General features: G+C 38.7%; 8 protein-coding genes and 1 long non-coding RNA gene across 11 annotated transcripts in view; 4 read left to right on the top strand and 5 right to left on the bottom strand.

The window, feature by feature from the left end:
• The window catches only part of LOC141435337 (uncharacterized), a 12,743-nt gene extending 9,462 nt beyond the window's left edge, over nt 1-3,281 (top strand). The window contains exon 8 of the mRNA XM_074098044.1: nt 1,075-3,281. The gene's annotated coding sequence lies outside the window, so the exon portion shown is untranslated. The remainder of the gene's footprint in view (nt 1-1,074) is intronic.
• Nucleotides 3,282-3,952: 671 nt separating this feature from the next.
• LOC141435336 (nose resistant to fluoxetine protein 6-like) lies at nt 3,953-27,265 on the bottom strand. The gene is made up of 13 exons (XM_074098043.1): nt 27,130-27,265; nt 25,302-25,432; nt 19,623-19,763; nt 17,096-17,252; nt 16,653-16,770; nt 15,089-15,176; nt 13,992-14,158; nt 13,461-13,646; nt 12,899-13,078; nt 12,147-12,297; nt 11,429-11,612; nt 10,137-10,279; nt 3,953-6,331 (listed from the first exon to the last, which is right to left on the bottom strand). Exons 1-13 carry the CDS (start codon nt 27,200-27,202, stop codon nt 6,164-6,166), a joined length of 1,887 nt encoding a protein of 628 aa, XP_073954144.1. The 5' UTR covers nt 27,203-27,265; the 3' UTR covers nt 3,953-6,163.
• A 5,751-nt stretch (nt 27,266-33,016) lies between these two features.
• On the bottom strand, nt 33,017-35,393 carry LOC141434761 (ATP-dependent RNA helicase vasa-like). The gene is made up of 5 exons (XM_074097196.1): nt 35,080-35,393; nt 34,731-34,928; nt 34,401-34,531; nt 34,111-34,235; nt 33,017-33,784 (listed from the first exon to the last, which is right to left on the bottom strand). Exons 1-5 carry the CDS (start codon nt 35,240-35,242, stop codon nt 33,628-33,630), a joined length of 774 nt encoding a protein of 257 aa, XP_073953297.1. The 5' UTR covers nt 35,243-35,393; the 3' UTR covers nt 33,017-33,627.
• A 7,032-nt stretch (nt 35,394-42,425) lies between these two features.
• LOC141435355 (uncharacterized) lies at nt 42,426-51,078 on the top strand. Its single transcript, XM_074098065.1, has 5 exons — nt 42,426-43,022; nt 43,564-44,310; nt 45,802-46,032; nt 47,222-47,305; nt 48,512-51,078. Exons 2-5 carry the CDS (start codon nt 43,588-43,590, stop codon nt 48,596-48,598), a joined length of 1,125 nt encoding a protein of 374 aa, XP_073954166.1. The 5' UTR covers nt 42,426-43,022; nt 43,564-43,587; the 3' UTR covers nt 48,599-51,078.
• A 3,189-nt stretch (nt 51,079-54,267) lies between these two features.
• LOC141435375 (uncharacterized) lies at nt 54,268-64,194 on the bottom strand. The gene is made up of 3 exons (XM_074098092.1): nt 62,962-64,194; nt 62,277-62,507; nt 54,268-57,115 (listed from the first exon to the last, which is right to left on the bottom strand). Exons 1-3 carry the CDS (start codon nt 63,718-63,720, stop codon nt 56,936-56,938), a joined length of 1,170 nt encoding a protein of 389 aa, XP_073954193.1. The 5' UTR covers nt 63,721-64,194; the 3' UTR covers nt 54,268-56,935.
• A 1,683-nt stretch (nt 64,195-65,877) lies between these two features.
• LOC141435386 (uncharacterized) lies at nt 65,878-71,669 on the bottom strand. 2 transcript variants are annotated; one of them, XR_012452142.1, is made up of 4 exons: nt 71,130-71,669; nt 70,007-70,142; nt 69,183-69,333; nt 65,878-66,988 (listed from the first exon to the last, which is right to left on the bottom strand). It is a non-coding gene; the product is annotated as an uncharacterized lncRNA (long non-coding RNA). The 2 variants fall into 2 exon arrangements; XR_012452143.1 differs by having other exon boundaries at nt 69,179-69,333.
• A 6,307-nt stretch (nt 71,670-77,976) lies between these two features.
• On the bottom strand, nt 77,977-90,407 carry LOC141435372 (uncharacterized). Of its 2 annotated transcripts, none has more exons than XM_074098088.1 (4): nt 88,861-90,407; nt 83,392-84,173; nt 82,453-82,683; nt 77,977-78,683 (listed from the first exon to the last, which is right to left on the bottom strand). In XM_074098088.1, exons 2-4 carry the CDS (start codon nt 84,160-84,162, stop codon nt 78,501-78,503), a joined length of 1,185 nt encoding a protein of 394 aa, XP_073954189.1. In that variant the 5' UTR covers nt 84,163-84,173; nt 88,861-90,407; the 3' UTR covers nt 77,977-78,500. The 2 variants fall into 2 exon arrangements, with proteins under 2 accessions (XP_073954189.1, XP_073954188.1); XM_074098087.1 differs by lacking the exon at nt 88,861-90,407 and adding an exon at nt 86,646-86,813.
• On the top strand, nt 87,607-100,448 carry LOC141435374 (uncharacterized). Its single transcript, XM_074098091.1, has 3 exons — nt 87,607-88,404; nt 93,196-93,426; nt 99,236-100,448. Exons 1-3 carry the CDS (start codon nt 87,646-87,648, stop codon nt 99,413-99,415), a joined length of 1,170 nt encoding a protein of 389 aa, XP_073954192.1. The 5' UTR covers nt 87,607-87,645; the 3' UTR covers nt 99,416-100,448.
• Nucleotides 100,449-132,890: 32,442 nt separating this feature from the next.
• On the top strand, nt 132,891-140,731 carry LOC141435373 (Ig-like V-type domain-containing protein FAM187A). The gene is made up of 8 exons (XM_074098090.1): nt 132,891-133,410; nt 133,834-134,027; nt 134,684-134,860; nt 135,826-135,993; nt 136,790-136,853; nt 137,916-138,022; nt 139,578-139,696; nt 140,316-140,731. Exons 1-8 carry the CDS (start codon nt 133,227-133,229, stop codon nt 140,503-140,505), a joined length of 1,203 nt encoding a protein of 400 aa, XP_073954191.1. The 5' UTR covers nt 132,891-133,226; the 3' UTR covers nt 140,506-140,731.
• Nucleotides 140,732-144,179: the final 3,448 nt, after the last annotated feature.

Raw genomic sequence — 144,179 nt, forward strand, 5'->3', positions numbered from 1 at the left:
ATAGATATTTGTTCAAGCGTTTTTGAAATTTTACCGGCGAGGGGATGTTAGCAGAGGAAATGATGCAGTGTTAGCAGTGCCCTTTAAGCTCATAGCAAAATGTACGCAATGTGGGGTTATAATAGATGGCTTATTGACATAGACAGTCAGACATGAAAAATTATGATTTCCAGATTTTTCTTATTTATTGTGCTATATAAGAGCTACCTTTATGCAAAAAAAATCCAAGTTTTTAGGACAGCCGGAAGTGCCCTATAACTTTTTCTGTTAAGGCAATTTGTATGCCTTTTTAATGACTGTAGCTTTTGATTGCCTTGACTTAGAAGTTTGATTTTTTCACAGATTTCGGGACTATTGACCTGAGTTTAGGGTTTTAATCTCAATTCGATACCGATACTCCGCGTGTTTACGAGATAGAGGATCTTGACAGACAGACGGACGTACGGACAGCAAAGTGATCCTATAAGGGTTCCATTTTTTCCTTTTGAGCTACGGAACCCAAAAATCATTTATTCCGGCGCTTTTAAAATTTCGACCTATAAATATGGGGATGAAAGTTCTTAAGTAATTCCAAACAATTTTACTATAAGTATGTTTATCGGAAATATGTGTAGCTATGCTTAGTAAAAATGTCGTTTTAATTATAATCCTACCCTCCTAACTTACAATAAAGGACGTAAGGTGTCAAGAGAGGTGCTGTATATACCTAGTGTTACATATAGTATAAGAACCATTGTAAATCTAATGTAATTTCCTGTGTAAACACTGTTGGTATATCAAAAAATAAATAAATAAATAAGAGTTCACTATGAGGAATAATAATTAGTCCTTTTGTGTTGGTAGGGTAGAATACACGTCGTATTGCTAAAATGTGGCTACCCGCAAAATATTTATGTTTTACCAAAGAACATGGATGTATGGATGTTCAGTTCAGTTCAGTTCAGTTTATTTTATTCAGTAAACTGTGGAAGTTTCTATGTGCTATTATATTATTGGCAGAATAGGTATCCTAAATAAATTAAATACTTCCCAAAGTTATTATTCCACGCGGACGAAGTCGCGGGCAAAAGCTAGTAAGTTATAACCCTTAACCATGATCTTTCAAAGTAGCTACTGCACCAAAAAATAACCCGACAAACGCGTGTCGCTCTCGCCTGAAAAAGGGTTATATTTTGAATAATTACGTTTTTTGTACATGAAACTACCGTGAGACTCGCTCATATTAAACATGTCCAGCTAAACTCGGTTTAAGACGTGAGTTATCCGTTACAATATCATTTAATTACGTTTTTATTTAATTGTGCCCCCACAGTTAAACTACATATTTCTTATAGATTTTCCTATAATCTATATATCGTCATCATCATCAGCCTACAGCAGTCCACTCGGATCCATCCATCTGCCGCCAGTGACCTTCTTAAGGTCGTCCCGTAACGTTTCCCCGTCCGTGGTCTCCATATCTATAAAACAGTACCGTCACTGACTGACTGACAGACAACGCACAGCCTAAACTACTGATGCTGGAGACTTGAATGGTAGACATGTACATCGAGTGTTGTAGAGGTGCACTAAGGAAGGATTTTTCGAGATTCCCACGGGATAGGGAAATATCTTCTTTGTTTTTAGTCGAATCTCTGAAACTATTGAGCCGATTTGAAAAACCCTTTCACCGTTAGTAAGCTACGCTATCCTTGATTGACATAGGTTAATTTTTATCCGGGCTAATGCAAAATTCCCTCGGGCAGAAATAAATTAATTCAATTTGGGAGCTGATTTAAAAAGTTCTTACATATTATGTGATATGACTATACCAAAATGACAAAGGCTACTTTTTCTTCGGGAAATTACAAAATTCCCATGGGACAGAAAAAACTGAATTCAACTTCGGGGCTGATTTTAAAAATTATTTTACCAATAAAAGCTACACTATTCCTCATTAGTATAGACTACTCTTCTTCGGGAAAATGCAAAATTCCCGCGGAATAGAAATAAGTGAATTCAACTTCGGGTCTGATTTTAAAAGTTCTTTCACCAAAAGTAAGCTATAGTATTCCTGATTGACATAGGATACTTTTTTCCGGAAAAATGAAAAATTCCCGCGGGATAGAAATAAGTTAATTCATCTTTGGCACTGCTTTTAAAAATTCTTTCACCAATAACTAGCTACACTATCCCCGATTCACGGAGGTTACTTTATTTCAGGGAAAATGCAAAATTCCCACGGGATGGAAATAAGTTAATTCAAGTTCGAGGCTGATTAAAAAAAAACACAAGCTACAGACAATTTGAACTGACAGACAGATAGACATACGAGTGATCCCATAGGATGATAGGTAATAAGTGCATAATCCGTGACCGTGAATTACACATATAAGTCCTTTTTTTTTTCTTTTTTCACATTTACTGCCAGCCAATGTTGCTTGGTTACAGTCTAAGTAAGTAGTTTTTAATTAAGTATGAATAATTGTATTGTAATAATTACTGCGGCCGGCCCTCTTCGAAGGGACCAGTCTGAAAACCAGCGCTGGGTAACTTAAACTCAGCACATGCTGAGATTGGGACCCATTGCCCTTACTAAGGTGTTCTAACCGCAAATTAGTAATGTCTAGGTTAAGTTTGTGGCAATAAAGATGTTTATTATTATTATTATTAAGTACGTTCTAAAAAGTGAATTTAGGTTTAGTAAAAGTGCCACCATTTTCGATTTCTTTCGAGAAAGTCTTACTCACTGTAACTTATAACTACTGCATCCGTGGGTGAAAATATTGGACAACGTGAAGATGGGTATATATGTATGTAAAATAAGCCTAAGTGCTGTTTTAATTTATTTTTATAAGGAATGGTGTGTATAATATTAGCCATAAATATGTAGAAAGATGTGATATTTTTACAAGCATTGTATTATTCTTTTCTTTATATTTTTTTAATAAGTCATACGAAAACTGTCAAAATAAAAAAAATAAATTCTAATGTTGTCACTAAGTAGTCACTAGTTATTACGGTTTTTTATTTATTTTAGCATTAAGTAAATGCTCCTCAAGCATAGGTAATGGTAAATAAATACAATTTAATTTATTTGCAAGAATACGGAAGAAGTTATGCCTAAATTATGTTAGTATTAGAATATTCGACGCAAATAAGTACGGAAATCGGTTTTTTATAAAAAAAAATACATACATGCAAAGTCGGGGCGGGTTGCTATTTTATAATATAGTAAGAAAAGACTTTGCCTGGAGCTTCGCAAACTTTAATCGGCAGTTAAATAAATAAAATTAAATGTTGTCTGAATTTTTATTTAAAATTTCCGGGATTTTATTAAATTCCCGTGGGAATTACCAAATATCAGATCGTTGATTTCATTAACATTGCGTAAACCGCACCATTTCGTATCTCTAAAACCAGCGGTTGAATATTCAAGATTTAACACGATCCCGTTGGAATATCGGGATAGAAAGTGTCCTATGTGTTATTCCTGACGTCCAGCTATCTACATACCTATTTTCATCCAAATCCGTCAGGCCATCTTAGCGTGGTGAAGTAGAGTAAGAATAGAAAAAAAAACACAATTTTAACTAGGTTTACTAAAATGTACCCATTTGTAAGAAAAACTTAACCTTAGTGTAAATCTAAACACACACACACACACACACACACACACACACACACACTTCCGCATTTATAATATTAGTTGGATTGACCTTTAATTTCAATATAACAATGAATCATATGTCTGTATTTCAATGACCACATACATTTAATTTGGCCCTCACGATGTCGTCAAGATAAAAATGACCATGCGGAGATCACATTACAATTTGAATATTATACGCCAAAGCTGCGATTTTGAAGTTCGATCCCTATGCCTTTAATTAGTGCGGGCAGCTGTTTTAATAAGTATAAGGAAAAACAAAAAAAAAACAAACGTTTTACTTACTAATAAATAAGACAACTATTAAACCAGTAATTATGTGTTGTATTCAATAAAGGAATGACTGAATACTTAGTTAAAAATAAAAAATAAACTTTTTTGAAGTATATTATAGTTGATTAAAAAATAAATAATGCTCAGGGTTCATTTTTATGAAAACTAAAAACAATAACGATGTTAAATCTAACGTGATCAAAATTCTTGCGTCTTGTGCCGCTGTGCTAATAAATGGGCGATGGTAATGACGTTTAACTGACAGGTCAAAACACTCGAATATAGGTAGGTGGGCCAATCAACTTTTTAACCGACACTAATCTGTCCGCGACATTTTTCAAACAATTGCAGATTTTTGTAAGTAAACATGTTTTTTCTGTAATTTAATAGATGGTGTACATGAATATATGCCATCCTACGTAAGTTTAAGCCATTAAACCGTGAAATATCTTGTTGGAAGTACGATTTTTTGGTAACGCCAGATACAATTTTGGAAACGCAGGAGACGAGGAATGTCGGTAAAATAGTTGATTGACCCAGGTGAAACTAGTCAATATTTTTTAAATGTACTTACAATTTCAAGATGTAATAAAATTAGGATCGTTTACAGTGAATTGCGTACTGTACACACTGCGATACACTGGCCAGCGAAAGCTGTACACGCATTTTTTACGAAACTTTAATCTGGTATCATTTTTGAGACTGTCAAAATTGTCATATTGTCATTCTAGCCTGGGTTAGATAATTTTGATACTTCTGCTATAAGAATAAAATAAATTATTTTTTGTTTAATTCAACCTCCTACCATCCTCGAAATGTAAATGTTATAAAAATATGTTAGAATTAAAATGTTAGAAGATATATTCAATGCCAATCTGATCAAAATGGTCCAAAATTGATGCGTCTGGACTGTACGCAAATGGGCACTGACAAAGATCATAAAATTTACAGAGGGACTCCTAAAGTGTATCATCAACTTTCACACATTACTACATGAATTTTGATGCAGCTTGAAAAGTCCGGAGTATGATTCAATATCTGGACAATTTAAATAATATCTAAGTATCAACATCGCTTAATCAGTGTATAGCAAGTGTTGTCAGCCTCAGCTTTCGCTGGCCAGAGTCTATCATTAATATAACAAATGTATTTTCACACCTCTCCTTCAGAAAAGTAACTTTTCCTCCCTGACGAGAGGGAGCAAAGTGCAACTTTTCTGTTCAAGGCTTTTCTAAGTGCTTTAATGCTAATGCCATTTTTTGAAGTTGATAATTGTAAAGCCACTCCATTTTCCATGTTGGTTGTTCTTTTATAATATTTAGTTTTTTTTTTTCAAGTTTCTTAATGCTCGGTGTGAAAAGTTGTATGAGCCACTCGGGAGCAAAATTATTTTCATCTTGGGCGTTAACACTTGAATCCCTCATTACGCTCAGGATTCTACTTTAGAATCCCTCGCTATTGTACTTATAGGTAATCCTTCGCTACATTCTGGATTCAATGTACGCCCTCACCGTAAATACACCATTTTGCTCCCTTGTGACACAAATAACTATTAATACCTAAGTAGATACCCTAATTTTACACCTCTGAATTCTTTGGTGGTGGAAAATTATAGAAAACATTTTAAAAGTTAATAAAAAAATCGATATTTTGTTGAATACAAAACACAATTTATAAAATGATTTACTTCTAAGTACTTATGTCTAATTATACATAATAAATACATTTAATTTTACTTGCAAAAGATAATTCCAATGTGCATTTTTGTTATGGTTTCGATCCCTAAGGGCCAACAGAACTAGTTTGTAGCTTTGAAGATTAACTAGAAGAGGGTTTGGAAAACGTTAGCATTTCTTGTAGTGTTGATGACAGTTGGGTCTGGTGACTATAAGTATATTGTGTCATGTAGTGGAGAAGGGTTCTGCGTGTTAACATACGTGTATCGTACAAACGTAGCAGCAGTTATTAATTGTTTCGTACCTAACAAATAACGAAGATACATCTGTCTCCTGCATACATGTAACAGCTCTGTTGAATAATTTTTTTGCTTCGTGTTTTCTGGGACAAGTTCGTATTAATCGGGATTAATTATGAAGTGATTTTTTCGGAGTATAGGCATACCTATCTACTGCCTTAGATTTCTATGCATCACCTATCTTGCCAGGTTCATCAGCTATTATCTAACATATGGCGTTCTTCAATAAAGTTGAAGTTAACAGTTCAGTCTCACAGCTCTAACAGCTACACTTCTGGTGTCTTGGTAGCCACCAGGTCCAGCGGCGCGACCCTGGGCGGCCGCGGCTTCTCCGTCAGGGCTTTGAACAGCTCGATGAAAGGTAACTCCACCAGCAAGCAGAGCGGCAGTGCCAGGAGATGCGCCAACGCTGATGTCGTGACGAGGAGGGAGAACTGGAAGAAATAAATAGGATCACTAAATAAACGTAGTATGTACTTACATTTAAGTTCTGATGATATATTCATTTATTAGTCTATAATTTATGTTAATATTAGATGACAATTTTACTACTATTACAGATAGTTCAACTCAGTTGTGAGCACGGCCCTATGTGTGCGTGCGCTTGTAAATATACAACTTTCACGTGACGCGGCAGTCGTCGTCCGAGCAAGACGTGTTCTTATCGCTTTACCCACACATAGGGCCGCGCGCACAACTGAGTTGAACTATCTGTACTAATTATTAATTACCATTATCTTATTCTATCATTAAAGTTCTTTAAGTTCTTAAGTTATTTCAGTTATTGTACCGACAAATACAGATTATGAGCGTACAGTTAGAAATCATGGGTTTACTTTTACTATTACAGTTAGTAACTTTTGCAAAACATACCTACGAATATTTTTTAAAATTATTCAGGTATTTGAAAATACATAAATAGGTACAATAATGGTGACGGAATTAAAAAAAAATTGTATTGTATTGTAACAATATGAGTATCAAATGATAGCTAATAATTAATCAATTTCAAATAGATATATATGTTTAATATATCCATATTATGTATGTTATATTATCCCTATTTGTGTTATTGTTATACTTTTAAGCTATGAAAATGAAATTTTTGATATTCTTGTCAGAACAAGAACATTAAGAAAGTATGAGATGAAAAAATATAAGAAAAAAGGTCCTGACAGACGGACAGACGAGCAACAAAGTGATTCTATAAGGGTTTCGTTTTTCTTTTTGAAATACGGAACTCTAAAATAGTGTTTTTCTCACAACAATAAGGTCACCTAATGACACAGTATCCGTCTGTAGGTATACGTAACCAACATACATTGCATATTATGGTAATTTGACCCAATGGACAAGTTTTAGTCGTTTTACCGCTTGCGCTAGACTAGACTAGATGTGCGAGGATGCGTGGCGAGGTATATGCTTGTCATTAACCTATAGAAACGCTTCAGTTACCTATCCTCGCTCCACTAAATCGTGTCACACACTAAGCAGATACGATAAGATATCTGTATCTGAACGCATATCTGTCAATATCGCTCTCTATACAATTCAATGAGGTAACACACAGCGCAGATAACTTATATTTTATCGTGAAGTATCTGTGGGCACCGACATATATTGAAAGATGGCAAAGATATTATTTGCGTATATAAATTGATCTGTGTATAATATCTGCCGATATAAATATGGTATAGTACTTTATCTGCAGATAGATACAGGTTGATGTGAGAGCCCTGCTGCACGCAAGTAAATCTAGAAGAGATAAACACGAAAACACCTGTATAAACAATCTGCACCAAAAATCAAGTCTACTCAGTTTGAAGAATTTAGACTGAATGTATCGTCTCGTATATTATCGTATCTGCGTAGTGTGTGTGTAGTTTCAGATCATTAAGTTATTATACGCAGATAAAATATTATCGTATCTGCGTAGTGTGTGACACGCTTAAGCTGTTTCCACTTGAGCTGCGCAGAGCGAGATAAATGAAGCGTTTCTATTGGTTCATGACCAACACAATCTTCGGAACGCATCCGCGCACGTCTTTCGTGCAAAACAGCCTAATATTCTACGTGGGGACCATAAAGATTATTCCGAATATGACATAATAAAGAACAGGTTGTAAACAAGTTATACACGTAAACAAGTTACTTAGCTGAGATGGATGACGCATATAAGGCGTAAATTAAGGAGTAAGTTTTTTTTGAACATGAAACTACCGTGAGACTCACTCATAATAAATATATTGACCCGGATAACTCACTTCTTAAATCGAGTTTAGCTCGACATGTTTCGGGCTAATCCGTAGCCCTTCGTCTTCGGAGCAACGCGACTCAGCGGCTACTGCAACACGCGCACTGCGCACTGACTGAGCTAAACTCGATTTAAGACCTGAGTTATCCGGGTCAATATATTTAATATGAGTATGTTTTTCATTGAAATAAACAGCTTTGACATTTTATTTTATTTTTAAATTTATAAGTTTACTGGCGGGATGATCTAGACGCGTTTTCCAGCAACTGGCCAGGCATAAGTGCTGAGACAAACTATTAAGTAATCTGTGGCCGAATGGGGCGAATGAGGGCTAAAAAGATGGCTAAAAGACAGGCGAAACATCGCTAGATGGCGTTAGTATCGTGAGATATTTTTGACGTTACGGTCTTGCTTTCAATTGGCTCATTAAGTTATTAGCCGCAAGAAACTTGGAAAAAAGTGATTTTTTCAAAACAAAATATATAATTACAATCAGTTTAAACCTAATGTTTAGTTTAAGTGTTAGTTTAATTATAGATTTAGTTTTCGTTGTGCATTAGTGTAAACTGCAATGCCACGTGAACATAGTTTTTATAAATAAAAAAATAAATAAAAAAACTTAAGCTAGCCTGTTACCCGCGACTCCGTCCGTGTAGAATTCGGTTTTCTCTATCCCGCTAGAACTATGAAATTTTCCGGGATAAAAACTATCCTATATCCTTCCCCGAGACTCAAACTATCTGTATACCGAATTTCATCTAAATCAGTTGAGCGGTTTAGACATGATGAAGTAACAAACAAACAAACAAATAAATAAACAAACAAACAGACTTACAAACTTTCGCATTTATTATAAAGTCAAAGTCAAAGTCAAAATATCTTTATTCAATTTAGGCTATAACAAGCACTTATGAATGTCAAAAAAAATCTACCACCGGTTCGGAAAAACCTCTGCTGAGAAGAATCCGGCAAGAAACTCAACGAGGTATATTTTTTTTTTTAAAACAGATTTACAATATTATTAATGATATGTATACATCACAAGTATTTAACACAACTTTATTTTTAACACAACAATTATATTAGTGGGATATGTATACTAAAAGTTTATTAATATAAATAATAAATAAATATCACGGGACAATTCACACCAATTGACCTAGTCCCAAAGTAAGCTTAGCAAAGCTTGTGTTATGGGTACTAAGCAACGGATAAATATAATTATATAGATATAGGTACATACTTAAATACATATTAAACACCCAAGACCCGAGAACAAACATTCGTATTTTTCATACAAATATCTGCCCCGACACGGGAATCGAACCCGGGACCTCAAGCTTCGTAGTCAGGTTCTCTAACCACTAGGCCATCTGGTCGTCTAAATAGAAAATTACATGGAGGGTATAATTATACGTTCAACAGTGTAGGGATCAATTCCAAAATCGTCGCCAACTCAAATTCCCAGTCTCGAATGTTGAAGTTTTTATTACTTAGCAGAGTTCTAGATTTCTACTTACTCTTGTTTGTGTCGTTTTTGTTTGTATTTATTTCATTCTGTTATGATTTTCTTGTAATATTCGTATTTTTCACACTTATGTCAGCCCCGAGCGGGCAACGAACCCTCGATCGCGAAAATCAGACCTCAAGTTTCGTAGCCAGATTCTCTAACCACTAACTGCCTAAGCTATCCAGTCATATTAAAAGTAAATTGAAAAAATATGCAAACGATTAAAACGAGCGAACGACTTTGAACGATTTTTAATTGCATAAGTACCTTGAATATTTTTTTCTATGTGTGCCTTTCTTTTTAAATGCTTTTTGTAAGTTGCCTTGTTTGTCTCTTCTTTCTTTATTTAAGTGAGATGACAATGCGAGTACAATCAACAAAAATAGGGTCAGAGAAAAAACTAACAGAAACTACTGCTTACTATATTGTGGGTGTTCATTAAAGAGTAATTGTATTGTAAAAGTAGTACACTTACCAGGTACAGAGAAGTGATGTGGACGAGATTAGGGCTGCTGGTGACCAGCAGTCGCAGGATGAAGAAGTGAGACATGAACACGCAGTAGGAGAGGCGCCCCAGGACATGAAAGCCGCGCCACGAGATCAGCGAACGGAGGAAAGCTGACAAACGAAGAGAAATAATGTCGATCGAAAAAAAAAACATATTAACAACTCGGCTGCTCTAGCTATCTGTGTATTTGTCTAATTACCGTTTCACTTATTTTTCCAAGAAAGCGACGCGGTAATTAGGCTGCGGCTCCACTGAGGCGGAGACGAGCGGAGCTGGGAGACGTGTACGGATCGACCAATCCTTACACGTCTGATGATTATGAGGCGGATACGAGATGTGGATTGAACTAATATGATTGGTCGATCCCTTCACGTCTTCTCTCCGCTCGTCTCCGCCTCAGTGGAGCCGCAGTCTTAGACCAAGTACACATATTTGGAAAATCGATGGAAGCCTTTTTTATTTATTTGTGCACTCAAGTCTAATTAATGTGTCACTAGCGCGAAAATAGCAGCACGGTAATTAGGCAGATCAATGAGTACCGTAAACTGCTTCAACTTTGCCCTCTGGCCCCAAAATTGCCTGATTTGATTTCGAGTCGATAACTTAGCAGTCGTATTGGTTTTAAACTTTTATCTACACGGGAATTATTATTACGGCGGGATAAAAGTTTAAAAACCTAATGGGTGCTGAGTTATCGACTCTAAATTGAATCAGGCAATGTTGGGGCCAGAGGGCAAAGTTCAAGCAGTTTACGGTACTTTGCTCACCCGCTACCTTATAATATCTACTTCAATGCAACAAATTTAATGTGAGTTCATGCAGCTTCTCCACCTCCGCACTGTAAGAACACAAATCACACAAACCCAACATGGCATGGTGAACGGTTGTGTTGCTCTGAGGATGAACTCTGGTTGAGTTCGAAACGTGTTAGTGTAATGGTGGTGCTGGTGGTGATAGAGAGAAATAAGGAGCAGCATGAACACACATTTGTTGCTTAGACGTAGCTATCGCAAGGTCGCGGGTGAGCAAAATAATTGTCTTAGACTTTACCTGCCGTTGCATACGCGTAAATTCTTAGATCCAGCACTTAAAATAAAAATTACAGTACTTTATTACATTTCCACGGGAATTTCCTAAAATTGCTTCATGCTCCATTGTATCAGGATATAAAAAGTACCTACGTATCGGGACATAAATAACGAACAAACCCGTCTTGATGTTGTACTGCGTATACTGTGCTGTCCGTAAAATATACTTACAATGACAATTGGTTACGGCTCCTAACATGAAGATTGCGAAGAGTAGCGCAATTAGTGGGCGATCCAGCGAGCTGTAGAGCACGGCCGCCCAATGGGGAGGCGGGACGGGGGCCAGGAACCAGGCGCCGTTGAACACCACGCACGTCGCGATCGGGATTGACAGGTGGTACAGCAAGTTAAACCACTGGAATACATAAAAAATTACGTAAACTGAAAATAATACCATTAAGATTGGTTTTTGGAATCTTTTTGTATTTTTTATCTCAACTCCAAATTTTTGTTACTTTTACAGTCATCCCATAAAACCCATATCGAAAATACAAACTGAAATATGGACGGAATGCCGAGGACCTGGGTTCGATTCCCAGCGCTGGTCTTATTTTTCTGGTTTTTCTGTGCATCTATATTTCAGTTTGTATTTTCGATATGAGTAATACCATCTTCAGCCGGAAGACGTTCATTGAACAAAAGCCTCCCCCTTAGAACGCCACAATGAATGACAACTCGCCACTTGCCTCCACCACTTGCCCGCGACTCTCGCGATGTCGTCATTCTACCTAGTGGGAGGCCTAGCTGCTAACGCTCCGTCTTGCGGTTCATGGTTGTCACTCGAGAACTTTTCTCCCCCAACGATTAGCTGATCTTCAGTAGCGGCCATGTTGGTTTTACGAACGTGCCGCAGAATAAACCATCGCTGTGTTCTGAATAGTTCAAGTACCTTGCTTTCTTTCAGCTTGATGCCTTTACTCTGGAGCTCGTAGAGTATGAACGCCACCGCAAACCCGCAGACATAGCCCCCTAAGTTCATCCACATGGGCAGATAGAGCTTCGGCAGGATCACGGACCCTGCGAAGAAGCAGCGGAGGGCTCTGGAAGGAGAAAGAATTATTAATTCACTTCTGTTAATGTAAATGGCGTTCTTTAGTGTTGAGGCCAAGGTCCACTTCGGATTGTTGAGCCATCTTAGTATGTGAGTATTACACATCTAGTAGGTAAGCATAGTGAGTAAGCACATCTTCTTCTTTCTGGCCAATGCGCAATGTTCAAAAAATGCCTTTAAACTAAATAGAAAAAAGTCTAGTGTTGCATCCACCACACCGGTTGCCCGAAACTTTCACGAGAGTAATGGTGATTTTCCACCGGCGAGGCACAATTGAAATGTGTATGTGTTCTCGCGCGCCCGCCGCGAGCCACGGCGGGCTCCGCCCTACAAAATTTCAATTCTTGTCTCGCCTCGTCTCGTCTCACCTCGCCGGTGAAAAATCACCTTAACTAATGGGAGGCTTGCCAAAGCTTCGTCTTCCGGTTCTTAGTCGCCTATCATGGACTTTTCTCCCCAACGCTCATCTGTTCTTCAAGCGATATGGCCGCTTATTGCCACTTCAACTTTCATACTCTTCGAGCTATGCCGAGGACTTTAGTTCTAATTTCTGATGATTGACCAATAGTGCATTGATTTCATGCACTTACTCTGGCGACTGCGCAGTGACGATAGGCAGCAGCTGGTACCAGTAGACCGCGAGCCCGGCTGCAGCCGCTGAGCTCACCAGCAAGGCGCCCAGCACCAGCAGCGCCGCGCGACGGAACCGCACCAGCACCAGCAGAAGCAGCATGCCGAGAATGTGCTGCTGCATATCCACTGCCATGTACCTGGATGACATTGTTGAGAATTATGACCTGTTCCATCACTCTTAATCTATAGTAGATACCACTCTATTAAGTTTCTGATATTTTATATGAGAAATATGTTCGCCTCTGTTTAATCGCACAAGATAAATAGAGATGGCAACAACTTGTCAAAAAGCGATGATAGAGAAAATGTACAAATTTTCGCGATTTGCCACAGCCAGGACCAATTGCAATTGCATTGCAATAATCCTTTGCTTCCTTCTAAGTCGCTACAGTTTTGACAGAGTGGTTGATTATCCGTTGAGGATCAATAGTGAACTTTCAGTATGCGTCTGAGCCTAGACACCTTTCACCGTTCTTTTGGATACACAGCCTTTGTAGAAATGATGCTACATGAACTTACCAGGTATGCCCCATGCACAACTTATTGAGAGGCAGATGGTTATGCACATAAAGCATGTGGTACCACCACCGCTCACTGCACGCCTCGGCCTCGGCGTCCACGTACCAGGCCCACAGCGGCCCGGAGCTCAGCTTCGGGAGCCAGCTAATGGTGAACCACATCATGATGGCTGCGATGGGTGTCAACCTGGAAAAAGAGAAATTAGTGAAAAACTGCACCCTCGAAAGGTCTTTCCTCAATCAACAGACATAGTTGAACTGTTGAACGTAGGTTTTCTCAATTCTACACTAGAACTCTGTGGATTTGGCTTCCCTCATCCAGCCACAGCCAACAGTTCTTTTAACACGTTCAGTGTCATCATACAAAATGATTTGACAAAGGTATATGTCTAAGTGTGCTTTCATTTTTAATACAGTCATTTGGTAGTTTTACAAAAATGAGTAATTTTATAGCTTTTATGTGCTCTTTTCTGTGACGGCACGAAAGACAGAGATAGAATAAATCTGTTATCAAATAAGATACCCTTCATACCTCATCCATCTGTTGACAATGGCGACGACAGCCTTGAATGGCGTGAATGGGCTGGATTCCACGCCGACCAGGGTGGTGTAGCAAGTGAGGAAACCCGAAAGGCAAAAGAAGGCTTGCAGCCAAATGGGGGCGTTCATCGTCACTTGGCCAAGGAACTTCTCGTATATCTGAAAATACACGAGTAAAGGTAAGCAGGGTAAGCCTTGGCTTATCGGTGATATTACTTGTTAATTCGATGATACTGCGCTATAACCTTACGCTGAGCTCACATTAAAACTAACAGCTGCCGTCTATTTTATAGCTTGCATTTCCTTACAGATAGGTTAAAAATAACAACGTAGTATCACCGAATTACTAAATATTTATTGCCGATACGAGTAAATCAAGGTTTTGCCCTACTGTAGAAATAGGGTGTTATGCTGTTAATAACGTTAATGACGAGAACCTCGTGAAGGCCGGAAGGACCAACTCAGCAAGTACCTTGACTTGGCTCACGAGGTGACTGCTATGTGGGATGTTGACTCGACGATCATTGTCCCGATAGTCGTTTCGGCAAACGGTCTAATAGCGAAGAGTCTTGACCAACATCTCAAGAGACTCTCGCTAGATGGCTGGATCAAGGGCCAGATACAGAAGGCGGTACTTCTGGACACGGCACGCATCGTCCGGAGGTTCCTCACTCTGCGGCCCTGACCACCGGTAGCTTGGGCCCTGCCCCGTTACCGGCGGCAAACTAGGTTAGGTTTTTATAATATTTTTATTTTGTATGTACTTTTCTGTATTTTACTTTTTAGAGCTATTATAAAAACCTAAACCTAAGAATGAAAGAAAAATAAAGAACATAATAATAATAATAATTACTTTATTTTCTGCATATGGATTGTAACAATATATAGTTTGGATCCTTCATATTCTGCTTTAAACTTTCTGGTATCAGGAGATCCAGCACGGCTCCATCAAGCATTATTTTAATGTCAAAAAATCGGATAATACAGATGTACTTATGCATTTCTCGCGGAGGAAACTTGAAAATTTGGGAAGACCCATTAGAAGTGATAAATAAACACATTAATGTTAAGGTGTACGAGAATACTCACGCTTTCGAGGAACTGTGGGTTGTCAACGAAAGCCATGCTGGTTACAAGCAGTACGTGTGCGAAGATGACGCACTGGACGCCTATGGCTCTGGAAAACAAATCGTCATCATTATCAGTTTTGGACAAAAGGTATTCCCCAACGAACTAAATGACGAGCAATGTTATTCAAAGCTTTAAAAGTTTAAAAATTTGAAACAGTTCTAGTTTTGAAAAAAATACATTCTGCCAAGTTTCTTGAGGCGCATTCTTCTTGGCAATGATTACGACTGAAAGGGCTTGTGGTTCCTCAAGTGATATACATATAAAAGAGCCTTTTAATAATAATAATAATACGCTCTATTGGGATCGATCTGTCATCACCTACGTCGTCACATCACGGACAGGACTATTGTAACGAAAATACAAACTGAAACATGGATGCACAGAAAAAAAACAGAAAAATAGACCAGCGCTGGGAATCGAACCCAGGTCCTCAGCATTCCGTGCTGCGTGCTATAACCCCTACACCACCAATGGACAGGAGTCTAGACACATAAATTTCTCCCACGCACCACACATTTCAGCCTGCTTTTTTTCTTTACTACTTAGCCACTTAAGCAGCGACACTAGTGAAATCTATGTTTTCAGTTCTCATCGAGAAACGTCAACATTCCATCGGAACTAACCGCTCACCCGGACAAGAGATGTCGCTATTAAGCAATCAAATTATGATTGGTGTTTTGGAGTCTTTTTGTATTTTTTATTGATATTTAGGACTATTTTAGCCAATAAGCCTGATATCGTGCTGACAGATCGAGCAAAACGCCAGGCAGTGCTCGTTGACATCACCATCCACGTCACATAAAGAGGACCTCGTGAAGGCCGAGAAGGATAAACTCAGCAAGTAACTTGATTTGGCTCGCGAGGTGACCGCTATGTGGGATGTTGACTCGACGATCATTGTCCCGATAGTTGTTTCGGCAAACGGTCTAATAGCGAAGAGTCTCGACCAACATCTCAAGAGGATCGGATGGATCAAGGGCCAGATACAGAAGACGGTACTTCTGGACACGGCACGCATCGTCCGGAGGTTCCTCACTCTGCGGCCCTGACCACCGGTAGCTTGGGCCCTACCCCGTTACCGGCGGCACACTAGGTTAGGCTTTTATAAAATATTATTTGTTTGTACTTTTTTGTATGTTAGATTTTATAACTATTATAAAAACCACCATGTAGTAGTATGATAATGTAGTAGTGTGATGTGTGTCTGGTAGCATGGTGAACGGTTGTGTTGCTCTGAAGATGAGCTCTGGTTGAGTTCGAAACGCGTCAGTGTAGTGTGGTGGTAGATGGGTTTGTGTGATTTGAGTGTGTTCTGACAGTGTGGAGGTGGTGGAACTGCATGTACACGCATATCTTGCATAAACTTAGCTATCATAAGGTCGCGGGTGAGCAAAGGAATTCTTTTATTTCTTAAATCTGTCATCTCCCAAGATAACAGGATCAAAGGAATTTGGGCACAAATTTGTGCCTCTGGGAGAGGACAGGTTAATAGAATTAACGTTTTGTTCTTTTTTATTCTTACCTGATGCCCTCCATGCACGCTACGTCCTTCATCCGCTCGTCCGCACGAGGCTTCGTCCGGTCGTATGTCAGGATTTGCCAGTTGCGCTTCAGAGAGAACGCGAGCACCCACTTTGAGCCTGGATTATAACAAATTTCAAATAAGCCACTTTAGGGTGAAGACAGACGAGGGTAATGTTTTCGAGTCGTGAGCCACGTATTTTCGGACGCGTAATGTCTGCCGCATTCGGTTTTATATAAAAGTCCAGTTTGCGCCACGCGGCGACTCAAAATGAGTCAACTTATTTTTTTCGGGGCTCACTTTGTCAGCTCTGAAACAGGCCGAGGACAGAGTGGTATGGAAGCAGTTCGTCAACGTCTCCATAAAAGCTTATCAAGACGGGCACGACCTTCAGCAATGAAGAACACGACGAAGAAGAGATGACGATTGTATAAACTGCTTACAATTCTTGTCCAATCGCTCAGCGACCTTGTGCACCACGGTGGCGAGGCCAGATAGCGTGACCAGCACGATGACCACAGCCGCCAGCGCCGTCGCTCCGCCCGTGCTGCGCGGCTCCGCTGAATTGACGCACAGCGTCCGCAGGTCGTCGAACTGGGCCTGGAAATTCAAAGGTGGGACACTTGACACAAGCTTGACACCAATGAGGGCTATCGCGTATGAATTCGCCACTAGAGGCGCTAGTGTAGCGTGAGGTCTCCGAAATGTCAAATCTCATAGTTTTTGGGTGAGCTACGCGGGTTTATTTATAATTAGAATTATTTTGTGAATATTTTGCAATATCGAAATTAATTATGGCAAATATGCGTTCCAGGGCAATGAATGTCTGTGTTTCGAGACAGGTTTGTCTTTCGGAAACCTTTGTCCTCCCTTTTTTCCGATCAAAACGGGGATATCACTGTGGCATGGTCGATATTTTTATGGTACGGTTTTAAGGTGTATTAAATATGATTTTAATCTAAACTTTGTTTTCACGCCCGTAATAACAGACTTTGAAAGCCATACTTAAAAACCTCACGCAACAGTGCGCCATCTAGTGAGACAAAAAACGATATCCCTCATTGACTTAGTCCCAAACTAAGCAAAGCTTGTACTACACTTGCGCTGCTTGTTTATACATATATGTAGATAATCATCATCCCAGCCTATATACGTCCCACTGCTGGGCACAGGCCTCCTCTCAGAACAAGAGGGCTTGGGCCATAGTTCCCACGCGGGCCCAGTGCGGATTGGGAACTTCACACGCACCATTGAATTGCTTCGCAGGTTGTGCAGGTTTCCTCACGATGTTTTCCTTCACCGCAAAGCTCGTGGTAAATATCAAATGTAATTCCGCACATGAATTTCGAAAAACTCAGAGGTGCGAGCCGGGGTTTGAACCCACCACCCTCTGCTTAAGAGGCGATAGGTCAAACCATCTAGGCCACCACGGCTTCAATTACTTAAAAACATATCAATTAAAATAAAACTAACCTAATCGTAAAATACCTACATAAAAAAGACAAATAATAATGAAAAATAAAACAAATTATTTTAACCACCAAAATTTGACAAGGTTCCGAAGATGCTAGCAGCGTTTCCTTTTTGAATAGCTAGGCTAATTCTTAGTCCGCGGAAGCTGCCAGCTCTTCGGTCCCCTGTGTGTGACGTCTACTAACCTCTTCGATATTTCTTTGTAAAGTTTCAGAGCACTAGGATCCCACGGACCAAGTGTCTCAACACCGAATGGGACAAAAATTTCAAGGCAAGTTTTTTTTTATTATTTGTATTTTTTATGTAGGTATTGTACGTTTAGGTTTATTTAAATTGATATGTATTCTTTTCTTTTCAATATAAGTACAAATAAAACGGTATTTCTCAATACATATTAAACATCCAAGACCCGAGAACGAACTTACGTATTCATACAAATATCTGCCCCGGGCGGGAATCGAACTCAACTCTTCGTAGTCAGGTTCTCTAAAGCGCTCGGTTGTTTATGTGATAAACGCTGCGTTACACCCAATGCGTTTGACGCACATCCAATCTAACCAATCACAATCCACGCAATCTAATTACCAACCTTGTGTTTGCCGCTGCGCTCACCGCTACAGACAATGTTTGGTAATTACATTGATGTGCGTCAAACGCATTGCCTCCCCCTTTGGTTGCCGTAATCCCCACGCTTGGCAGGCGGCTTGGGGATCGCAGTATTACGCTGATGGTGTACGCAAAAGAAAACGGGTTCAGGAAACTTCGTAATATCTTCTCGTCCAATATGCCGCAGTGCCTGAAGACTAGAGTCTTCGACCAGTGTGTGTTGCCAGTGATCACTTATGGCGCTGAGACGTGGTCTTTGACTGTTGGCCATGCACAGAGGCTCAGAGTCACGCAACGAGCTATGGAGAGAGCTATGCTTGGACTTTCTTTGCGCGATAGAATCCGGAATACGGACGTCGAAGAACTAAAGTCACCGACATAGCTGGAAAAATATGCAAGTTGAAGTGGCAATGGGCGGGCCACATCGCTCGAAGAACAGATAACTGTTGGGGGAGAAAAGTCCTCGAGTGGCGACCACAAACCGGAAGACGAAGCGTTGGTAGGCCTCCCGCCAGGTGGACTGACGACATCATGAGAGTTGCGGGAAACCGGTGGATGCAAGCCTTTGTTCAGCAGTTGACGTCTTCCGGCTGATGATGATGATGATCATGTGCGCAAAAGATGCAGCTCCCGTCTTCTGGATTTTTCCCTCAGTCGCCTTCTATGACACCCAACGGGATGAAATGAGGCCCTGTGCACAACATGCTGCATGCATGCGGTAAGCTTGATTTTCAGGCGAGAGTTGAGTAGCTATCGGTTATCGTTTAGTAATGGAGTAGTGACTAGGGAGCCCCAATCCATCGCGGGGCCCTGGGCACGTGCCCAGTGTGCCCAGTGGGGAAAAGGGGCCGGATCCTATCAGTTCAAGTAGTAAGACATAATGCGGCGCACCTCAAAGCCGTAAGCCAGCACGCTGTCGTTAACGCAGGCCTGCGCGCGCGCCTGCCAGCCGGCGCCCGCGCAGCGCGATGCGCACACACCGCGGTGCACCAGCGACCGGTTGTAGTGCTGCAGAGTGTACGACGAGTATTCCTGCAAGTAAATGAAAAGTCAAAGTCAAAGTCAACAAAATAGCTTTATTCAATTTAGGCTACAACAAGAACTTATGAATGTCAAAAAAAGTCTACCACCATTTCGGAAAAACCTCTGTTGAGTAGAATCCGGCAAGAAACTCAACGAGGTATATTTTTTTAAACAGATTTACAATATTTTTAAATGACAAGTATTTAACACAACTTTATTTTTAACACAGTAGGTTCGCTATTTGAAGTAAGGGCGAATTGGGCGGTTGAGCGAAACAAAGATGTCGCTAGTGCTGCTGCTTAAGTAGCGTAGTAGAAATAAGCAACCTGTGATATGGGCGCATAAGAGAAATTCGTGTCTGTACTTCTGTCCAGTGGTAGTGTAGGGGTATGGCACGCAGCACGGAGTGCTGAGGACCTGGGTTCGATTCCTAGCACTGGTATCTTTTTCTGGTTTTTCTGTGCATCCATGTCTCAGTTTGTATTTTCGATGTGGTTTTACGGGATGACAATTTTGAGTTGAAATAAAAAATAAAAAAAGACTCCAAGTAACCAATCATAGTAAGATATAAACCCCCTTATTCATAAACGACAATCAAACCTATTTTAGTTAAAATGCCGCTAAAATTCGTTTGTCCTTATCTGTCACTTCAACATTTGTATTTGTTAGAAAGGGACAAAGCATTTGTTAGTTAACATAGGCTTGTTAAGTTTTATGAATAAGGGGGTAAGTATTTCCACTTACCAAGGTAACTATTAAAAAACTACCTAATTAAAATATAAATACTATCTAACATCCAAGACTATAACTATTTATAAACTAAACTATGTTACAAAATAAAAACGTCATCCAAATCATAGTAAGTAATTAAATTACGGTTTGCAATAATACAGTTTGACGACCAAATGGCCTAGTGGTTAGAGAACCTGACTACGAAGCTTGAGGTCCCGGGTTCGATTCCCGTGTCGGGGCAGATATTAGTATGAAAAATACGGATGTTTGTTCTCGGGTCTTGGGTGTTTAATATGTATTTAAGTATGTATCTATCTATATAATTATATTTATCCGTTGCTTAGTACCCATAACACAAGCTTTGCTAAGCTTACTTTGGGACTAGGTTAATTGAGTGTTAATTGTCCGTCCAACCAAAAATTTTTGCATTAAGGAGTACCTAAGAAACACTGCACTTTATACTTTGGGATTTATAATATTAATAGGATTATAACGGGCCGTGAGAAATACGCAAATTATTCTGGAATAAAAAAAACCTGACCTTTGCCCTCACCTCGGCAACATTGTACGCAAATCCTACGAGCCAACGCTTGGCAATCAGGAACTTGTTAATCTCATTAATTCAAGTCAGAAGTGATTAAAGATTAATTTAATGTACAATTATGAGTTTACATACATAAAAAAGAACTAACCTAAGATAGCTTAACTAACTGTAACAATGAAAATTATAAAAATAATACCCCGTCTAAAAGATCTGCCTGTGGCAGGGTTCCCATGACGCTGGCCGCATTGCCCCTTTGGATCGCAAGTGAGATCCAATTTATTTATTTAATAATAACACTCAATTATGCAAATTCTTTACTTAGTATTATGTATATAAATTTTTCTACGTATAAGTCGATATTTTTTATTTTTGTCATTTAAAACTCTTTGCTTGTCAACTTTTAAAATGGAGATTTAAAAAAAACGTTAAAAAAATAGCACTAGTGCGGTAAAATGTACGGGTCACATGTATACATATACATCCTTTGAAAGTGAATTTTTCGAGCAAATGTATTGAAAAAATACGAATACACGCACAAACTTTCGCATTTATCATTAATAGGGTCGGCACACGCGGGCATCAGCATTCCAAGCAGGTGGAACGTGAATGACCCCGATCGTGGATGCGATGTTTGTTAATGTAAGTCACCGTTGCGCGCGCGCAGCGGGTGAAGGCCGCGTGTGTAATCTGACCGCGTTGAGGTAATCCTATTACCGTCGTCGGTTAAAAGAATTTGATCAATACGGTATTGACGACTCCTGAATTTGCCATGTCTTATATATTATTTTGAAAATATAGATACATATTTTTTGTTTTTTATCAGTATGTTATGTATATTGTGGCATTGGTAGTATCTAATTAGGAAGGTTTAATTCTGTTTCTTCTGAACTACCTCTGTACCTATTAAGAACACTGTAATTCGTTTTTTATTTGGAATACCAACTCATCAGGGCGCCCAAGATACAGGCACTGCTTAGTTTGGGGCCCGCTGACACTGTATTTTAAGTTACACTGTTTCTAATCAATAAAAACTTTTCATTTTCATTTCATTTTCATATACATAAAGACAGCGTTTAGCGAAGAGAACTTTAATCTGTTGAAAATTGGATTTATAATATTTTTTTGAAAAATCTATATAAGTAAGTACCTGTGTCTTTCTCAAACGCTTTTCTCTAGCAGCAAGTATGGCGCTACTTGCGTGTGACGTCACATGCAAGTATGTCTTTCTCTGTCTAATCTTGAATTTCAAACCTTTATAACTTTGTTATTTATAAAGGTAGCTCAAAAATTGTTTCTCTATTCGATAACAGGTATTGTGAGTTTTAATTTATAAAATATATAAAAAATTGTCAAATACCGTATTCCGTACGTGGTTTTGAGCATTTTAACTTTCACCTCCCGGGACCTAACTTTTTAACAGACTTTTTACTTAGGTTTACCAGCTTAGTTATTTTGGATTATTATTTCAAAATTCTTAAGATATTTTTTTCAGTGAACAATGTGTACTTTATAAATAACATTCGGCCGTTATTCTTGATGTTAATTAGTCCTTTATGAAGTACGCGAGGACCCACAAAAAATGGCGCATTTTTTTTTCGTAATTTGATGAATTTTGTTGATCTCTGGTTCTCCTTACTCAGAATCACGAGCAACCTATTGATTGATGTATCCACAGCATATCGACCCAAAAAAACTATATGAAAAAAGTCACAAAACTGACAATAATATTAGGGACACTTTTTCTTCGTCCAAATCAATAGTGCTCGTGAGTAAGGAGAACCCAGAATTACCTAATTCTGAAAAAAAAATTAAGCGTCTATGTAAGTATAGATACGATTACCTATGTATACCTCTAGATCGCAAGAAGCCATTGGCTACAGGAAGCACAAAACTCTTGTGAAGATCCTTGAAGAATACCCATGTCCAGCAGCGGACTTCTTCCAGCGTCAGCCAATGTCAATGATGAAGAGTTATTATGAGTTAGATAAGTACAAGTTGAATGAAATCATCACCAACTGTTTGATCGCAAGGTTGCAATGGAGTCATTATAAAGGTAAAGTTATTAACATTGAAGATCTTCAAATGTCAGAAGGTACCTATGAATGTTAAAGTACTCGCCTTTATTCGATGTATAGTTAAAACATCTGTTGTCTGATGTAGTATCTACTTCACTATTTAAATTCCTTCAATATAATCATCAAGTTACTTGTATTTTGTCAATAAAACAAAAAAAAGTTCTTCGTCCGCTTGGAATTTGGTGATCGCGCGCTGTTCCCTCGGGAACTGTGCATTTTTCTGGGATAAAAAGTAGCCTATGTCAGCCACCTGTCCAGTGGACTGTCCTGGACAGTCCAGTCGTAGTGTAGGGGTATAGCACGCAGCGCGGAATGCTGAGGACCTGGGTTCGATTCCCAGCGCTAGTCTCTTTTTCTGGTTTTTCTGTGCATCTATGTTTCAGATTGTATTTTCGATATGGATTTTACGGGATGTCCGTATAAGTAACATTAACTCCAATGAAATAAAAAATACGAAAATACTCCAAAAACCAATCTTAAGAAGGTTCAGAGTCCAAATCTAGGTTAGATGCAACAAAATTATAATTATCATGTTCTTCTTTTCATTTATAAATATATTTGTTTACATTGTGTTTTACCTTAAAGCTTATTTATGCTCTGTCACCCAGATATCTACATCACAATTAAACGTGCATGGAATTTTTGGAATATACTAGATAATCCTAGATGCTATCACAGCACCTTTTTTACACGATTTCCGTGTGGAAAACGATTTTTATTCCTATAAATGGTTATATCGAAATAAAACAAATTAATTTAATTTGAAGTGAATTTATAGCTGCGTAATTGCATTATCCTGTCTTGTTAAAATATTACATTGCACCATATTATGCCTTATATATCAGTCGCTACTTAGTATTATTTGCACTTTATATGTTTAACAGCCTCAACCTGCACCTAAAATACACAAATTTAAGTGTGCGCTAAGCCTTTCTTGTCTGGCCCTGACATCTTTAGGACTGCATTCTTCATGACATCACAGTCACACTTGCCTGATAAAGCCACTGATGAGGGTAGAATGGGTGCGCATTTTTTCACATAACTTTTTAAGTCCTATTATCGGAAGTACGAAAATGTTTCTCATACCATTTTACATCATACATAACGATCACTCTTCATAATTTTTTTAAATAGTAAATATCGAAACTCATAATCATCAGAATTCATAATATCACTAATCATACAACTTGTTCGTACTAATATTGGTTTTCATACATTTTCTTGTACTAACGATCGAAACTCCTAATCATTCTAATTCATAATGCCAATATTCATAACTTTTTAATACTAATGTTTGGTTTAATATATTTCTTAATCATAAGTGTTATTTACCCGCATTATTGACGCGCAGGGACTTCAAAAACTTCGATGGTGCGAAATGATGTATTTAAGAAAGGACTCTGTTAGGTACGACGACGAGCGAAGCGAGTAGAAGTGTTAGGTAGAACTGTGGCCCTACAGCGCGCGAGCCGAGTGAGCGAGGCGAGCGTGCCGCGGCAGCGACCGAACATATTTTCCAACTAATACTAATATAATATAAATAATTAACGATATAAGTAAATATTATTTTGAATAGGTAGTTACCGTTACGAAAGACAATATTATGAGTTCAAATATGTTCTTATTAATGCCATTATTAATAAGAAAATTATGATATTCGTCTGTTATGAAGGAACATTTTCTGAATAACAACATTATGAGTTGAGATGTGTTCTTAGTAATGACATTATGAGTAAAAAAAATATGAACACTGTCTGTTATGAGTTCAGATGTTAGTAATAAAAATGTATGAACAAAAAAAGTATGAGGAAAAAAATGATGAAGAACACAAATCGGTAGTAAAATAAATAATAGGAATAAGAATTTTATGAGAGTCAATAATATGGACCCGGGTAGAATGAAATTCTTTTTCAGCGCCCGTTTCAACCCTTTGGCACCCATTTTTAAGGAAAAACGGAACCCTTGTAGGAGCAAGTTTTTGTTTCTCTGTCCGTCTGTCAAGACAAGAGCAAGACCCTTTTTCGGTCGAAACGCGTCAGTGTGGTGGTGGTGATTGTTGAGTTTGTGTGATTTGTGTGTGTTCTTAAAGTGGTGTGTGGAGGAACTGCATGAACGTAGCTATGATAAGTTCGCGGGTGAGCAAAGGAATTGTTTCAGTCTATGGATCAGTAGTCACGAGGTGGCTGTCAACAGTACCTTTATCAGCTGCATTGTGGAGTTGTTCCCGGAGACCAAAGCTGCCTCCACGACGCAGTAGACGTCATCAGGTCGCTGGCAGCGCGTCCAGTCGTCCAGCCCGAACAGGGGCGGTACAGAATCCATTGTATCTGAGACATGGTGAACAATGTATCAATGTGTGTATGTGGTGTGTATGGTAAAAAAAGCCGTGGTGGCCTAGTGGTTGTCCTATCGCCTCTCAAGCATAGGATCGTGGGTTCAAACCCCGGCTCGCACCTCTGAATTTTACATGTACGGAATTACATTTGAAATTTACCACGAGCTTTACGGTGAAGGAAAACATGGTAAAGAAACCTGCACAAACCTGCGAAGCAATTCCATGCGGCGTGTGAAGTTCCTAATCCGCACTGGGCCCGCGTGGGAACTATCATAGTCCATAATGGACGTATGTAAGCTGGGATGATGATACATTGTTCATCATCCCAGCCTATATACGTCCCACTGCTGGGCACAGGCCTCCTCTCTGAATGAGAGGGCTTGGGCCGTAGTTCCCACGCGGGCCCACTGCGGATTGGGAACTTCACATACACCATTGAATAGTTTGTAAGCAAACGCTTATGCTTATGTTTTCCTTCACCGTAAAACTCGTGTACAAATTCGCACACGAATTTCGAAAAACTCAGGTTTTTCTTACGAGAGGGAGGCAAACGAGCAAGCGGGTCATCTGATGGTAAATGATCACCACTGCCCATGAGTAGCAACTACTCAAGGAGAGTCATGGGTCCGTTGCCATCCTTTTAAGAAAGTATAAGCGCCGGTGCGAGCCGGGGTTTGATTGAACCCATGACCTTCCACTTGAGAGGCCGTAGTACCACGACATAGTTTTATGAACATGAAACTACCGTGAGACTCACTCATATTAAATATAATGACCCGGATAACTCACGTCTTAAATCGAGTTTAGCTCGACATGTTTCGGGCTAATCCGTAGCCCTTCGTCTTCGGAGCAACGCGACTCCGCGGCTGCTGCAACACGCGCAGTAGTGTGTTATCCGGGTCATTATATTTAATATGACATGTTTTACATTACACCACTATAGTTCTACATGTTTTTATGTTTGCTCAATAAAATAGATTCTTGTGCGATAAATATATGAAAGCAATCGATATTTTAGGCCGTGGTGGCCTAGTGGTGACCTAAGGCCTCTCAAGCAGAGGACCGTGGGTTCGAGTCCACTCTTATTTTATTAACCCACGGCGCAAAAAGAGGGGTGTTATAAGTTTCACCGCTATGTGTGTCTCTGTGTCTGTGTGTCTGTTTGTGTGTGTCTGTCTGTCTGTCTGTGGCACCGTAGCCCTTAAACGGATGGACCGATTTGAATGCGGTTTTTTTATTTGATAGCAGGTTTTCTAGCAATGGTTCATCGACATGTTTTTTTTTCAAAATCGGTTCAGCCGTTTTTGAGACATTGAACTTTGAAGTGACAGTCGGGGGTTTTCCAACTTTTTGTTGGTTAGTTTATTTTAAAATTATGCGCAAAAATTAATTAATAGTTCATCTTATTATTCTTTTATTTCATGTATAATCTAACGGTGGCATCTTTATTAGTTAAGTAATGTTAGTTATGACTTTGTAAGATCTAAGTTAAATTGTACCGTTTGTGCCAAAATAAGGAATAAACATTAAAATAAAATAAAATTTGAAATTTGGTATGCAAGTGTAGTTTCGGTGACAATGCAAGTAGGTAAAGTCAATAAAAAGTACAGTCAGCAAAAAAAGCGTGTATTAAAAATGAAAATTTTACCAAAAAAATATTTTGTATTAAAAATATTTAAAAATAAATACCATTAAACTCCACGACACTTCCCCGAACCACCCACAAATTCACCACCAAGAATAAAAGCTTATGGCACATCATTTTAAAAATATAAAAAAAAAATGTTTTTTACACAAAAATCGCGGACATATTCTACGCGTTCGACTCGCAACACCGTATGGAGCACACTTGCGTTACCCACGTACGAAGAAGAAGGTTGTGTAATACGGGGTAAGGTCGCCTACCTTCTCTAGAGTCCGTTAACTTTACCCAATAATACATTTTTAGAGTTCCGTGTCAAAAGGGTCTCGATGAACCTGCTACTAAAGAGCGGTTTCAGATTATCCGATCCGATATCAGTATCGGACGCCGATACCGATATCAGGGCAAGTAAAATGTATGAAATATGTACCTGTCTTTTAGATTATCCGATTCCGATATCGGATCGGATAATCTGAAAACGCTCTAAGGCTGTTTATCCGTCTGTCACAGGGTATTGTATCGTTCGTAACATTTTGTATGTATGTAAACAAAACAACGTCAATTGGTGTCTTAAATATTAAAATTCCCCCATTAAACTATCTAAACATTTACATTTCTGTATTTAAATACTTACACTAGTTTGTATATTAAATGGAGTCTCTAGATTTTCCTTTTTTCGTACAAATTAAATACTGCAATCAATGTACGCCATCCTAGAACACAACTGGCGTCGCCTGTCACGCTACAAACATCACCATTTTGCTATACATTGCTTCTTCGAATAAACTTTAAAGTGTAATAAAAATTAAAAAAATAATATTTTTAAAAGTAGCTGAACTAATGTTGTTCATTTTCACGAATATTCAGACGGCGGGAAGTGACTCTTTATTTTATGGTACGTACAAAAAGTGGTCGTCTCAATATGAAAACGTTTTATGTGTGATTAATAATAAATAGCCCTTGAGTGTACAAAGCTGAAGACGAGTATGTATCAACTAAACATTAATCAATATCGTGCATTTGAAGTACACTCAGCCAATCGCGTGATGACCAATTAGCACAAAAAAATGACCCAATGCAAGTCGTACGAACTTGCATACGTAGGGTTCCGTCTTAATAACAAGATACAGTAGAGGAAACTTAATTACGTACCAGGGCGCAACCTTTGTGCTACTATATTTGGTTTGAATAAGTATTTAAAAAAAAAGCCGTGGTGGCCTAGTGGTTTGACCTATCGTCCCTCAAGCAGAGGGTCGTGGGTTCAAACCCCGGCTCGCACCTCTGAGTTTTTCGAAATTCATGTGCGGAATTACATTTGAAATTTACCACGAGCTTTGCGGTGAAGGAAAACATCGTGAGGAAACCTGCACACGCCTGCGAAGCTATTCAACGGTGCGAGTGAAGTTCCCAATCCGCACTGGGCCCGCGTGGGAACTATGGCCCAAGCCCTCTTGTTCTGAGAGGAGGCCTGTGCCCAGCAGTGGGACGTATATAGGCTGGGATGATGATGATGATGATGATGAAATAAGTATTGTCACCCAGGACATGGTCACCTAATACAAGGCATAATGAATGAGAAGACTTAACTGAGGGCGTTAACTGTTAACGAGAGTTTAATCCATTTATACAGAGCCGACTTTCTTGTATAATCAGCTCGCTATTATATCACAACAGGTTGTTTCGCAGTCGGCCTTACCTCGGACAGCCGTTGACCGAGTGTTTCTACTCTAGTGAGCAGAATACGGAAAGCGTGGCGAATTAGCACCGAGCAATATCACAGGCGGTTCCCACGCGGGCCCCAGCGGATTGGGAACTTCACACACCATTGAATTGCTTTGCAGGTTTGTGCGAGTTTCCACACGATGTTTTCCTTCAGCGTAAAGCTCGTGGTAAATTTCAAATGTAATTTCTGAGAGGAGGCCTGTGCCCAGCAATGGGATGTATATAGGCTGGGATTATGATGATGATTATCACAGGACTGGTAACATCCTAAAGAAAAAATGTTTTGCAATATTTCCATTACTATGCGGTGAAGGAAAACATCGTGAGGAAACCTGCACAAACCTGCGAAGCAATTCAATGGTGTGTGTGAAGTTCCCAATCCGCACTGGGCCCGCGTGGGAACTATGGCCCAAGCCCTCTTGTTCTGAGAGGAGGCCTGTGCCCAGCAGTGGGACGTATATAGGCTGGGATGATTTGATGAATATTTCCATTAAATTAAATAATAAATAAAATACTTCTGGCGATCCGTAAGTGCATTCCTTGCGTCCCTCCCCGGCGCCCATGCCTCTTAAAACTCACTTCCTGTATGTCTGTCTGTATGTTGTATGTTTACAGATGTGCAAGTTACGGAAATTTTCCAAAATGGTGGAAAAATTCTCGGAAATTTCTGGAAATTTTCACAAGAAATATAGGAAATTAAAATTTAAGAAACGGAAAGTTTCAACGTTTCAAAGTTTCTGAAATTTTTCTATATGAAAAATTCTGCAATTTTGGAAAGTTTCTTTGGCACATCAGTAGGTATGTTATTACTCCTTCACGCTTAAAGCGCTGAACCTATTTACTTGAAATTTGGTATAGAGATATTTAGTTTGAGACTGCAAAAGACATAGGATAGTTTTTCTCATGGAAAATACATAGTTTCCGCGGGATAACGATAAACAAATACTTCTCAGATGCAGTCGCGGTAAACAGCTAGTGTATAAAAAGAACAATTTCATTGTTGTACAATGTTCAATTTATGGCAAACAATAAACATAACGATGACAGTGCAAGCGTAAAGTTATGTATTCAAAGTAAAAATACGAAATCCTTAAAAAAATATTACTTAATTGTTTCGTAATGACTAGGGAATTTCGGGCGTGTCCGACACGCTCTTGGCCGGTTTTTTTCATATTAGAATTAAAATACGCTTAGATTTAAGTAATTGTGTCAAATACAGGGATCTTAAGCACCGAAAGTGTGTCCCATTCGGTGTCGAAACCCTTGGTCCTTGGAATCCCAGCGCTTTGTGGCTTTATAAGGAAAATAGCAAAGAGATTACTGCCAGCATCTTCGAAACTATGCCTATGGTTTAGAATTTAAGTAGTCTTGAAAATATGTTACATAGCGGAGATAGAGCGACGAACGAAGCTTGAGGTCGGGTTCGATCCCTGGACGGCCGGGGCAGATATTTTGTATGAATAATACCTACGAATATTTGGTCTCAGTTCTTGGACGTTTAATATGTAATCAAGTAATTTGTATAAAAATATTCGCTTCGCTAGAAAACCTGCTATCCATTTTAAAAAACCGCATTCGAATCGGTTCACTCGTTTAAGAGCTACGGTGCCACAGACAGACACACACACAGACACCCAGACACATAGACATACAGACACACAGACACACATAGCGGTCAAACACCCCTTTTTGCGTCGGGGGTTAAAAAAAAGGAAAAGATTTAGTTTTACCGTAGCTCGTATACGGGTTGACCGATTTGAATGCGGTTTTTTTTTAAATTGAAAGGTTTTCTAGCGATGGTTTTTAGACATGTTTTATCAAAATCGGTTTAGCCGTTTTTTAAATATTGAACTTTGAAGTGACTAAGTCGGGGTTTTCCAACTTTTTGTTGGTTAGGTTATATGTGCTTTTAATTTGAGATGTTATTGAAATAGTTATAGTTTTAATTTTTACATACAATTGTCATAAGGTAAACTGTCGCGTGATGCTAAAGTATAGGTAAAGATATATCCTCACCTTCCTTCACCCTTAAACCTTGACCTCACCTTTAAATACCTACATTGAACTAGGGTAGTAATTTTTATCGTTTCCCCAAATAATATGTTGTATTATGGTATTGTAACTGGAGGAATACCTGAAACATGATAGAAATTCCTGAACTGACATCCCTACAAAATGATTTACCTACTTAAATGCTCCAATCAGAGATGACCCCGTCAACACAATCCTCCTTCCTGTTACCACGCAAAAAAAAAATATTAAAATAATAAAATTGCCAGATTAATCGGATCTCGGACAGTTCGCGTCATGGAAGAAAACAACGTTACAATGTATACAGTACGGTACGCGTTAAGTAAGTGTCTCAAATACTTTTAATCGGGGAATTAGCACAGAAAAACCGAAGCACAGTAAATAGACTTTCACACGCGGTGGGCTCCGAACAGACGGCGGAGGATACCGCAGGTCGAACTTAACGTTAATTGTTAATAATAGTCATAAATCAATTAAGAAATTTTAGGTTTACCTCACAAAGTAACCTTTTTGTTTTTCCTTTTTGTACAATAAAGAGTATAAACAAACAAACAAACAAACAAAGTTAGCAAACAACTATAACAATGGGTCTTAATTACCGATCACAAAACAACCAGTTAGGGCATTAAAAAACTATTATACCAGGTAGACAAATGTGTTTGCAAATTATTACCTAAGTAATTTAAAATGCGATATGCAAAATGTATATGGATCAGTGCAATTAAGTTCTAGGAAGCAAATATTTTGTTTGAAGCACATTATTAATGCAAAAATAAAATATGAGTTAAAATAGATATATAAAAACTGATGATGTTTTTAGGACCACTGCCAGTTAGCGTAATATGTTCAAGTTAGCAGCTTCCAAAGACCTATGCTAAACTAGGTTTTTTTTTTCGATATAATCTTAGTCCATATCTATTTGTTGAACATGTCAGTTTTGATTTTCATGTAGATTATATTTGCTGTAAATAACCAGGAACCAACATTAGCCCTGTAGATGAAGTAGTTACTTAAATATAGTCTTTCAAAAATATGCAAATGGAACCACTTAAAACAATAATAATAATATTGTAGTCCCATTCCCAGAGAGTTGAAAAAATCTTTTAGCGCGCCCTTAAGTATGACCCACACACAAGGCATATTTATCTAGAAAATTGAAAGCCTTTAGCACAGTGGTTCCTAACCTTTTAAATTTTGTTACCCATATCACACCTCTATTGCAACAACGACATAAATGCAATTATTTTCAAAATGATTACTTAATGATGCGAAACGCTGTGATATTAATATCGCAGCGATTCGCATCAGTAAGGCATTTTTTGAAAAAAAATGATTGCTGTTGCAATAGAGGTGCAATATTACCTTCTGGGAAAACTGTATGTAGCTCCCCCCTCCCTTTAAGTTTTAAAAATAGATACAACGCAAGCAAATAAAAATATCTTTATTAATCACAAAAATACTTTAAACTTTTAAAAGTAGTCTTATAATCTTAATTTTTTTAACAATGGAATAAGTAAAAATAACAGCTAGAAAGAGGCTACCTGCGGTAGGTACTTACTGAGCTGCGATGTATCATTTTTAAATTTACTATTTAGCATGGTATTTAATTAGATTAAGTCTTAATTATTACGTTCTTTAATAACTGATTTACCCCCGCAGGGGTATTTACTCCTAGGTTCGGAACCACTGCTCTAGCACTAGTAGTTTGAGTTGTATGTTGGCCGAGTTAGTTGGTAAATCATTTATTTTTATTTTTTATCCTGTGCGAATTTCAAAAATCCTCAATACAGATTTGTCAAAAAACGAGTGTATCGCCTTTTGCAAGGCCGGCAACGCACTCGCAGTACTAATAATGTTGTAGGTGTCCATGGGCGGCGGTGATCACTTACCATCAGGTGACCCGCCTGCTCATTCGACAGCTGTTCGAAGATAAAAAAAAACTGTAAAGCGACCCCTATCCTTTAAAATTATATCAAATGTTGTTATACCGATCATTACACACCCGAAGTGTTTGGTGTGGCGTGGTACGGTGTAGTGTGGTGGTGTGATGTGGTAAGTTAGTGTCAGAAAAGTGACATATTTTTAGTATGAAAATAATGCGTATGACAACTTCAATTGATCTAGTGTTTTGAAATAAGGAACAGTAAAACAAAAACGTTAATTGTTTAAAAGCGTTTATTGAAACCTTTGCTATTCTAATATAACATTATAAATTCTTTAACAAAATTTGTACAAATTTTAGTAATTAATCAACAAACCACGTAATTTTAAATTACGAGGATATTTAAACACTAACAAATAACATAGAAAATTAAAATGAAATTATCTTTACTTAAACCATTGTACATGTACAAGACAGGAAACTAACCTAATCGCCACATATATATTCTACAAACCCGAAGTCACTTGAACGAGTTAAGTAAATAGCAGATTATAAAATTTGACCGAAGCTATATTACAATATAATCGCGTTATAACAACTTAACTTATGTGACATTGGTATTGAAATTATAGAAAATATGGCTTTAAAAATAATAACAAGCCTGACAAAACTGTTTGAAGAACAGAAAAAAGCAGAAGAAAGTTCACAATGTAAGACTATGAAATAATAAAAATGAGCACTAAACTAGGTCCAATATACTATAAGGAAGAAGCACCTTTACATCAAAGGATGGATTTTTTAAAAATACTGCTCTGGATTAGCCAGTCTTAGTCAAGACAGTAATTTATTCACTCTATTAATAACTAAATATATTATGTAGTAAAGCTAGAAGTGTGCCATCTAAGTAATTCTACGTATTGTAGTCACACGCACCATAGTATGAACATTCACTGCGGAAACAGCACCAATAGATTAAAGGTCCATGCGGCGTCATCACCAACTGTCGCGCGCCGTTCCTCGGCAGGCAGGAGGCCGCGGGACACTGCAGCTGGTGCGCCGTTGAAGTCCTGCGATAGCAGAAACAGAACATGTATTTTAATGAATATGAACTGAAAAACTGATGGCCTGAATACTAACTAGATTAGGTCTACTATCTTCTAATTGGTGGATCAGAATTAAATCGATATACCCGGTTTCCATGTATCTAATTTTGCAAGGACTGAGTGAAAGTTTAGTATAAAAGGTAAGTTTCAATCAGTATGGATTTTACAAGAGTATTAGTATCAGGAGAAAGTGCAGAGTGCAAAATGGGTTGTCTCTGACTATACTGCTGCCAAAGGGAGAGACGAGTTTATGGGCGTACAGTTGGTTCATAGGAATATTTTCCACTTACTCTGACGTCACCGCCATTGCATCGTTGACCTGGCACGTGGCCACGCCTCCGACTGGGAAGAAGTCTGGTAAGGGTTGATCGGCTTGCCGCAGAACTCTGGCCAAATCAGCCACTAATCCCGCGTCCTGTAAATCAATCATCAAAATTAATTGAGTCTTGTCAAGACTTGTGATTACTTCAAGAAATCAATTTCAGTAGTAATTTAATTTATAATTAAAGTTTTAACAACTTAATATTCATACACTACAAAGAAAGTACCTGCACTGAAACTATTAGAGCAGAGTACTTACATGATCAACATCGAAGAAAGATACGGCTTTCCCTCTGTGGCCGACGCACCCGGTTCTCCCGATCCTGTGCAGGTACTCGCCTACGCTCGCTGGAAGATCGTAATTGACCACCATGTCAACGTGTTTAATATCTGTAATGAAAACAAAATGTATGACACAACTGTTTACTTTAATAAAAATACAATAAATATCTTAGGTACGAGTGTCCCAAAAATTCACCATCCTGTTATGTAAGGCTGGAAACAAAAACTGTCCAGTTCCGATACTTCCTTGCATTTTTTCGCAATGTTCTTATGTTCTAATGCTTAGCAATTACAACATGGTACTCACCAGGACCGCAAACAGCCGCCGACGTGGCCACCAGGATTTTGTGGTGTCCGCTCATAAAGTTCTGCCGCGCCTGCTCCCTGTCGCGCTGCAGGCGGTCTCCGTGGATAGACGAAGTTAACTTTTGCTGCTCAGAGAGCATCACGGCTATGAAATCCGCGTTACGCTTCGTTTTTACGAAAACTAGGACGCTCTTCCCATCTGAAAGCAGTAAACAATAGTAAACATAGGAATCAAAACTACGTCGTTACGTCACTTACACAGGCAAACACGTCACTTTAAAATAAAAATAAAAAAAGAAAAGTCGCGGCAAATGCGCGAGAATGTCGCGAGAAATAATTTATGATCTTACCATTTTCTCCGAGCAATTTCGTGATCGCCTTCATTTTATCATATTTGCTGACTTGCTGGAATATTTGTTCCACGTCTTTAGGCAATGCCTCATTGGATGCCGTAACTAAAGCAGCGGCCTCCATGTCACCACATAAACGCGACGTTATTTTACAATGCGACATTTTCAGAATGGATATGTATACAGTACGGTACGCGTTAAATAAGTGTTCCAAATACTTTTAATCGGGGAATTAGCACAGAAAAACCAAAGCACAGTAAATAGACTTTCACACGCGGTGAGCTCCAAACAGACTGCGGAGGATACCGCAGGTCGAACTTAACGTTAATTGTTAATAATAATCATAAATCAATTAAGAAATTTAAGGTTTACCTCAAAAAATTAGCAAACAACTATAACAATGGGTCTTAATTACCGATCACAACCAGTGAGGGCATTAAAAAGCTATTATATCAGGTAGACAAATGTGTTTGCAAATTATTACCTAATTTAAAATGCGATATGCAAAATGTATTCATGGATCAGTGCAATTAAGTTCTAGACAGGAAATATTTTGTTATAAGCACATTATTCATTCAGGCAAAAATAAAATTATGAGTTAAAATATTTAAAAAAACCTGCCAAGAGCGTGTCGGACACGCCCAAAATAGGGTTCCGTAGCCATTACGAAAAAATTATAATATTTTTCTAAGGCTTTCGTATTTTATACGGAATCTTCCAAGTTTAGGTATATTTATACCTTAGGTTGCTATTTACTCTTAAACTACTAATAACTCTCAAGCAAACTTAGCCGTTATAAATTTCCTTTAAACTTTGATATACTTACTACCATTCTGATTTTTTTTTTCAAATTTTTCCACCCACCGGTTTAGATTTTAGAGGGGGGGGACGCTCCACATAAACACGATATAACATCTTGTCTTGCTGCGACGTCTTGTGTTATGGTAAATCACGGTGCAATCCTTTGGCTTATTTCCCTTCGCAAACAAATATGAGAACAACTACCCCAATAGTTTCTTATGTTAGTATGAATGTTTGCGTGAAGATCAAGTTAGTGTCAGAAAAGTGTCAAATTTTTAGTATAGAGATAATGCGTATGACAACTCCAATTGATTTAATGTTTTGAAACTGAGGAATAGTAAAACAAAAACCGCCACTTAGTTATATTCTACAAACCCGAGTTCAGTTGAACTAGTTAAATAAAGGGTATGATTTTATTAATCACCTAACAACTAATATTTATTCCAAAAATAGTAGATCTGTCACCTAAATGTAATCACCAAATAATTATAAAACAGTTACCTAAATATTTATTAAAAATTACTTGGAAATAATATCGATCATAGAATAATTATATTTGTTTTTTTTATATTCGACTGGATGGCAAACGAGCAAGTGGGTCTCCTGATGGTAAGAGATCACCACCGCCCATAAACATCTGCAACACCAGGGGTATAGCAGATGCGTTGCCAACCTAGAGGCCTAAGATGGGATACCTCAAGTGCCAGTAATTTCACCGGCTGTCTTACTCTCCACGCTGAAACACAATATTGTTATATAGGTATAACAATGCAATAAAATAACATGCTCAAATTACATGGTTTTTAGTGGTTTGTAGCCAAAACGCATCTCACAACGATTCCACTAAGCCCAAGCACGGCATAGTTATATTATTTTATAATAGAGTACGTACCTACGGTCTTCTTCATCAGGTCCAGTTCACCAAATGATACTTTCTAAATGTAAATAGTTGACTTGGTGTTAAAAATGCCAAAATCGCTATAGGCGTGATTATAAAATTTGAGGGTTGCCCTCGATTTCTCTAAGATCCCATCTTCAGATCCTGACTTGGTGACAATGGGACTACCTCGAAAGTATGTCATTAAGAGAAGTTTACCTGCCGGCCGCGCGGCCGCGTTAGGTATTCGTATGGGATATTGCTGTCTTTATCGCTCATGACATAAGAGCTCGCAGCCGTCCCCCCCCCCATGCCTTCCGCAACGACGTCCGTAATTTATATCGAGATAGCTGTAGGCTTTTCAAGATTTGGGCCGTTGAATTTTGGGTTTCGTTGTCCATATTATACGAAAAGTATAGCACAGAAATCAATGATATTTTACAAACAAATCACTTCATGCCGCTGCCAGGATTAAGGCCAAAGAGAAAGGGTTTAAGTTTGTCTGGATTCGTAATGGAAAAGTATTTATGAGAAAGTCTGAAGACAGCGAGTACAAGTATATCATGAAGCACTGGACAAACTGGAGTATCAATAATAATAAGTATATTAAGGTTTACGCATGGTTTTACACATTGTTAAGTATAATATTCAATAACTTTACCATATATTACCAAAATGTTAGAGGAATAAAGACTAAATTAAAGGACGTGTACTGTAAAACTGCAACTTATAATTATGATATTTTTGTATTTACGGAGACTTGGCTTAATAGCAGCGTCTTTGACTCAGAGATCTTTGATGCGCGTTATGATGTTTACCGGCGTGATCGATCTGTAACTCGCTTCAACAAAGAAGGTGGGGGGGTACGGGTATGTATTATAATACCGATAAACGAAAGACCGAATTTCACAAGACCTATGGACGGAAGGCCGAATATTAAAACGTCGAATGGATATATGACCGAAAGTTTGAAATCCCGAAAGTACATTTGACCGGCAGCCTAAAACCCGAGGACTACAATCCCGAAGATCAAAATACCTACACTCGAAAGGTCGAAAACTCATAATGCCGAACAGTCATAATCACTACAAGTAAAATAATCGACAATCAATATATCGAAAATCAAAATACCGAAACTGCCGTATATACCAAAGACGAAACAAATATAGCAGGAAAAGATGTGTGCGAGCGAGCGAAGCGAGCGAGCAAGACGGTTCGCAGCAGAAGCGACTCGGATAGGTTAGGTTCAGAAGGCTAAGGCGGGAACGAAGCGGAGCGTAGTTCCCGCCTTAGCCTTCGATGTTAGGTTTTTTTTTATAGCAGGCAAGATACTTAACTGCCACTAAGAAAGTAGGTTGGATAAGATTCAACAGCAAAGATCATTTGTGAAGCAATATTATCCGGGCTGCTATAAAAAAAAACCTAACATCGAAGGCTAAGGCGGGAGCTACGCTCCGCTTCGCTCCCGCCTTAGCCTTCTGAACCTAACCTATCCAAGTCGCTTTTGCCTCGAACCGTCTTGCTCGCTCGCTTCGCTCGCTCGCACATATCAAACTTTTTTTTACTTTCGGTATTTTGTACTTTCGGTATTCTGAATTTCGATTTGTTAAGTGTCGATATTTCAACTGTAGGTAATATGATTTTTCGGTATTGTAATACATACCCCATTTTCGGGATTTTGTACTTTCGGTCATTTAAAAATAGATATTTCGACCTTCGGTGTATCGGTTGTCGGTATTTTGTACATTCGGTATTCTGAATTTCGATGTGTTATGCGTCGACATTTCATCTGTAGGTATTATGATTTGTCGGTCTTATAATACATACCCGGGGGTACTGGTGGCAGTCTCCAAAAAATATAAGTCACGTAGGTTGTACAGTAGGGAAAGTTGTTGTGAGGACATCTGGGTAAGCGTTTCTGTGCCAATTGATGATGATGACACGGTTAAAGAGTTTTGTATTTGCGCAGTTTATTTGCCGCCGCCATTGAATATTGACTTATTTAATCATGTCACTGCTAATGTAAACAATGTATTGGATGTTAATGACAAATGTTTTATCATTGGCGATTTTAATATAAGTTCGATAGATTGGATTTCTGGTGATGGTACCCTAGTTTGCGCTCCTTTGCACATAAACAATAGCATTGAACGAGCTTTCTGGGATTTTATTACACTTAACGATTTGAGGCTAAATCACATACCAAATTGTAACACTAAGATTCTTGACTTGGTGCTGACCAACTTGACAAATGTCGATGTGCTGACGCCGACTGACATCGTATCTAAAATAGATGATTATCACCCGCCACTCCATATTCAAATCCTAAAATCTAGGCAATCACGCATTTCAAAAACTTGTCTACATGAGAGTTATAATTTTTTTAAAGCAAATTACGACATAATTAATGAAAAACTGAGCGTTATAAATTGGCAAAATATTTTAGAACCTCTGGCATCTGTCGATTTAGTAGTTGAAGGTTTTTATTCTGAGATTCGCTCTGTGGTTCGTGAATGCGTCCCTTTAAGTAGAATAAAAAAAACGCACTATCCTCACTGGTTTTCACGGCAACTGGTTAAAATGTTGAAAGAAAAAAATAAGCTAAGACTTAAATTTAAAAAATACGGCAGTCCTTTGGATGAACTATCCTTTAAGCTGCTTAAGAAGAGATGCGATAAATTGACATTAAACTGTTATAACGCTCACATAGCTTCTGTAGAATCTAAAATAGCATCCAACCCAAAATACTTCTGGAGTTACCTTAAAATGAAAAAAGGTGGTGCTAGTAACTATCCGGATGAAATGTCGGACGGTGTCAGAACTTCAGATGATGGCGCGACTGTGTGTGACCTGTTTGCCTCGCATTTCTCGAGTGTATTCAATACTAATCAGCGGGCACCTGCTGGCGAGTATGATGACGTATGTGAGAGCACTATTAACAACAACCTCAGTCATCTGGTAGTCTCGGAGAGCCAAGTCAAGACTGTATTAAAGCGACTAAATGTTAATAAGGGTGCGGGTGCTGATAACATACCGCCTATATTTTTGGTAAGAACAGCAGACACATTATCAGCCCCTATTACATACATGTTTAACAGATGCCTGCAACAAGGCACATTCCCATCAATGTGGAAAAATACCAAAATCGTCCCAGTATTCAAAAGTGGTGATCGGTCGCTAATACAGAACTATAGGCCTATTGCAATCCTGCCCACCTTGGCGAAAGCTTTTGAAATGTTAATTTGTCCTATTATTTCATGGCACATTTCACAGGCGCTATTAACCTGCCAGCATGGTTTTATTAAAAATAGATCGACCGCAACCAACCTTGTTACGTACATGGAAGATCTTGCGGAGTGCGTTGACAAGCGCATACAAATGGATACAGTCTACACCGACTTCAGTAAGGCATTCGACACCGTCAATCATGATATTTTAATTGGTAAGCTTCGAACTCATGGCGTGTCGAATCCTTTGCTTGGTTGGTTTGGGTCATATCTTCGTGATCGTAAACTCAAAGTTGTGATGAACGGCTATGACTCTAAGAGTTATGTAGCAACATCTGGCATTCCTCAGGGATCTCATCTTGGCCCGTACCTATTCATAATTTTCATTAATGATATTGATCAATGTTTCCTGAATTCTAAAATATATCTTTTCGCTGATGATCTCAAAGCTTCGGCTGAGATTAAAAATATATCAGATTCTATAGCATTTCAAAGTGACCTAAATAGATTGTCAAATTGGTGTAAAGTTAACAAAATGTCTTTAAACATTCAAAAGTGCAAGCATATAAAATTTACTAAGAATCTTAACATAATACCTACTAAGTACACGCTAAACGGGGAGTTACTTGAGGAAGTTGCCAACATCAGAGATCTTGGCGTTAGTTTTGATCGCAAACTCAAGTTCGTAGATCATGTTGATAATATAGTCTTGAAGGCATTAAGGTTGCTAGGTTTCGTAGTCAGAGAGTGTAGGAATTTTAAGGGTCCTGCCACTAAAATCATTATGTATAATGCATTGGTAAGAAGCCACTTGGAATACTGCAGCGTCGTCTGGTCACCATGTTATAATTTCCATATCAACAGAATAGAGAGGATACAAAAGAGGTTCCTTTCTCATCTGGCCTTCAGTACATATAATTCTAAAAGACTCAAATCGTATCATGCACGCCTGAGGTATTTCAAGATGGGCTCGTTATCTGATAGAAGAAGCTCTTTTGATGTTGTTTTTCTGAAAAGGATTGTCACTGGTGAGTTGAATTGTCCAGATTTGCTGCAAAAAGTTAATTTCTTCATTCCATCCCGAATACCTAGAACATGCAACATTAAACTATTTTCTGTACTGGAGGGTCGCACTAACCTCAACAGCATCAAAGCGAGATCGATCTCAACATAACTCCGTTCCCAATGATTAGGAGGAAAATTCTTAATATCTAACTTTTTGTTTCTAATCATTCATAATTTTTTAATCATTTTTTTATATAGTTTTAATTCAAGAAAATTAACTTTAACCGTTGGCAAACTAAGTTGAGTTTTTTTACTTTATTTTCGTGCAACCTGTATAATTATTTAATGCATGCTGTGATCTTCTGTAATTAATAAGGCGCATAGCTTATAAGTTGTTACGCAATGTTAGTAATAATGAAACTGTGTACTTATTGTTGAAGGTCCAAATAAATATATAATAAATAGATACTTATTCATTATATTTTCTATGCCTGTGGTTTTTTTGATTTTTGTAAAAATGCTTTATTAGTCTGTAATTCTCGTGCAAAGTTATCATCTTTTTTTAACGACTTTTGAGCTCCTGTAATTCTGATATTACACATTTATATGAAAATCTGAAACACCACAGGCATAGATAATTACCTATAATCCATACTTATAAAATTTCATCTATGTCTGTTGCCTAGTTTTCAAATGAGACCGGGGCTACGTTTGTATGGAAAATAGACCGAAGAGACTTCTCTCAAGAACAAATAGGAATTTTGAAATTCGGCCCACAATTGGCGGAGTTATCGCGTAACAAACTACTTACAAAAAAAACATACACACGAATTGAGAATCTCCTTTTTTGAAGTAGGTTGAAAATTGAAAACCTGTGACATAAATTTCTACCGTACATAAGTCTATCGGACCGTTTGGCCGATATTGCAAGAAATTAAGTTTATCTTCAATATTGTGATAATATAATTATTAATCTAATTTCTTACAATATCGGCCAGACGGTTCGATAGACTTAGATGTAGGGTAGAAAATTATGTCACAGGTCGAGATTTTTTGTTAATTATTGCACATAATTTAGTTGACTGTACTGACATTGTATAATGTTTATCTACCAAATTTCAAACCAAATCGAATACTAAGTAAGAGTGAGTGAAATCCGTGTTTATATTTGACATAGAGGTACTTCCCCTCTAATTCAATCCACACTTCCTCAACTGTTCTGAGAGCCAAAACTCTCAATTTTAAAAAACCTATTTGATCTTTAATAATAATAATAAATCTTTATTTCCCAAAAGTAAGAATTAGATACAAACATGTTCATGCTAAGATGAAAAAAGTTAATAATAAATTAAAAAATAAAATACAAATTCGAAAAATAAAGAGATTTTGATAATACATAAAATAATTCGCACCCAGACAAAATTATTGCAGCCTGGCAACATTGGGACACAAACCGCAACACGGTTACTCCAACCGACAACAGAGCCCCTCCCCACCCTCAGGTACAACCACATCACATCTTACACAAAAGCGCTTATGTTGAGCTGATCCGTAAGTTTAATAAATGATCATGCACGGAAGTCCTTTTTGAATTTACATAGCGATTTCACATTTCTTATTGGTGGCGGGATGTTGCTCCAGCATTTCGTGGCGGCATATTTAAAGCTATCTTTCAAAATTTTGGACCTTAACACATTTAAATTTTAAGTCTAAATAAAAAGATTTACTTAGAATGAAAATACAGCTCTACTGGAATATACGCCGCGAACTATTTCCGTCTCTATGATCACCTACGGATTTAGATTTAGTCGTGTAAGAGTGTGCTAAAGTAAATAGTTTCATATTTGCATTAAGAAGGTTATCGCAAACTGTTTCAATAAAAGCAGCTGTTACTGCTTATAATGGGTATGTAAATTCTATTCTACGATATTGTGTAGTGTTGTGGGGGAATTGCAAGGATAGAAACAAAATATTTCCTATGCAAAAGCGTTGTATTAGAGCCATATTTGGCATTGGTCGAATGGAATCAAGTCGTCAGTATTTTTTGGATAACTACATTCTAACCTTTCCATGCATATACATTCTTGAAGTTGCTACATTTGTTCATAAATATAAGAACCAATTTAATGAAGTACAGCAGCTAAGTTCTCGTAAAGTCCGATCTCAGTACAGGTACAAACTACACAAACCCCCTACGCGACTAGCATTAACTTCAAAGAATTCCTACAATATGTGCATCTCAGTCTACAATAAAATTCCTGATGTGTTCAAATCTAAAAAAATAAATACTTTTAAACAATCTATTAAGATATGGCTTGCTAGAAAATGTTACTATAGTATATTTAGTCATACAATTAAAAGCGACTTCAAAGATAATAATAATAATAGTACAATCTCAAACCCCTATTTAAATGAAAATTAGATTAATGAGATGTGAACTGTAATATCATGCTCACCAGTCATCATCTCTAATAGCTTTGGTTGAATAAATATTGGTTAAGTACACACTTGAGATAAAAAGCAGTAAATAGTGATAAGTAATCTTATGATGATAACCATTTCATAACTGTACAGTTTCCTTACCGTTCGTATTCCAAAATGCCGGCCGAAGAAACCCTAAAAAAGGTCCTCAATTCTATTGTTGAGAAGAAATTCCCGCATAATTCTAAAGTTGAGGTCAGACCCATCACTACTCCTGGAGCCAACTACACTTCAGCCCTCTTTGCAGCCACAATAACAACTCATGAAGAAAAAGTGGAACTCTTCGCTAAAGTAGCCACCATAGGCATTAATCTTGGTGCTAATCAAATATTCCAAATAGAAGACTATGTTTACACACAACTGGCGAGCGTCTTCGAGCAACTTCAGGACAAACATGGAGTTACCGACAGATTCGTATTCTCAAAGTATTACGGCTGCAGCGGAGCTGATGGAACTCAGACTATCGTCATGGAAAACTTGGTGAGCAGAGGGTACGATGTCCCTGACCGGTTCAAGTATATCGATTGGGAGTATGCTTCGAAATCAGTTGAAGTATTGGCGAAGTTTCACGCTTTGTCGCTGGCTTTCTGCAAGGAGCGTCCTGAAGAGTTCCTGAAGGTGGATAAAGCATTGATGAGTCCTCCTTGGACTGATGGTGAGCAGTGGCAAGGGTTGATTGACGGAGCTTTAGCAGTGGTGGATGACGAGGATCGGGAGGCGGTTGCCCGCCACTTGGACTGTGTGGGGTGGAGCAAGATGCTGCAGTTCAGCAAGGCTCGGAAAACTGCGGTCATCGTCCACGCTGACTACCGACCGAGTAACTTGATGCACAGGGAATTGGCGAGTATTTTCATATTAGTTTTTTTAACGAGTAAGTTTTTTGAGTGTGCTAAGTGGCTGGCTAAACTCGCTAAATGTACCAAGCGTGCTGCCAACACTATTTGACTATGTTTTTTTTATACCTACTTAAATCAAAGCTTGTCAATGCGTGTTATCGAATGGAAAACCACTTTTTAAGCTCCTGTTACATATAATAGTTATAAAGATTTGTAATTAAAAAATTAGAAAGATATAACTTAATATCATGTGACGTTACTCGCAAGGAGCGAACTTACTACATCTAGAGGAAACCGTTATAGAATGAGTTTTAGAGAGAGAAATCAATAGATTTTTCAAACAATCACTATTAAATAGTTTTACAACCGAATCATTTTTTTCTTCACTAAACATTGGCTGTATAATCTATATTTTCATTCATAGTAATACCTATAAGTACAGGATATGGTAAATTTAGGAGTTGTCAAATACCACACACACGCACATACACACATTCACACTTTTTCGTCTAAAAAACTGATTTGCTTTGGCAAACGTATGTTCTGCTGATATAACAAATAATACAGAAGAATCTACATCGTTTCGTTTCTTTCCACTTTTTAATGCAATTTGAAACGTTAGAAAGTTATAATTGTTACAACAGATGGCATCACACGCCATTATTGGCATAATATCCAGCGATCAAAGTTTCATGAGCCCCGTCCGTGGTGCGGTTAGCATAGCACCATGACGCATTATATACCCAAGAGATGCGGTTCAAATCCAATCCGGCACAAGCGAAAAACTTATTCGTTTTAAAAATAAATCTTGGGTGTTACTGCTCATAAAAATTGGCTCATTTCCTGGGAAAAGTAACCAACACTACAAACTTTCATCTTTGACATAGACAAGTAGTTAGAGAACCTCAATGATTATTCTCGGGCCTTGGACGTTTAATATGTATTTGAGTATGTATTTTTATCTATATAAGTATGTTTATCCGTTGCCTAGTAGTTACCCATTATACAAGCTTTGTTATTTAGACAGGTCAATTGTGTCAATGAGGGCTATCGCGAATGAATTAGCGCCTAGAGGCGCTAGTGTAGCGTGAGGTCTCGAAATTCCAATCTCATAGTTTTTTGGGTGAGCTACGCGGGTTTATTTATAATTAGAATAATTTTGTGAATATTTTGCAATATCTGAAATTAATTATGGCAAATATGCGTTCGGGGCAAGAATGTCTGTGTTTTGAGACAGTTTTGTCTTTCGGAAAACCTTTGTCCTCCTTTTTTCCGAAACAAAACGGGGATATGCAACACTGTGGCATGCTCGATATTTTTATTTTACGGTTTTAAGGTGTATTAAATATGCTTTTAATCTAAACTTTGTTTCACGCCCGTAATAACAGACTTTGAAAGCCATACTTAAAAACCTCACGCAACAGTGCGCCACCTAGTGAGACAAAAAACGATAGCCCTCATTGCCTGATATTTATTTATTTTGTTTCTGCCCCAGGATGGTAAGGTCGACGTGATCCCGGTAGACTACCAAACCGTCCGCTTCGGCAGCCCCGTGTCCGACCTGATCTACTTCATCATCATGGGCTCCGACGAGCAGTTCCGCGAGCAGCACTACCGCCGCCTGGTGGACCATTACTACCAACAGCTCACGCTGGCGCTCGCCCGGCTGGGGATTGAAGCTGAGGACCTCTATGGGAGGGAGGAGTTTGAGACCGATTTGAAGGAGGCAAGTAACAACAGTGTGCCCAGAATGTGCTCCGGCTAAAATCTATTCCTTATTTTTAACCCCGGACGCAAAGAGAGGGGTGTTATAAGTTTGACCGCTATGTGTGTCTATGTGTATGTTTGTCTGTGTGTCTGTCTGTGGCACCATAGCTCTTAAACGGGTGGACCGATTTGGATGCGGTTTTTTTATTAGAAATCAAGTTTTCTAGTGATAGTTGTTAGACATGTTTCTTTAAAAAAAAAAAAAATGAGATCTTAAATCTTAAAATGACGAAGTAGGGAATTTTCCAACTTTTTGTTGGTTAGGTTATTTCTGTTAAATCTCTATATGAGTACCTACCTATGTTTTCTGTACTGCTTACTACTTATGTGTTAGTGTTCGTTCAATAAAGAGTTGTTATTGTATTCTAAAAAGTTTTCCTGGAGGAGATAGCTCCGATAAGGCGCTTATTGTGTTTGTTTACTTATTTTGTACAATAAAGAGTTTAAATACATATTGTTTACTTAACTTAAATAATGTTCTCTTTTTGATTTCTGTATTGCTTAAGTACTATGTGGTGTTTAACAAAGGGTTAATGAGTATTGTATGGTAATGTGGGATCTCATGTGTCTCATGGGCTGAACGCAGATTGAAATTTTAATCAATCGATCGATTAAAGAGAAAATAAGAAATTATTTATTTACGATTTAATACTTCGCAACATACGAGTACATTAATTTTATTTTGAAAAAATGTAATATTTTTTGTATTCATATACCTAATCAAATAATTTGCAATACTTAGATAGATCAATTGCAACTGCAATTGCCTAGAACATGACCTACTCCGAAAATGACTTACCTAGAACATGACCTACTCTGAAAATGACTTACCTAGAACATGACCTACCAAGAAAATGACTTGCCTAGAACATGACCTACTTATAAAAGGACTAACCTAGAACATGACCTACTCATAAAATGACTAACCTAGAACATGACCTACTCATAAAATGACTAACCTAGAACATGACCTACTCATAAAATGACTAACCTAGAACATGACCTACGTCAGCCAAAGCTAATAGAACATTCCTGAGATGTTACTCAACTGATCACTCGGGATTTCGGTTTTTGTCCAGAGAGTACACACGTTGTATTTTTATTATCTGTAACATCTTCTTTACATGTAAGTATGTTTTTAATTCCAGAAACTTCCTTATGGCGTTTACATAGGCGCAATGGCGCTGCCTTTTGTCACTATAGCCCCTGAAGAAGCGCCAAGCTTCGAGCTGGTTAGTAAGCTTTGATGTATGACAACTTAAACAGAGCGATCTGACATCCATCAATCCTTCAATCCATTTCGTTAGTAATAATCATCATCATCATCATCATCCCAGCCTATATACGTCCCACTGCTGGGCACAGGCCTCCTCTCAGAACAAGAGGGCTTGGGCCGTAGTTCCCACGCGGGCCCAGTGCGGATTGGGAACTTCACACGCACCATAGAATTGCTTCGCAGGTTTGTGCAGGTTTCCTCACGATGTTTTCCTTCACCGCAAAGCTCGTGGTAAATTTCAAATGTAATTCCGCACATGAATTTCGAAAAACTCAGAGGTGCGAGCCGGGATTTGAACCCACGACCCTCTGCTTGAGAGGCGATAGGTCAAACCACTAGGCCACCACGGCTAGTAATAATATTTACCTGTTAATTCGGTCATTTAAGGAATGAGAAGGGGTCAACCTCGGAATGAGAGATAATAAGCTGGAAACTCGTGTACAGCTTCATTTGGGTGTCCTAAATGTTGTCTCAAAAGTCACATTTAATCTCGTGTCCGCGTCGTAAGTTATTCAAGGTCAAATGTTATTCAAGGTCAAATGTCAAAAAAGTCAGTTTTTCGCGATTATCTCGGTTTCTTTAGCTCCAGTGATGTTAACATTTATTACAAAACTGTAGAGCATAAAATTTGGAACAAATATTGTGTTAAATTTTTTTTATACGTCCAACCGTTATTGAGATAGAGGGCAGAGAGCTCGCAGCGCTCAGCCATACGGACTGATGCAAGGTCAACCGTAATATCTCAGTGAATAAAACCTTGTACAAAGTTTTAAGTCATTGAAATATCATTAGTAATCAATTATTTATTTGATTTTTCATTTAACTTGCAATGTTCGTATGTAAATATGTCAGAAAATACGTAATACACAATCACTTATTTAGTAACTAGCTGTTACCGCAACCCCGTCCCCAAAGAATTCGTTTATCGCTATCCCGCGCGGGAACCGTGCAACTTTCCGGGACAAGAGCTATCCTATGTCCTTCCCGTGACTCAAACTATCTGCATACCGAATTTCATCTAAGTACTTACCTAAATCGGATCAGCTGGTTTAGACGTGAAAATGTCTTACAAACTTTAGCATTTATAATTTAGTTGGATGGGTTGTTAATAGCTTGTCTATGACTCTGGAAGCTATGATTTTATTTCTTTATGTTTCCCCAGGGCCAGTTCGTACCGCGGCACACCGAGCTGTTCGCCGAACGGTTCCGCGCACTCGTCGCGGACTACAAACGCTGGGGCATCATTTAAAAGACGCTCGTAACATTAAATAAAATAATTTATTAAAAAAAAGCATTTTCATATGTCTCATAATGTATACAAGACTTGAGGCACAAACATTTGTATTTTTCATGCAAATATCCGTGATCTAAAGCTTCGTAGGCGCAAGCTGGGAACCATTGGGCTACCCAGTCACGAACAGCTGGTCTTTATACAGCTTGTGACGTCTAAAGCCTGAAAGGGTATTTCCACCAGATGTGCGAGGATGCGTTGCGATGAATGTGCTTGTCATGTCATGACATGAACCAATAGAATCGCTTCATTTAGGTACCTATGCTTGGCACAGCTCCAGTGGAAACAGCTCGGTGGAACGAGGATAGGTAAATAGAATAGAATAGAATAGAATTGATTTATTTAGTGTTAAAAAAGTTTGTACATGAAATCTAAATCTAAATATAACAATAGTTAACAAAGCACCAAAATGGATGCTACTCAGCAAATGCCGATGTCTGAATTTCTTCAGTCAAGGCGCTGGTTTTCAGGGCAACCAAGAATACAACAATTATAACTAAACTTTTTTTTTCCTTTGGCTATGTCTATAGATTGAGCCAGCGTCATGTCGATTTATTGGTTAAAAATACAGAAACGAAGGAGAAAAGCATTTTTACAATGGAAATCAGTTGCTATTCCTGAAAAGAAAAAGGGTAAACAAAAAAGCCACAACAAAGCAGGAAAAAAGGATGGTTAGTCAGCTAAGTAAGTACCTAAGTAATAAAGAGTTATTCTTAGCAGGATACATTGATATAAGAATGTTAGTAACAACAAAGTTGATACTTAAATAAAAATTAATTATAAAAATTTCATATAGAACTACAATTTTAGTTCGTTTTTTTGACAAAACAGACCTAATGCAATAAATATGTATTTTTCCTTCGATTGCAAAAGGTCTAGAATATGGGTTGGAAAAGAAACTTTAAGTCTTATTAGTTCGTTATAAAAAATTATATTATCATAAAGAGGACAAGCGAAAAAGATGTGATTAAGGTCACCGTCATCTAGCCCACATTCGCATAGTGAGGAGTCACGGACTAAATGTGATGCTGTACAACAGTGTCCTAAGCGCATCCGTATTATTGTAGAACAAAACTGCTTTGGAATAAATGTTCTAGCAAACCAGGGCTTTCTAGAGATTGTAGGTTGAACTAAAGAGTAAAGCCTTCCCCGAGATTTGCTTGAGTTGGTCCAGTGTGAAGCCCATGCTTGAGTCAAGAATTGGGAGGCCAGAGGAACTATATCGTGGCAATAATTTCGAAACGGAACCTTATCCCCACATACTACAGCTTCCTTGGCAACTTGATCAGCTTTTTCATTTCCACTGACTCCTGTGTGACCTGGGACCAAAACCAGGGTAACCTCGTATCCTCTTGCTTTACAGGCAACTAATTTTTCTTTGATCTGATAAATAACAGGGTTATGAAATTTAACTGAAAAAGGGTTCGAAAGTAAAGCCTGTAAACAACTGCGTGAATCTGAGAAAATTAGCGTTTTTTTTTTTTCAATTTGAAAAGCAGAATATATTTAACACTCTCTAAGATACCTATACATTCCCCTGTATAGACGGAAGTTTCCGGTGGACATTTGATTTTTTGGACAATATTGAACTGGGAATGAAACACTCCCACTCCTACGCATCCAACCGCAGACAACTTAGATGCATCACAATAGATGGTATTCCAGTCGTGCCACTCTCTACTGAGAATTTGACGAAGATATTCATCAGCATGTGTGGCAGATGTCAAAATTAAGTACCACATTGGGTTGATGGGTAATGGTCTCATAATTAAACTCGAATAGGGGGAGCTTGGAAGAATGGAAGACAGGGTCCTTGATGGACTGAAATTTCTGAAAGCGTTTGACAAGGCAGGGTGGCCCATTATTATTCCAGCATTTCAAAGATTTTAGATCAAATAATCGGTTAATAATAGGATGATGAGAAAATTGGAGGGACCGAAATAGATAACTGTCAGCCAAGAACTGCCTACGTAACTTGAGAGGAGGATCAGCGCATTCTACTTGGAGAGCATTTATGGGGCTGGACCTCATTGCTCCTAAAATGATTCGTAGGGCTTTTGATTGAATAAGATCAAGTTTTTGAAAGCCTGTTTTATTGCCTGGGACTAAAAGAAAAGAACCATAATCTAACACACTTCTTACAGTGGCGTTGTATAAAAGCCTGAGAGAGGCTGGGTGAGCGCCCCACCATACCCCAGATAGACATCCCTGTATTATTATTACTATTTTTTGTATTTTCTTTTATTTCATTGTATACTGTAGTTTTTAAGTATTTTATTTGTAATTATTTTATGTTGAAAAAATGACTTTCTGCCAAGTTTCTTGCGGCGCATTCTTCTTGGCAATGATGGTCTTTCCGAAAGCGCTGGTAGTTTTAAAAAATGACGTGTAAAAGTGCCCATTGCGGCCTATTTACTGAATAAATGATTTTGATTTTTTGATTTTTTGACATCTAAGAGTATTGAGACTGCGTTCACATTTTTTTAAAACATGATCGAAATGCATTTCACCGTTCAGTTTCGAGTCTAGAACTACTCCAAGAAATTTAAAATGCGATCTGACAGGGATCGGACACCCATTTATTGATATTTCTATATTTGGAATTACTTTCTTTCGAGAGAAAATCACAGCACAACTTTTAGAAGATGAAAGAGATAAGCCATTGTTTATTAGCCAGGAATTGGTTTCCAACAAAGATAATGAGATCATTTCAGATGCAGCTTCTATACTTCTACTTGATGCATAAAGCAGTAAATCGTCGGCATATTGTAGGATATGGGAAGCTCCAGCAGAGTCTTCCAAGTCATGTGTGTATAAGTTGTATAGCAATGGGCTGAGTACTGATCCTTGTGGCAGCCCCCGCCAAACCAGACTCGATGGGTTGACTAGAGGGTCTCTTCCGTAAAAAGTAATTTGTCGCTCTGCAAGAAGGTTACCTACAAGATGAGCCAGCCTCACCGGAATTCTCAGCTTGCGGATTTTTTCCCTGAGAATAGGGAGCTGGACATTGTCATAAGCAGCCTCCACGTCCAAGAAAGCAGCAACCACCGAATCTCCACGCGAGAATGCGAGTCTTATATCAGATGTAAAAATGGCCAGGCTATCCACAGTACTCTTACCTTTTCTGAAACCAAACTGGGTTTTTCCAAAAAGGTTCTTTCCATATACCACACAAGTCTGTTTTTGATTAGATGTTCTAAAATTTTGGTTAGGACTGATGATAATGCTATTGGGCGGTGGGATCGAGGATCATTGGGATCCCTGGATGATTTAAGGATTGGCAAAATCAGCTGGGAGTTCCAAGAGGACGGAGGGAGACCAGAAAGTAATATGCAATTAATTAAGTTAAGAAAATATATTAGGAATGATTTACCAGCCTTGGCAATGAAAGAATAGGGAATCCCATCATAACCTGGGGAAGAATCTTTAACAGACTTAAGGACATTATTCAGCTCCTGCATAGAGAATGGTTGATCTAAGGGGTCAGTTGATTCGACGATAGGAGATTCAATTTTTAGATCATGTAAAGCCGGAACATGAGGGGGGGCTATATTTGATAGGAAAGATTCAGCCCATTCTTGAGTAGGAGGATATGAAACGGAGCGAGGATTGTATGACCTCCTAAATCTCCTGATGTTGTTCCACACTAAGGAGTCTGGGGTGGCCGGATTTAAGGAGGAGCAGAATCTTTTCCATCCATCAAACTTTTTGTCACTGAGTAACTTTTTTGTTTCAGACATAATATTTCCCAATATTTGAAAATTCTCTGACGTCATATTAGCGGAGTATGCCCGTTCGGCTTTCTTTCTATTCTTAACTGCAATTGTGCAATCTTTGTCCCACCAAGGAGGAGAAGGAAGCTTGCCTGAAGCTGAATTTTTGAGGGGAAAAACTTTATCAGCTGCCGATTTAACAGCAAGTACTAAGGCAGCCGAGCAGGTTTCTATGGAGCTTGGGGTAATTAAAGGAAGATTAGTAGATTCAGTTTCGAGACACTGCTTGTAAGAGTCCCAGTGTCCTCCATTAATGTTGTATACTAAAAGAGGCTTAACAACAGGTGGGCGCTTTGGAGACGAGGAAGGAAGCCTGATAAGAATCGGGAAGTGGTCGCTTCCAAAGGTGCTATCAAGAACCTCCCAGGAGCTCTGAGAGACCAGTGAGGGAGAGCTGAAGGATAAATCTACTGCACTAATAGCTTGGTTGGGTAGAGTGCGTAATGTGGGGGATCCCGTGTTTAACAGGCACAAATTAACTGAATGTAATATCTCCAAAAGTTGTTCACCGAGAGAATCGTTTTTATCGCACCCCCAAACACGATGATGAACATTACAGTCACCCAGTATAATAACTGGTTGGGGCAGGGTCCCGATTAATTGTTTTAATTCGGAGAGGATTTCGGAGGAGGGAGTAGGCAAATATAAAGATAAAAAGGTTATGTCTCCAACGCGAGCACAGATTGTATGCCAACCGGTGTTGCGTCGAGGAGTCGGGATAGGTGAAAAAGAGCAATGATCTCTGATGAACAGGGCACATCCAGCTCGACCATCCGCCCTGCAGTCCGTCAGAGTAATGAAACTATTTAATTTGAAGTTAGAATCAGGTTTTAGCCATATCTCTGATACGGCTATGGTCTGTCCCAGAATTCGAGATACTAAAATGACGTTTCATGTGTTACCTGTTTTTTGCGTCTCATAAATAGTGATGTGCCGCAACCGGTTATTACCGAAAGATTTTGTAGGTACCTATGTATGTATGTCGTAAAATATTAAGATATGAACGGATCCGTGATGTACTGAAATGTAGGGCACTTAGGACATTCTAGAAAAGGTAAAATAGGTCTAATAAAAATGCGACCGTTTTCGAAATATTTCGACTTTTTATAGATGTTGATGTTTATTTCAATTTCATTCTAAGTAAGTTTTACATTAACTAAATAATATGAAAATAATGAATATTTGATTTATTATTCTACGATATGAATATCTAAATAGAAAACGCACTGATCACATCCGATGACAATACGAGTAAAGTAACGAAAATCGGTTGAATACCACTTGAATACGAAAACATGAACAATGACGTGTGTGATATCTGAGGGCCTACTCCGGAATTCTAAAATCAAAGTTCGTACCGTAACGTCCCTCTCACTTACGTATTAAATTAAATAGTAGTGTCAGAAGGACGGAACGACACGAACTTCGATTTCGAATTTCGTAGTAGCCCTGCTGGCCCTAACTACGAAATGCAAAACTCGAACTTCGTATGTTGCCGTCCCGCTGACGCTTATCTCATTCAATACGCGAGTGAAAGGGACGCTGCCAAACGAACTCATTTTTCTACTTTTGTAGTAGCCCCTCTGTATTATTTTTACGTTGGCACTAAGTGATGAACACTGTATTTTGCTTAGATTTCATCACTTTATCGTATGATAAAGTAAAATGGAAAGTAGAATATTGAATGCATTAATGTTATTTTTGCTATCGTAAAATAAACATTTTATCGGTTATTTAAGAAACCGAAATCACGGAGCAGCACTGTTCCTTTTATGCTGGCCACATTATTTTTACGTGACATTTCAGACTGTCATTTTAGTATCTCGAATTCTGGGACAGACCATAGAATAAAAGGATTATATTTATTAATCAGAAAAGTGAATTCGGACTTCTTATTATTTATACTACGGCAGTTCCACTGAATTACTACTTGATCCATTATTAGAAGAAAACAGAAATGATGAAATAAGTGGAGCAACGTGGGATAACAAAGAACTATCTGCAAGGGGGCTAGAAGGGGAGAATACCTTCACAAAATAAGACAGTATTTTGATCAACTCGTTAATGATAATTTCGTTAGATTTTTCAGAAGGTTTATCCGGGAAAACAGGGCCTGTGTTAATAACTGGGTCTCTAATAATGGAATTTTGAGCTTCTTTATCATATCCTTTACGAGGTGGAGGCGGAGGACGAGGAGTATGAAAGGTTGTTTTTTTATACGACATAGATGCTCCTGAAGGAGATGAAGCAGCATTTGCATAGGATTTGCGGGTGATCTTAGCATGAAGATTAGATGCTTCTACATATGAAATATTTTCGCTAGTCATTGACTTTTTTATTAAAAGTTGACGGTTGTATTCGGGACAGTTTTTACTATTGGCAAAGTGACCAGAACCCAATCCTTCGGGGCAATTGCAGCAGTAACCTTCCTCTGCATCAGCCCTGCAGGAATCACCTGTGTGAGAGTTGCCACAGCGGAAGCAGCGAGGGGTCGAGCGGCATTTTTCTTTTGTGTGCCCGAACCGGCAGCAACGAAAGCATTGAATAGTAGGTAGTTCGTATTGCTCTACTGGGAGAGAGTTAAAACACATGAAAATTCTTTTCGGTAGGACTTGGCCATCGAAAGTTATTACTACTGTTTGTGCGGGAAGCCAGCAGTACGTGCCATCTGGGTTATTTTTTTTGTAATTTAGTCTGCGGGCCTTCACAGGACGGGCACCTCCTGAATTTTCGGGGACCTGGATGTTTTCTAATATCTCTTCCGGGGACCATTCAGACGGAACACCCCGCACTAATCCCATCCTAGTAACATTGAACGAGGGAATAGATGCCTTGTATTTGTGATAGCAGAGTGGAAATTAATAGACACTCTGTTGCGCCCAATCCTTTTAACAGTGCCGTCAATTATATTAGGCAATTCCCTTTTTCGTTTTTGTAAAAAAAGACCAAACGCTACCGGATGCAAAATGGTTCCTGAATCTGGAGAAACTTCTATCCTCTGGACGTGTACAATAAAGGGCCCCTGATCACGTTCAGAATATTTTTCTCGCCCTATCGGTGTAAAGGGGGAGGCAGGAGTTTGAGTTTCATTCTGGGTAGGTGGATGTGTAACTAAATGTTCTGGGGGAGAGAATGATGGCGGAGTCTGACTGACGATATTTTGGCCTAAGGGGAGCGGTGTATCCTTTTGGCTATCACTGACCGGGCTTTGCATTGAGTCCCTAGAAGATGAAGCGGACCTTGAACGGCATCGCTCACCATCACTTCTATTAGAATTTCTTTTTTTTTTGTTTATTGCGTTGCTTCCTCGCGCATTTTTTCCCCTCAAATTCCTTCATTGAAAGGGAAATCAGTTTCGCTTGTTCTCTTTCAAATTGCTCATGTTGAGCTAAATCAACATTACTAACAATTGAGGAAAAATTCCCTCCTCCAGGGTCGTCCAAGCCATCCATTTCTTCCATAAGGAAGCTGGCATGGACTACCCCCCAAACACAAACAGAATAAAATTAAAACTATTCTACGGATTAAATCCAAACCAAAACCAGGAAAAACTTACCTATAACACCACCACCATATAACGACAAAGGAATAGCAACTTATTAGTATTACTTATACCATAAAAAACAAAAATTTTTTTTTCGCTAATTGGAAATTTAAACACAACCGATCGCGATCGACACTCTACCCACTCTCCTAAACATGTTAACTAAACATGTGGAGAGAGATGTCACAGGTAAATTAAAAGAGCAACAAAATAGTAGGTAGCAACTAGGTATTATACAGATCAATCAGGCTTCTAAAGTCACGCAACGTCATACAAAGTGCAAGATTTGCATGAATAAAGTGAACTAGAATTAACTATTCGATCTGGTAGTTACAATTGAAATTCCGGGTTTTTACAAAATTCCCGTGGGAAATCCCAAAATTTATATCGTAATCTTCATTGAGGTGTTGTGTTAAGAACAACTATTCCGTGGGAATATTGGAATAAATAAAATTAGCCTATGTGTCATTTCAGACATCCAGCTGTATACATACCTATGTACGTACCAAATTTCATGACTAAGCCCAGCGTAATCTGGCGCGTGGCAATTAATGGGTAAACAGCTTTACAGACTGCAATGCAGGTTAATGAATAGATTTCTTTTGCCCTGAATGGCAACACTGACATAGATAATAGATTGCTCGTTTTTGGCTCGAAATTCGAACTTGTGATTTTATTTTGCTTAATATACAAAATGTAAAACTAACAGAAAAATAAAGATTGGGAAATTTTGCGAATGGAAAAATCACTTGCAGTAAAATTCGATTTTCGGAAAATCATCGCCACACTCGCCCACGTTGACTTATGTATTGGAAATTTTAAGGGTTCCTATTGGTCCATCACAAACATTTCTCGCAGCGCATCCTGTCACATCTCTGGTGGAAACGCGGCCTTATCATTGACTTTGAACATAACCCGTAGACTTATGATATGTAGACAAAGTTACCGCCATCCAGAAGCATTCGAAGATTGTCAATTTCACAATATCCCCCATTTTACGTAATCATTGATGACTCCATTTATCCTGGCGGGATATAGGGAATTGGGCTTGTGGGTCTGGCTCGGAGAGACGTCTTCTTCTATTTTCATAGCGTCAGTGGAGTCGACTTGGATCATTGGCAGAATCGTCAGCGCGACTGCCAATCCAATCGGCAGTGCCTGCGGGATCAGAAAAAAAACATTTTTTTTTTAAATAATTAATAAAAATGTGGGGCAATTTACACCAAAATATTTGTTACTTAATTCTTAAATTTTCCATACTCGTATTCCATATAATTACTATGAAACTATAGATATATAGACAGTATTTAGCATACAAAAAATATAATTCAGTAGAAAAATGGATTGCAACTGTTTATTTGTTAAAGTTCTACAGCCCTGAGACAGACAGACAGACAGACAGTGTTGCAACAGAAATAGGGTTCTGTAGTGTATTGGAAAATGAGGGTACCCTCACATTTCGTCAGTCTGGTTTTGTCAGGTATGTACGACGCGTGAGCTCCCCAATTTCTCTCGTTATTTCCGATACATAATAGTGGCGACGTGAATAAAACGATAATTAAGCGTGTAATCGGCTATATTTAAGGAGTAAATAGTGAATTTGTGAAGTGTGCAACGCAAAGATGGGTATTAAGTTTGGTGAATTTGACATAGCAAATGGTTGCTGGCAGAATTACATTACAAGGTTTGAATTTTGCTTACGGGCAAATGATATAGAAGAGGACGACAAGAAAAAGGCTAATTTGTTGGCGGTATGTGGTTCTGAGTTATTTTATTTAGTAGTCTCCTTGGTATCCCCCACTAGCATAGAGGATGTATCTTATACAACAATATTACAATTTTTGAAGAATCATTTCCACCCTACACCTAATGAAATTGTGGAATCTTTTAAATTTCATTCAAGGAATCAAGAAGAGGGGGAGAAGGTCAAGGATTACGTTGCAAATTTAAGGAAATTAAGTATTAATTGTAATTTTCAAGATTTAGATAGAACACTACGCGACCGGTTCATCATCATCATCCCAGCCTATATACGTCCCACTGCTGGGCACAGGCCTCCTCTCAGAACAAGAGGGCTTGGGCCATAGTTCCCACGCGGGCCCAGTGCGGATTGGGAACTTCACACACACCATTGAATTGCTTCGCAGGTTTGTGCAGGTTTCCTCACGATGTTTTCCTTCACCGCATAGCTCGTGGTAAATTTCAAATGTAATTCCGCACATGAATTTCGAAAAACTCAGAGGTACGAACCGGGGTTTGAACCCACGACCCTCTGCTTGAGAGGCGATAGGTCAAACCACTAGGCCACCACGGTTACCGGTTGACCGGTTAGTCTGTGGTATTAGAAGTAAAGAAGTTAAAAGGAAATTATTGCAAAGTGAAAAACTGACTTTTACCCAAGCGTCGGAGATAGCGTTTTCACATGAGACTGCCACATTTGATTCAAATGTAATTTTAATTCCAGGACCGTCTAAGCCAAATTTAGAGGTTGATGAACCCACGGAGGTGAATAAAATCACTAATAAAAGATTTGATAAACCAACTAAATCCTGTTTCAGATGTGGTAGGCAACACAGGGGAGAGTGCAAGTTTAGATGGAGTAAATGCAATTTTTGTGGTAAAATTGGACACATTGAGTCTGTATGCATGGTTAAGAATAAACAGGATAGTACACATAAATCAAATTTTAATGGTTTATATGTGGCAAACATAAACAATTTTAGAGAAAGTAAAGTTGATGCTTATAAGGTAAACGTGTCAATTGAAGGATCCATTATTGAAATGGAAGTTGACTCTGGATGTGCATTTAGTCTTATCTCAGAAGCGACAGCCAGGCTCATATGGAATGGTGACTTACCCATACTAGAGGAAGGTGGGGTCACATTAACTACATGGACAGATAACCATTTAAAGATATTAGGGAAAACTAAAGTGGGAGTTTCTTTTAAAGGGTTACATGATAAATTGATGCTTTATATTGCTAGTGGAAATGGACCCAGTCTTCTAGGGCGTAATTGGTTTGAACCATTAAGGATACAGGTTCAGGGAGTATATCATGTGATGACAAATAATACAGGAACTAAAGAATTACTTCAAAGATATAATGATGTTTTCCAGGAAGGGTTACGGAAATATAAAGGGCCCTTGGTGAATATTACGCCAAGAGAAGGGTCAGTGCCGAAATTTTTGAAAAGTCGATCCATTCCTTTTGCTTTGAGGGAAAGAGTTTTTAAGGAAATAAACAGGCTAGTTGATGAAGGAGTTCTGGTACCAACTGCACATTCTGATTGGGCTACGCCCATAGTACCAGTATTGAAATCAAATGGCACTGTTAGGCTTTGTGGAGACTACAGATCTACAGTAAATATGGCAACAGATACTGATACATATCCTCTTCCTACTCTTGATGAAGCATTCACAGCCCTACAAGGTGGTAAAATCGTCAGTAAAATTGATTTAGAAAGGGCGTACACTCAAGTTAGTGTGGATGAATCAACAGCTCAGCTGTTAACAATAAATACACCGAAAGGACTGTATAATATGAAACGCTTACCTTTTGGAGTAAAAGCATGCCCAGGCATATTCCAGAGGCTAATGTCTTCTTTGCTCGCCGGAATTAAAGGCATTGCTGTGCTTCTGGATGACATAGTTGTGAGTGGGGCTAATATTATTGAACATAATGTGAGATTAGAAATGGTGCTGAGAAAATTAAAGGAAGCTGGTTTAAGGTTAAATAAGGAAAAATGTAGCTTTGCAGTAAAAGATGTGAAATTTTTAGGGTTTCTCATTGATGAATATGGCATTCATCCTTGTGCAGATAAGATTCATGCAATTGAAAGCACGCCGGCCCCAAGTACGGTTAAAGAGCTCCAAGCTTTCTTGGGATTACTGAATTTTTATGACCGTTTTTTACCACACAAGGCTAATATTGCGGAACCACTGTATAAATTATTGAATAAAGACGTAAAGTGGCAGTGGAACTCGCAACACCAAAGAGCTTTCGAAAAGTTACGCAAAATGCTGTCAAGTACAGACACTTTAGTTCATTACGATGTGAATAGGAAGCTCATGATGTCGTGTGACGCATCACAACATGGCATGGGGGCTGTTTTGGAACACGTAATGGACGATGGTTCCACGAGGCCAATAATGTTTGCTTCACGAACCATGAATATTCACGAAAGGAATTATGCACAGATAGACAAAGAAGCAGCAGCAATAGTGTTTGGCCTTAAAAAATTCCACCAGTTTATAAGTGGCAGGAAAATAACAATCAGAACAGACCACAAGCCATTATTAGGGTTATTCGAACCTAAAAAGCCCATACCTAATGTGATCTCTCCAAGAATGCTTCGCTGGGCTTTATTATTGAACTCTTATGATTACTCCATACAATATGTAGAAGGAAAAAAACTAGGAAATGCTGATGCTTTGAGTAGGTGGCCAACTCGTGACCAGTCAACCGAAGATGAGTACCTAGGAGTTCTACTCATAGAAGAAACTCCATCGGACTTGGAGCTATCAGCCAATGAAGTGGCTAAACTGACAATGAAAGATAAAACACTAAGTAAGGTGTTGTACTGGATCCGAAACGGTTGGCCCACTAAAGTGGAGTCAGAATTTAAAATATTTATGCAAAAACAGATGGAATTATCGGAATATAAGAACTGTATACTTTGGGGTAATCGAGTTGTTATACCTGAAAAAATGAGACCTTATATTCTACAGGAACTACATAATAACCATGACGGAATTGTAATTACAAAAGCCATAGCTAGAAGTTATTTTTGGTGGCCAGCTGTAGATAAAGATATTGAGAAGTTAGTGAAGAACTGTGAAACTTGTGCCGAGAATAGGAATATGCCTGCACAAGTAAGTCATAAGTGGATAATGCCCGAGAAAGCATGGTCTAGGTTACATATTGATTATGCGGGACCATTTCAAGGCAAAACATTCCTCATTTTAATTGATGCATTTTCTAAATGGCCAGAGGTCAAGATTGTTCCTGATATGAGTTCGGAAACACTTATAAATACATTAAGAAATATATTTGCAGAGCAAGGCTTACCGGATACTTTAGTCAGTGATAATGGCAGAAGCTTTATTTCTGAACAATTTAGAACGTTCCTGTTTACAAATGGAATAAAACAAGTCTTAACACCGCCTTATCACCCTTCGTCTAATGGACAAGCAGAGAGAACTGTACAAACAGTAAAAAATAAGCTGAGGAAACAGCCCACACTCCCTTGGCACATAAAATTGCCTACAATATTGTATGGGTTACGTACTACGCCTAATAGCACCAGTGACAAATCACCGGCAGAACTTTTAAACAATAGACGTTTCAGAACCAAGTTTGACCACTTGAATCCTCTCACATTTAAGGATCAGGAAAAGATCGATGCTTCTGAGGAGAATGAACGCACACGAGTACGCTCCTTTCAAACGGGACAAGCAATATTTTTCCGAAATTATGGTCCAGGGCCTCGTTGGTTGAAAGGAATAGTAGAAAAGAGACAGGGGATTTGTAGGTACATAATAAAATGTAATGGAAAATCGTTCAAGAGGGATATAAATCAGATGCAAAGTCACGGAGGAGAAGGTGCTATTCAAGACACAGAGCGAGCTACACGCGTACACCCAGAGGACAAGGCACAGGAAGATAGTGAAGATGATGAAGACTCAGTACAAGTGGGTGCTACTCCACCATCGTCGCGATGGGCGGATATTATAGGAGTGTCTGGTCCACAAGACTATACTTTTAACCAGAACCGAGAACACATACCGCCAACTAGTAAACGAACTAGATCGCCTTCTTCACCACAAGATATGGAGGCCAAGAGACTGGCCTTGGATTACCATGACCTGTCAGAACAAGAAGATAGAGATAGGGATACTGGTGACTCTGATGAGTCGACTTAAACAATATTCAAGTATTACAATAAGTAGTGTAAGAGATTACAACGGACAAGTTTACCTTAAGTAGTATTAGTGAACAATTAGTGATTACTGAAAACTTAGTGTTAGTGAACTATCTTGAACAGTATAATAAATAGTATTAGTGAACAATCAGTGATTGCCAAAAACTTAGTGTTGGTAAACTATCCCGCGGGAAAGGCATGTAGTGTATTGGAAAATGAGGGTACCCTCACATTTCGTCAGTCTGGTTTTGTCAGGTATGTACGACGCGTGCGCTCCCCAATTTCTCTTGTTATTTCCGATACATAATAGGTACCATGCATTTGGGTACAGAACTCTAAAAATTGACCCACAATTTGATCTATTCCAAATAACTACCTAATGAGTGACTACGTATTACCATTTTCAAATCTGCCTCATAAGCAGTCTTCGGGTATACACCATCAACTTCCACCTTCATTAGCCCTAAGGATTTCTTCAGATTCAGATAGTAATGTTCGAGTAAGTCATGATAATGGAGTCTTCGGAACTCTTCGTCAGAACCAAGGAAGATGAAGTACAATAGATCCGTGACGGGTGTCCCTGCGTGGATGATCTGGAAGTCTACCAGCATCACTTCTAGCTGCCCGTTCTGGAATTTAATAAAAAGATATTAGTTGTTTTATTTTACACCGGTGTGGTGTTGGGTTAGAATTACACCTCCCCATTTCTTCCGTGGATGTCGTAACAGGCGACAAATGATATACTTAGGTTAAGGTATACCGTAGGTGACAGGCTAGCAACCTGTCACTATTGTACCGTTTTTGTCAAACTTAAAACCTAAAATTGCTAAAAGTGGCTCCGAAGCCGTAACGTTTCGTGTGCTCTGCATACCCCATTTGGGCATACAGGCATGATGTTTGCGAGTGTGTAGATTGTTTTATACGTATGTAGCTTAGCGATTTGTGGGCGAGTTGAAAGCAGCGACATCGTTACGCGCTCGCCTCATTTTATTTTACATTTAAGTTAGAACACCATTATATCAGAAGACAGTTACTTATCAACTTTTCTGTCTATTAGGGTTTAAAGTTTCACGCACAACTCACCTGTCGTCGGTGCATCAAGTTGCTAGTTTTGAAGTCACCATGTACAATGACCCTCTTCGGTGCCTGTCGATACAATTGTAGCATCTCCTCGAATCTATCTTTGCTATCTAAATAATTCTTTAGCCTTTCTCTGTTCTCCCCTTCCAGTGCTTTAAGAGCTACTGGTACTGTCATATCGAATAATACGTCTCTCATTATTTTCGTATCAAATATGTGGTAGGGGTTATCTTCTAGAATCTTTGTGAATTCTGCAGGATTTTCTAAACTATAAACAAAAGAGAGGGCATGGAATTTTGCTAATTGTTCTACTACTTTAGAAGCGTATTCCCAGCCAAACGGCAATCGCGGATCGTGAGCAATAAATCCTCTGCTAGTTATATCTTCGAGCACAATAGTTTCTTCTCGAAAAGTAGTGCTACCTCCGTAAAACTTGGGTAGAAGAACTCTATCCCTATCTTCTATCTCATGCCGATTTTCTATTTCTCTAAATTTTACAGCCAATTCGCTGTAAAAATATACTTCGTCGGTGAATATTTTGGCGTATGAACTGTTTCTGAATTCTTCGTTAATATTCGCAGCTTTAGCGAAAAGTTTTAAGTCACGATTTTTTTCCGAAATTGTGACTCTAAAAATTGCCGAAGAGTAACTATTTCCATCTGTGGATAGTTGCTTGACGTCCAATTCATAATTATCTCCAAATTTCTGTTCTTTAGCTATTTTTTTAGATATATCTATTATTTTTTCCTTTAAGTTCGCCATATTAACTTTAATTAACGGTATCGATCAACACTTTAACTACCTAGGAATTTCAAACAAACCACGTCTACTAAAGTGTCAGATCTCGTAACTTCATGTGCTACCACGAAGTAATTTCGTTTACGTGTCGTTTCGTGTCGAAACCATAGACTACTTTCGAGTTGATCTTCGGGATGGCTTCGTGAATGGAAAAAAGAACGAATGGATTAATAAAGCGCGTTTCACAATTTCATTAAAAAAAAACGTTAAAACACCGGTAAATGGATTATTAACTGAAAAAGGACCTAAAATTCCAATAAATAATTAAAATTATACATTTCCAACATTCTGCTTGATCAAGGTTTAAAGCAAGTATTTATGCTGATTTCAAGAAAATTTTGTGCTTTTCGTGTTCTCATACATTCTTCATAATACAAACGTCAAGCAAGCAAACCAAATGTCAAACTGCGTAGTTTTCTGAGGAAGTTTTGAAAACTATTTAACAAGAGAACTAAGTAATTTTTGTCCATATATAATAACAAGTAATGAATCGTGTGCGACGAGTATTGTTAGATGTAATGAGTTGATATGAAATTTCTCTTAAATATGTTTCTCTTATTATTATTATATGTTCTCTATATATATGGCGATTATTTATACGAAGTTTGAGGTCGATACCCAGGCGGGGCAGATATTTGTATGAAAAATGTATGAAAAAATAATGTTTCTTACATAAGCTTAGGTTACTTTCGGACTTGGTTAATTGGTGTGATCATCATCATCAGCCAGAAGACTTCCACTGCTGAACAAAGGACTAGAACGCCAGAATATAAATCACAACTCGCCACAATCCACAGTTTTTTTTCCATACAACCTGCCTGATGATCAGCCTGATGTTTCAGGTGAGATAGCGGTCAATCACGGTACAGATGTCGCCCAAGGTGTATCTGTGTACTGGTTCAGTAACAGCCTATTCACTCTAGCCTGCGGTTGCCTGCAATTCTCACAATGTCCTCAGTCCACCTAGTGGGAGGGCTGGCAACACTTCGTCTTGCGGTTTATGATTGCCACTCGAGAACTTTTCTTCCCCAGCGGCTATCTGTTCATCTGAGTGATGTGAGCCACCCATTGCCACTTCAACTTACATATTTTTGACCTATGTTGGTTGGTATATTAGTAAATTTATTATTATTTACATGGTCGGCTGTATCATTGCCTTTGCTTAGGTAGGTACTTTATTGATGGTAATGAGCAGAGAGCAGATTTTTTCATGGCATTTTTTGACCTGTCATAGTGATTTCTCACTTATTGACTACCTAAATGATGATGATATATTAGAGTTTAAATTAGATTGTTTTAAACTTACTTGTATCATGTTATGTAGTTCAGTTGCATTCTTTTTCTGCATAAAGTCAAAGTCAAAATATCTTTATTTAATTTAGGCTATAATAAGCACTTATGAATGTCAAAAAAAATCTACCACCGGTTCAGAAAAACCTCTGCTGAGAAGAATCCGGCAAGAAACTCAACGAGGTATATATATTTTTTTAAAACAGATTTACAATATTATTAAATGCAAATGCAATGCATACAAATACAAATTGATACTTGGCTGTAAAAAAAGTAGTTTAGAACTGGACAATATGAAAAAAAACATCTATTCTTTTATAGAGATAACGGAACAGTTGTTAACATTACAACAGAAGAATTTCAACATGAATATGAAAAAAAAAACTGAACCTAAATTAGAAATTGTTATCCATTCATTGTTCATTGCATATGTCTATTGCACATTTTCAATTGCTCGAGAGTTAATTGGAAGAGATTGCTCTTTAACTTTAGGCCGCCTATTGGCCTATTATTTATAGGTTTACTTTTAATCTTCTTTAGTAGGTACCTGTGTTGTATATCGATAGATATGTATATCAGAAAACGATAAGTGAGAAGTCACTATGTCAGATCAAAAGATGCCATGAAAATTCGACTCTCTGGTAAGTAGTTTATTTTACTTCACATCTTTTAATATGGCACAGCACATTCTAGCATCATCGGCTTCCACCATGCAAATGGAGGTGCTAATTGTTGGCAATGTCAATTGTAATATTTTTAAATTCATACCATCTTTTGAATGGAATCTTCAATTTGAATAATTCAAAAAGTAATCTATAGGTATTGAAACACTTGAATATGAAATGATTTATTTGGCTAAGGATTAATACAGAGGTGTCTATTAATAACATGGTCTGATATTGGGGCATTTCTATCAACTTTTAAGAAGTAGTTATATGGACATAATTATAATCACAATGGTTGGACATTAGATATGCCTAAGTTTTTTGTAGATATGATATATACTTTAATTATAGAACATTTTTTTGATTTATTATCAATAGTTAGTTTCCGCAGCACATGCAATGAAAGATATCTTGTCTTGAGTTATGACAAATTTTTTACAAGCTTTTATTTAGTTTCACCTGTCCTGTTGTGTTGTCTGTAGTCAAATCTTGCAAGTTAAATTTGACCAACTTCCAGTAGTTCCCGCGGGATAGCGATAAACGAAATGTACGCGGGCGGGGAGACGATCCTGGCCGGAACACCAGGATGTCACTACCAGATTATTGTATTGTCAGATTGCCAGATTATTGTTGTATCCGGATTGACTTGAAATTTGGAATACTTATGTAAATTGCGTGACAATACAATAATCTGGTAGTGACATCCTGGTGGTCCGGTCAGGGTCGTCTCCCCGCCCGCGTATAATTCGTTTATCGCTATTCCGCGGGAACTATGCAATTTTCCGAGATAAAAACTATCCTATGTTCTTTCCCGGGACCCCAAGACCCAACAAGGAATTTCGTCTAAATCAGTTCAGCGGTTGAAGCGTGAAAAGGTAACAGACAGACAGACAGACAGTTACTTTCACATTTAGGTATAATAATATCATCATCATCATCATCCCAGCCTATATACATCCCACTGCAGGGCACAGGCCTCCCCTCAGAATGAGAGGGCTTGGGCATTAGTTCCCACGAGGGCCCAGTGCGATTTGGGAACTTTACACTCAGCATTGAATTGCGGAGCTTTGTGAAGGTTTCCTCACGATGTTTTCCTTCACTGTAAAGCTCGTGGTATAATAATATATTTCACATTTAATGTGAAAATAAATCTGTCTGCCTGTTCAGCAGCCTTGCTCGTGACCGTGAGCGGCTCGGCCCGTGAGCCCAACACTCGCCCGGCGCCGTCTCGGGCTCGCAGAGCAGCTGCCGCGCGCCCAGCAGACACCTCCAGCGCCCTGATAGACATAAAACGACACATTTTGTACACGTAAGTGTATGTCTGGTGGCGTGCTCACGTCGACACGCCGATCTCGTGCAGTGCTCTTATAGTTTAGCTATGTCTGTCTGTCCGTCCATTCGTTCACGGCTTAAGTATAAGAGCTAGAAAGTTGTAATTTTGCATGGATTAACCCAACAAAACTGTAAAATAAAAATTATTTTCTTATTCTTTCTTTTTGTACCCAAATAAACATTAAAACATTTCCGACCATTCGGCCTTATGTGGACACCCATACGCGTTTCATCTCCACTTATGGTGGAGGGTAACAGCCTTTATAATAGTACATTGTGTCTTAAGGGCGGTAAATAAGGAATTACGAACGACTCGAATCTTCCGGATACAGTGGCCCTTTACTGGTATGGAGAAACAGTCGTCGCCGCTCGTCGCCCTCTCCCTCGACGCTCGCACGCCTCACCGGCGCTGCTCTGACCGACTGTTGAGTCACTAGTGCTCTCTGCAGGCGGGGCCTTCTCTCTTACCCTTAACACAACGGAGTCTCCATATCCATCGGACAAGCTAAAGAATTCCGCGTTTTCCGTCTTAGTTAGTCTAAGTATATGACGATGTATTTCGTTACCACTAGCACCTGTTTTATTACAAGCCGTGCTACCTAATGTTGTTGATACTCTAGTACTAGTACTTACAGAAATTATGCACCCTGGTAGGGTATAGCCACAATTGTTATGTTTGAAATTATAATCTAATTCTATTACACAAGTATGGCACGATAATAATTTGTTTCTACCTAAATGTGTATTAATTTAATATAATATCACAACAAATTTATTTCTAAAAGAACAAATAAAATATCTATATTTTTATTCATTTAAAAAGTCTATGATAGAATAATAAAGTTTTTGTAAAAGGTCTGTTTTTAACTTAGCTATAAATAAGGTATTATTTTTGATATTTTTTGTATTTAAAGGCAATTTATTGTACACTTTTTTGTATACCTTTTCAGGTTGCCAATTTTGTCACTTTCAATAACTCCGATACCAATGTCTCCTACCCCCAGTATCAGTACCTATCCTATTTGTGCCCCCACTAGCCGCTGTAAAATTTTGTTAGCTTTTAAAGACCTTAGCTTCCCTATCTGGCCTAAACACTTCCAATCGGGTCAGTAACCGCCCCATGAGCAGCACGGCAGAATTTTCTTCGGTATTGCAGTGTTATAAATATAATAAATCTGCGGTAATATAATAAAAATGTGTTAAGTTATTTAAGAACACCATTTTTCTCAATGACCGCTTTTTAGGGTTCCGTAGCCAAAATGGAAAAAACGGAACCCTTATAGTTTCGCCATGTCTGTCGGTCTGTCTGTCCGTCCGCGGCTTTGCTCAGGGACTATCAATGCTAGAAAGCTGTAATTTTGCACGAATATATATGTAAACTATGCCGACAAAATGGTACAATAAAAAATTCAAAAATATTTTTTAACTGTACTTCCCATACACGTAAAGTGGGGGTGACTTTTTTCTCATCCAACCTTGCAGTGTGTGTGGGGTATCGTTGGATAGGCTTTTAAAACCATTAGGCGGTTGCTAAAACGATTTATCGATTCAGTGATTTGTTTGCAAAATATTTAACGGTATTTATAACGGTAGTTATTCGGGCTATGTCGGTAACCTTTAGTTCTACTGCGGATATCATCGTTTCTACTTCTATCCCGCAAAGAAACCCCGAGCATAGCCCTCTCCATAGCCCTCTGAGTGAGTTTTCTCATGAGACACACACCCGCACCCGCACCAAGCAGTAGTAGTAGTAGTTGACTACGGATCTTTAAAAAATATCTCGAGGTAAACATTACATACACTAATAACATAATTAATAATACAATAGCTTTTAATATATCGGATAATCGACCGATACTTTTCGCGTGTAATCCAGAATATTGCAATAAAAAGGTCAAGAGTATTATGGTGGCTTTCAATTCAACCCACCCATGCTTTTATATTAATCCAAACCCTGTTGGAAGGATGTCCCATGCTCAAGTTTAATCATAAGCTTAAGTATCGACTTCCAAACTGGCTGGCACCCGAAGATACGCTGACGCGACGTTTCAGTACCACAGGGTTGCGTACTTCTGGCTTGGTGGCTAGCCGAGGTTCCTTTACAGCTTCTAATTATTACTCTTACAATCACATACCTACCCAACAAGGCGGCCCTTTCATGTGTGCTGCAGAGATTTTCAAAGTGCTTCCTGAAGTTCCTGAGCTCCCCATTCTGCCACATAAATGAATCATGCGTCGCTCCACTATATGACGCGTCCACATTTAAAATTCAGTTCATATCATCACATATCTGAAAAGCAGAGAAAATTTTGTGTGGTTTAAATTTTTATATTATACTAGCCTGTTACCCGCGACTCCGTCCGCTTAGAATTCGGTTCTCACTATCCTGCTGGAACTATGAAATTTTCCAGGATAAAAACTATCCTATGTCCTTTCCCGGGACTCAAACTATCTGTGTACAGAATTTCATCTAAATTGGTTCAGCGGTTCAGACAAACAGACTTAAAAACCACTACACCTATCTTTTGGCTCTATCATCATGTATTATCCTAATCTAAGGCACTAAATTAGTGTATTGTACCTCAGATTTGGAAAGTTTGAAATCAATATGAAAGTTAGAATTTAATTATTTTGACTTCTATGCTTTGTTTACACACATAGGTAGTTCAGAAAATGAGTCAAATTCAAAAGTAATTTATTTCATAACCAATACAATTCGGAATCTATGTATTTACTTACCAAAGATTACCAAAATTCTTTGCTGTACTACCTACCAACTCCCAGCGACACTAAATTACATGCTGTATCAAATAATTACCTTTTTGTGACAAGGCCTAGCACCTAAAATATGATACACAAATTCCATGAAGACAAAAATCATTTTAAATATTGTATAAGAGTAAAGACACTATATGGGCTACTAAAAAAAAAAAAGAGTAAGTGCTTAACTACATATCACTTACCATTATTGTACATAAAGGGAGTGGTAATGTTTTCTCTTGAAAAATCTCCTCATACATTGTTGGCCCGATAACTGCAATAATGTGGGTGCAATTAATGGCACCACACATCCAGGGCAAATTAAATTTATTGTAGAATCTGCAAAACATACAGAATAAGTAGTCAAAGTCAAAATATCTTTATTCAATTTAGGCTATAACAAGCACTTATGAAAGTAAATACATAAGTAGCATTTGCATGTCATATATATGTGCTTGTGATAAGATTTTCTATGGAGATAGCCTGCAGTTAATTTCCATTCCAGAAGTTGTGGCCATAAATATACTTTGGAATAACTTTTTTTAAATATTTATTATTTAAACTGATAAACTAGCAGCTCATTGAACTAATACATTGTGGGACATTGGGACCCAATAGTCCCTTCCTACACATCCTTGATAATCTCCCCTACCATAAAACTTCAAAGCTGTAAGAAATCTGGAAAAATAAACAGTTGGTTTTTAGGTTGTTATTTCATCTTGCCATATTTCACTTTTAAATATACTCGCTGGCAAATCTAACCACCCTCCTTCCTTAGGAATATGTACGAAGAATGAGCAGCACATTTGTCAGTGTGTATGTAATGACTCTTTGCTGGGAATCTTATTAATTTCATAAAACTTTTACAGTATCTTTGTCTTGTGTGGTATGTACAGGCCGCTGACATTCTCTTTGTATTTTTTTATATTTGTAACCATTTTTCTTGCTTATTAGATAATAGTGAGTGGTCCATATTTATATAATACTACCTGGTGCCCACTACTCTATCTGCAAAGGATTTGCTTATTGCTATCCCGCAGGAGCTAAGAAATTTTCATGGATTAAAAACTATCCTATGTCCTTTCCCAGGACTCAAACTACTTTTACATCGAATTTTGTCTAAATTGGTTCAGTGGTTTAAGTGTGTGCATAGAGGTAAAAGAAAGACAGACACTCTTTTGCATTTATAATACTAGCAACAGCCCGCAACTCCATCTGCATAGAATTCTATGTCCTTTATGGTATTTCATCTAAATCAGGTCAAAAGTGCCACAAAAATTCTAGGCTCTGATAATATTAGTATGATTACTATGGATAAGGGCTTACCTTTATGGTAGGGTCGATTCCACGGCTATTTAGCTTAGGAGGAAGTAAGGGTACAACCTCCGCACAGAGGGCCTTAAACACCTGAGTCAGCCAGAAGGGTCTTGGAAATAAATCATTCACGGTCTTCGCGTACTTGCCTTTGGCGGTCAGTTAGATATTCAGGTAAAGCTTCTTCTATTAATAAAATCGTTTCATTAGTTCTACTAAAAAAAAGAAACGAATTTTCAAAAATCTTTAAAAATTTCTGCTACAAACATGCAATTGCTGTGGAAAATTTCATTTTTGTAAATATCTACTGAGAATGTAAGTCTTATTCTTTACACAACTGCCCAAAGAAAAAAAAGAGTTTTGCCTAGTTTTACTAGACAATGTACGAAATTGACTGCTTGCGTAGCTTTCTTTAGAAGTATTTTAATAATTTCTCCTATGTTTTCGAGTGAAAGAAACTTCATTTATCTTAAAAGAAATAAGATAACTGTTTTAAGTAAGAAAATGCTGTTAAAACTGCCAAAGATTTGTACTTATTAAATTAAATAAAAACACAATTACATTGAAAAAGCTGGATTTGTCACTGTCACACACAAGTTCACATCAAAACAAACAAAATCGTCCACAAGGTCGCTTTTCCTGCAACATTCATTGAATCGAAGCCAAAACGACAACTATCGTGTGATTTTGACATTTCTACTCGAAAATCTTTATGTCAAAACTCGAAATCGTTGGCGAAGTTTGCTTTTCATGGTAGGCCAAAACCGTAACCAATCTCGAAGTTAGAGTTTCGTAGTAGACAAAACCGCTCGAAACTAGTCGAAACGAACTTCGGATCGAAAACGAAATCGAAGTAACTACGTGGTAGCAAATCATCGATTCGAAGCCCGTAACTTCCAACTTCGAGTTTCGTGGTAGGGCTATCGCGTATGAATTCGCCACTAGAGGCGCTAGTGTAGCGTGAGGTCTCCGAAACGTCAAATCTCATAGTTTTTGGGTGAGCTACGCGGGTTTATTTATAATTAGAATAATTTTGTGAATATTTTGCAATATCTGAAATTAATTATGGCAAATATGCGTTCCGGGCCAATAAATGTCTGAGTTTTGAGACAGTTTTGTCTTTCGGAAACCTTTGTCCTCCCTTTTTTCCAAACAAAACGGGGACTATGCAACATTGTGGCATGCTCGATATTTTATGGTACGGTTTTAAGGTGTATTAAATAGGTGTCATTGGCAGTTATGGACGCTAACCAAAAGCGACCGATTGCCACTAAACAAAAAAGTTGAAGTTGAAGTAGGTGTATTAAATATGATTTTAATCTAAACTTTGTATGCACGCCTGTAATAACAGACTTTGAAAGCCATACTTAAAAACCTCACGCAACAGTGCGCCATCTAGTGAGACAAAAAACGATAGCCCTCATTCGACGATTCAGTTTAGGTGCCTACATTGAACTGCTCTGCGTTTGGATCGTTTATGAAAAGATCATGGTAGGCCCCCAGGTTCCACATAATAAGGTGCCGTTTTAAACCACTGATAATTGGTGAAATGAAGGTGAAATGATATAAGAAGAGTAAATCAGACAACAATCAATTGATATCGATTCGATAGTTTATGTTTTAGAACACTTAATCAATGTTTTACTATTCCGTCAGTTAGTACTGTTTTATGGCGTTTGCTATGCTTTATCTAGTAGGCGCTAACTATCTCTTTTTAGTCTGCTAGAAGGGACAAAATTCCAAATTCTAACTCAGACACATACAAAGACAACTTCCGACGCTCTTCCCAGTGGCGTAGCTACCGGAGGGCTAGACGGGGCAGTGCCCCGGGGCCTCCAAGCTCAGGGGGCCCCTCGGACTCTGACTTACAAACTGTAAATGACAAATGTGGAGTATGTCAAATTCTGAACATGACTAATACGGAACAAACGATTTTAAATAGTTTCAGTTGGGGCCCTAGTTTATTTTTTGCCCCAGGGCCTTTGGTTACCAGCTACGCCACTGGCTCTTCCTTTGCACTTACTTCGGTCTCCAGGCATAACACCCCTAAAATTTGACGTGTCTCAGTGTCTGTCAGTGGCATTATAGCTCCCAAACGGACAGACCGATTTTGATGCGGGTTTTTAATTAATATTTAATATATTATAGGCAGCGCTAGTGTTGAAGCATATTAGTCTAATAATAGTAGGGCCAAGGGCTCCCCCCCCCCGCCCCCCGCTCTAGAGATTCTAAAAAAGTTGCCAAATATAAAGCAAGCAAACCAAAGTCCGTGTGAAGGTACGTGTACATGTAAACTTCATGTGCTGTCGACTTCACCAACATTTAATTTTTGTCTCACTCTCCATAATATCAACAAGCACCCCCCCCCCCCCCTCTCGGGCTATCGGCTGGCGACGCCGACGCAGATATCAGTGATGCACTCTCTGTTTAGTTTATCGGAATAAACAGAGACAGCATTTATCTGTCTCATACATTTTGCCGATGACTGGTGAAGCAGGTCCTTAGTGTTTTGTTTATTTTCTCATTCAATTTACGAGACAAAACTAATATTTTAGGGCCTGGCGCGCGCGGGTGCAGCTAAAACATTATCGCTGCTCATACTACTTATTTTCCAATAGGCATCCACCCGCTCCGTACAAACCGCGTCAGCTAGCTTTGAGAAACGAGGCCCTCATGGAGGATCGATTGAAACCTAGTATGTAGGTGAGGTAGACGACTATTGTTCCATTCCTGCTGGCTCGTGCTGAGGCACCGACTTCGAGCTAGTAGGTACCTACCTAGAAAAATATTTTCAAGTGTTTTGTAGTCGGTTCCATTTTTTGTTATTTTTTATTTTACTGAAGTCGGTTACTTTTTTGTAAAAAAATATATTTAATTCTCATTTCAGCTGTCGTGTTTTACCGACCGTGCGGTAAAGGGTTAAGCAACAAGTCATGAGACTCAGGGCGCCCTACGCTACGTTTTCCCGTCCGTGGTCTCCATTCGAGGACTCTTCTATTCCACCGTTCATCGGTCCTGCGACAGACGTGGCCAACCCAACGCCACTTCAGCGAATCAATTCCTTGAGCAACGTCGGTATGTACTAATCGCTAGTAAGCATGAATTAGGTAGTTTCCATTTTAGTTTTATCATCTTAGTAATTGTTATCTTCCGTAATTCCTCTATAATTAAACTAATGAGCGACCGATTAGGCTTTGCGCTGTGTCAGCATGATATTTGCCGGATAATGGCCATCCGTGTTTTTATCAGATACTTGAAAACATCTTATTATTAACCGACGAAAAAAACGGAGGAGGTTCTCAAGTCGACGCGTATATTTTTTTTATGTATGACCACGCATAACTTTTCACAGAGTAGTTATATTTTGATAATTATTTTTTTAATGGAAAGGGTACACCCCGAGGGTGGTCCCATTTAAATTTGGGAAAAATATTCCTACCCTAAGAGTAGGAAAACAGGGGATGATTGATTGTTCAGTCACTGATTGTAATGTATGACCAGGCATAACTTTTTACAGAGTAGACTGATTTTCATAATTATTTTTTTATTGGATAGGGTACAACTTGAAGTTGGTATTATATAAATTTGGAAAAAATTATCCCAAGGGTGAGAAAAAAGTAAAAAATAAAAACTTTTTAACAAAAAAATTGAACCACGAGCCATCAGGAGTGATAGAAGCCCATTTGGCAGACGACTATAGGTCCACTCCTGATGGCTCGTGATGAGGCACCGACTTCAAACTAGTACCTAGATTAAAGTTAAATAGGAGAAAAAGGTTTATTATTCTTTTGTTTTCTGTTTTTTCGGCGGTTCAATTTTTTTGTTAAAAAGTTTTTTTATTTTAAATTTCATCATCCTAGTCTAGTTAAATGCGGTAAAAATCACCCGCTCGTTTGCAACCCTATGTTCTAAGACTTAGAATATAGGGTTGCAAGCGTTGTTATCTCTGGGAAAACGCTTATTATCGAGTTTTAGCCAGAGCTAAGTTCAGTCGGCCGCGGGTACCGTAAACTGCTTCAACTTTGCCCTCTGGCCCCAACATTGCCTGATTCGATTTAGAGTCTATAACTTAGCACCCTTTAGGCTTTAAAACTTTTATCCCCCCGTAATAATAATTCCCGTGTAGATAAAAGTTTAAAACCTATAAGAGTGCTAAGTATCGACTCTAAATCAACTCGGGCAATGTTGGGGCCAGAGGGCAAAGTTGAAGCAGTTTACGGTACCTACTTTGATATATGTATTTACTTACCATCATTTACCGACCATGCGTGTTATGGGACCAAAAAAAACCAAGTTCAATTTTAAATCTTTTTTCTTTCTTGCTGATTCTATCTTCTTCCATTTTAATTCATATTGTACATAAAACAAAATATATATATATACAAAATGCATAACGCCCACACTACAGATTCTATACAACTCATATTTCAAAATCTTTATGCCATTAACTCTTAACTAGAATACCTACTCAGAGTTAGCTATTTCACCACGGCCACAAAGTCTAACTCCCTGCTATTTCCACACTTTCTGACAAATTTCTGCCATTTTGAGCACCGGCCGCACGAGTGCGTCGACCATTAGTGTACTGTTACCAGCACCAATATCTAACACAGCAAAGTGTTCATAAATCCCGAAAGACCGAAAGACCGCCGAAAGACGTCGTGTTCCGGGGCACCATGGCGCAGATGATAGCGACCAAAATAGCGACGTCGGAGACGGTGACTCGACGGGTTCACGCCGTTTTGTCACCAAATTAGTTTTAAATATTATTGATTATAAATATGTATGTTAGTCTGTAAGGTATTTATTGTATGGGCCAAGTTGCCCGAAATGAATGAAACTGGTTCACGACTATTTCCGAACACAGGCGACCGTCCATCAATCATCATACTTATTAAGTGACGTTATATCAAATATATGCACAGCGTGTATTTTTGATACTACCTCAAAACTTAGGGTGGTTAGTGAAGGCCCTAATAATCACGGTTTGTTATGTTTTAGTAAAAAAAAATACTTATTATTTTACTTACAAAATTAATTAGCACGCAATGTATCACTACGTGATACTACTTTGTTTTAATTCAACACCTTGCACTTGTTGACGTGACAGCTGTCACAGAACGCTACTCTCTCGTATCAAATTATTGTAGTACGCCTTAGATGAATGATTGGTCTCGCGCGCTCGCTCGACTAGATACCGCCGGCGTACTTGTCAAATGCGGCAACAAATAGTACGCCGAAATCGGCGTACCTGAGCCCGAGGCGAGTTCGCGTTGCAAACTGTGCGTAATGTGCATGTCCCGAATTTTTGTTAAATTTTGGTCATAAACCGAAGTAAAATGCCAGTTTTCGCAGTGAAACTGTTTAAAAATAATACTACTAGAAATAAGAAGGACACTGGGATCACATACCATCAGTAAATATCGTATAATTTCGAAATTACAAAATAAAATAACATGAACCCTAAACGCCATTCTGTGTTGCCGCGTACACAAGAATCAAATTCCCCGTGGTTGAGATTTTAATAAATTGAATTTTATTGTTATCATCATTAAATGATGATAAATTTAATAACTTATTTTATTTAAGTATCTAACGTAATTATTATATATACATAACCTAGTTCTATATTATTAATGTTTATCTTTGTGATATTATACACTGAAGGTGTATAAATTGTTACCCGACACTATTTAATTAAGGGGTGAATTGTCTTAAAATTAAAAATGTTTTTCGTCTTCCCAGTCAAAGGCCCGATCAGCTGATTTACTTAGGTATTACTGGAAACGAAAAAATTTTTTTCGTATTTGTACTCATTTTCCTAAAATGTTAACTTTTACCCGACTGCCCGAAGGAGGGTTATGTTTTTTATGCGTATGTAAGTATGTATGTATGCATGTACCTATGTATGTATATTTTGTAAACAATATTTTTATTTTTAGTTTAATTAACCTGTAAATTATATTAGGTTTACTTATAGGTGCAACGTGTTAAGTACGCAAAACTTCTTAGTTGGTGACTCAGTCCATGAATTTTCAGTAATAATTTGTAAATATTGAATGTCCTTAAATATATATATATTTTAATTAAAAGTGAGGCCTGATCATTAATATACCTACATCATACCTACCATTTTTTTGAAGAAGAAACCTACGCCTAACCTATACACAAACATATTAATACATTCACTCTTAATTACTTCTTAATTTCTAAGTATTTCCCAAGATACATTTTGTATCCAGTAACTTAATAGACCACAGAATAATTTATTTTCCCAATAATTCGGGTAACAGTGGAGCAGCTGGCAACACAATTCGTCACGCACACTAGCATCCTTGCAAATTGTCTTACACCGTTCTTACGCACACTACAATATTGAGTTGCCGCATTCACGAACGTTTTGTTTTTAGTTACCGCGGTATCTAGTCGAGCGAGCGCGCGAGACCAATCATTCATCTAAGAGGTACGCATTTGCATTGCTGCTCGAAAATATTTCAAAAATTAATTACGCTCTGGTAGCTAATTCTAAATTAACAATTTGTCTTGATATCGGTTCACAGCACTTAAATCTTCGTCTGGTTACAGTTTGAGGTAGTATCAAAAATACACGCTGTATGTATAATGCACCTTTATGAACTTTAGTTTACCCCAAATTAATGACATGTAAACTTCGGATATCTATAGAGAGCTGTTGCAACTACTACAAAAAGGATAGTTCCCTCTTTTTCCTAAAGATGACATCGTACAATTTCAAGTTTTGGGGGGTTTCAACTACTCTTTAAAAATAATATTTTAGAAATATTTACATCTAAATTTATACTCTATTGCATCTGCACCTACAACGACTGACAACTGTCACATAAGTATGTATGTATGTATGTATGTAAACTCTTTATTGCACATAAAAATAAAAATACAAATACACAGAGAGGAGAACAAAGGCGAGCTTATCCCTAAAAAGGGATCTCTTCCAGCTAACCTAGTTAGGAAAAACATTTGGTTATATAGAGGATAAGCGGAAAATTACGTGCGGTAAAGAGACAAAACAGAAATACTCAAAAGAGATAAAATAAATACAACATTATTTACATTAAGACACATTACACATTACATACATTACACACACATACACACATTACATTACATAAACATACATTATTCATAACTATTTATTTATTATTCATAGTTAGTTTTACATTATTTATAAGTAGTGTGTGACAACGCTCTCCGAAGCCGAAATTAGCCGAGTCTCTTTCCAAAGACCGATGTGCAATCTTTATGACCGGGTAGGTATTTCTAGAGCCGGTGAAACGTGTCAGATATTTTAACAAACTCCGCTGTGGCGCTGTGACTGAAGGTACTCAGTTTTCAATCCCGATTATATCACAGTAACCCCCACTCCCTATAGTTGTTGACCACTCCGTTGAATCTCTCCCTATACAGTTCGCTGCCGGGCACCACGAAGTTGGTGACTTCAGCTCCATCATCGAAGGTCGGCAGGTTCTCCTCTGCCACAGTTATTATTGGCAACAGGATCACTCCCATCATTAGACCAACCATTTTGGCCTGAAAACAAAAGGATATTGCATGAAAAAATCCACTTTTGAAGTTAATTTAAGGGAAAAGTAGGTAGGTACAAATACAATTTACTGCGTCCGAAAGCCAACAACTCATTGTACTTTAAAAGTGCGTTTATTACTGCAATACGCGTCTTTAACACACTACCCAATGAAATAAAAATGCTTAATGGAAATCGTTTCAAGAATAAATAAATAAATTGGCTGATTGAATGTATTTTATAAATTAATAAGGGCTATCGTTTTTTGTCTCACTAGATGGCGCACTGTTGCGTGAGGTTTTTAAGTATGGCTTTCAAAGTCAGTTATTACGGGCGTGAAAACAAAGTTTAGATTAAAATCATATTTAATACACCTTAAAACCGTACCATAAAAATATCGAGCATGCCACAGTGTTGCATAGTCCCCGTTTTGTTCGGAAAAAAGGGAGGACAAAGGTTTCCGAAAGACAAAACTGTCTCAAAACACAGACATTCATTGCCCCGGAACCCATATTTGCCATAATTAATTTCAGGTATTGAAAAATATTCACAAAATTATTCTAATTATAAATAAACCCGCGTAGCTCACCCAAAAACTATGAGATTTGACATTTCGGAGACCTCACGCTACACTAGCGCCTCTAGTAGCGAATTCATACGCAATAGCCCTCATTCTTTTCGAATGCTGCATGCAGTAACTTTAAAAAATTGTATGCTCAAAATAAGCAACTTTAGGTACTGTTGATATCTTTTTTGTGATGTATCTTTGTACATAGTTTACAATTAATAAATTACTACTGGGTTATTATTTCGAGAGGTTCAATTGTGTTCAGACTCAAATTTTCAGTTATAAATTAGAAATATATCGTTTATTGTTTTTAAGTTGCTTAGGATATTATCACTGAAACTTGTGGTAAATACATTTTATTCTATTTTTATCTTTTTTTCCACAATAACTTAAATTTTCTGCACAAAAGTCAGTTACGTGGTCAGGTTCGGATTATCCCTGATTACTTTGTAGTATTGTAAAAAAATACAAGGTATAGAAAAACTTGCTGTTTAAAACATGGATTGAATGTTCATAATATGATATACCATGCATGCAAACATAAAAAAAATTAGGACATTTGATAAGACTATTTTTTCTACATTTCCCGTTGTTCCAAAATACACCATCATTTTTCGTAGCCACACTTATTAAGTATATTTTAAACAAAAAAAAGAGGTCAAACCTCCTGTAAATCCTTTTTTAACTATAAGCAACTTTGAAAATAAGACTGCGTCAATATAATAGTTATTTGTGCAACAAGAGAGCAAAGTTGTTTTTTGTTGCGAGTGTGATTTTGAATCCCGAGTAAGCGAAGGATTCTATAATTGAATCACGAGCGTCAGCGAGTGATTCTAGGTTAGAATCCTGAGATCAGCAAGGGATTGAAATACACGAGATGCAAAAAAAACTTTGTCTCGTGTGACACATACAATTTTTCACCTCAGCAGCGAGAACATAATTTAAATGTAACATAAGAATAAAACCACATATACCTACCTGTTTACAAAACAAACACATTTTTTTAAAAATAGAATCCGATTATTATCAAATATAATAATTACACTTAAAACCATAAAAAGAGTCCAGTAGCTACAATACTAATCGCATACTCATAACATGCAATCTTAACTTCTTGTACTAATGTGACACTTATTTTTTAATACTGCAAAAAGCCTCATCTCGGGTAATTGAAAAGGTTGAACAATTAAACCTTTAATATGATTTTTTAAGATTTCTATTACATAAACATAAATAGATTTGTTAAAAAATCATTCAATTTAACAAATAATAATTATACTGTAGAGGCAGTATACGGAATTCTTGTATAAAAAAAAAACAAGAGAAGCGGCTTTCGTGCAATGAGGTTGCATACTTTATTAAAAGATCAGGAAAATTACATTTGGAAATATTTCGATAATTTTAATACCAAAAATTTAATTTAAGTTTGTAATCGACAAATTTGGTCCTATCTCTTGCTTTTTTCGAGTTGAAGTGAAATGACAGATCAAAGTAAAGTTCAAATATTTGGAATTCAGTGAGTAGACCCAACACTGTAGGTACTCAGCATTTAAAAAAATAATTTAAAAAGTTACTTTGTCTCACGGAGTGAGCAAAATGCGATTTTGCTCACTGATTTCTCATAGCAAACCTGCCTGTTTGAGGTGCTGAGGTGAAAAGTATAATGTTTATCGCAAGTCATAATTATTTATCTATAATTAATGTAATAAAGGTTCAGTTAGATTTGCGTCAAAGATCGAGCGTCATTTTCGTTACGGTTGCGACTTGGTAAGTATTGGGTAAATAAATATAATGTTTTACTGGTGCTGTGTCATTTACAGTTAAGTTATTCAATATTGATTTCATTTGCTTCAAATCTATAGATATTTACTGCAGAGCCGCGAAAGTAAGAGCTTTTCAATTTCGTGGTCATCATTTTCGTGGTCCTATGGGCCACGAAACTGATTAAAGTCCACGAAAAAGATGATTTTCCCTACAAGTAGAAAAAATACAGAACACTTTTTATAGAATTTTCTGCTTTTTACAGTGTAATCGTTTATGCCGTTATTGATTTAAACGAAGAATGGTTGACCGTCAACACCATTTGCTCCAGGTGTGGTTATAGGAATTATGACCAGTGCGTCGCCAATTTTGTTAACTGGCGAGAGGTTCAAGAATTATTTTGCCCTGAATGTACGTGTGAAATGTATATATCTAAATATTAAAAGAAAACTTCGTCATTTAGAGGAGCATTTTGTTGTGTTGTTTCGTTGTAACATAATTTCGTTCTGGTTTACCGTAGACCTGCACGGGGGGGAAGGTATTGAAAACTGTTTTGGTTTGTGAGTTGAAGTTATTAATCTTACTTTAATTAAGTAATTTCTAGATAGTATTTAAAAGGTTACAAAAATGACAATTTGAAGTCGTCATTTTCGTGGTCAAGTTTTAATTTTTTTTTATATAGATATCGATTGTCTATTTCTGTTGATACCTGATTAATTAAATAATGCTTATTCGTTTTCTCATTATGATCGGATTTTCATTCAAATAGTACAATTATAAGATTTAAAAATAAACAAAATGTTCTTTTTCGTGGTCTCGATGCTCATTTTCGTTACCGTTAAATTGGATTTTTGCTTTTTTTAACCAAAATAAACTTTATCGATCTCTTATAATATAAAGCATCTTATCGGTACATATCCTTTTGTTCAAAATAAAACAGACCACATCAAAATGTGTGTTTTTATTTCTGTAACATTTATCTTACACCTCAAATAATTACCCAACTAAGCCTCCTTTACACCATGCGACAACTTGCATGCAAGTTTCACTACATTGCGGTATTTGTTTGAAAAACTAAATTCATTGTCCCTCGGTAGTCTGCGATGTAATGCAACTTGTATGCAAGTTCTTGAATGGTCTAAATGGGCCTTAAGGTTCGCGGACGCATTCCCCATCTCTTTTTGCCCTTGTCTTATACCGTGTGACGTCTCGTGATCATGGCGCATGCAACGTGCCGAAATATCGAGGTGCTCTAAAATCAAGGTACGCGGAACAAAACCAGAATTTAATTCATACATTTTTTCCGTTTTTTTGCTTATGTCTAAAGTTGTATAGATAATGGTACGGAATCCTTCGTGCGCGAGTCCGTCTTGCACGTGGCCGGTTTTTTGAAACAAGGTCTTTGTCCAGCACGGGGTATATATAGATTGAGAAGAGTATCAACAAACCTCTTCCAATTCCTTCCTATATTGCTTCTCTGGGTACACCTCCTCGGGGTCCACGTCCAGCCTCTCCAGCGCCAGCTTCAGCTGTTCGTAGTACTGGTCCAGCAGTTTATGGTAGTGCTGTCTTCTGAAGTCCTCGTCTGCTCCAGTAAAGAAGAAATACATCAAGTCAGCGGTGGGACTTGACGTGTGAACCATTTGGAAGTCCACGGGGACCATTTCTAGTTTCTCGTTCTGGAAAATGCAATTACAAACAATTGAGATTTTTTGCACTATTAGGTATATCGTTTCTAATTCCATCGTCTCTTCAATTTTATCCCTGACGCAAAATGAGGGGTGTTATAAGTAGGGGTTTTCCAACTTTTTGGTCTATGGTCTAAAGGTAAAACTTTTCCGCTAAGATTCGAAGTAGCTCTTCTTATACAATTTCATCATCATCATCATCATCATATCAGCCGTAGGACGTCCACTGTGGGACAAAGGCTTGCGCCATAGACCTCCAGTCGCTTCGGTTGGAAGCAAGCAGATGTAACTAATAGTTTTATTAATTTGATTGAACACAGAATATTTATTAGGCTTTTTAACGCTGAAAAATGTTGCCCCTAACTCGTCCAAGAAACTACTGTTTTGCATCGAAAATTTGAAATCAATTTAAAACACTGCACTGCGTTTAATTTTCAAACGACTTCAAAAAAGGAGAAGGTTCTTTATTCATCTGTATGTTTTTAAGAATATTTTTGTAGGAGCTACTGTGAATTTGGTAAGTCGAAGAAAGAGTATATTAGTCTAGTGCAACGTCTGTATTTAACTGCAAATGAATCATAATATCAACTGGACCACCCTTGATTTGAAGATTACGAGTTTATTATGTCAAATCAAATTTTCATTTATTTTTTTATGTCAACTACATAATACTCATGTTTACTAACTACATGTACTTACTTGTCGTCTATGCATCAGGTTGCTGGGTTTAAAATCCCCGTGTGCCAGCATTTGCGAGCCCTTGCTGTAATAGACACTCATGAACTGCAGAAATCTATCCTCCTCGCCTTCTCCTGCCAAGTATTTCTCCAACTTTTCCTTATTTACATCTGAGACTACCGACATCGCTGTACCGATCATTTTAGGTTTCATAATGTCCATTAAAGATAGCATGATAGACGTATCAATAGTTAACTTATTTGAAACTTCTTCATAATCTTCCGGGTCTTCCTTACAATAAGCTAATGAGAGAGCATGGAATTTGGCTATCAGCTCTATAGCTGTGGACGCGTACTCTAAGTCTACTGTCTTCTGTCTCGCGTGAGTTTTGAAGCCATTTGCCATGAGGTTCTCTAGAACTATGGTCTCGGTAAGGTACTGTTCGTTGATGCCATAGATCTTCGGGAAAACGAGCCTGTGTTCCTCGGGCACACTATGTTTCTCTTGAAGCATCTCAAACTGCTTTAACACTTTCTTGTAGAAGTAAATCTCAGTTGTGAATGGGCAAGGGATTGGAGATGTTTTACGCACACTGTCACCCAAAACAGCCACTTTAGCAAAAAGATTGATATCTTTTTTGTCTTTTGCTTTAAGCTTCACAAGGAACAGCACAGCAGTTAGGTTGGCACCATGGGAACTAATTTCTTTAATATCAGCGTCGTAGTCCACATATTTTATTTCTTCAGCTATTTTCGCAATCAAATTTGATACCGTATCTTTAGGTGTCTCCATGCTGATGATTACTATAATATTTGATGTGTTCTTTTTACAATTTACTATATATATTAGTAGTGTTATCTTGACTGTCTAATTATCTACGATTAATCTTTATTATTTTATTACCAATCCCGAGTGATTAAATAAATATTGACTCCGTATGTTTGTTGAATTGAATCGCACATCGTCTACGAACAAATAATAAGTCTTATTATTTATTCATAGTACATCGTATTATTTGTACTTTATCTTCGAAAAACTCACTTTTGATTAGAAAATCTGTAAACAAATCTTTATTTAAGACAAAATTCGTACAACACGATTCTATACAGTGTATAGTACACACGGACGAACTGAATTATATCAATGGACACTTACTAGTGGTACATAGTCCAATAGATCTAAAAGATTATCCAATTGGTGCAATTGAACATAATTTAAACAGCGTAGTCATAGAAAATAGCAAGTGTACTTAAGTAATCTAAACTACTGCAAAACCTCTTTTTGTACGTTCTGCATCCTATCATGTCCAAAAGCGGTGGTTTTTTGAAAATGAAATCAAGAAACTAACTTTTTCACCTCAGCACCTCAAACAGGCAGGTTTTGCTATGAGAAATCAGTGAGCAAAATCGCATTTTGCTCACTCCGTGAGACAAAGTAACTTTTTAATTATTTTTTTTAAATGCTGAGTACAGTGTTGGGTCTTCAAAGTAAAGTTCAAATATTTGGAATTCAGTGAGTAGACTCTACTCACTGAATTCCAAATATTTGAACTTTACTTTGATCTGTCATTCATTTCACTTCAACTCGAAAAAAGCAAGAGATAGGATCAAATTTGTCGATTACAAACTTAAATTAAATTTTTGGTATTAAAAATATATCGAAATATTTCCAAAATGTAAATTTTCCCGATCTTTTAATAAAGTATGCAACCTCGTTGCACGAAAGCCGCTTCTCTTGTTTTTTTTTTATAAAAGAATTCCGTATACGGCCTCTACAGTATAATTATTATGTGTTAAATTGAATGATTTTTTAACAAATCTATTTATGTGTATGTAATAGAAATCTTAATAAAAATCATATTTAAAGGTTTAATTGTTCAACCTTTTCAATTACCCCGAGATGAGGCTTTTGCAGTATTAAAAAATAAGTGTGACATTAGTATAAAAAGTTAAGATTGCATGTTATGAGTATGCGATTTGTATTGTAGCTACTGGACTCTTTTTATGGTTTTAAATGTAATTCTATTATAATTGATAATAATCGGATTCTATTTTAAAAAAATGTGTTTGTTTTGTAAACAGGTAGGTATATGTGGTTTTATTCTTATGTTACATTTAAATTATGTTCTCGCTGCTGAGGTGAAAAATTGTATGTGTCACACGAGACCAAAGTTTTTTTGCATCTCGTGTATTTCAATCCCTTGCTGATCTCAGGAGTCTTACCTAGAATCACTCGCTCGCAACAAAAAACAACTTTGCTCTGTTGTTGCACAAATAACTATAAATTAACTTTAGGTAAATTTATTGTAATTTGTTGATCATTATTGAAAAATTGTAAAAACAAATACGAAAATACGAGCTTATGGATAAGTACTGATTTCTTCCACGTTTTATGTAAAGACGTAATATGTTTAATAACTGAGAAATTAAGATCTAGTAATGGTGACTCTGTGTATTGGACGCAAAAAATCTACTTATCCCATATCGTGGTAATTATTATTGAGTTCTGTGAGTCATACCTATGTATAGATTATCCTCTACGCAATACTGTTAAATTGTGTCACCCATCGTTGTTACTTATTGGATAGACATGGGCGGATCCAGAATGGGAGGGTCATGGTAGTCATGCCCCCCCCCCTGAGGCCTGGTGTAAGACAACCTTAATTATTTCGTATGTATTCCAGTAAACAAAGAGGAAAATTGATTTAGTTATGAATAGAATTTGACAATGTGTCCCCCCACCCCGGCTAGAAAGCTGGTTTCGCTCTTGTAGTAGATACCTACCTAGAGCTTATTTCAATTCAACCTATTTTATCTTTAATGCAATGATACCAATTTCTGTTGTTGACTTGTTGATAATATCGTACCGACTTTACTTCTCATATTTGCTTACTATGTTGTATTCTATTGTAATATTTTAGGAATAACATAATATGGCCGATGGGGTCAGAAAGTTCTCGAATGCCGTCCGCGGACCGGGAGACGAGTTGTCGGTAGGCCTCCAACAAGATGGAGCGACGACCTGGTTAATATCGCGGGATCGCGTTGGATGCGGAAAGCACAAGACCGGTCTGAGTGGAGAGCCTTGGGGGAGGCCTATGTCCAGCAGTGGACGTCTTTAGGCTGACATGATAATGATGATGATGAATAAACATATGCCTATTAATAAAAACAATTACTCTGTTCACCCGCGACCTTACAATAGCTACGACTACACAACAAAATTGTGAGCTCATGCAGCTCTTCCACTTCCACAGTGCAACAACACACACAAACCTAACTGGGTATCACCACCACACAACATTGACGCGTTTCAAACTCAACCAGAGCTCATCTTCAGAGCAACACAACCGTTCACCGTGCTAGCAGATGTTAGACTTAGGGGCTGTTTCACCATCCATTGATTAGTGTTAACTGGTGGTTAGGTGTGATGCCGTCTCTATTTGTTTTGTTCGGATAGACGGAGACGGCATCACATTTAACCGTCGGTTAACGCTAATCAATGGATGGTGAAACAGCCCCTTAATTCAATAAATTATGTGAGACTAGAGGACTATGTTGCCTAAACGCACTTGGAATCGCAATGTTATTCACCACTTCTTTCTGTCACACGGTATAGGATGACGGTAGAAAGAGACGGTGAATGCAATCGCAAGCGGTCGAGCGTCACACAAAACGGCCACAGATTTGGGTGATAGCAAACAATTCCGGTTCAGTCAACAGTATCATTAGCTGCCACAGACAAGGAAATCAAGATGAAACACTCGGAAGAAATAAACGCTTGTTCATAAATCACATTGATAAGTGCTTGCTTAGAGGTCCATGACTGTTAAGGACTCTAAGTTCGTCCTATTTTAGTATCAATTTTAATATTTATGTCAATGGTAGATTTACCAGAATCATATTAATAAAAAATGCTTGCCTATCTTTGTAAATTTTCTTCTCACAATTAGGTTAGCTGGAAGAGATTTCTTATTAGGGTTAGATTTATTTTCGTACTTTTTCTGTTTATCTGTACTTATATTAATTTATTTTATGTTCAATCAAGTACTACAATAGATGCTAGCCCGGGTTTGAACCCCCGATCCTCTGCTTGAGAGCCCATAGAATACACAACAAGGCCGCCACGACTTTTTTTAACGGCGTTCCACGCGCAGCATCTAACGCCGTTTAATGACACAGTGATCTATCTTTCTAATTTCTCATCTCGTGCTATAGTTAACTCCGTGCTGATTGTTGAGTAACATGCGGTTCAGTCGCCCGCGCACCACGCAACATGACGGACGGTCAGCTGTCACTGCGCAGCCTCCTCGACAAGGTCACGCTCGAGCAAAACTACGACAACCATGACGTCACCATCACCCCCATATCCACAGGCGGTGGGAACTACACTTCCGAACTATTCCTTGTCACAATCAAATCAGAAACAAAACAAGACTTAAAATTGTTCGCCAAGGTAGCAAATATAGGAAGTACATTTCGCGAAGAAATACCCATAACACAGTTTTACGAGACAGAAAGGTTCGTATACGAAAAACTCGTCGGTATTTACGGTGAGATAGAGGACAAAAACAATGTACCTGAAGAACACAGACTGTATTTCCCTAAATACTATGGGTGTAACCCTAAACTCTACGAAGAAACCATTGTGTTAGAGGACCTATCAGTAAGAGGATATACAACTTATGACAGATTAAAATCTATAGATTGGAATTACGCTCGCACGGCTGTCAAAGAATTAGCGAAAATTCACGCTTTATCGTTCGCTTATGCGGAAGAAAACCCCGAGGAGTTCGCGAAAGTGGCTGAAAAGATGCTGTATGAAATAAAAGGTCCAGAAGAGAAGATAAAGTTGGTGTGGGGGAAAATGGTGGAGAATGTGGTGGTGGCGACCAAGGAGGAGAACAGGGAGAGGCTGGAGTCGTACCTGAAGGAGAATGTGACGAAGCTGAGAGATCACTGGAAGCCACTGCGGCGGACAGTGCTGACGCACGGGGACTTTCGACCCAGCAACTTGATGCACAAGACTAAGGAAGTAAGTTTCGTAGAAACTTTCATATCAATTTGCAGCTGTATTCAGAAACTTGCGGTGATTTCATTGCTTGGGCTATTACAAAACAATACAATTACTGTTTGACACCACATAGTAAGTAATAAAGAAAACAGATACATACATACGTGTAGAGAAAAAAACTTACAAGGAAAACAAGTAGGCAGGTGTGTATGGTTTATTTGGGTTGATTAACAAATAACATACCTACTTAAATTTTAAGGGGTAGATTCCAACAAAGGTTAACATCCACGGCTTTGGACCTCTTGTAGAAAAAAATCTAGTTTCACATGGTAAACTTGGTTTAAATTTGGTTTAATTTAGATACTACATTGAAGTTAAGATAAAATATTTTTTTGACAGGCCATTAGTGACTATTGATCATAAAAGAATTGTTAAAAAAGAAATTAAGTTTATTGAAATCAGAATAGATATACTTACTTAATGTTTTGTACGTAGGTACATTGGCAAGACATAGAAGATCACAAAATCTATTTAACAACTCTGTATCTTGCAGCCTACCTACTAATAAACATTTTCTATGATTCTGCTACCATCACGTCAAAACAGCACGAACGTTCACGTTTAAGTGTTAGAAAGTATTGTAGTTCGGCAGTAATAATAAAGCGAGTTAATAAACTTGTAAATCACATGAAACTACGGAGCTATGTATAGGTATAGTCATTCACGATGACTCGCACCGTAGTTCTTATTACAATGTTTAATTTTGAAAAAATCACGCGTCTTCGTGGATGGCACTAGGTATACTTAATAAGTACAAGATTCAACACAGTAACTGGTTAACGTCTTGATCAACAAACTTCCTGATAGCAAAAAATAACCTTGAGGATGATGGTACACAAACACTTAGGTCTGTCCGAAGTTGAAACTGTGAACGACGTAATTTACGCACTACACGCACCGAGGAAATCATACAAATTTTTCGGGTGCTTAACTGATAAAGTTCTATATATATATACCTTCTCAAGACTAAAGTCATGTCGAATGTTCATGTGATGTCTTGTCTACCCCTGTTTTGGTTGAGAATTCAGTTATGGAAGTTGCTGACGCTTATTTATGTACTAGCTGTTGCCCGCGGCTTCGCCCCCGTTGTATTTTTTCTATATTTTCTCCCATAAAAACCTTCTCCCGGCAGTAACGAACACAACAATAAAAGAATTAGCGAAATTGGACCAGTCGTTCCCGAGTTTTGCGCTTAGCAACACATTTTACGATTCATTTTTATTTATATAGATATCTAGGACAAACCATCCAATTAGGTAGGTAGGTTCGAGAAGGAGGTCAATCGCCGAATCCAACTCGGATGGACAGCGTTCGGGAAACTCCGCAATGTCTTTTCGTCGAAAATCCCTCAATGCCTTAAGACGTAAGTCTTTAAACAATGTGTGTTGCTCGTGATGACATATTACCTTTAATAAATACCATTAAAGTTTGTTGTTATAACAAAAATACTTCCACGTGGTATACCTAACGGTAAAAGAAATTATAACGTGACCTAGTGATAAAATGTTGATAATATTATTTGTTTATTTGTGTTACTTTTCAAATTAAGTAGGTATCTACAAGATTTAAGGTTAATTAAAGTTTGAATTAGTGTATTAGAGTGTGTCAATGATTCAATTAAACCTTAGTTACCACGAAGTAGGTACCTACAGTCAAGCACAAAGGCAGCTGAACTCTGAAGTACTTTGTCACGAGAAACAACACTGAGGCGGTTCGAATCGAAATGAATCGAATGAATCGGTTCGGTATATGAAAACAAGCCAAGTCCGACCATAGGCTTAATATTATCCTAAATTATAAGAAGAAATGATATGTTGAGTTGTATATATAAATTTCAAGACTGACCATTGAACTTGGCACCTTGGCACTTGGCACCCATTTAGATCTCACTTCTTTTGTCGTTAAAGTCAACAATCAAGGCTTCTGTATCGCCTTAGGTTTAACTCCTGTAATGAGTGTAAGTGATGATAATGTAAATAAATAAATAAATATGTCATTATCGGGATGCCAAATTTGAACTTTACAGGTCATCTGGAACTGGGTTAGAATTTTGATCTATAGGTGAGTCAGTGATAAAAATGTCGACTTTTGGATGTTATTAGGTATCTAAATAACCGTTTGAGGTGTGGTTATGAAATTTGGAACACATATGTATCTCACACAAGTCTCAATAAATGAGCCAAATTTGACATGTTTATGTGAAATAGTTTTTGAGTTATGAGGGGGTCAAAAGTGGCTCCAAATGGTTCGGGTAAAATTACACACGGTGCTGCTCGCCAGTTCTGTCAGCTTGAACCTTGAACTTGGCTTGACATGCTGCCGCGTGTCTAGATACAAAGGTCCGGCGACGCAAAATAAATGCTTCAGAACTTGACTTTTGTAATGAAACCAAAATTACGCGACACAACTCAAAAAATAACGTTCACGTGGCCTCACTCTACGTGTACTATTACTTATTCTGTGACTCTACGTCGAAATAAAAATCTGTTGTAGTAAATAGTCCATATTTTACACTCGACTGTACATACGTTGGTAAGAATAGTAATCATTTGACTAATATTGTATGCTAGGATCGTATGATTGCCTGGTGGGCTCATTTTAATGTCATTAGCATGAACAAATTACAGTAAAGACAAAGAACATAGTCTTCCTCATCGCAATAGTTTTTAGGGTTCTGCATCCCACCCAACGGTACCACAGAATAAGTAATAGTAGAAGACGGTACTGACGGAACCCTTGTTACTAAAATACCCAATAACTAAAATAAGGTTTATCGTTTTTTATGGCAGTCCGATTTCTGATTATTTTAATTTATTATTATATTTTAGACCTTATCGATATTTCTGTGAACGTATGTTTTATAACTTCACGCACGGCTTATAGAAAATGCGCTAAATATGCAAATGCATATGGAAATATGCAATTGACATAAAAAGATTAGACATAAAAGGAAAAATAAAAAAAATACAAAACTAAAACGTTACAATATAAAACGTTCATATTCGAATCACAAACCTTAAATGTTAAATGTCATAAAATAGGGTGATGCATTAATACTTTTAATACCTACTCGCCGAATATTAATATCGTGACCCTGTGAATTAAAATATAATATTAACATAACTACGCGCTTTTCTGAAATCATAATGGAAAACAAGGCAGATACTTAGGTATTATAGGTACTTAACTACTTAAATTGCTTTTTCACCTCAGCACCTCAAACAGGCAGGTTTTGCTATGAGAAATCAGTGAGCAAAATGCGATTTTGCTCACTCCGTGAGACAAAGTAACTTTTTAATATATATTTTTTTAATGCTGAGTACAGTGTTGGGTCTACTCACTTAATTCCAAATATTGGAACTTTACTTTGATCTATCATTTCACTTCAACACGAAAAAAGCGAGAGATAGGATCAAATGTGTTAATTACTTACAATCTTAAATTAAAATTATGGTACTTATTAAAAATATATCGATAACTAATAAATTACATGACAACGAAATGTTTCGAAAATGTAAATTTTCCCGATCTTTTAATAAAGTAAACTCCAATTCAATAGAATCTGACAATCCTGTAGATATTTCCAGCCTACTAATATAAACACCGGGTTGCCTAAGGCTTTGTGATGTGACTATTATTCTTTTTTGATTCCTTTTAGATGATAATTGCAACAACAGGGACATATATAATCAAGTGTGCCCACGCTAGGGTGTCTTAAATATGTAGAAAATTGACAGATTCTGTTGAATAGTACTTTATGCTAACCTCGTTGCACGAAAGCCGCTTCTCTGGTTTTTTTTATAAAAGAATTTCCGTATACTGCCTCTACAGTTGGAATAAATATTTGTTTAATTTGTAACAAATCTGTAATAGAAGTCTTAATAAAATCACATTGAAAGGTTTAATAACATTTATAATAAATTATACGTTTATTGTTCAACCTTTTTAATGACCCCAAGATGAGGCTTTTTGCAGTATTAAAAAATAAGTATGACATTATTTTACAAGAAGTTCAAATTACAATGCATGTTATGAGTATGAGATTTATTTTGTACCAACCGGACACTTTTTCATGGTTTTAAATGTGATATTTTATATATTTGTTTTTCTTTATAATCGGATTATATTTAAAAAATGTGTTTGTTTTGTTAACAGGTAGGTATATGTAGGTTCTCATGTTACATTTAAATTATGTTCTCGATGCTGAGGTGAAAAATTGTATGTGTCACACGAGACCAAAGTTTTTTTGCATCTCGTGTGTTTGAATCCCTTGCTGCTCTTAGGATTCTAACCTAGAATCACTCGCTAGCGCTCGTGATTCAATTATAGAATCCTTCGCTTACTCGGGATTCAAAATCAACACTCGCAACAAAAAACAACTTTGCTCTCTTGTTGCACAAATAGCTATTATCAGTGTTCGAGTATAAACGTTTATTGGATGTACCTAATCTTATCATCGTATAATTATAAACTGCGATCTATTTGCCAATAACAATGTAATTAAGCATGTACTTCGTTGTAGGCTTTTCTAGTTTGTCGCCTATGCATAATGCTGCGGCTACATTACATTATAGTAACGCGAATCGTTCGGGCTCCCGTTCGGTTTTGTACCGAACATCAAAGGGATTTTGTCGATTGTGATATCGCGAGTACCTATATGTGACCATGTAGTTCTTCTTCATTGTATCACATATCTCCTCTTGCATCTCTCCTATAGCACGTCTCCAGCTTAATTGACATCTCTTTTCACAGGACGGCAATCTAGACATCATAACAGTGGACTACCAGACCGTCCGCACCGGCTGCGTGGCCACAGACCTGCTGTACCTCATCTTCACAGGCTCCGACGAGCAGTTCCGGGCGCAGCATTACGAGGAGCTGGTCGAGGAGTACTACCGTCAGCTGACGGCGGCGCTCAGGAGGCTCGGTCTGGATCCTGAGATGGTTTACTCCAGGGAGGACTTCGATTATGAGCTAAAAGAGGTAGGTGAAATTCTACTAGTATACTTCTACTAGTATTATAATATAAACTAGCTATTGCCCACGGTTTCGCCTCCGTTCCAGTTTTTTTGTTTAATGCAAACCTTGTCCTGCGAATAATGAACACGACAAGAATAGAATAGTTATAAAAAAGTCAAAAGTCAGAAGTGTTTTTATTGTGATGGCTGGGTCGAAATTCGTAATTAGAATTAGAACTTCTTATCGTGCCATTCCGCTTACGCTAATAGTACCTATTTGACAGAAAAGTAAGAGGTACGATACGAACTGCAGATTTCGATTACTAAGGTAATTTCTTCCATAATTGGATTTACATATTGAAAATACGAGCTAGAAAAGCAAATCAAGAAAAGATTGATTTTTAGAGAATCGATCTTTTTGACTTCGATTTTTTGTGAATCGATTTTTCAGGCCTTGATTCAGATCGATTCGAGAATCGATCTTTTCTGGAAAGAATCGACATTCCTAGTGAGGACTATATGCACCCTAGCTGCACCGCGCTGATTTCAGTCTACACAGCGTGCAGACACACACGAGACGGGTAGGAGATGACCAAAACAATAAAATACGAGAATAGGAATTAGTAGGATAATAAGTCTTGTTTTAGGTGTCACAGGCGCAGCTTAAGCCACTGGTAATCCACATAATCAAGCTAACTATACTCCTAACACTGATCTTTATTCAGAGAACACAGAACACTTGTTTGTTTAATTAACTTGTGTTTATTTGTGAACCTAAGTATAGGTATAAAGATTCATATGTCGTACCCAAGGTTGCCAACCGTACGAGGTTCCTCGTACAATATGGCCGTACGAACATTTTGCACCACCATTATTTGCAGTTTCATAATAATATACTTAGACAAATTTTTTTTTGTGATTTTAGTTTTGAGTCTTGAAAAAAGATTTTTTGAGATACAAAGTGATGTTTTATTTAGTAGGAAACTTGCAATAGTTTATTTCATTGAGTAAAAAGTCCTAAATCCAATAGTTTAATATGCCTTAATTTCGGTTTTAGCACGTTTTAGATGCAAAATAATAAATGTACGAGGTTTGAAAGCAACGAGACGAGATTTTTAGCTGCGTAGTACGAGGGATTTTTTTTACGGTTAGCAACCCTGCTCGTACCTTTAGTTTCTATGAATAACCAGGCCATAAAATTCCAAAAAAAAAAAATAGTTTCTATGAATATTTACCGTGTTGGACAAGTTAGTACAGTAGCGAAACTTACCTATATTGTTTGCAACAGGAAACTTCTAGTCAAGTTAGTTTTTTTTTTAATTGGTACCTTCGGTTTCACAATGTTTTAGACTATTAAGGGCCAAGGTCATTAAGTACCGTAAACTGCTTCAACTTTGCCCTCTGGCCCCAACATTGCCTGATTCGATTTAGAGTCGATAACTTAGCACCCTTTAGGTTTTAAAACTTTTTTCCCCCCGCAACCTATAAGAGTGCTAAGTTATCGACTCTAAATCAAGTCAGGCAATGTTAGGGCCAGTGGGCAAAGTTGAAGCAGTTTACGATACTAATTTTATAATTTAAATTCGAGTTTTGTTCCGCGTAAGTACCTTGATTATAGAGAAGCTCGATATTTCGGCACAACTTGCATGCAGTCGTCTCGTGATCGCATGCACGGCGTTTATGCAACTGTGCCGGAATATCGAGCTTCTCCAAAATCAAGGTACGCGGTACAAAACCCGACTTTAAATCATAAAAATCGGTACGAGTATGGCTTTGTCTATCGGAGGACAGTTTTGTGAATGTAATCTAGTGGGTTTTGCCGTTGAAGTACGGTAAAAAATTGTAGCAAACGAAATATGGGAGGTAATTGTGGATGAACGATGATCTATATAAATGAAATAATCAAGAAAAACACAATGTCACTACATAAGGATATATCGCACTCCTCCAAGAGTATATCAACTCAAAATAATCCACCATTTTAATTAAGATAAATAGCAGAAATTGAATAACTTAAATCTAAATGGGTATTAAATATCTTGAGTTGATTTTTTACTCTTGAGTACAAGTAGGTACAGTAGTCAAGATCAAGGTCTAGGAGTGATACGAGTGTTTATGGTGAACTAGCTTTTGCCCGCGGCTTCGCCCGCGTGGAATTCGGTTATCGCGCGCTGTTCCCTCTGGAACTGTGCATTTTTCCGGGATAAAAAGTAGCCTATGTCACTCTCGGGCCCATAGACTATCTCTATGCCAAAAATCCCGACGATCCGTCGCTCCGTTTCGACGTGAAAGACGGACAAACATACCAACACACACACTTTCGCATTTATAATTTTAGTATGGATTATTCCCTTAGTAACTAGGTATATAGGTAACATGATATATTAATCTTACGAGTAGGGTGATTTCTAATCATTTTTAGGGTTCCGTAGCCAAAATGGCAAAAACGGAACCCTTAAAGTTTCGCCATGTCTGTCTGTCTGTCTGTCTGTCCGACCGCGGCTTTGCTCAGAGACTATCAATGCTAGAAAGCTGTAATTTTGCACGAATATATATGTAAACTATGCCGACAAAATGGTAAATAGCAGCCTAAGGTAGAAAATATACCTAAACTTTGTATATTCCGTACGAAATACGAAATCCTTAGAAAAGTATTACTTAATTTTTTCGTAATGGCTACGGAACCCTATTTCGGGCGTGTCCGACACCCTCTTGCCCGGTTTTTTTTCCACTATAATGATAACTAATGTTTCGTAGTTGATGCTTTTTTGTATCCTTGACGATGATTGCCACGATGACTATCATTTTAATTAAACGTTAATTCCCAAAGGACCTATTTCCGTCTCGGCTCCCATTTTATATTAGAGCTACGAGCGAAGCCATAGGGTATGAATTAGCAGAATGAAGTTTGTTCTCTTTATTATAGTGTAATATGGATTGATAAGTTACTCATGGTAATATCTCTGTTACAAATTGCCTATGAACTACGTGATTGGTCGACAAGGAAGAAAACGAAATGAACATCAAACACAAATTTCGTAATTTAATAATTAATTACGTATAAGTAGTTCCATTAAGCACGATCGGCACGATCAGCCAATAGGATGCGGGTTCAAATACCGACTAGCACAGCCGAAATACTTTTTCACTTTAAAAAAGAATCTTAGATTTCATCGAGCAATCGTTTTGCTATAAAGAACAAAAGTTACCTACTTAAGTTTTTGATAAAAAAAAATACTAAGTATAGTCTGTCAAAAAAGAGTAGAAATTAAAAAGTGGCAACACTGTAGTCTCCTCCCTTTTTGGTTTGACAGGGTTTGAAAGGGATGACACTACAGTGTTGCCACTTTTTAATTTCTACTCTTTTTTTGACAGACTATACACTATAAGTACGTTGTCTGTTCTTAGAGTATGTCCTCCAAACTACATAATAGTACAATCACCAGCACCAATATCTGACACAAACAAAGCGTGCATAATAATCTGATTCGATCATACGACTATTTCTAGGGCGGGTAGGGCGTGTCAGATTTGCACGCTCCGCTGTGGCAGATATGATCGGGTTTCCCGGTGGTCTTGTTGTTAGGTCACCTTGAGCGTGTCCAGCTACAGGAGGTGCGGATGCAAAGCTCATCCGGAGCCTTCGAATCTTTTTTTTAATCATACGGTATTGTCCGTATTTGTATTAGTTTCTGTTTCTACATCTAAATGGTTATTTGGAATGTACGGTCACTGCCGTACATTTTTGCTTACATACGCGACCTACTTTTGCCCGCGTCATCGCAATCGTTATAACAATGATTTTTTGGTGGAATCGATGAGTGCGTAACTAACTAGCGTACAAGACACATCTAAAGAGAAAGTATCGCCAATTACTTAACTATAATCTTAGAACTACTTTAACTTACTTAACTTAAAATAAACTATAAGTGAACAACTACGGCTTCTTTCTCTGCACTCCACGAACTTACCACAGCAGCATCAAGCAAGTGTAAGGAGCTAACTGGCCCTTACATGGAAGGTTTTTAAACGATAAGACCGCCTATAGTCCACCCTGCATTCTGTCTTTATAACTATGTCAAATTATTGTACTGATTTGTGGTGTTCACTAAGAATATTTGTATTGTATTGTATTAACAGGTCCATATCGGCTCACATACTTGTTGTAAGTCCGAATGTAATGTTTGTCAGATTGATCGTTTGTCGTAACTCTTTTTAGGGTTCCGTACCCAAAGGGTGCCAACTCCCCTTTTGTTTCTTCTCCCGTAACCAGTCTCCCATCACAAATTTTTCGTTTCGCTCTCCTAGAATATTTTTGCATTCATGTCTCCCGTGAGTATTATATTTTGTGTGCATTCATTTATCGCTTTGTCTAGGTCGTTGTACATATTTTCTATCTCTTCTTTTGAAGATGTAGCGGTAGGAGCATAAACTTGGATTACGCTAAACGATATTTCGTATATTTTAACCTGGAGTATGGCGACTCTCTAAGTATAGCCAACAAAAAGTACAGTCAGCAAAAAAAAGCCTGTATTAAAAGTGAAATTTTTACCAAAAACTTTTTTGCTTAATATTAATAACTGATAACGGTATCAGGTAGACGCTTGAAATGTTCTCAGAATATTTAGTTATATAATCACTTTAAAAATAAATAATTAAATTAAAATAAAATGAATATTTAAGAGGGGCTCCCATACAACAAACTAGTTTTTTTTTACGTTTTTTTTGCTAATGTCTAATGTTGTATAATAGATAATGCTACAGAACCCTTTGTGTGCGAGTCCGACTCAATCCAATCATTGTTGAGAATTGTTAATTGTTATTAAACAAACCTAACGTAGTTTTCTATAGGATGACCATATAACAATTTCAGAAAAATGAAAGGTTTCAAAAAATTATGACAAACGATGATTCGGAGCGAAAAGAATGCGAACTTTGGCGCTCCCGTATTATACCACAGAATAGATAATACAAGTACCTATTATAGGTATATATTATGGACCAAGTGATTAATAAGGGCATTATGAATAGGTATAATGACAAGCTATACCTACCGGGCTTAGTGATATTATTATCTAAAGTTCACATTGTCCGGGCATTATGAATGAATATTGCTACATCATCATCATCATCATCATCCCAGCCTATATACGTCCCACTGCTGGGCACAGGCCTCCTCTCAGAACAAGAGGGCTTGGGCCATATTGCTACATGGTCGTTGGGAAATTTGATTACAACTGAAGTCTGATTAATTCGATCTGAAAGTTAGGTGCGACGACGAGCACAGCGAGGAGGAGCGTGTTAGGTTCAACTGTGGCCTTCGAGTGCCAGAATTAAATTCTACCATTAAGATAACTTATTTTACAGATTTTGATAGATGTTTATATTCATTAAATATTACGTAAAAATAAAAAAATAGTAATGCGACATGTTTTTTTTATTACTTTGCCCAATAGGGGATATCTAGACGTACATTATGTACGACTTTATTGAAATTTTTGAAAGATAATGTATTTTATGATAGAAGTGAATTCTTAGAAAATGATTTTACCGCATTTAATGTTAGTAAGTAAATAAACTATTATTAATTTTAAGAAAAATAATATTGTACGCCTAAGAAGCAAATTATAGCAGTTCTTTTCTAAATGATTTCCAACTTCACATGTACTTACCTATAATTAACAATATATTATTTGAGTTTGAGTTTGAGTATAATGCCCGGGCAATATAATTGATTGAATAGTTTTTATCAAATTGCTATCTAATATTGGTCATTTTTCATATCACTTGGTCCACAACATATACCTACATCTAACCACGACGTTTTCTTGCAGTCGCTCCCCTTCGGCCTCGCGGTCGCTGTGTTCGTACTCCCCATCGTGACGGTGGAAGCTGCCAATGCCCCGAAGCTGGGGGAGATGGATCTGGAAAACTGGAACATTGACACCAGCCAGCTGTTCCCCGTCAGGGTCAATGAGATTGTTAATGATTACGTCAAGTGGGGGGTCATTTAAAAAACCTAGCATACCTTTAGACGTTTCCACCAGAATTAGACCAGAGGCCGTATTGTCTAACGCGCTGACGTGCATCTCTTTCTACCCTCGTCATATGCCGTGTGACAGAAAGAAGTGGCGAAAACGATTGTGATTCATTCACAATAAGGCCTCTGGGTTATTTGTACAGTCACGATTTTAATTTGGGACCCACTTTTAGAATATCCCCACTATATCACTTGCAGAACTCGCGTCATGGAAAAGTATTATCTGCGAACGTGTATTTTTTTTAAATGCACTTTCTGCTCTAGATAATAAAGCCATTATTTCAGTGAACTATTTTATTTTATATTTTCGTTAATTTTAAACTGAGGATTATGCGGTTGAGGGAACAATAGAATACAATGGATTTGTTCGAAAGGTTGGCTGTTAACGAGATCGGGACCTATATTGGGACATCTCAAAAAAATCTTACTATAATGTGGTACGAGTATGACAATTCAATTTTTTTACAAAATGGATCACAAACTAGAGTTGTGACTGTACCTACCATAGTATAATAAATATTATAATGAATCACCTATATTACTTAGTTAGTTCGAAATCCATAATTTTAAACATTACCAGAGTTGTTCCAAAACTTAGAGAATTCCATTCAGTTCAGTTTAATGTTATTTTTATCAAACTATGCATGCCTAAGCAGTACCTAGCCGTCTACCTGCGAGATGATTTAAGATTTGTCAAGGAAGAACTTAATGTCTTTTGGAGGGGAAGGGGGCTTTGAACCACTTAATCCCCCCCCCCCCCCCCCAGTGTAACGCCTTACTGAATAAATAAGTCATTCTTTGCAGTATTTTAGTCACGCACACTTATAAAGCTCAGTTTAGACTTGCAATCAAAATTTGTAAGTTGCATTACATTACCGAGGTGGTAAAGCGAACGAGTATCAAGTGGTTAAATCAATCGCTATATAACGCAACTTGCAGGTCTAAACTAGGCTTTATACAAAACAAAACTTGTGAATTCGATGAAATAAAACACAGTATTGATAATATTTTGTCCCTTTTATTATCTCAGGATTGTTTGTTTTTTTTATATAATATCATAGTTTTACAGTGAATACAGTGTCAGCGGGTAATGACGATCGCACGATCCCAACGCGCATGCGGCCGACATCGCATAAGTATTACAAACAGACAATTTACAAAATGACATTTTAATTATATAGCAACAGACCAATACGCAGCGAGGCAAAACATGGCCCAGCTTTTGTCATAAATGTTAATTGCTGTAGCATTTTTTGCAAGCTTTTTTATTTTTGATACATGTGACAACTTTTCAAGGCGAGTTTATATACGTACTTGGTTCAAATTTAAACCAAACGAGTAGGAAACAACTACCCGCACGGTTTTAATTTTAATGAAGGTATTCTGACAAGTGTAATACCATAGACGACGTTAGTTTCGTGTAGCCAGTTTGTCATTAAAATTTGTGTTACGTTTAGTTTACAAATGAGGAAATCTCTAGTAAGACTAACGTCAAACGTACCTCTTATCAACGGCATCATTCAGCCATTTTATTGCTAGAAAACCCTCATGGCAATGCAATAGCGTTTCATTGAAATTGTTACATGGAAAATTAACGTGAATTGTTAACAACACCGATAAGCATTAAGCACAGCTTATCTTCATTCGTCGATGTTTGTTGGTCTGGTCTTAATAGTTTAGGCAAACAAATCGAGTGCCGGAAACTTTCACTTGTCAATTATAGTTTTCAACTTATGCAATGTCAAACCTCCTAACCTCAATTTGAGGAAAAGCTATTGACCTTATTTTTTTCTTTTATCTGCTACACGGTCGACCGGCCAGTGTCAACAGAGCATGAATACAATGACAAAGAACAAAATACAGCCTTCGAACAAAACGACATTAAAGTTAGTTTTTTTAAACCCTTCCAGGGATAGGCAAAAGGAATAGTATCCATACAGCCATTATAAAGTTAGGTCGTCATTGGTGCAACTACGTCCTACGCCCTTACATAGCAACACCCAGTAAATTGGTCGCACCGCACACTAACGCACACTTTTATGTATAAACATTCATATTATAAATATTTAGTATATAATTTCCTAATTTGCTTCACTAGAACGACAGTGCATAGACAAGTATTCGTTTTTTTTTGTAGATATTTTATACACAATTTATTAAGTGTTTAGATTTCCATTTGAACAGGTTACAACGGTGTAAGTCGCATCACAATATTCAATTCAAAATATACTTTAAATAAACAGAAGCAAACTTGATTTAAATGATTGATAACAATGCGTAACAGTTTAATATTTAGATACTATCCTGACTTCTTATACTAAAATAATTGTTGACATATAGGTACCAAAAACATTAGCGCTATCGTCAAACGATTTATTGTTTAATGACTGTAAACATTAACCTCGTAAAACAAAGACAAATTAACAGAGGTATCCGACGAACGGCAGCGGCCAGGAGCTAAGCATTTCCTCTCATAAATCCAGTGTACAGTCACGTCTAAAAATATGTATACAAAAACAAGGTTGCATAAATATGTAGTCATACATTGTATCAAAAATATTTATCTATTACTGACACCAAAAAATTGTATTCATTAAACTTTTTCAGTATTATGTAATCACAAAATGCTTCAGAAAGTTGCATACTTAAATAAATTCCATTTAAATGTATCCACCTCGTAGGCAAAAATAAGTATACATGAATGGGTTCCATATACATATAACCACACCAATTTGGCAAATATTTGTATACGCCGTTTGATTCATAAATATGTAAACACGATTTGATATTTTGATTCGTTTTGAAGAATTACTGTTTTGTTAAGATTACATGTCTGTCTCTTTCGTAACCTGCATGCGGGCAGGGACATACATACTACGAATCCATACTCCATTAAAATAATATTATATACTGGTGACCCATTCCGCACAACACGGTTACGGTATACATAGACACCGTGAATCACACTATTTATTTGTGAAAACCGCATCAAAATCCGTTGCGTAGTTTGAAAGATCTAAGCGTACAGAAAAAAAAGCGACTTTGTTTTATACTATGGAGTGATGAATTGAAAGTAACTCTGTCTGTTCCGGTATCACGTCGAAACCGACTGGTTTCAACTGTCAAGGGACTGAACATAGGGTACTTAGTTTTTATCTCCAAAAGCAACCCTTAAGGGGAGAAAATGGGGGATGAACTGACTGGAGTGAGCTGGATGAAATTTGGTATGGATATATTTAATTTTTTATACACCATCAAGATCACCAAATACTTGGAAACGTCCAGAGTGGTCATTAATATCGACTAAGCCAAAGCGATCAAGTTGTTCGGGTCATCCACTGAGGACAGATCCACTGAAGCATCTATAATTTACAATCTTTAATCATTGTAATTTTAATTATAGAAGACAGCTTCTGAATGACGATGACAGAATGGCGATCTTGCACTTGACAGTATAAGTATATGTAAGTAATTGATTTTAAAATGAAGTTCTTCCATGAAGCCAGTGACTTTCTTTTATAATATATAACCTATCTGAAGTTACAAATAGGTAGTGTTTCTATCTTTAGTCTATACATCTTTATCTATTCACTTTAATGTGAAGTGTTGGAAGTGTGGACAAGTGCAAATGATGTCTCTTGTTGTCAATTCTTTATATTCATTGTGTTTTAAAAAATTACAGCTATCGTAATCGATGATACCCAAGATATATCACGGAACCTTATCAAAACATGGAAAACAAAGATTTTTCAGCTGCCTCTGCCAAATGTGTACTCGTATTACGAGATGTTTTCCTGGATGTACTTGAACACTTAACATTTATGTTAAACTTTGAAAAAGAAATGGTATTGTTTATTAGAATATGCACTAAGTGCTTTATAATGCATTTTTGGACGATAATGACATTTACGAACAAGAAGAACTTCAACCCATATTTTTATTTTGTAAATTATGTGCCAGTTCCTGCTTTATAGAATGTCGTCATACAACGGATTGTAATTGTGTCGAATATGTAACTAGTTTAGGTAAATAGAATTATTTGAAATATCTATAATTTGTGATTTTTTGTTTGATTAATTCATTGATTTTATTTATTCAAGCGTAATTTTTGACCCCCGATGTAAAACATTCAATTTCTATGGCTGCAACCATCTATTGAATACCTTACATGCCCCCAGATACTACTGGAGCCAGTCATACTGTAAATTTATCAGATTTCCTGTCAATTTTCTCCTATACATATAGTGTTGTAGAGTTCGTTTCGGAGATTACAAAAACTGGGTGCTAGGAAACGAGTGACGTTGTTGTTGTAACGATATGGCTACAGTGCGGCTCTACCACTAACAATTAACAATATAATTAAAATAAAAAATGCTTAGTGCACCTTTCTGAGAATGACCCTAAACTGAAATACTCAATATTTACAAGTCAATTCAATCTAAGGACTGTCAAGTGCGTCATAGAATAATCGTGAGATAGACGTATGCAGTGACAAGTCCGCACTGTTTTCGTGAATTGTCAAATCAGTTAAATATACAACTTACGATTCTATGCCAGTCAGACAAGGTTTGTTGTTGCAGTCTGGATACATATTTATGAATCAAACGGCGTATACAAATATTTGCCAAATTAGTGTGTGGTTATATGTATATGGAACCCATTCATGTATACTTATTTTTGCTTACGAGGTGGATACATTTAAATGGAATTTATTTAAGTATGCAACTTTCTGAAGCATTTTGTGATTACATAATACTGAAACAGTTTAATGAATACAATTTTTGGTGTCAGTAATAGATACATATTTATGATGAAAATGTGTGGCTACATATTTTTAATTTTTTTTTGTGTATACATACTTTTAGACGTGACTGTACAAGATCTATTGAAGAATGTTTTTCGATCGCATTATGTCGGAAAGAGTATTTATCTTGCTTCACAAATAGCTTACTTACATACAAGATACGCGCGAAAAACAATACCTCTCCTTGCAGTCGGGTCTACATCTCCAATATTTTCTGATAAACTTACTAAAGGACTGTAGGTAGAGTCATTCACGATCTTATTACAATGACATTAATGTCTAATTTTGTCAAAATCACGCGTCTTCGTGGATGGCACTAGATATAAATAGGTACAATTTTATTTTTTTACCGGTAATCTACCCAATTCTAATACAAAAGTTCAAACATTAAAGTGGCAGCGACAAGGTTATAAAGTGTAAACATATCCTTGACTTCGACCGTACCTTTGCATCCGAGTTACTTGTTACTAACCGCTGCCGGATGTGAGCATTATGTGTTTATCCAGTCATTATCGCAAACACCAGTCGATATGCTAGAAGCAAACTGCCATACGCGTCAAGTGTTCAGGAAACAATTACGTATGCATCTTAATGCGTTTGATCAGTACATATTTTGAAGTCTACAAACCTTCCAGTGCCCGACACATTTTAACCCCATTTGGTAACAAAATATATAACTAAGGTATAGTATACGAAAACGTTTCACAAAACTAAATCAATGCCGTAAAAATCGAGATCCAAGTAGCTTGCCTTGAAGGCATGCGATCATTAAACACTTTGGTCGTTTAGGAAATCAACGAATCGTTGTCATATCTCGACTGATGAGCAAGGAAACTTTACAATGTAATACGATTACTTATAAAAACATGTAAAAATTGGCGCTCATTGCTCATTGATAAACACGCGTTTGTGAATAACAAAGGTAAGGTTTCCGCGAACAGGGTATCACCACATGTATCCATTTGACAGCAGAGGAATGCAGATTGCCAGCCTCCGGGACTAGGATAGAACACCTCATCCGTTTCACCAGCTGTCTTACTCTTCACGCCTCCAGTGCAGGTACGTTAGAGAAGATCAAACTGATGTTGCTCGGTTGCTACTCTAACCATCCCTGGTCTTAATTCTCTGGACGCTGCGGTGTCTCGGAAACCACGCCATCTAGTTTCTATAGACGTATCAGTGACGTCATTCGACGTTTAAAGCGACCGTTTATTGGCGTCTCTACCTACTGTTCGGGTAAAGCTTAGCTTTAGATAACAATTATTTTTGTCACAGATCATGAACCCGCGACTAACAAAAGTCGGACACTAGATAACCGTGAGGTCAACGAACCGCTATATAATATATAATACTACGTACAACGCTAAATCACAAGAATTTTATTATATACGATAGTTATTGTATCATCAGAACCGTCCGCTTCCCCGAAACCAAGGGTGATATGAGTTTATATTGTACTATAATTTAGCCTCTAGCCGTATGGCGTAACTAGAATAACAATTCAACGTATGATAGAAACTGGGCCTCTATCCGCACAGTATAAAACCAGTAAGTAATCTATAAACAACGCTACGAATTTGCACTCCCATCATGAACACGACCGTATTGTCAAATGCATAATCAGACTCTCTTTTTAACCATCTACTCTCCGACATATCCTGTGGAGTGGCAGCGCCATCTTTAAAATTTACTGTCAAGCGGCGCGGCCATTTTGAAAAAATCTTCCTTGACTGCAGCGACACCTACGAATTAATTTCGCGAATCCGCGAATTTTATTAAAAATATCACCTAAAAAAAACTACTTTAATTTTATAGATAAGCCTTTCAGTGATAGTTTAGCATAAAATGGCATATCTAATTTAATAACAATGAATGACCTTCAATTTCTGTGAACTTTATTTATTCATTATCAAATATCTGATAACCAAATTTTTCTCAGTCATGTGTTAAATAACTATAATTACAAAATTAAACAATTACCTGTAGGAAACACTGATTTATTTCGTAAAATATTAATTTATTTACGAAACAAAGCCCTTTTATAGTCTTTCAATATCAAATAATAGTATAATACGAGGTTTCCAAAAATACCAGCGCACACAGTGAAACTTGAGTAAACGATAAGAACGAAATTTCTTCCGTAGTGTTGTCGCGGCCGTTAATAAATGCCATCCTTGTCTATTTATGAACGCATTCTGCAAGAATAAGCAAGCGAGATATAGGTCTACCAGTTTATATTTGTTAGTGAAATACGTCACCCGCCAACGACCGGGAGCCGGTCGCTTGCCACTCAAGGGTTTTTGACAGCGTGCCGGGAGCCGGTCGCCTGCCAAACAAGGGTGTGCCGGGACCCGGACGCTTGCCACTCCAAGGGATATTCAATATTTTTTAAAGCAACTGACATTTGTAGATCACTTACTTATTTACACTGTGCCTTTACTCGCCACCGTCCTACTGATATGACAGAAGCGCGCAAGCAAGATTAGTAAATCTCACTCCCATGCTTCACTTTGACTGTGACACAGGCCCTGTAATTCCCGAGGGTGCGGTTAATGTACAACCGCGTATTTGTCGACCTGGAATACCTACCTATACGACCTGATAATTCATGCCCTCATGCAATTCGCCAAAAGAGCACAAATTATCAGATCGTACAATACGCCCATGTAGTAAATCCTCCATTATGCGTTCAAAAACCATAGGTAATGACCAGCATTGGATTATATTATGAACACGGCTGTATCGTAATGGTGACGGAGACTACATGCATCATTATTATTACCTAGTTAGATTTAATGCAGGTCATTCTCAATGGTTTGCGGAACACATGATAGAGGATTTAATATATGGATGTAGATAAAATACAGTATGCAACTGTGCGTAATTAGGCCTTAAAACACTCATGTGACCCTATTATGAAACTCGGCTACAGGACCCCTATTACGATACAGTTGCATAAATAACTATTATTGTTGCGCTAGTTTAAATTAGCCTGGTGTCTAATGTTTATCATTCCTTTGGGCCCCTTTTTAGGATAAAGTAATGAATTTGTGAAATTGATGTTATTTAAGTACTGCATGACATGACATGTTATCAATTGATGTAAAGACTCTGACAATCAATTATTTTAACAACTGCGGTTAGTTTTGAATACCGATCAAATATAAATTATTTTCGATCATAAAAAGTAACATCACGATCTTAAAAAATAATTGAAAAGAGCCTTTAGAAATATAACCGTAGATTATAGTTAAAATAGAAAAGAAACGCTTCACAGAAGCACGACAGTAAACTTACAATATATATTTCGTTGCGTATATAAAAAGCTGCGAATAAGAAACATTACATAATATAATATACTATTACAATAATATATGTATTTATAATAAACATCGACATTGCAAAATTAACTTTAGAGGCGTATCGTACATCCAACACCACTCACGACAGCAAGCCAGTATTAAAAGACAATTTCGACTAACGATTTCAAGCTTCTCATCTATCCGTTTAACACAACTTAATTTAAATATGTAACAATTTGAATCGTTTGTTTATGTAGAATTGTCATGGCATGTTTGTGAATAAAGTTTTTTATCTATCTATCACATGGATCCATTTGACAGAAGAGGAATACAGATTGCCAGCCTACGGGGCTAGGATAGAACACCTCATGCGTTTCACCAGCTGTCTTACTCTTCACGCCTCCAGTGCAGGTTCGTTAGAGAAGATCAAACTGATGTTGCTCGGTTGCTACTGTAACCATCCCTGGTCTTAATACTCAGTTCATTGATAATTAACTACCTGATAATTAACTTTTTCGCGACTTTGAAAAAAAAAATTTTTTCTCGAATATAAAAAACATTTTTTCTTGCATATAACAGCTTCACATTCATTGTTATTTGTTCAATTTTAAAATAAACAAACTTGACGAGTGACATTGACGTGACACATAAGAGGCATCAAAAAATCCACATATAACTTTCTTTTGCTAAATATGTGCGAGGGCAAGTATCTGAATATCGAAAATTGAAATGTCGATGGTTAAATTGTCGACTTTTTAACATTAGATATATTAATTTTCGATATTCAAATACGTCCCTGTGCGAATTAAACACGGACTAGCTGTGGACTTTGAAAAAAAACATAAATTAACGACCTTTACGCTAGCTGCTGCTGCTTGCTAGCTTAACTCTTGATTATCTTTTAAACAGTAAGGCTTGAAAGGCGCCACTGATGCTGCGGCGGCGTTGTGCGAACGTTGCGTCAACGCCGCGCCGGTGCTGACTAGAGAACGCTCGATAGACGCAGTGGCGTGGCTACCGGAGGACTAGACGGGGCAGTGCCCCGGGCCCCCAAACTCAGAGGGCCCCTCGAACTCTGGCTTACAAACTATAAATTGAACTCTCACATTAGGAATGTTCGGAATATGGAACAAACGATTTTAAATGGTTCAGTTGGGGCCCTAGTTTATTTTTTGCCCCAGGGCCTTCGGTTACCTAGCCACGCCACTGGATAGACGCTAGTGTGAGACCGACGAACTTAAATCATTAGTGCGATCTATTAATACTGGTATTGCCTGGAACCGCACGATACGCCCTTTTAAACCTAAGACAGTCACAACAACGACGGGATAATTTCAAGCGACCACCCAACCGACGGACCGACCAAAAGGGACTCAATTTTTTTTTTATGGCAACTGGATACTTTAGAATGAGGAGACCATTATTGCATGTAACTCCTGAGAACATTATTGCATACTATTATCAACAGAATCACGATTTTTTTTCCATCAAACTGTATTGTTAGAAGGAGATGGCAAACGATTACAATATGTAATTAAAGACTTAGTTCGCGACAAAACAATCCCAGCACATCAATTATTGCTGAAACATGATTAAAATCACTCCTCATTCAGCCTCGATAAATTTATTCAGCCTTTACAGGTCGGACCTTCGGTTGGGCCGGTGTGGACATACTCGTAATTAGTTCAGAAGTCAATCTCCAAACAGGTGCGCTCGAGCAACGCACACAAAGACACTGCTCACGGACACGATATCTCGGACCGGTTGGGACCAGTGCGAGCGCGAGTGCCATCCGCTTGAGACACGCGTCTGTGAACTTTTTTTGTAGTGGAAGGTTGTTTAAATTAAATAAGTAATCGTGAATTTCGCCAATAACGAAATCGTCGCAAGATATTTTCTGTGACAAATTTATAATATAACAAGACATTAAAATTGAAATATTTTAGTTATTAATTTATAATTCCATTCTTCCCGTTTCATTCTCAACAATAAATCAAACAACTAGGTACGGGTGCCACTACCACGATAGTTTTTTGGTGCATAAGCCATAGTTGACAACCTTAGAGCGACCGCCGAGCGTAGGTATGAAAAGTGAAGACGAGATTGACTTGTGAACTATCTGTGTTTTGTGACATAATTCAGCGTGTACTAATATTGGCGTGTTTACTGGGGATACTACCTATATCTTACGTTAACCATTCCTAATCTATTTTTATTTGAACTTTTCGTCTCCACTCTGACGTCTGCCGCCACACCAAGACGCTAGCCGGAATCTCATCAAATCGGTTGTAATAAACGGCGACCTTCGACATTTTTTTTAACCAATTAACAATGCAATAGGTATTAAAACTATCCTACTGGTTCGAAACCTACTTGCAATTTGTTTTTCTAAACTAAATTACCATGCCTTCGAAGACCAATGACAGTGTTGGTAGACTTCAGTCATTCATTTCTAAAGCCGAGTTTAGACTTGCAAGAAAAATCATGCAAGTTGCATTACATTGCGGCGCTCGATTGACCACTACAAACTCGTTGGCTACGGCCTTGCAATGTAATGCAATTTGCACGATTTTTGAGTGAGTCTAACTCGGCTTAAAACTGGACTCAATTTATAGACTAATCGTTCAGTCAAATCTTCACTTCTTTTAACAAGTCTACTTTATGTACTAACCATGTGCTTCCTTTAACCCTTCAAATTTCTTCTGGCACACATGTGTTATTTTCATTACCTCATTTTTGTATAGAAACTTAAAAGCGAGTCTTCACTTCATTGTAGGATTCGAGCCTTCAAAGTCAAAGTCGTTGGACTCCATGAGACTCGACTCACGACTCAAAAGATTCAAAAATCTATAAAAGCCTTTAAGAGAGAAAGAGCTTAGAGTTGAATGAATATAAGTCGAACCATAGAAACGAAAACTCCAACGACTTTAGTTTCTTTCTACCAAACCTAGACTTTACTAGAGCTGTGAATTGCTTAAGGCTTCAAACAAACCAATTTGACAAGTACGTCAGTTCCCAATGATTTATTGATGTCATGCAATTAAACAAGGCGCGCGGAGTAATACTGAACGACGGTTTTAAATCACTAAGGTCACTAAGCATCTAAAGCCTCATTAGGCGAAGGCTTATCACGTGCTGCATAGGAGCCACCACAAGAATGGTAAATAACAATCTGACCTCATGATCGTCGACAAATTTTTGTTATGACTTTGGACTAAAAACTTTCTGCAAAAATCTACAGAATGCTGAAATCTTATTAAGAATTTATAACACAACAGCTATAGCGTACATAAATAGGATGGGTGGCATACAATTCCCACACTTAAACAAATTAGCTAGTGAAATTTGGAACTGGTGTGAAGAACGAAATTTATTCATTTATGCCTCATACATAAAATAGCGACTCTGTCAGAACAGTAAATCTTGAACCGATCTTGCTCAACAGGTTCTCAGTCCCGGAGCAATATACCAGCTTTCTTACGACATATCCTCGAGTAATAATGATACTAAAGGCTCATAATACGTCATTGCCATTAGGCACATGTGCCTCATCGGGCTATGAACCTGTTAATCAAGTGGTGATTGGTCACTATTTCTGACACAAATTCTCGTCAACGACTTACAAAATTCAAAATTAAATCCCTTAGATGCTTCTAAAGACGTCCTTGCACAGGGGACGCCTCTATCTTTGTACATATTGCAGCATGCTATAACCATCGTCAAATGAGGCACGATATTCCCAACGCCCTTGACGACCAATCGTCCGGCCAACCACGACCAAAAATCACGACAACGTGTCGTGAAGGACCATTGGTCGGCCTGGCGATCGGACTTCAGTGATGAGCAACTACAAACTTCGCGCACCGTCACTACCGACTTAAGCTTACAATTACCTGTATTTTATCAAATTTACTATTTTTTAGCTTTTAATACACATATACACGTCAACGTCAAGAATTAAAGTTTTTCTGTCCGCTATAAATGAAAGGTACATAATTAATTGTATACTAGATAACAGACTCGGATCGGTGGGCCCGCGTGGAAAGCTTGTATATCCCTCTACACAAAATATAGCACGAATATTTCGTTAAGCAATTGACTATGAAGGCTTTCAGAAAAAATATACGCTCTAAAATTCCCAACGTACAATAAATGTTTGAAAATATATTGCTACAACTCTATACGCCTATTATTTTATAAATAAACTTTTCAAACATCAAGAATATTAAGATGCTAGGATTATAATTCAAACTCAGATTCGACTGCCATCCTATGGTCTATCTCTTATTGGTTACAATTCGACCAATCAGGGGGCGCGAGGCGAGCCTTCATCCAATCCGCGCGCAGTTTTAAACTATAATTTGAAACGTCAAGTGATCCAAAACTGCGTCCACGCGGACCGACGAGCCACAAACAACAGCGCCTAAGAAAGAGATAACAACTTTAGGATATACCCATAAATACATTGGTATTTTAGTTAAGGTTTACACAATCATTACATTACATATGTACTTATCTATAGCTAAGTGTGGCTTGCCGGGACATTCAACCAGGTTTATAGGCAAAGCTGTGTTGCCATGTGCATTTTTAATGTCTCGACAAGCGTTTTACAGTAACTAATTATTGTATCGGAGACGCAAGGCCCGTGCGCACAAAGCAAGTGTTGCCATGTTACAAGTATACGAAAGTGACACGCATTACGTGTGTTACGTGTTACAAGCTGTCTAGTTAAAGCTAATATATTAAGCGTAAGAATTATAACTACACAGAGAAGGGAGTTGTCACTTGTTATTTCGACTGTTATGAGGGACCAAGATGTTAATTAGAAAAATACACCCGACATCTGTCAAGCTAGCGCTTAGCATAAATGACAATTGTTTAGAAGACGACAATGCGCATGACTTCGAAGTAAGGCGTCAAATGTGTTCAAAGTATTTAATGACGTCGCTGTTAAAAAAACCGGTTTGTATTATTTATCAATTGTGTATAAAAAGCTAAATCATAAAATCCCATCCACTTTAGATTCTATAGAATGTGATCAAAGTAGTGTTTACATATTTAAAAAAAAATCTTGTATGCACCTGGTTTAGGAAGATTATTTTCATTGTACCCTCTTTTTTCAGCCAGTGACATTCCCTTTCACAATAAACGAGCCAGATATATGAGACAGTGCGATACATTAAATGCGGAACAACCGTTTATTATTGCGAAGTATCACGCGTCCTTTTCACTTGCCCAGACAACCCGTGAATGAAAGAGAAGAGTAAAGCGTGGGAAAGGCACTGCCGAAGATTACTTGCTCAAGCTAGCGGTCCTAACCAAGAAAAACAATTAATTTAACATAATATTTATTGAGCATTCGGTGGTTGGCGATATACATTTTTTTAATATTCTTTGGATGCCTGAGTATAATTTACGTGAAAAAGAAATGCCTTTTCTCCACTTGTTCACAAATATCAATACAAATGTTTATTTTAATTCTGAAAAATCATCAAAGAACTGGACATCGTCTAACACGAAAAGGAACCGATATCAATTTGTATAACAGTTTTAAAAGGAAATAAAAAATAATAATAATTTACAACTACCTAAACACTTACAGAGTATAATGATACAAGTTTAAAATTAATTATTTTACACTGGCGTCCGTTCCGAGTATTCCCTTGTGAGAAAATACTAAGTAGTTTTACAACCCGAGGCACCGTGGAGGTGAACGGGACACTCCTCAGCAGAACACCGCCACAAACATGTACCATCAGCCAAATATCTGGTCTACCACACTAAAGTTGATAATCGTTTGCATGTCATAAAACAATAATGCCAATAGACGTGTCTGTCAACTTGAAAGTTCGACTTTAGCGACATATTAATTTGATAGGAACATGTTTAAAAATTGGTAGACCACTTATTTGGCTGATGTTACAAGCAAGTCTATATTTCCAACATCGTATTATAAAGTAGGTGTCTATGAAAACATCGACTTTAACCGATATAAAAAAATGCAATATACAACTCGGAAGCTTTTGAGCATTTCTACTTAAAGTTGTGTTTTTTTTTTCAGTATTTGCTTAAAGAAAACAAAAACTAAGTAATTCACATAGCTCGTCGATAAACGGACACATATATATATCGTGTAAAATTGAGGACACTTTTTTCTTTATCTGAGTTAAAAAATTAAAGTACAACTTGAAATAAAAATGCTCTTTCATACCTATAGCTTAATAAAGACAATTTCTACTAAAGGGTAGTGGAGAAGCTTAGGCCTGCAGTTTAAGATGTTAAGGATCAGCTCAGATTTTATAGCTTGCAATTTTTTAAGCATAGAAATTGCTATCGCAGCGATTCACATGCAGTCAAGTGCAAAAATATGTATTTATTGGAACCACTGTAAATATATTTCCAAAGCTTTATTACACCATTATAAGAATCAATGGTACATATTTTGAAGCGTTTGATAAATTCATATTTTTACACTCAAGTATATAATAACATTAATTCACAAAATAAATATTGCTTCACGATAACATAACAAAATTATTATGAGTAATAATTGCTATTTAAATATTCAATTGCATAAGTCCAAACGCATTCATTCGCTCGGGACCCCTATATTTATTTACATTTATTTTGACTAGCGATCGGAATTATATATTTGTCGTTTACATTTTATGTGCTAAAACCTTTATCGAGACAAAAAAATGTTATGTATTAAAACTGTAATAACAAATAATGTAATTATTAAATTTAAACTAAAATCAAAAGTGGGAAGACTTCAAATTCATCATTCTGACAAAAAACAAAAAACAAGAACATGTTCTTTATTTTTTGTCAGCCTGTAAAATTCTACTGGAAAAATAAAATGACAACTGGATAAGTGAAATGCATGAAACCAAACTGATATATAAAAAAAATCCTTCTTTTTGGGAGCATCCTGTTGTCATCATAATTTCGAGTGCCAAGCACTAAGCACTGGTCATTGATTTTTAAATACTTTTACCGCCGACAATTTTCGTCGATTAAATGCATGCATAAGATAAAGTTTAAAACTCGGACTGTTCACTGGGACGCGCGTCAAGAACTTGAACCATCGGCATCATCCAAATTTCAAGCCTATGTGGAATAATCCTAAGCATCACTTTTCCTGTCTCGATATGGCTAGAGCAAGTTGAAGCTCGGCGTCTTCCCTTCGCCGACGTTCTTCGGCCTCGGCCTCCAGTTTGGCCGACTCGGCCGCCGCCCACGCCCACTGCTGTTCTTCGGAGGCCAAAGCATCGGCGCTCCTCGTTTCTTTACTCTTCTTCTTGTCCTTCTGCTTCGTCCGCCCGATCCCGCCTATCGTGTGGACCAAACTCTTAGCGATTTTGACCGGTTTCGGTGATTTCTCTTTCTTGTTGGGTAGAGTGCTAGACGGCCAGGTTTCGTTTAGGTTTTTGTTCTGATCGCCAGACCAGTCGGTGGCCCAGTTGTCAGTTTTGTTGGCCCAGTTGTCAGTTTTCCAGTCGTTTTTGCTGTTATTCGCCCAGGCGTCGTTAGCTTTCGATTGGGTGGCGGGTTTGGACCAGGCGTCGTCGGAAGCCCAATCATCCTTCCAGCCCCAATTGTCGTTGTCGTTGGAGACAGCGGAAGCGGACGGTTTAAAGTCTGATCGTGAAGAGAAGGGGTCGTAGGCAACAGGGGGTGCTGAGACGCGGCCGCTTCGCTTCTCTATCGCTGGTTTCTGGAAGCTTCCATTCAAGTTCGAAGAGAAGAAATCGTCGGTTTGGAAGGCGACCGCCGAGCTGCTTCTAGCGAAGGGGTCTTTGTTGTCAATGGCATCTTTGAAAGGGTCCTCTATGTTGAACGGGTCTTCGTATCTGTAGTCTTTGAAGGGGTCCTCTGCGAAGTCCAGGCCAGTCTGGACGCAATAGAAGTACGTGAGTATAGCATGGGGGGTGGAAGGTGTGTGGGAGCTGTGAGGGGTGAGGGGGTGAGGAACGGGGGGTGTACGCACGTGCCGCCTCCGCCGCCGCTGCGTCCTTAGCGCTGCAAGTGGGGACAAGCACGAGCCAGAGTTAGCATATTAGTGCACATCGTGTTAGATGGGAAATGATGGCGCGCGCATTGATCCAATGATTCCTAGCGTCGACGTCAACATTTAAAGATCACTTCAGACAAAATATGATATGATATGATCATAGACCAGGTGTAATCATTAAATCAATGACAACACAGCGTTACTCCATTATGAAATTTAGATAGACCGTCAAGATTGTTAGTCGAAAAGAAACCGCCAGAGCCTTTTAGTGTAAGTTTCGTCATCAAAATCTCAAAAACGTGTTCATGTTGTCCTTTTCAATTCTATTACTACTGTATAAGCAGGAGTCCTACAGAGTACAGATTAACATAATATTAATGTGGCAATTAACAAAGTCGGATCTACAATTTGGCCGTTTTAGGATTATTGTGTCAAAGCCAATATATAAAACAGTATATTTGACTTTGGCACAATAATTGTAGATCCGACTCTGTTCATTGTCACGGTCGTTAATGTATTAGAGGAAGGCAGTATAAATGTGATAGTAACTCTGTCTGATTAGCATCATTATTCGCTAGAATCCCAAAAGTGGACAATAACGCCCCCATGTGGGCGCTGGAGGCCTATAGGGGGGCGGTAAGGGGCCCAGAAAAAATCTTCACCTTTGTGCCTTCATTAGGCGAGACTAATATGCTTGAGGTTTTTAAGGTGAAAAAAAAAATGGGGGGCGCTACAAAGTTACTGATTTTCAAAGTGACGAAATAAGTTTGGGAACCTCTGCGCTAGATACTCGTACATACATTTTTGCATTTGACTGCATCTTTATCAAGCAGTTTACGAGCAGAAACAAAAAGCGCATATTTTTAACTACTGCTCATAAAGAGCTTAACAACGATGCAGTCAATTTCAAAAATATAAACCTATCTATTCGAACAACTGAAAAAAAGTTACATATTTTTCAAGCGTTGAATAAGGCCATATTTACACGGTATTATAGAAATACCTATAAAGCAAAAGTGAGTTAAATGGTCCCTTGTAGAGAATTCATTTACAATATTTAAAAACCGTAGTATCACAGTAGTATATCACTAAACGACAAAAAAATTAAAATATTTCAGGAAAATTTAAAATTAAACTACGCAGAATGTTTATGGACATTTTTAACCTAGTATCCGCGTAACGACAAAGAGTCTTAAAATAGTTATTTCCTCTTAGTTTCCATCACGCCACTATTGTTTAGCTCCTCTATGCCTAGATGTTTGTTGCAGCAAAAAACTTACACTAAGAACTCTGACAAGACTTTACAGTCACAAGCACCAATATCTGACACAGCAAGGCGTGCATAATATCTGATGTGTCAGATATTTTTGCACGCTCCGCTGTAGCAGTTATTAATGCAAGTGACGTATTAGTCATTGAAATTGATGAAAGGTATCATAAGTGAAGTGTCGTGAATATTAGTTTAGTAGTCTTATAATTAGGAGTAATGGTGTGATACATTAAAATATTTACATAATCAGGTTATTTTATTATTACAGACAAATAGAAAATTATAATAAATAAAATGGGATGAGGAGTATGAAAAATAAATGTATAGGAAATACTACTAATATGTATGTAACACAACACTATGGTGAGATTATAATTTAATGAAATAAACACATCACAATGATCCGTTTATTTCTCTAGAAAATAATACTTCTTCAAAATATAATAAATAAGACATTACATATATGAGAAGCTAGGTACAGTACTTATACTTAACTAAAGGCAATTATTTTGTTTTAAGGGCCTTTTTACTAAAACATGTACAGTCACGTCTAAAAATATGTATACAAAAACAAGGTTGCATAAATATGTAGTCATACATTGTATCAAAAATATTTATCTATTACTGACACCAAAAAATTTTATTCATTAAACTTTTTCAGTATTATGTAATCACAAAATGCTTCAGAAAGTTGCATACTTAAATAAATTCCATTTAAATGTATCCACCTCGTAGGCAAAAATAAGTATACATGAATGGGTTCCATATACATATAACCACACCAATTTGGCAAATATTTGTATACGCCGTTTGATTCATAAATATGTAAACACGATTTGATATTTTGATTCGTTTTGAAGAATTACTGTTTTGTTAAGATTACATGTCTGTCTCTTTCGTAACCTGCATGCGGGCAGGGACATACATACTACGAATCCATACTCCATTAAAATAATATTATATACTGGTGACCCGTTCCGGCACAACACGGTTACGGTATACATAGACACCGTGAATCACACTATTTATTTGTGAAAACCGCATCAAAATCCGTTGCGTAGTTTGAAAGATCTAAGCGTACAGACAAAAAAGCGACTTTGTTTTATACTATGGAGTGATGAATTGAAAGTAACTCTGTCTGTTCCGGTATCACGTCGAAACCGACTGGTTTCGACTGTCAAGGGGCTGAACATAGGGTACTTAGTTTTTATCTCCAAAAGCAACCCTTAAGGGGAGAAAATGGGGGATGAACTGACTGGAGTGAGCTGGATGAAATTTGGTATGGATATATTTAATTTTTTATACACCATCAAGATCACCAAATACTTGGAAACGTCCAGAGTGGTCATTAATATCGACTAAGCCAAAGCGATCAAGTTGTTCGGGTCATCCACTGAGGACAGATCCACTGAAGCGTCTATAATTTGCAATCTTTAAGCATTGTAATTTTAATTATAGATCTCTCACTCATCGTACGAAACACAGTAGCAGGACTAGCTAGCTCCTGCTTCACGTCGATATGCTGTGAGTGTGTGGTACTACCCCGGTCGAGCCCGCCCATTCGTACTGCAAACCAAGAACTGGCTACAGTGCGGCTCTACCACTAACAATTAACAATATAATTAAAATAAAAACAAAAAAAGCTTAGTGCACCTTTCTGAGAATGACCCTAAACTGAAATACTCAATATTTACAAGTCAATTCAATCTAAGGACTGTCAAGTGCGTCATAGAATAATCGTGAGATAGACATATGCAGTGACAAGTCGCACTGTTTTCGTGAATTGTCAAATCAGTTAAATATACAACTTACGATTCTAAGCCAGTCAGACAAGGTTTGTTGTTGCAGTCTGGATATATATTTATGAATCAAACGGCGTATACAAATATTTGCCAAATTGGTGTGGTTATATGTATATGGAACCCATTCATGTATACTTATTTTTGCCTACGAGGTGGATACATTTAAATGGAATTTATTTAAGTATGCAACTTTCTGAAGCATTTTGTGATTACATAATACTGAAACAGTTTAATGAATACAATTTTTTGGTGTCAGTAATAGATACATATTTATGATGAAAATGTGTGGCTACATATTTTTCATTTTTTTGTGTATACATACTTTTAGACGTGACTGTACCTAGCAACGGCATAGTTAAGGAAAAGTTTAATATTGTCAGTTTTTGTGAAGTTTTATTTCATATAACTGTAGGGAAAAATAGTCACAAAACTGACAACTTTTAACTACACGCCGTTGCTAGGTACATGTGTTAATAGAAATGCCCTTAAACTGTCTGTTGTCCCTCGCATTTGAGCTAAAGCTATACGTGCGAGACCACAATATTTTCAAGCGAAATTAATTTTCAAATGAGGTGCGAGCAGGCTCGAACCTGCGACAATCTGCTTAAGAAGCAATAGGTCAAACCCTTGCCGCCCTGCCTCACTAGGACGCCATAGCGACATCTCCAGTTACGTATCCAAACAATTGGGTACCTTAAGTTTTCTGGGATAGTCCATAATATATTTTTTATCGATAGTAGACTTATAATGTAGCTCACTCCTGTAGATAGATTTTTTTTTTTCACTTTACGTTTATTTGTAAAAATAAATTGAATCTTTATTTCGGCAAACCAAACGTTTCGCATAGGATTGAGGCGCGGGCACATGCCACCTCGACCAGCGATCCACACATCGATTCCAGCGTCAAACCTGGTCACATGACATATAGCGATAAAGCTGAAAATGTTAAGCTTAATCGCTGGGAAAAGAAAACCTCTTCAATTTCGGAAAAAACACTTATTTTTTTTTTATTCACTCCAATTTCTTTTATTTGTACCACTGCCACGACTGCTACTAAATGAGATTATGAAATCAGCTTCCAAGACCAAGATCATTCCTGCAAGCAGCCATCTTGACGCTGCTGCTCGACGCGGCGACTTGATGCTACTTTTTTGAGTCGCGGGAAATTCAAAATGGGGTCACGTGACCAGATTTATCGCTGCAAACGAGCGACGAGCGACTGCATGTGGGCGCACATTTATACCTGCGCCCGCGCCAGCTACGTAGGTGCGTAGGCCTTGAAGGGTAGCCATAGCTATTCTGTTTGGTGACGTTTGAACGCTAGCCGGCGATATCGCCATAGCGTCCAGGTGATACAGGGCTCTTAGACTACCACAGGTCTAAAACTAACAAATTACATACACTACATAAAATATTGACATAAGGGTTTTTTTTTAAATACCCTTTCTTTTTTAAATTTTGACAAAATATGGTTTTCCTACTCAGAATCAAGAGCACAATCGATGCAGATAGATAATCTGATAGTTTAAAAAAGTGTCCTCAAAAAGAATGACAGTTTTGTGACGTTTTTTTCATACACTCAGTTATGAGCGTGAAAAACTGACTCAAAAAAATTATTGTTTGACTCAAAAAATTAAATACACTGAAAGAAAAGGTACACAATTTTTTGAGAACGCCCATAAATGATTTATCAAAAATCGAAAAATAAATAAACATACAACATTCGTCATGCAGTGAATAATAATGATAAGCGATGCTAAGCTAAGCAAAATGATAATAACAAGGCAGGAATTTAAAAACATCAAAAATGATGTCGCTTTTATGCAAAAAAAAAATTAAACCGTAGATTAATTAACAGCAGACATCGGCATTCAGGGAGCACAATTTAATGACAGGTATGGAGTTCTCCTCTATCGATAAACTCATAGTTATCGATACTCTTGTGATATACTAGTGATCGCTTTGTTTGCCAGTGTGTATTTTAAGTATTATTTTAGAAACAATGACAAAGTTTACACTAAGCTATTTTAAATTATCGCTAGACGGAGAACGAGATATGAAGAAGACAATTGAATTAATTAATTTTTTTGTAAGTTTTATTTTTATATTTTCATAAAAAATATTTTTTTTACAAACGAAACTTGAAGCGATCACCAGTATATTATACTGATATATTACCTATCTTTAAAATTTGCCCCCTAAATACCAATGTCTGATTGATTACACATTCATCGTGCAGGATGAAATATAAAAATCTTTTTTTAAGGTTATAAATAAGCAACACAAATTATTGCCTCGTAATACATAAAGAAAAAAACATGAGAATGGCAAACAGAGAAAGTAAAACGAATAAGCCATTTGTACTAAGAAGCGTATAGAGACTGACTTTTTAGAACCTAACGTTCTCTTAATGTTACAAAATTGATCTAGAATATTACAGCATGGGCCAGTTTCTCGAAGCATATTAGTGTTCTGTCTCATTTTTTCATTACAATTTATGAGAGAAAACACTAATGTTATTAGACTAATATGCTTTGAGAAACTGGGCCCTGATGGTTGAGCGAGAACGGCTGTTCGCCCCTGTAAGTTTTTCAGGATGTTAACTAGTTATATTTCTACAAGGTGCCTTGATATTCCTACAAAGTATCCCGATCCCGTAGGAATATCGGGATAAAAGTAACACACACACCATGTATATATTTTCATTTTTGTATTTTTTTCTTTTTTTTCTTTTTAATTTTATTGTCTTTGTGCGTCTTTGTGAACGAGAATAAATGTCTTTTTTCTTTCTTTCTTTCTATGCGTTATTCCAGATGTTCAGCTGTCTTCATATCAAATTTAATGCAAAGCCGTCCAGCAGTTTTAGCGCGAAGGAATAATTAACATACATACATACACACACACACGCACATACTTATTAACTTTCGCATTTATAATATTATTAGTAGAAAAGTGGGATTATGCATAGTAGGATTTGTCGTAGTTCAAATCCTCAGACCGGCATTGATCTGCTTGTTCATTGTTCATCTTTTTGTATTTTTTACTAATTTGTTCTACGTTCAAATCTCACATCTTATTGGTTAATTTTGTTTTTTTTTTGTCACGAATTGTTCTGCATTCGAACCCCAAGCGGGACATCTTTTTGTATTTTTTTTTATCTCTTGCGTGTCTTTTGTTGACAAGTTTTGGTTGCAACAATTTTTAACTTGAATTTAAAGTAGAAATAATTATGATTATTTAACTACGCAACTTCGCTCAAAATAAGTTTAAAGTCATAAAAATTCCGATAGGTGGCGCTGTTCCGTCAGGCAATAATATTTAAATCGCGCTGTTGAGATTTTTCTTGGAACAATAAACTTCGCTCGATTGCACATATCAAGCAATCATACTTTTGCCATTCTTGTTCTTACCAACATGAGTTAAATTAGTACATTAGACTCATCATTATTCTGATCATGATGTAAACAGTGTATTGATTTAATATTGTGTTAGTGAGGGCAGGAATGATAAAAGTGACCTGGGCCCAATTGTATAACAAAGTACAAGCTTATAATATTAGTGAATTTCGATACAAAATCGCTAATCGCCGGCCTAATTCGTTAACCTTCAACACGAAAACCTGCTAAATACTCATTTGTATTAATTTCCTGTGATTTGTGTAAGATATGCTGTTAATTATATCTTTAAAATATCAAGTTTAGTCATAGCTACAAACGGGATTTTCAAAATTTTGATTAGTTAACGATTAAAGATTTTATGCAGTTTTCCCAATGACCTGTAAACTTAGTCCAAATGGACTTAGAAGGTTAACGAATTAGGCCGACGTAATACTATTAGGTTTGTGCTTTGTGATGCAATCGGGCCCTGACATAGGACCAAAGTCATGCCTTCCTCGCGTTCAAATGAATGAAGTTGAAAAGAAATGCAGCACTAATCAGCCCTCATCGGAGGTTCTCGGCCGGAGTCGGAACTGTTCGGCCTTCTTGGGCGCCGGTCGGCGGTACTCGGAGATATAAGAATGAGAACGCGTGCGATTGGCTGTTAACAGCGCCGTATGGATGTGAATAGCTTTTCAGCAAATCGCCGTTTTCTCTCGATACAGATGTAAAAGTTTTTCCATCGTATTTTGTCGGGAAAGTTAGTATTTATCTTCCTCCCACAACTAGCTTACTGCAATTTACTGTAGCTTATTGGGAAACAAAATACTATGGCAAACATAATTTACTAGATCTGTAGACGTTGTTTCGCGTCGGCCGAGCATCGGTCCACATCTTTTTCGCTCTTATCGTGTGGATACGACCAGTTTTTTTATCAGCTAATGCTGGTTCTGCATCGATAGGAGAGGGAAGACCCTAAGACACCTTGTAGACATAGTTCGACGTCCAAAGCGCACCGCAGCAAAAGCGCGAATACGTGTTAAATAATTTTTTACGATAAGAACCATTACTAGGGTGTTCATACAAACTAGTCCAACCATATGCTAAAACTCAATTTTAATTTATTCGACATTGTTTTTTAACAAGTTGCCATGACACGACACTTTGATAAAACTATTTTATGTCGACGTCCGTAAAAATATATCGATTTAATTTAAAACGAAATGCCAATCTCTACAGACGTCACTGTGCGTAAAGAAAATTACGTACATTTTACTTTCTCTGCCGCACGAAAAAAATAGAAAAAAAAAAGTTAGCAGGTTTTACACTTCCGCTGCTCCGCATGCCGCTACCGCTAACGCTAGAGGAGGGGAGGGGGGAGGCGTTGGGAAAAAATTAAAAAATAAAATCTGTAAACAAATTATTAGCGTACACTTTACAGACATACTATCGAAAGAGACAATAAATATGTAACTTCACTAAATTTGTACAAAAACTATTCAGAGTATTGTGTCTTTTTATTAGTATATCTGTAAGGAATAAAGTAAAATAAAATTGGATAGATTGATGCTTTCATTTCGTTAAAATAAAACTAAATCATCGACACACGCGTCTCTTCAAATGGGGAGTGGATATTAAATCAATTACATTGTTGAATTAACAGTAAAACTACTTAAAAAAAGAGAACACTTTAAATAATCCAAAATACACAAACTATAAACAGGTGTAACTTTTAATCAAAGTTTTTTTTTATTTGTCTAGTAGGTAAGAATGTAATTATTAAATTGCTTCAAATAATCAAACCTAACGATTTCAAATGCATTTCGTCCACTACTTTGAAAAAAATCTCGTATCTAAAATCAATATGTCAACAAAATTGAACCTTGACATAATGTTCATAAAGTTCACTCAGAAAAATTATCTATTTTGAGGCAAGAGTTTTTTTAAAGTAGTGACGATGTGTTTTGTTTGTTTGTTTGTTTGTTTGTTTATACTCTTTATTGTACAAAAAGGAAAAACAAAAAGTTTTCCTACTAACTTTCTTTTTAGTTTGTTTTCTTACTCGACAAGTCTTATCTTTTTCAGTTATTATTAAAAACCATATAATTTAACAAAATTGAGCTTTCTAGTAAAATAATTTACAAAGTTGCTAAGTATGTTAACTAGAAAAAGATTGATGCCGCCAAAATTACGAAAATATGTATACGACTTTATCGAGTTACCATTAAGGGCCTTATTTATAACACTTGCGATTTGCGGGCGAGTTGAAAGCTCGCTGCGAGCGCATAACGAATTCGCCTAGAGCGCGTAACGAATTCGCTGCGTACTCGCATGAAAATCAGCATGGCGTCCCAGCTCTACACGTGGCGAGCTCGCTGCGCACTCGCGGCAATATCGTTACGCGCTCGCAATGAACTCGCTGTGCACTCGCCTCGCTTTCAACTCGCCCGCATGTCGCAAATGTGATAAGGCCCTACAGTACTTCCATTGTAGCATGGTGCGGGTGACAGCTGTCAATAACAAAAGACTAAAGAGTCCAAGTGTCGAAAATTGAGTAGATAAAACTAATAATTTAAAATCTTAATCATAATTAATGTCATCATTAATCCATTTATTGAATCAGGCGTTACTTTGCGGAGGTCCATATCAATGAACTAAAATAATTTCCTTGCTCACCCGCGACCTTACGATAGCTAAGCTTATGCAAAATATGCGTGTTCATGCAGTTCCTCCACCTCCACACTCAAAACAAAGTTGTTGAGTCTAACAACTGGTAGCATGGTGTACGGTTGTGTCACTCTGAAGATGAGCTCTGTTTGAGTTCGAAACGCGTCAGTGTAGTGTGGTGGTGGTGATAGATGGGTTTGTGTGATTTGTGTGTGTTCTTACAGTGTGGAGGTGGAGGAACTGCATGAACACGCATATTTTGCATAAGCTTAGCTATCGTAAGGTCGCGGGTGAGCAAGGAAATTATTTTAGTTCATTCATCATTAATCCATTTAATTATTACGTTAATTTTGATGAGAATATCAGTGAAATTTCAGGTTGGATTATTATTTGCCACTTAAGTAAGGTCAAACGGAGTTTGCAAGAATATTCGATACTTACCAATTAATAAGTACCGATATAACTCAAGATCCATTAGGACCCATCACTAAACGAGTCTCTGGTGTTACGTTACATGCATATTACGTTTCTTCACTTAGTTGTGCTTTGAATTTAATTAATTGATTAAAAATCTGGTAGCTTTAATTTACTTCGTTTAACATAGTTCTTTATGTTCAAATATTTTACGCCAGTCATATTCAGGCTACAACTGAAATATACTTCCATATATTTAGACCGCAGCCACTTTTTTTGAGTAAAACGAAACGTGCAGGTGGTAGGACCTTGTGCAAGGTCCGCCCGGATTGCTACCACCATCTTGCTCGCTAATCCTGCCGTGAAGCAGCAGTGCTTGCACTGTTGTGTTTCGGCGTGGAGAGTAAGACAGCCGGTGAAATTACTGGCACTTGAGGTATCCCATCTTAGGCCTCTAGGTTGGCAACGCATCTGCAATTCCCCTGGTTTGCAGATGTTTATGGGTGGTGGTGATCTCTTACCATCAGGAGACCCACTTGCTCGTTTGCCATCCAGTCGTATAAAAAAAAAAAAAAAAAAACGTGCATCAAGTGTCACCCGCACCACGTGACGCTAGAATGAAAGCACTCTAAGGAAGTGTATAGATATTTAAGTTAGTTTTTCCGTATCGGCATGTTGGTAGTGTGAGCTATAATGAGGGTGGTGGCGTGGCGTTACCTTGTTGGGCGGATTGGGGCGCGGCGGGGCGGGGCGCGGGGGCGGCGTCTTGTGCCGCTTGGGCGGCAGCGACGGCGTCGGCGACGCGCGCGTCGGCGCGTGCAGCACCGCGAACGGGTCCGACGACCACGCGCTCTGCAATTACAATTGAGCGGTATCTAAATGCTTGTCTGGAATTTTGTATTTTATAGTATTGTAAAAAATGGTTAATAGTTATTTGTGTAACAAATAACTATTAACCATTCTTCACATTCTCCATCTTCTCTACGGCATTCTCTTTAACCCTGCAACTCCTTGCTACCTCAAAGAGCGATTTTGCTATGTTACTTCTGTTCGTTGCTCTCAGAACTTCCTCCTTACTGTCCCACTTACAAACTCTAAATTCTATGTTATTCTTACACTGTCCAGGCCACTCGGTTGTGGAACTCCCTACCGATAGACTTGAGGCGCGCAAAGTCCTTGCCTATCTTTAGGTCTATGCTTAGGGAGCACTACCTGTCATCTTGCGTATGAATGTTATAGTTAGCTTATTTATGTGTTGTTATGGTATCTATCTACCTATCTATCTGTTTAGATTTGTTGTGTATGTGTATTGTATGTGTTAGTTTTATGTATTCTTGATACAGCTCTAATCTACTGTAAATTGCACCACCTGCTAAAATGTATTCCTTATTTCTGTCCATTGTAAAGGTTGCCTGGAAGAGATCGCTCTGAAGCGATAAGGCCGCCTATTGCTTACCTTAGAAAATCTCTATGTATATACTTGTTTTCTCTGTACTGTTTACTGTATTGGTGTGCAATAAAGAGTTATTGTATTGTATTGTAACAAGGGAGCAAAATGCTGTATTTATGGCGAGGGCGTACATTGAATCCAGAATGTAGCGAGGGATTCTACAATAGCTACGCACAGGATTCCAAAGTAGAATCCCGAGCGTAATGAGGGATAACGCCCAAGTTGAAAATAATTTTGCTCCCGAGTGGCTCATACACCGAGACTCTTCACACCGAGCATTAAGAAACTTGAAAAAAAATATATTTTTAAAGAACAACCAGCATGGAAAATCGCGTGGCTTTACAATTATCAACTTCAAAAAATAGCATTTGCAATAAAACACTTAAAAAAGCCTTGAACAGAAAAGTTGCACTTTGCTCCCTCTCGTCAGGGAGGAAAAGTTACTTTTCTGAAGGAGAGGTGTGAAAAATAATACTCACGTCGGCGGCTTGTTTATTGTCGGTGGATGCGAAAGCGTCGCCGGCGAACGGGTCGCCGCCGGACGCCGCGAACGGGTCTCGGCCGAAACCCTCCTGTTGAGTTAAATTACAATTAAAATAAACTGTTAAGTGGTCCCTCTCAAGAATCCACTGTGTCTGTGTGGTACCGACCGGTTCCGGTTTGTGCCCGGCGGCGGGGGCGAAGGGGTCGTGGGGGGCGGGGAAGGCGCCGTCCTTGAAGGGGTCCGAGGCGAAGCCGTTGGTGCCGCTGAACTCGTTGCTCGCTGGGAACTCCTCTTCCTAGAACACAATCATGACGATGTTACCCAGTAGAACCCATAGCAGTCCGTGGACCACTTGTGTTCCGCAAGAGTTAATAAGGTCTACGAAAAACCTACAGCCGAGTTGTAACAGTTCCAACATTTCAAGGCTTCCACCCGCTCCGTGCAAACCGCATCACCTATACTTGGTTTGGCTAGGTATTTAACTAAATGTAAACAAACTTCAGCTGCCAGAGTTGGTACATTCAAGGTTTACATTTTTACTTATCTATAATTGTAATATAAACTAAGACTAGTGTATTTCAATGCAGAAATGTAAAGGAATTTCAATATTTAAGACACCAATTGACGTTGTTTTGTTTATATTTAGTTAAATACATATCCAAATCCCACTAATCTAAGTTCCCAATCCGCTCTGGGCCCGCGTGGGAACTATGGCCCAAGCCCTCTTGTTCTGAGAGGATGCCTGTGCCCAGCAGTGGGACGTATATAGGCTGGGATGATGATGATGATATCCAAATCAAGTATAGTGTAGGCCCTAAAGGGGCCTCGAGACGGTCAAACGGCAACAATTTGATCGTTTACAAAGCTGAACGGACCTATAGTCGTCTACTTGATGAGCTTCTATCACTCCTGTTGGCTAGTACTACTGAGGTACCAATTTCAAAGTAGTACCTACCTAGATTAGGGTTAAATAGGAGAGAAAGGACAAACACGTTTATTTTTTGCTTTTCGGTTTTTTCGGCGGTTTAATACTTTTGTGAAAAAGTTTTTATACTACAAACCTAACCTAACCTATATTTATCTATAGGAATAGGAAGACTATTTAAAAAAAACAGAAAAATTATGGTTTCAGTGGGAAAAAAATTACGACAAACGATTATTCGGTAGCGAATAGTATGCGAATTTTGACGCTTACTTTTATCAAACACGTAAGGTTTTATTTAATCAAACCGTTTGATTGTCTCGGGGCCCCTTAAAGCAGTGGGTCACTGACCTCCCCTCCCCCTCCGACGCAGCGCTCGAGGCTGGCTCCGTCGAAGGCGGGGCGCAGCGTGAGCGCGGCGGCCGCGCCCGCGCCCGCGCCGCCCGCGCCCAGCGCCTCCGCCGCCGCCTCGATCAGCCGCTGCTGCTCCTCCAGGTGGCTTATCTTGATTTTCGCCTGCAAACAAGTGTCACATTCCATCAGAGACTAGTATGTGAGTTAGTGGCGACGGGCGGGTGACGTCGCTCGAACGACAGATAACCGTTAGGGGAGAAGTCTTCGGATGGATGCAAATCTCTCTCTTCCGGCGCTCTCTCGCTCCCGCAGCGTGGGGCGGCCGCCCCCCCGCCCCCCTCACCTGGCTCACGAGCAGCACGGTGCGTCGCAGCTGCGCGGTGAGCGCGTCGGCCTGCTGCTGCGCGGCGACGGCGTCAGCCTGCAGCGCGCTCTCTCGCTCCCACAGCGTGGGGCGGCCGCCCCCCGCCCCCTCACCTGGCTCACGAGCAGCACGGTGCGTCGCAGCTGCGCGGTGAGCGCGTCGGCCTGCTGCTGCGCGGCGACGGCGTCAGCCTGCAGCGCGCTCTCTCGCTCCCGCAGCGTGGGGCGGCTGCCCCCCCGCCCCCTCACCTGGCTCACGAGCAGCACGGTGCGTCGCAGCTGCGCGGTGAGTGCGTCGGCCTGCTGCTGCGCGGCGACGGCGTCAGCCTGCAGCGCGCTCTCTCGCTCCCGCAGCGTGGGGCGGCCGCCCCCCCCCCCCCCCTCCCCTGGCTCACGAGCGGCACGGTGCGTCGCAGCTGCGCGGTGAGCGCGTCGGCCTGCTGCTGCGCGGCGACGGCGTCAGCCTGCAGCGCGCTCTCTCGCTCCCGCAGCGTGGGGCGGCCGCCCCCCCCGCCCCCCTCGCCTGGCTCACGAGCAGCACGGTGCGTCGCAGCTGCGCGGTGAGCGCGTCGGCCTGCTGCTGCGCGGCGACGGCGTCAGCCTGCAGCGCGCTCTCTCGCTCCCGCAGCGTGGGGCGGCCGCCCCCCCCCCGCCCCCTCACCTGGCTCACGAGCAGCACGGTGCGTCGCAGCTGCGCGGTGAGCGCGTCGGCCTGCTGCTGCGCGGCGACGGCGTCAGCCTGCAGCGCGCTCTCTCGCTCCCGCAGCGTGGGGCGGCCGCCCCCCCCCGCCCCCTCACCTGGCTCACGAGCAGCACGGTGCGTCGCAGCTGCGCGGTGAGCGCGTCGGCCTGCTGCTGCGCGGCGACGGCGTCAGCCTGCAGCGCGCTCTCTCGCTCCCGCAGCGTGGGGCGGCCGCCCCCCCGCCCCCCTCACCTGGCTCACGAGCAGCACGGTGCGTCGCAGCTGCGCGGTGAGCGCGTCGGCCTGCTGCTGCGCGGCGACGGCGTCAGCCTGCAGCGCGCTCTCTCGCTCCCGCAGCGTGGGGCGGCCGCCCCCCCCGCCCCCCTCACCTGGCTCACGAGCAGCACGGTGCGTCGCAGCTGCGCGGTGAGCGCGTCGGCCTGCTGCTGCGCGGCGACGGCGTCAGCCTGCAGCGCGCTCTCTCGCTCCCGCAGCGTGGGGCGGCCGCCCCCCCCCCGCCCCCCTCACCTGGCTCACGAGCAGCACGGTGCGTCGCAGCTGCGCGGTGAGCGCGTCGGCCTGCTGCTGCGCGGCGACGGCGTCAGCCTGCAGCGCGCTCTCTCGCTCCCGCAGCGTGGGGCGGCCGCCCCCCCCCGCCCCCCTCACCTGGCTCACGAGCAGCACGGTGCGTCGCAGCTGCGCGGTGAGCGCGTCGGCCTGCTGCTGCGCGTCGACGGCGTCAGCCTGCAGCGCGCTCTCTCGCTCCCGCAGCGTGGGGCGGCCGCCCCCCCCCGCCCCCCTCACCTGGCTCACGAGCAGCACGGTGCGTCGCAGCTGCGCGGTGAGCGCGTCGGCCTGCTGCTGCGCGGCGACGGCGTCAGCCTGCAGCGCGCTCTCTCGCTCCCGCAGCGTGGGGCGGCCGCCCCCCCCGCCCCCCTCACCTGGCTCACGAGCAGCACGGTGCGTCGCAGCTGCGCGGTGAGCGCGTCGGCCTGCTGCTGCGCGGCGACGGCGTCAGCCTGCAGCGCGCTCTCTCGCTCCCGCAGCGTGGGGCGGCCGCCCCCCCCCGCCCCCTCACCTGGCTCACGAGCAGCACGGTGCGTCGCAGCTGCGCGGTGAGCGCGTCGGCCTGCTGCTGCGCGGCGACGGCGTCAGCCTGCAGCGCGCTCTCTCGCTCCCGCAGCGTGGGGCGGCCGCCCCCCCCCGCCCCCCTCACCTGGCTCACGAGCAGCACGGTGCGTCGCAGCTGCGCGGTGAGCGCGTCGGCCTGCTGCTGCGCGGCGACGGCGTCAGCCTGCAGCGCGCTCTCTCGCTCCCGCAGCGTGGGGCGGCCGCCCCCCCGCCCCCCTCACCTGGCTCACGAGCAGCACGGTGCGTCGCAGCTGCGCGGTGAGTGCGTCGGCCTGCTGCTGCGCGGCGACGGCGTCAGCCTGCAGCGCGCTCTCTCGCTCCCGCAGCGTGGCCGCCGCCGCGCGCCGCGCCGCCACCTCCGCCTCCGTCTCCGCCGCCGCAGACTCCTGCGCCGCCACTTGCGAGCGGAGCTTTTCCACCTGGGATGAATTAAAACAAACACATGTAACATGTCTTAGGGTCTCCCCACGTCACCAAAAAACAAAAAACGCTTTATGTCCACGCAACCAGCGCCATAACTGAAGAAATTCAGACTTCGACATTTGCGAAGTGGCATCCATTTTGGCGCACTGTTAACGCTCTTATTGCGTGGACATAAAGAGTTTTTTGATAGGCAAAAGCCGATTCCGCGTCGATAGCTTTGGGGAGACCCTTATTCCCCCTATTTTCCAAATTTGCTTTAGTTAAAAATTATCCTGTTAGCGGACTGCTCTGCGTAAAGACCTCCTGGCTGTTGTGACATGGATTCTGGCGGCCAAGTTGATGCCATATTTACCGACTTTAGTAAGGCCTTCGATAGAATAGATCATGAAATACTATTAAAAAAAAGTAATTCATACTGGCATACATGGAAATCTTTATAAATGGTTCAATTCTTATTTATAAAATAGGTCGCAAGCGTTTGCTGTCAATGGTTTTACGTCAAAATGGGCTAGTACTCCCTCGGGTGTGCCCCAGGGCTCGTTATTGGGCCCGTTGCTCTTTGTTCATCAACGATATTCGTTTTATTTTCTCAAACCCACGCAAAAATTTATAGGAAAAACATCAATGATTGTCTTTTATTACAATATGTTCACAATTAGACGTGTTGAGGTAAAAAACAAACAAACAGACTAACAAACTTTCACATTTATAATATTAGTGGGATACAACACACTCCTTTTATTCGGACAGTCGCGTATAGACCAGTCATGAAATAAACTGATTTATCGTTATTTACTAACCTGTGTTTTGAGATCGTTTAACCTCTTTTGTGCTTCGCCTTTTTGGTTTTCTAACTGTTTTAGAGTCGCCGTCAATGTGTCCAATTCACTCTGAAATGAAATAAAATAACTATCAGTACACATTGTGACAAATAAGAAATCGGAGTGGTCATTGATAGCAGTCGCCCAAAGGAGTCAGGGTCAATCTGCCTCACTCCCTAGAAAAGAAATAAAAAAAGCCCAAATGCGACCAGGTCACACTTTTCGACCTATATATCCCAATTTGTCCCCCTTCTTTTTCTTATTTAGGGCTGAAATGGCCTCTTATGTCCTTGGACGGACATGGAGAGGTGATCCAAGCCCCCCCCCCCCCCCACGCACCTGCAGCCCGTCGGCCTCGCTAGTGTTGACGCTGAGCTCCCGCTGCCGCGCGGCGACCTCGGCCTCCAGCGCGAGCCGCTCCCGCGCGAGGGCGTCCACTTCCCGCGCGATCGCTTCCATCTCGGGCGTCGGCTGCGGGCCTAGGGTCGGCGCTGGCTCCACCGGCTGCTGTAACTAAAATACGATTCAAATTACTAATAGGATAATAAATAAAATCCCCGAAAATAAAATCAAAAAATATTTTATACGAGATGTAGAACGCGATTAGGGGCCACCTATAAACTACGTAACGCACAGATATAAATTACACTAGATTACGCAAATGCATCTACTTCGCGTGTCCGAACCCCGACCAAAAGTCGGGGTTGGCCCCATACCTACAAAGACTGACCGCTAATTGACTAATCATGACTAGTGACTGACTCGAGCCCCACGGCGCGGGCGGGCGGCGCATTTGAATCGATTTTGCACGGACAACGGGGAATTCACATCGCTAATTAGCTCTTGAGACGTAACAGTAGATATAAAAAAGTGACACGGTTGGTTTTCATACAGATTAAGGTGCTTGCGTTATCTAGTGTAAACTATATCTGTGACGTAACGCTTTTGCGCAATAGAATCTAGAACACGGAAATTCGCCGAAGAACTAAAGTCAACGACATGGCAAGTTGAAGTGGCGGGCCACACCGCTCGGCGAACAGATAATCGTCAGGGGAGAAAGGTCTTCGAGTGGCGACCACGAACCGGGAGACCAAGCGTTGGCAGGCCTCTGACTAGGTGGACTGATGACATCGCAAGAATTGCAGGCAACCGGTGGATACAAGTGGCGAGTTGTCATTCATTGTGGCGTCCTAATGGGAAGGCCTTTGTTTAACAGTGGCCGTTTTCCGGCTGATGATCACGATGATAATGACAGTATCATAATTGTCATAGGCTAACTTCATTCCGGGAAAATAATAACTTCGAACTGTTTCCGCAGATAAAGTAACGGGCCACAACTAGTTAACTAAAAGGTCATAGACTAGTAAATGGTTTTTAATCATACACAAACACGTGAAACCTCATTGTCTTAAAAAGTTGCAGACGATACGTTCTACAGAAAAAGTTACTATTCTTAGTTTAAAAATACGTTCTGAAATCAATTTAAATATTTGACACGCAAAAGAATGTCAGATTACAAAATTATCTTAATATTTATTCTAATTATTTTCACATTCTCACATGGAAACTTTAACAAGAAGATCCATAACAAAGTAAAAGAACTGAGAAGACGTAGCATCAAAATTTACGGGGAGCCGAAAGGAAAAGGAAAGCAATGGGACGTTGGAAAAGGACAATTAGAATATCCTCGTTAGTACTGATAATTAAATAATGTATAGTGTGATAATTTGCACCAGTCAACTGACGTACTCTTTGTGAGCTGTCAAAACATGATTCTCCCACAGATTAAGTAGGGCAATACTCAAGGCAAAAGGAGGTATCTCAAAAATGATACTTGAGTTATTTATGCCATTGCATAGCTTAAGATATTTTGATCAGATTATATAAATAAATTGTTTTTTTTTTCGAGATACCACCTGTTGCCTTAGGAGGACAGAATATATGTAAATTAAGCTGCTAATAACACGCTGGTGATTCTATAAGGGTTTTGTTTTTCTTTTTGAGTTATGGAACGCCAAAAAAGTACAGTCAACGAAAATCTTGCATTTTTTTTTAAATATTGTTATACTAGTAAAAATCAAGCTAAATCATCTCATGCTTCTCCTTTTCAAGACGGCACCCAACAGAAGGCTGTCATAGCGTCCCTCTGGTCCTCATACTACGACTGCTGCGCTCGTCAGCTGGACTCGGTGACTGCACACGGCAGCCTGCCCTCACAAGCTGTGGTGGCATACCAGGGGGCGGTGGCGCGGCTGCCCTGCATGTGTGTGTCGCCGGCAGAACGAGCCAGCTGGGAGTACTCTAAGGTAATGATTCGTATCGGCGGTCTCAACATCCAATCGTCACGCCAACAAGTGCTGGTTCATACCATTTGCTTATTGGGAACACTGTTTGGGTGTGTTGGTCATATTGTGTTGTTATAATTTATTTTATTTATTATTCATACGTATTTTGTATGTACAGTCGAGTTCATAAACTTGTGAGCGACAATTCGATCAAAAATATCTGAACACTGACTCTATTGTTAACGGCGTAGAAGCGTCAGATATTTTTGCTTACAAGTTTATGAACTCGGCTGTAACGTCAACCAAATATGTGGTGTACCACCCTAAAGTTGATAATCGTTCGTCATAAAACAATAATGCCAATAGACGTGTCTGTCAACTTGAAAGTTCGACTTTAGCGACATAATAATTTGATGGGAGCTTGTTTAAAAATTACCAAATAGACCAGTTACTTGGCTGATGGTACTTAGTAGTATATTTTATTATGTATGTATTATATTTTTTAAAAGCATTGGTATTGTAGCCTTGACTATTTCTGACTTTTAAAATCACTCTTTATCAGTCCCTAACTATAATCCTCTTCTCATCTACTAAGGGTAACTGGTACAGATCCCTTAAAATAAGTTCACCTGGCAAACAGACTTTGATTATAACCTTAACATGTGTGCATATTCCAGTCTATTAAGAACTTGTCCTTCACCCCACTCGAAGACAAGGACACCATAGTGGAAGAGAGAGACGCCCTGCTGATATACAATGCGGCGACAGACGACGCTGGAGTATATTCTTGTCAAATCGGGAGCAGTGTGAGCGGGCTAGTGCTACTGGAGGTTGTCGATGACGACTACAATGTGGTCAGTTACATATATTATGACTAGCTTTTGCCCGCGGCTTCACCCGCGTGGAATTCGGTTATCGCGCGCTGTTCCCACGGGAACTACATTTTTCCGGGATAAAAAGTAGCCTATGTCACTCTCTGGCACATACTATCTCTATGCCAAAAATCACGTCGATCCGTCGCTCCGTTTCGACGTGAAACATGGACAAACATACAAACACACACACTTTCGCATTTATTATGTTAGTATGGATGAGGATCAGAGAAATGTATTTTAGAAGTAACTAAGCAGGGATTTTTTGATAATTCACACAGGACGGGAAATAAATTTCTTGTATATTTTCTTTCTAAAGTATGTAGTTATTTTTCTAAATCGCTACGGGATAAGGAATAAAAAGGATATCTCCAAAATGATACAAAAACTTGATATTTGACAGACATATTCGTTGGGACAGCCCAATAACAAAACATTGGCTGAGCCTACATGCACCGGTCGTTGACAGACTTACGTCGTATATATAGGACTTGTACTGTACTACTAACCCTTAGTCTATAAGAGTGACTGTATCTACTAACAAAGCTATGGATTTTTAATCTGAAATAAAATTATTATTCTCTTTATTTATTTTTTTTAGAGGTTTTTATAATAAAAGGTATTTTACGAAATCCCCATCAAGAAAGAGATAAACTATTTTTTGCCGCTTTCACGGGACACGGGATAAGCTAGTTTAAAATAAAAAAACGTTGTTAAAGTATTCATTTTTGAAATCAAACTTTTTTGGCTGAATGTAGGTACTTTTTGTTGACTGTACTTGTACCTATTGTCACCCAAACTACATTTGCATACCAAATTTCAAGTTGATGCCATTAACCGTTGAAGAGTTTAGAGAAAGGCCGATCATGGGTTTCACCGATCATACGAATATTCGGCCGAAAGTTTTTAATTTTTTAAATGTAATGTAATCAATTATGATATGACAGGTGAAGCCTGAAACATCGCACGGCCCTTACGCCTCCCCCCCGCGTACGCTGGACAACCAAGGTTTGACTGTGTTCAGCTCTTGGGCGCCTTGGAGCGAGTGCAGCACTTGCGGGGGCGTAGGCAGACGACGGAGGTACGGTATGTGCTATGTGAAGATCGCCGAGAATGTGAGTAATCTAAAACCTAGTCAAAGTCAAAATATCTTTATTCAATTTAGACTGTAACAAGCACTTATGAATGTCAAAAAAAAATCTACCACCGATTCGGAAAAACCTCTGTTGAGAATAATCCGGCAAGAAAGTCAACGAGGTATATTTTTTTAAACAGATTTACAATATTATTAAATGATATCTATACATCACAAGTATTTAACACAACTTTATTTTTAACACAGTAGGTTCCCTATTTGAAGTAAGGGATCGCCAATGCGGATCGGAATTATTGCCAAATATCCCTGTCCATGATATCATTAATTTTATAATACGCCTTAGATTAAATGTCTCCTTGAAAAAAGATTTGAATTTTGTTTCAGTTTCATTGGAATTTTATTATAAAACGTACCTACGCAATTTCCAAGAAACGACTTTTCGGTTTTAGCCAGTATGTAAGATGGAACTTTAAGCTTCCCTGTGTTTGTAGTAGCCTTTGGCTCGACGTTAGTGGGAAAATTACATATGTTAGTCACCCTAAAACAAACTAACTGGTGTCCTTTCGAATTCGTTTATCGAACGCCCATGGGAACTATACAATTTTGCGGGATAAAAACTATCCTATATGTCCTCAGAGTCTCAAATCATCTCTATACTAAATGTCATCCATCGCGATGTGTGATAGCGTATACATATGATATTAATTAATTGTTGCATGAGCGACGCGAGTTCTTGGTGCGAACTTAGGTGTCTTGTCTTGACGTTTGTATGTATGCGATATGTATGTCTTATGTTTGTTACCCTACTGTTTTAGAAAGCTGACAACGGCACGAATAAAGGGGAACAGCTGTTGACTGAGGACACGAAAATATTTGAAGGTATTTATTTACCTAAATTGCTAAAAGTGGCTCCGAAGCGGTAAAGTTTCGTATGCTCTGCCTACCCCATTTGGAAATACAGGCGTGATGTGTGTGTGCGTGCGTGCGTGCGTGCGTGCGTGCGTGCGTGTGTGTGTGCGTGCGTTTATTTTGCGTGCGTGCGTGCGTGCGTGCGTGTGTGCGTGCGTTTGTGTGCTATGTGTACCCCATTACAGGCGTGATGTGTGCGTGTGTGCGTGCGTGCGTGCGTGCGTGTGTGTGTGTGTTTGTTTACCTTACATTTTAGTGCGAAGAGGTAATCTCCTTGTTGCAGTGGATGGCTATAGAATGACGTTATAAGCTTCTATTGTTATTGGTCCAGTGAGCTACAACGTGTAAGCAGTGTATTTCGAACACGAATTAACCCTCTAACGCGGGGGCACTACCATCTATTTCTACCTCCATACTTTACTATTTAACTAAAAGAAACAGAGAATGCGATTGTGCTCCGAAGAGCACAACAAAGAATGGTCTCAGGAAAAGTTAGAAAGACACTAAGCTTACAAAATATCGGTCCAATTCACTAAGAAAATATTTATACCTGTTTCATAATACAGATGTCTTGCAGCACTAACTCGTGGAATAAAACTAAGCCTAAATCGGGGACAATAATTCTGCACTGAATCGATTTCATGGATGATTTTACACTGTGATTACAATGCGATAGAGTTTGTGAGGAATCTGATTTAGAAACAAGTGCTCAATCCGGAATGCATACAATAAAATACAATAGTTACTTTTTTTCGAATTATTTATCGCCGAGCGCCATCTATGTTGAAAGTCTTGTTATGCTTAAACTGCTAATTCAGAACGGGAGATGGCTCTGTTTCGAATAAATAGATCACTATCGAACTTGACAAAATTTACTTTCAAATGTTTTTACTGTTTAGTTTTCCGTTTAAAATTTTTATTTACATATACTGTAATGCTAGAACTACATTCTGATTGGATTTGCTGATAACTTCACGCCATCAACATGATGTTTGCTTTGTAAACGGTCTAACTAAGGTATTGTTTTTTAAGACTTTCCGGGCGGACTGCCTTGCCGATCGGAGAATCTGCCTGCATCATTACTATCCATACCAGAAGTAAGGGGGCGACGGAATGAAATCATGATGGGACTGTGTAAGGTAAGACATTTAGTTGATACTGTATGTTCAGACCTGCAGCGCCATCTAGCGAGGATCAGCAGAACCACATGTAGATCGAATCATGTGTGTCCAATAGAAAAGTCGCTTGGTGTTGTAATATCACTACGTCACGTCAATAGTAGATTATTGTCGTGGCCTGGAAGTAGGCAATTGCTGGCTGAGTATGAGTATTAAACGGACGAGCTTGCGAGTCCGTTTAACTAATACGAAGCCAGCAATTGCTATTCCAGCCGAGACTAATATAAAGCTTTTCTCAAAAATGGTGAATAATTCTGAAATAGAATAAACTTTTTCTCAAAATATATTGTAAAATTTAATTTTATTCCAATATGTTTCTTATGCTTTCTCGCCTTTTTTCATTAAAAATAAACTGCAGGTGTATTTTTCCACCGAAAACACCACAAGCTATTTCAGATCCAATAGAAAAAGTCTGGAGTTCCAACAAAATATCTGATACCGGCCATTAGACTTGGCTGTATACGACTTGTGCCAACATTTCCATGGCCTTTTTAACTTGAAAAAAAATGTGACTGATTGCAGGCGCGCTCATTCATTATTGTCGAGCTAGCGCGCCTGCAATCTTTTTAACTTTTTAATTTTTCGCTGACCATAAACTATGCACTTCACCTTCTGATATGTAAAGAATAATGTCAACTTTTACGGTCATTTTTGAGAAAAATATTTATTGAAGCTAACACTCGTATCACGGAGCTTTTATTTAACTTCCCAAGAAATAACCAAATTTGTTTAGTATACTTGGGAGCAAAGAAATCGCAATTTTTACGTTGCATCATCATCATCCCAGCCTATATACGTCCCACTGCTGGGCACAGGCCTCCTCTCAGAACAAGAGGGCTTGGGCCATAGTTCCCACGCGGACCCAGTGCGGATTGGGAACTTCACACGCACCATTGAATTTCTTCGCAGGTTTGTGCAGGTTTCCTCACGATGTTTTCCTTCACCGCAAAGCTCGTGGTAAATTTCAAATGTAATTCCGCACATGAATTTCGAAAAACTCAGAGGTGCGAGCCGGGGTTTGAACCCACGACCCTCTGTTTGAGAGGCGATAGGTCAAACCACTAGGCCACCACGGCTAATTTTTACGTTGATTTTATGTTTTTTTAGGTCGTAAGTGTTATCATGGAAACGTAAAAATTTGCAAGGGTGGCTCGATTTCTTTGCTCCCAAGTGTACTTCAAATTTACAAAATAAATCCATTCTGCTATGTTATTTTATAAATTTTATAATCATCTTCAGACGAAAGTCTACTGACAGAGGTAGGCATTCACTCCCCAAGGATCTCCAAGACGATCGGTTTTGAACTGCCAGTAGCTTATTACTGCTGTCTTGCTATGTGACGTTATGTACAATGTTAGATCTCTCTATCTAATATACAACTTAAAACGTCCAATGTTCGTATTTTTTTAAGATATTTAAAATATTCATCCGCTACTCGGTCTTATCAAACAACTACTTGAATAAATTAAAAAATGCTTCCATATTCCCTATTTGCTGTTTTTTTTTTTCTTTTCAGATTCCTTGTAAGAACACATCGAAGCAAGACTTGGATGTGTTCCTGACACAGCGACCAAGTATTGCGAGGAATATAGTATTCGCTAGGGCAGGGCAGACCGTCAAATTACAATGCCCTGGGTACGTATACTCCAATATGCTTAAGTTATGCGTATGTTAATACGTAGGTATACTCGTAGTACACTAAGGGGCAGTTTCACCATCCATTGATTAGTGTTAACTGGCGGTTAGGTGTGATGCCGTCTCTATTTGTTTTGTTCGAATAGACGGAGAAGGCATCACATTTAACCGTCAAGTTAGCACTAATCAATGGATGGTGAAACAGCCCCTAAGTATAATTTTTGTTTGCTTTTTTATAAATAAAAATACGCAAAAACACGCCGCATCAATTATGACGCTAACAGTTTATGGCTAGGCCTAGAAGTAGCCAATTGCTGGCGGAGTATTGGCTGACAACTTTTCTTTTAGCATTAAGCCCAAGCGCCGTAATGGTTTTTTTTTTATTATGGTCACATGTTTTCTGGTATCGTTCAATTTATTTTCTATTAGAAATAAAAAATTTGCTTTAACTGTCGTTTTAAAGTTATTGTTTGTATGTTTTAAGTACGGTATAGGAATTGCGAGGCTCAACCCAGAAAATCCTCAATCTTCGATTTCGGGCTTTGAAATAGACTTTATTAGAGTCTCGTTCGTAATTCCTCACATACCGCCGTTAAGACCCAATGTACTATTGTGACAGCACAACGTTGGTCGACCAGCCACCCAGCTGGCGGGTGCTTGGGGCGCGGGCGGCGGCGCGCGCGCTGGCGGCCGGCAGCGGAGGCCGCGCCAGCATAGACGCCCGCGACCGGCTGGTGCTGGCGCCCGCTGTGCCCGCCGACACTGACGTCTACAGGCCAGTATCTAACTCGACAATAGGATCCAAATAGGCGTAGACGGTTTACTAATGTTTCGGCGAATAACGTTTGGCAACCTGTTTCATTTCGCAACTATTCATTTCCCAACTGTTTAATATTTCTGAAAGTGTAAATATTTCAGGATTTTTATAAAACTAACCTAACCTTAAGAGTTCTACACGATGGCCCTGAAATAAATCCTGAAATACTTATTAGGGCGTAGTCCTCCAGAGGGGGCTTAGTGTCCCCAGCGGTGGCGTAGTGTCCCATGGGAGTGGAGTGACCCTAGGGGGCGTGTGATACGGTATTTGACAACTCCTGATTTTGCCATATCTTAATATTACTATGAGAATATAGATAAAAAGATAGTGTTTAGCGAAGAGAAAATTTAAATCGGTTGAAAATTGGATTTATAGTGATTTTTTGAAAAATCTATATACCTGTTTCTTTCTCAAACGCTTTTCTCTATGCAGCAAGTATGGCGGTACTGGCGTGTGACGTCACATGCCAGTATGTCTTTCTCTGTCTAATCTTGAATTTCAAACCTTTATAACTTTGTTATTTGTAAAGGTAGCTTAAAAAATGTTTTTCTATTCGATAACAGGCATTGTGTAGTTTTAATTTATAAAACATATACAAAATAGTCAAATACTATTCCCAGGGGCGGCGTAATATCCCCAGGAGGGCTTAGTGTCCCTAGAGGGGCATAGGATCCCCAGGGAGGCGTAGTATCCCCAGGGGGGCGTAGTGCTCCCAGTGAGAGGCGTAGTGTCCCCTGGGAGGCGCAGTCTCCCAAGAGGAAAGAAGTATCCACAATGTACGTAGTGGTTCTAGGGGGGGCGTAGTGTTCCCAGAGGGAGGCGTACAGTCCCCAGGGAGTGAAATGCCCGTGGGGAAGCGCAGTGTCCCAAGGGGAGGGGGGAAGTATCCACAGTATGCGTAATGGTTCTAGGGGGGCGTAGTGTTCCCAGAGGGAGGCGTAGAGTCCCCAGGGGGTGCAATGCCCCTGGGGAGGCGTAGGGGGGGAGTATCCAGTGTGCGTAGTGTCCCCAGCCTCCGTAGTGTCCTCAAGGGGGTGGTCCCGAAGGGGGCGTAGTGTCCCTAAGTGAGACGTGGAGCATAAAAAGGAACTCATCATCAATTTTCTTATCTAATAACATCTTTTATTACAGTTGCGGCACAGATGAGAAGATAGTCGGGCATATTATGTTGATTGTTAAATAATTCTCTGTCTCAAATAAAAAGTAATACCAAAATTATACTGCAGTATTTTGATGATATGACAATTCATTTTCATGCAAAAATATTAGAGAACCTGACAGCAAATCCTACGATATTGTCGATATTTGCTCTGGAGTATTGGATGTTTGATTACATAGGTATGTAAGTATTTATTATTTATCTATTTAAGTACGTTTATTCGTTGCCTAGTATTCCTAACATAAGCTTTGCTTACTTTGTCTTGGTCAATAAAATTGGTGTCAATTGTCTTATTTGTTTATATCAAAAAATCAGAATACCAAACTGTTTAAATTGATCGGTCCATAAATGTCTTTCTTGGGGACCTTCCATACGACGTTTTTTTACGCGTTGACGACGCGCGATTCTGATTTTACAGATATTACACGTTTTTCAGCAGATATTACACGTTTTTTTGTCGCAAAAGAAACGCGCTGTAACGCTAGGATCGTGTGTAAGGATAAAATGAACCGGCTTCCTTGCGTTTGCTGAGCGTTCGACTTGCGTTTGTATCGAACGTAAACGTCGTGTGGAAGGTCCCTTACCTGTTGTTGCGCGTGAGGGGGGGGCCGCATGTCGGGGGTGAGGGCGGGGGGCGGGGGCGTCCCCCGCGCCGCGCGCCGCACCAGCCACATGGCGAGCGCGAACTGCCCGCGGTTCAGCTTGCCCAGGCCTTCCGTGTCGCAGAGCGCCCTGCCGACACAAACAGAGCCTATCATCTGGTAGCATGGTGAACGGTTGTGTTGCTCTGAAGATGAGCTCTGGCTGAGATCGAAACGCGTCAAAAAAAATACGTATAAGTAGTGCATGCTAGATAATGGGACGCCTGCATTGGGACATAAAATAGGCCATGATGTGTAATGTGAGAATATACATACATATAAAATATCTCAAATTCAGGAGTTGTCTAATGAAATAACGTATTTAATTACAAAAAAATATATCTATCTAGTGGCTAGAGAATTTGAGAAGCTTGAAATGTGGGGTTCGATCCCCGATCAGTGTAGTTGTATGAATGATGAGTTGTATGACGAATGTTTGTTCTCGAGTATTGTACATTTTAACATAAATTTAAGTACATATTAATCTATATACATTTGTTTTTCACTGTCTAATACTCATCATAATACTAGCTTCGCATAATCCGCCCATGATATTTACTTATTAATGTTCTTTCCGCACTCACCATATATGCGCTAGTGTGGCCTGCGGCAGCCCGCTTTCCAAGAAGGTGTGTTTGATCTCCAAGCCGGACACGAGCCCGTCACGGTCCGCGTCCGCGACGTCGAACATCGCGTCATACTGGACCTTCTCAGCCGCGGACACCACCCAGGACCCCGCGCCCCCCAGCGGGGCAGCCGCGGGGAGGGGGGCCGTGAACGACGGCTGCGAGGACGGAGGCTGCGGGACAATGAACAAGTTGCAAAAGTGCATAATGTAGTTTGGGTGACAATATAAGTACAGTCACCAAAAAGTAGTCAGCAAAAAGAGTTTGGATTCAATAGTAGATTGTACAACAAGAGCATAAAACGAGCCATTTTACCCAAGACGTTCATATAGCCACCCGAGCCGGTACGGCGAGGGTGGATAGACACGTCGAGGGGAAAATGGGTTTAATTTTCACTTAGATTGCGAGGAAATGAAATAGCAACAGTGGAAACAATAATTCACTTTCTATATACCTTTTATTTTTTATGCATTATTAAAATAATTCATTTTTTTCTAATTTTACTGATTTGATTGATTTTTAGTTTCATAGAAATTAAAAATTATTTAAAAAATATGTACAAACTTTTTTGTTTGTGGCTGTTGACACCTGATTACCTTGGTCTTAAGTTGGTCTTAGACGAAGATTTTATTTTATGCACTAGAACATAAAAAGTCATTTTATGTCGCCCAGATACAGCATAAACACGAACTTTACGAGCATGAGAAGTGAAAAAATATTTTTTTACCAAAAACTTATGTCCTAAACTTCCTAAAGGGTATAAATATACTCACGCTGGACAAGTCCAGCAGCCCCTCCAGCAGGCTGGCGTTGGTCTGTGCAGGCGGCGGGCGGGGCGGGGGCGGGCGCGGCTGCGGGGAGGGGGCCGCGAGGGGGGCCGCGAGGCGGGGCGCGAGGGGGGCGCGCGCAGCTCGGGCGGCAGCGTCGTCGGCACCGCGTGCTTCTCTAGCGCCTTATACACCAAGTGCATCGCCTGAACACAACAAATAAACAATAATAGAAAACATATTTGATTTTACTCGGAAAACCAGTGATGCCCTTTAATAAAAAATCTAAAAAATCTAGTTAGAAGTCTATTAGTTAGATTATCAGAAAATATTTGACACTTATTATCATTTTTTTCACTATATTTTAACATTTTGATTTTTAGTACAACAAACAAAGACATACTTCATACATGGCTTAATTAATTAGAGCCTATAAAAACTCTATTAAGTAAACCATGTATTATTAAGTTTAC

The sequence above is a fragment of the Choristoneura fumiferana genome, chromosome 14 (assembly GCF_025370935.1).
Source record: "Choristoneura fumiferana chromosome 14, NRCan_CFum_1, whole genome shotgun sequence".
Lineage (NCBI taxonomy): Eukaryota > Metazoa > Arthropoda > Insecta > Lepidoptera > Tortricidae > Choristoneura > Choristoneura fumiferana.

Bases quoted from the DNA above. Each gene is read 5' to 3' on its own strand.
- LOC141435336 (XM_074098043.1), bottom strand. From the start codon at position 27,202: ATGATGTGCCATAAGCTTTTATTCTTGGTGGTGAATTTGTGGGTGGTT. The intron at 19,764-25,301 runs GTACTGTTGACA...ATTTACTTGCAG, and splicing joins CCACAATGCAGCTGATAAAG to GAATACTCGTCGTACACTCT. The intron at 6,332-10,136 runs GTAAGTGTACTA...TATTTCTTCCAG, and splicing joins ACATCACTTCTCTGTACCTG to TTCTCCCTCCTCGTCACGAC.
- LOC141434761 (XM_074097196.1), bottom strand. From the start codon at position 35,242: ATGTCGCATTGTAAAATAACGTCGCGTTTATGTGGTGACATGGAGGCC. The intron at 34,929-35,079 runs GTAAGATCATAA...TACTGCTTTCAG, and splicing joins GAAATTGCTCGGAGAAAATG to ATGGGAAGAGCGTCCTAGTT. The intron at 34,532-34,730 runs GTGAGTACCATG...TTTTCATTACAG, and splicing joins GGCGGCTGTTTGCGGTCCTG to ATATTAAACACGTTGACATG.
- LOC141435355 (XM_074098065.1), top strand. From the start codon at position 43,588: ATGCCGGCCGAAGAAACCCTAAAAAAGGTCCTCAATTCTATTGTTGAG. The intron at 44,311-45,801 runs GCGAGTATTTTC...TTTCTGCCCCAG, and splicing joins ACTTGATGCACAGGGAATTG to GATGGTAAGGTCGACGTGAT. The intron at 46,033-47,221 runs GCAAGTAACAAC...TTTTAATTCCAG, and splicing joins TTGAGACCGATTTGAAGGAG to AAACTTCCTTATGGCGTTTA.
- LOC141435375 (XM_074098092.1), bottom strand. From the start codon at position 63,720: ATGGCGAACTTAAAGGAAAAAATAATAGATATATCTAAAAAAATAGCT. The intron at 62,508-62,961 runs GTGAGTTGTGCG...ATTAAATTCCAG, and splicing joins ACTTGATGCACCGACGACAG to AACGGGCAGCTAGAAGTGAT. The intron at 57,116-62,276 runs GTAATACGTAGT...CTGATCCCGCAG, and splicing joins ATGAGGCAGATTTGAAAATG to GCACTGCCGATTGGATTGGC.
- LOC141435372 (XM_074098087.1), bottom strand. From the start codon at position 86,673: ATGTTGTGTGGTGGTGATACCCAGTTAG. The intron at 84,174-86,645 runs GTTTGTGTGTGT...CAAATATTATAG, and splicing joins TGGTGGTGATACCCAGTTAG to TAATCATCAGCATGGAGACA. The intron at 78,684-82,452 runs GTTTGTTGATAC...TTTTGTTTTCAG, and splicing joins ATAGGAAGGAATTGGAAGAG to GCCAAAATGGTTGGTCTAAT.
- LOC141435374 (XM_074098091.1), top strand. From the start codon at position 87,646: ATGACGGACGGTCAGCTGTCACTGCGCAGCCTCCTCGACAAGGTCACG. The intron at 88,405-93,195 runs GTAAGTTTCGTA...CTCTTTTCACAG, and splicing joins TGATGCACAAGACTAAGGAA to GACGGCAATCTAGACATCAT. The intron at 93,427-99,235 runs GTAGGTGAAATT...GTTTTCTTGCAG, and splicing joins TCGATTATGAGCTAAAAGAG to TCGCTCCCCTTCGGCCTCGC.
- LOC141435373 (XM_074098090.1), top strand. From the start codon at position 133,227: ATGTCAGATTACAAAATTATCTTAATATTTATTCTAATTATTTTCACA. The intron at 136,854-137,915 runs GTATTTATTTAC...TTGTTTTTTAAG, and splicing joins GGACACGAAAATATTTGAAG to ACTTTCCGGGCGGACTGCCT. The intron at 138,023-139,577 runs GTAAGACATTTA...TTTTCTTTTCAG, and splicing joins TCATGATGGGACTGTGTAAG to ATTCCTTGTAAGAACACATC.